The 143,814-nt window shown below is 46.8% G+C and overlaps 2 protein-coding genes and 1 long non-coding RNA gene across 10 annotated transcripts; 2 read left to right on the top strand and 1 right to left on the bottom strand.

Annotated features, from left to right (window-relative positions):
- Positions 1–32,947: 32,947 nt before the first annotated feature.
- Positions 32,948–61,568, bottom strand: LOC133044962 (uncharacterized). 3 transcript variants are annotated; one of them, XR_009690097.1, is made up of 4 exons: positions 61,371–61,568; positions 59,616–59,800; positions 34,088–34,254; positions 32,948–33,181 (listed from the first exon to the last, which is right to left on the bottom strand). It is a non-coding gene; the product is annotated as an uncharacterized LOC133044962 (long non-coding RNA). The 3 variants fall into 3 exon arrangements; XR_009690098.1 differs by lacking the exons at positions 59,616–59,800; positions 61,371–61,568 and adding exons at positions 34,812–34,992; positions 35,513–35,566; XR_009690099.1 differs by lacking the exons at positions 32,948–33,181; positions 34,088–34,254 and adding exons at positions 52,700–52,806; positions 53,136–53,217.
- On the top strand, positions 50,742–51,812 carry LOC133044961 (neuroendocrine secretory protein 55). The gene has a single exon (XM_061126925.1). It carries the CDS (start codon positions 51,087–51,089, stop codon positions 51,810–51,812), a length of 726 nt encoding a protein of 241 aa, XP_060982908.1. The 5' UTR covers positions 50,742–51,086.
- Positions 61,569–64,153: 2,585 nt separating the features above from the next.
- On the top strand, positions 64,154–117,788 carry GNAS (GNAS complex locus). 6 transcript variants are annotated; one of them, XM_061126918.1, is made up of 14 exons: positions 64,154–66,074; positions 66,275–66,421; positions 103,223–103,295; positions 106,242–106,286; positions 110,561–110,615; positions 110,702–110,821; positions 112,585–112,682; positions 115,827–115,881; positions 116,013–116,086; positions 116,209–116,267; positions 116,376–116,496; positions 116,652–116,782; positions 116,998–117,065; positions 117,288–117,788. In XM_061126918.1, exons 1-14 carry the CDS (start codon positions 64,157–64,159, stop codon positions 117,432–117,434), a joined length of 3,111 nt encoding a protein of 1,036 aa, XP_060982901.1. In that variant the 5' UTR covers positions 64,154–64,156; the 3' UTR covers positions 117,435–117,788. The 6 variants fall into 6 exon arrangements, with proteins under 6 accessions (XP_060982901.1, XP_060982902.1, XP_060982903.1 ...); XM_061126919.1 differs by lacking the exon at positions 66,275–66,421; XM_061126920.1 differs by lacking the exons at positions 64,154–66,074; positions 66,275–66,421 and adding an exon at positions 99,346–99,529 and having other exon boundaries at positions 110,558–110,615.
- The last annotated feature ends 26,026 nt before the right edge of the window (positions 117,789–143,814 follow it).

The following is a 143,814-nucleotide window of genomic DNA, read 5'->3' as shown; positions in this document are numbered from 1 at the left end:
CCACCCAGGTGTGGCTTCCTCCCAAGCTGGCCACGGTCTTAGCATCAGCCTTCAGGACAAGGAAGCTGATAGACACCTCCTGTGCACACTCTCTCTCATGTGGTCAAGAAGATACCAGTGGGGTAAGGTTTTGCTCACCTGAAGCCAGCCCTTTTTAGGGAAAGGCAAATGCAGCCATGGCCATCTAAAGGGCAGTACCCACCCCCCCAAGGGAGGCTGGACCCTCTGGCATGCATGGTGGGGACAGTCTGGTCAGTACCTGGTGTAAATGTTGTCGGGAGGCACGCAGTTCTGGAAGAAGGGTAGCTGGTAAAGGTACAGGCCCCCCAGGTGGCCGGCGGTGAAGATGGCCATGAAGACACACAGGGTGCTGAAGGCCACGGTGCTCAGAGCCTGGCCGCATGCCCACCAGGAGCCCAGGCCCAGGAAGGCCCCAAAGTACACGGCCGAGGTCATGGAAGGGGAGATCATCCCTGGGGAGACAACCCCCACCCACATGATGGGCAGCCCCGCCTAGCCTGGAGTACCAACTATGTGATCCACGACCGAGGCCTAGACTGGCCACCACAACCGCAGGCCCCAGAGAGAAGAGGGGGATGCTGTAGACACCCAAGTTTGGGTTTCTTTGGGGTGGCCCAAGCTCTTGTATCTGATCAGCAGTGGGAGTTGATAGGCCACGCCCCCATGGAGATTCCACGGAGCCTGGGGCTCTGGCTCTCTGTCTCTCTTCTGCCCTGGAGACACACAGTCCAGTCCTCAGCTGGGCCTCTGTGTCCCCTTTCTCTCAACAGCTGTGGCCCCATTCCCTGAGTGCCCCCAGCCCACCCCAACCTCCCCAGGGTCTGTCCCCCCACCACGGGGACCTCCTGGTACCTGCTGCACCCAGGAGAAGGGTCACCAGGACCTTCCATGCAGCGGGGAAAAAGGGCTCCAAGACAGCTTTCAAGCATGATGTGAAGGCAGCAACTTTCAGGACCCACTCCTCGCTTGTCCCCTCGGCCTCCGTAGCCTTCTCATCACTGAGCTCAGAGCACCAGCAGGGGACATCGCCCTCAATATCGCTCTCATAATGCTGGAAAAGTCAAAGGGGAAGCCAGAAAGAACCATGGGTCCTTCCCTGCCTAACAGATGAGCGGCTCTCTGACCTGGAAGGGTTTGGATCGAGCATCTGCAGTGCAAGGGGCCCAGAGAGGGGGAGTGACTTGCTGATGGTCACACAGCAGGTTCACACTGGGATGCAAGCCATGCTCCTGGGAGCCAGTCTCAGCACGGCCTGCACTCTGCTCTTCGCCTTCCTCTTCGCCCTCTCATGGTGATAACCTGATGTGAGGACAAAGCCTTGCTGAGAGGACTTCTAGCAAATTCCTAAACCTGAGGGTGGCCTTGGAGGCTCTCAAGAGGTGTCATGACCTCACCCAAGTCCATCCTCCACCTGGGCCTCTGTTACTACCCCAAAGTGAGGAATAAAAGCCAAAAAGTCTCCCAGTCCTTCCAGAAATGTGTGCTCAGCCTCTCAGTCATGTCCAACTCTGTGACCCCAGCCCACCAGGCTCCTCAGTCCATGGGATTTTCCAGGCAAGAATACTGGAGTGGGTTGCCATTTTTCTTCTCCAGGGGATCTTCCCAACCCAGGCATTGAACCCACATCTCTTGTGTCTCCAGCATTGGCAGGCAGGTTCTTTACCGCTAGCACCACTTTCAGGGATATCTGCCCTTAAATCGCCTGTGTGTGTGCACACATATTTCAGCTGAAAGAATGAATCCCTAACAGTGGAACTTCAGTGGTGTGGGGAGAGTCAGGGAACTTTAGCAGCTCAGGAGGTGTCCCTCCCAGCCCCCACCCTAAGGACCGTGCCCCATAAAGCGAGCATTTCGGGTGGCAAGGAAGCCCCCCAGGCTGGTTCCCTGCTGCCAGTTCCAGCCTCATTTCCAGTGGATGCTGCTCCTCCTTCGCTACTTACTGGGCAGCTGGTCCAGGCCTGCTTTGCCCAGGTGCTGGGACACAGTTCAGTGGACAAGCTGCCGCCTGGGGGGCCACATCCTCCCGGGAGGGTCAGGGTGCCTATCTGCCTCAGAAGTGCTGACGAGGCCTGCAGGGTGAACCGTTTTTAACTTTGAGGAACTCTGCATTTCTCCTTTTTTGTGGGAAGTGCTGATAAGGCCTGCTGGGCTGACCCTTTTTGAGGAACTCAGCATTGTCTGTCGTGAAGGCCACTCAGCATCTTGTGGGGCACGTGGTCCCAGCCACCTCCTGGCACCCTTTCTCCTACCTACCTCCATGCTGTCTCTCTCTCCCGCCGTCTCGTCCTCCTCGTGGTCCATGGTATCGAAAGGGGAAGGTGCTGTGGTCCCAGGAGGCCTCGCCAGCTCACGGCCCAGCCTGGCGGTGACCAGGCCCACAAGTGCCATCCCAACGTCCGGGGCCAGGAGGCGCACAATGTCCATCGCATCCACCCGGCTAAACCTGAGTTGGGGGTGGGGGGCCGAGAGAGTGTCTAGCCTGGTTCCCTGCCCCCTTCCACCCCCAACCCCTACCCATCACAGTCTTGCCCCTCTTCCAAGAAGGGTGACTGTGTCCCACCCATCCTAGGAGGCTTCCCTTCACCTCTCACCAACCCCCAGCCCTTTCTGGGCCTCCCTGTCACTGGGTTATCTTCCCCAGGTATGGGGCCCGCTTCCCCCCAGGACTCAGGTCCTCTGGGGAAGAAACCTGCCATGCTTTGCTGTCTGTCTCCAAATGCTTGCTTGGGTCTGGGCATCTAGACACTTCTCAATCAACAAGGGTCAGGGGTCTGAGTTTTCCCCCTGCAGCCCACCCTTGTGCCCGAGTCCCCCTCACCTGACGACCCCCAGATGCTGGATGGCCTCCTCCCAAACAGCACCTGTGGAAGACACAGTGGCTCAGGCTCCAGCCTCCAAGGCGCTCTGGGGGCTGCAGGGACACTGGGCAGCCTAGGCAAGACTGGCCTCTCCCCTGGCCACCTCGGGACACTTAAGGACCTCGGCCCTCCGCAGGAGGATGGGGACCACCTCGTCCACATTTCCTCCTGGCGCTACAGGCAGGTAGGGGAGCATCATGCCCTCATCTCTACCCATGACTGGCTGGTTCTTGCTGACAGTCAAGCACAGAGTCAGGCATCACCCAGGGCCAGAAGGGGACTCAGGAGGGCGAGTCGGGAGGGGTCTGAAGTGGGGACAGGCAGGGGCACCTCCAGACTGAATCCTGAGGAGAAGGGTGGGGAATCACCTGGGAAGTGGTGGGGTCCCAAGTGTCACCCCCGTGGATGCTGTCCCAGACAGGAAGTCAGAAATGGCCCCAGAAGCATGCTCGTTAGAAATGTAGGAAGAAGGGGCTAAAAGCACAGATTAGGGACCGAAGGGTGGGATAAAGGACCATCTCTTTCGTCAGGAGCGAATGGAATTTTTCAGCTTTTCAATTATGCATGTGCATTACTTTGATAAAAAGAAAGAGCTAGAGCTGTGCTAGACTTCCTGGATTCACGTGATGGGAGTAAGAGGTTCTGAGATGCCGAGATATGCAAGCAAGTCAAATCAAGTACATCTGAGGGTCATTACTTAACAGGCTGGTGAGACCATCAGTTGAGCGTAATAGGCAGTCAATTCCAGGTAGCTGAGAGAACCCTGTGCAAACCCATCCATTGGTTTGGACCAGGACTCAGGAAACTTATTCTATAAAAGCCCCCGATAGTAAAAATCTTCAACAAAAGCAGCGACAGACAATACGTGTACCCCGCCAGGTGTGGCCACGAACCGATAAAACTTTATGGGAATTTCAAATTTCAGTTCCCGTAAATAATTTCCGTGGGTCAAGAAAAACATTCTCCTTTTGACGTGGGTTTTCTTTATCTGAGGTAAATCGGATCTACCGAATTGGAAAGTTGTCCCCAGTGCCTCACTTCCCAGAGGCTGATGGACTTGGTGACATCACGCCTAGGCACAAGCGTGGGAAAACATGGAGGGTCCGACCCACACAGCTCAAGAGGACCAGGTGGTACCCGAGTGGCCAGATCATGGACGCATTCCCTTCATTTCTTATCCACTTCATCCAGGGTTTAAATGTTTTACAGTAAGTGTGCATTTCTGTAGAATCAGAACAGAGTTTATGCCATAAAGATTTATAAAAATCAATTCAGGGGAAATAAATGTAACGTCTTATTTTGACTAGACCTCCACGTGCCTCAGGAAGCACTGGGGGTGGGTGGGTGGGAGGAAACGGGAGAGAGGGAGGCACCAGCTTGGTGGGGAGGGAAGGGCTGTGAGAACCAGATGCTTAGGGGGCCGGTCCCCTGTCTCTTCCCATCCCGGTGGTGATCCACATGTCCCACCGAATCACGCTGGAATTTCAGACGAACAATGGAGAAGTCTCAGTACGTGTCTGTCCCAGGAAATATTTGGGACATCCTCATATAAAAGTGTCTTTCTTGTTTATCTGAAATTCTGATGTAACTGGGTGTCCTGTGTTTACATGTTCTAACTCCGGTGACCCTGTGACTTGGGAACCTGGGCTCTGGGAGGACGTGATGGAAACTGTGCGCCTTCCTCTCAACAAATACCCAGCCTCCACTTTGCAAACAATTCCAGGGAGTTGACAGAACCCTGTGCAAACCCATCCATTGGTTTGGACCAGGACTCAGGAAACTTATTCTATAAAAGCACCCGATAGTAAAAATCTTCAACAAAAGCAGCGACGGACAATACGTGTACCCCGCCGGGTGTGGCCACGAACCGATAAAACTTTATGGGAATTTCAAATTTCAGTTCCCGTAAATACTTTCCGTGGGTCAAGAAAAATATTCTCCTTTTGATGTGGATTTTCTTTTTTTTCTTTCTTCCCAACCATTTAAACATGTAAAAATCATTCTTGGGACTTGACCCCGGGGCCATGGTTTGCCCACCCTGAGTCTAGAGCCCCCAGCTGACTCCCTCCTTATCTCCCATGCCCTCCATGTCCTGCTGCAGCCCTGGTGCCCCCTGAATGGAGAGGGCATGCGTGGTGCCCCCATGAAGCCCAAGGTCTTCAGAAGTTGCAGGGAGGGCTTTTAGAGAGACATTTGTCATGGAAGGAATAAGAGTTGGTACCAGTGTGATCTTCCTAATGATTAAATCACTCCTGGGCCCACAGCCTCGGGGTCCTTGCAACCAAGCTGCTGGGGAGCAAATGGGAAAGTGGTCTTTACCTTCGGGTCCCAGGGAGACAAAGGCAACCTGTAGGGCGCCCTGCAGCAGTAGGAAGAGGACACTGGTGGCCCACACGGCTCGCAGGAAGAGCTTGGTGCTCCCTGGAAGAGAAGAGGAGTGGGGGAATACAGGGTGAGGGTGCCAGGCAGCCTGGGAAGGCCCATGCAACTCTTTCTGATGCCGGGCTCTGCCCTCAGCTCTCACTGGATCCCTGGTGATGCGTCCCCAAGCAGGTGGTGGCTTAACTGGGGTGTTGAGAAATGAAGTGGGCCACCCCTCCTCTTTCCTATCACCCTGTCTCCTGAGCTGTAGGACTCACAGCCGCTCTGCATCCAGCCCAACCCCATTGGACCCCAGCATGGGGCCATATTGGATTTGTGACCATGCACATCACCATCTAGAGACACGTGACTTCCCTGTGCGGGTGTTGAGGGGGAGGTGAGCACAGCAAAGCCTCTCCCAAGGTCAGTCCCGCTCCTCGGGGACATTGAGCCCAGCGGCAACAGTGAGCTTTTCCAGAGGCTAGCTGTCCTCGGTTCAAAGGGTGGTCTTTGCAGGCAGCAGGACCTGGTTTGCCCTGTGTCCTGAGCACCTGGGAGGCACCCGGAGAACACTGGTCGAGCGAATACATTATTTAATCAGGCCTGAGATTCAGTCCTTCTTGTTCAGGTCACCCTCAGGGAGCCCAAATGCTCTTTCTTTTACGAGAAGTGGCCTGAGAAGGTAACTGCTTCCTAATGGCCTCTCCTGATGAAATAAAAAAATGGCACTCTCCCCTCTAAATTTTTTTTTTTAAACAGGACTATAAAATCCCAAATCTGGGGATTGGTGCCTTAAGTGAAGAGTAAGAACAAGCTCCCAGTGTGTTCGTTTACTGGGAAAGAGGATCCCTAGGGCCCTAGGAATATTCTGTATTCATCCGTTGCTCCCATCAGCTCCAAAGGACTTTCTGACACAGATGCCTCGGTCCCTCCGCCAGCTTTGTAAAACAAGGCATCGAAGAGTGTTTGATATTGATCCCTGGGAAGATACTGAGGAAATTCTCTGGCTGCAGCCAAGACACATTAAAATGCTATTTTTTTTAAAGGCTGGATGACAGAGTCCACAAGTATGGCATGTGATTTTGTTCACCTCCCCTTCCCAATCCACCTGCTTGCCATCGGAGTCGGCCTACCTCTCATGCAACCAGCCGAAGGTGCCCCCAGCAGTGGGCTGAGCAGAAGAAACACCAGGTAGACCACTGAGAAGCCGTTGTACCTGGATAAAACAGCTGAAGGACAGGGGGGAAAAGTGAGCTGGGTCTAAGGTACCCTGAGAGCCCCGCAGTGGAAATGAAGACAAACAGGAGAGTGAGCAGGGAACAGATGTGCTGAAATCTCATTAAGAGGGTCTTGAAAATCAACCTGTCAGGATTAGATGCTTGTTCTTTCCAAGTGGTTTTTTGAATTCTTGGGTTTTTTGTTTTTTTGTTTTTTTTTTTAAGAAAATAAATAATTCTATAGATTCTTCTCCCCAATCAGTTGCCTGCCTTTGAAATTAACCATTTCTCTGGCTCTCCTTCTGATTGGGATCTTGTCCCCCCTCAGTCTTTCTGAAGTGCTATTGTGCCAGGCGCGATTCGCTCAGCCACACACAATGTAACTTTGAAATGTGATGGAAAAAAAATTAGCATTTCCAGTGAACTGGAAAGAATGCATCTGATTTCAAAATGTGTACTTAAAAAAAAGAAAAAGAGCACCCAAATTGATTCTACCAACTATGGTGCTTTTTCTGCCAAGCCAAATCTGAAATGCATTTTTGCAAACGGACAACTTTATTTATGATTTTTTTTTTTTTTTTTAGAGGAAGGAAATATGAAGATCCAGGCACAAGGAGAAAAAAACATCTTGAGGATTTAATATAGCTTGGATTAATCAAAGCACCAGCTTTTAAACTGTGTGCCCCCATGGAGGGGTGAATTAATGAGTGATTTATACAATGAATATATTTTTTTCTTTAATTATCTAGGTATTTCAGACGAACCTGCTTTTTCTGACTTGAATTCTCCAGATACTTCTCTGAAATTTTAGCTTCACTTTGCATGTATAATTACAGCCTCAAGTTGTTCAGAGAGCAAGTCTCTAGGTAGAGGGAAACTTATCTGGCCCCCCTACCCTCATGCAAATCAAGCTGGTTGCTCACCACTCAATCTCAACTCTCCCCTGAATCCTTCTGCAATGAAGAATCCATTTTGGAATTATCTTTAGATCAGGGTTTCCAAGGCTGGCTTGGTGGGGAAGTGAGGGGAGGTTAATCAGAATCCAGGCGCTGAACCCCATGCCTGGAAACTCAGAACTGGCAGGTCTGGGGTGGGGCCTGGAAACATGTATTTCTAAAGACCCACCTAGCAGAGTGGTCGATAACCCCTTCCTGCCTCTGCAGTCACACAGACAGCGAGAGCTAGAAGAAAATGCTCAGTTAGACAAGCTTGCTTGTCTGCTGCCTTCCAAGGGCAATCTGTAGACCCAAGGCTGAAGCTGAAGGCTGAGAAGATGGATTTTCCCCTCTCACAGTGCAAACTCAGTTGCAATTTACATCTCCAAGAAATGGGAGGGGGGAGGGGTTGGACTGTGGAAACAACTTATGTCTGCAGCCTGTGCGGCTCCCTAACCACACTGGGTCGGTACGCCGTCATTGTCCTGCCTTCCAGGAGATAGGGAGAGGGCTGGTCGCACATGGTGGTGGAGTTCCCAGCCCAGGCCCCCTGGGGGTCAAGCTCAGCCTTATCTCCCCCCTGCAGCTTTGCCAAAATGAACAGCCAGGTTGTGAGAATCAAGGGAGGAGGACCACCGAGGCGGCTTGAGCAACCGGGAGCTCAGGGCGGCAGACATGAGCCAGTGGGATGTCCCTTCCTACCACAGAAACAACCAAGCCATCTTACCTGAGAGCAGGGAACACGGCAGCAGGACCCGGAAGAGAAGCCTGGACATCACCTCTGAGGCCATGGGCTCCGGGCCGCCCTGCGATGGCTGCATCTTTGCAGGGCTTCCTGCGCATCCTCTCCTCGGCACCCTGCCCGACCCAGCCCGTTTTAAGCCAGAGGAGGGGAGTCTGGGAAAGGGTGGAGATCACCCTGACCCTAAAGTGCTCTGTCAGTGGAAAGAATTGATCCTTCTGCCTTCTCCCCTCTGCCCCCAACCCCCGCGGAGTCTAGAGGCTCCACGTTGATGCCCAGCCTCGCTGCCCTCCACTCTGCCCTCCTTCAGAGTGGAGGAGGGGCCTGGTTCTGAGACGGGCCAAGATGGATGCTCCCGGCCAGCCTCTCCCTCCTCTCCCCACTGGAGAACTTTCGGGAACCAGAAGCCTTGAGTTCAGAAACGTCCAAGAGTGGCCTCGTCTCCATTAGCACTGGCGTCTCAGCCTCCAGGGCCTGGGCGACTTCCTGGCTTGGGTAATTATTTTTTCATTAGTTCTACCCATACTCACCTGCAACCTTCACTAGATCCTGGGGCATAGAACAGTCATCTCTGGACACAAACACGACCACCTAGGTGCATGGCTCTGTCTGCCCACCCTCCACCTCATGCCCACTCCCCCACCACACAGGGCAGGCATCTGGCCCCAGGCGCCTTGCACACCCACCCTGGACGCCTCCTCTGATGCCCCCGGAAAGGGCCCCGTGACCTGGGCATTGTGCTGGGTTGAGAGCTGCTGTGTTCCTGGGCCTGGGAACGGGTGTGGGAACATTCCATAGTTACGGGCAGCTGCTCCCCCAGCCCCAAGAGGCAGCCAGAGCATCTTCAGAATCTGGAGGGGTCTGCCTCTGGGGCCAACAGCCCAGGGGTCAGTGTTCTGGATGCTGAAACAGCCACCTGTATACACTCACTCACCAGAATTTATTGAACACCTACTTTGTGGTGGGCACTGTTCTAATGACTGGACTTCAGCAGGGAATCAAGGAAACCTGTCTAGTCAGTGAAGATATATGCGGCTTACAGTATTCAGTAGTTTTTGACCCATGAGGCCAGCTACCAGCCCACTGGTCCCCAGCCTTGGCTCTTCTCAGGAGCCCTCTCAGGACAACCGAGCCTGGCCTGGCCCCTTTCCCTTGTCTTGCCTCTCGGGGTGGTCCCTGCTCCTCTGACTCTGGAGTCAGACCTGGATTTGAGTCCTGTCCCCATGATCTTGGTCTGTGTGGCCAGAAGCAAGCTGCCCACCTTCTCTGAGCCTCTGTCTGCCTGTCTGTGAAAGAGGATCATTCCAGCACCTTCCTCGTGAGATCCAGTGGGGTGATGTGTGCACATCGGTGGTCCACACTCACCATGGTGCCAGCTGGGCTTATTCGCTGTTTCCAGGGATGAGCTGGAGGCCCCTGGACACACTCTACTCATGTCTGTCTATGCCCAGTAGCCTCCAACACTATCTAAAACCTCAAAGACCTACCAGAAACTTCTGCACAAACCAGCCAGATAATCTAGCTCCCCAGGAACCTGACTTTCCTAAATTCAAACCTAAATCAAAGTGTTTTTTTTGTAATTCAGTCTCTAAGTTGTTTCTGGCTCTTTGTGACCCCATGGACTGCAGCACACCAGGCTTCACTGTCCTTCACTATCTCTCAGAGCTTGCTCAAACTTATGTGCATTGAGTCAGTGATGCCATCCAACCATCTCATCTTCCGTTACCCCCTTCTCCTTAGGCCCTCAATCTTTCCCAGCACCAGAGTCTTTTCCAATAAGTCCACTCTTCGTATCAGGTGGCCAAAGGACTGGAGCTTCAGCTTCAGCATCAGTCCTTCCAATGAATATTCAGAGTTTATTTCCTTCAGGATTGACTGGTTTGATCTCCTTGCGGTCCAAGGAACTCTCAAGAGTCCTCTGGCACCACAATTGGATTAACTAGGCTTTCTAATAGAAGAAAATAACCAACCAATGAGGAGATGACCATGAGCTCATGCACAAGGACCAGGCTGTAACCAAACTCCAAGTGAGTGGGCACTTGGGGTATTCTGAAGGTAGACAGAGGACTTCTGTATAGCAGTAACTCCACTTGGCACTCTCAGTCCACCTGGTTGAAATTCCAATAGGGAAAAACCCTCAGGACCTTCTCCCCTGGAGCCCTCCATGTGTTTCCACGGTATGATTTAGAGCTCACCTGCATTTAAGAATCTTATAAAACAGTATTGCCATCTCACTGGTTAACCAGTTTTTAGATCTTCTGAGGGGAGCTTTATCCCAGGACCCATGTCTGGCCCTAGCTGTCTGCAGTCTCTCTGAGAATGAGCTGCAGGCAAGTGTTGATCCAGCCAAATGCTGGAGTTCAATAGACTTCCCTTATCAGCTGGAGATTTGCGGCACTTAGACATCAGAGAGCGGACAATACGTTCTAGGACAGAACAGAAAATGCCTTCTAAAACAGAATAGAAAGTGAGGGTCATCATCTCTGAACAGAGGTGGACAGACCCAGCCAAAGAGCACAGTGTACTCTGGGGAGCCTGCCCCACCCACCTAAGCACAGGACACCTGGATTTTCTCCTCAGCACAGTAATTAAAATCTCACTGCAAAGGCCTGTTTATTTCCTTTTTTCTCGATCCTATTGCATGAGAGTCCAGGAGACCAGGTCATCAAACGTCAAACAGATTTGCAGAGGAGAAGGGGCCGTGTTGTACAGAGCTGTGTGTCCCCGACTTCAGTGCCCAGGGATCTAGCTCTGTGGTTTGTGCTTATCTGCAGGCTTAGCTGTGCTATTGTTTACTCAATATTGTTATGCTCTTGCGTTACTTAAATTATTTGAAAGGGAACTTTGACACTCCCACAGTGGATGGAAAAATCTATACCACTTGCCACACATGGGAAATATCCATAAAAACAAGTCCATGCTTATCAGCCTAATAACCTAGCCAGATATCAGCCTAATAACCTAGCCATAACATATCAGTCAGAGGCGGGTTAAGGGGGTTAAGAGTTCTAGAACAAGTCACCACCCACAACTAGAGGCTGTCATCAACACGTTGTAATTTGAAGACATCCAAAGATCACGGCGTATTAGCAAAGCAAAGCGTCTTAGAAAACAACTGCAAAATGAAAAACTCCAAGATCCGGAGAGGGGCCCAGGTTTGCCCAAGGCGATACACTGGAGTTGGTTTCCTAGGAATTCATCATCCTTTCCGCGTGATATATTTTTCAGAACAAATTAGCATGGTGTGTGGTTGTTTTCTCTTTTTAAAGGAAACTTAATTTTATGTATTTATTTCTGAGCACTTATTTCTGGTTCAAAAAAATCAAAACATAGAAAAGGGTGTGCGGGTAGCACGTCCTGTGGGCTCTCTCTCCTCCTGGCCTCCCCCTTCCCCTCCTGGGACCCAGCCAGCCCGGTTCACTGGTCTATGCAGACTAGGTGTATACAAGCCAACGCACACGTGCATATTTTTTCCTTTCTTTATAAACACAGATGGTAGCACACTATAAACATTGTTCCCCACCGGGCCTCAACAATGTGACCGTGATGACGCATCTCCTCTCACTGTGCAATGCGTCTCCGGGTCTGTTTTTAGCGCAACATGGTAATTCCATGGGCAGGGGAGGAATGGGATTATTTAACTGGTTCTCTATGGCGGGCATCTACGTGGTTTCCAGTCTGTTGCTATTACCAACCGATCCTCAATGAATAAACCTGTTTATTCATCATCGCCAGCCCGCTCGAGAGGACAGCGGCAGAACAAATTCCTGGCAGTGCAATTAGCATGTGTTTCAGAACGCCGTTTTGCAGGTGTTTGTAATGTTCCGTCCCTGCGGGCCAGAGACCTGGGCCAGGGAGGTCAAGACCAGGGGACATGAGGGCCCAAGAGTTGCTTTTTATTTTCTCCATTTCAAGAAATTGTCTCTCCCAGCCAAAGTCTTTGGAGGGAAAAAAAAAAAAAAAAAAGAAAGAAAGGATAATTCAATTTGAGCTGCACACCCCCTGACTGGGTTCTCTATGAATTATGGATTTTTAAAAAGACAGAAAGGGAGGTGAGATATTGAATTTCCAAACTGGTTTTATCTTACTCAATTTAAAGTTCATCTCCTGATTCTTGTGTAGGTGCTGGCGTGCCAAGTGGCCACAGAGGCGTGTGTCCCGGCCCTCTCCCAATTAGTCGGGGGCTTTGTGCAGGGCCAGCAAACACCGGTTGCCCTGTGGTCTCTCAGCTGGAGTACAGCCTGCCAGCCTGTCATTATGTTTGGAGAAACCGGAGCCCCAGGCCTCACTACCTCCTGGTGAGGCTCATTCAGGGGACTCCAGGGCTCGCAGACCACCGGGGGTTCCCTGCTTGGGTGAGGGGCTGTGTCTCAGATTGGAGAACCACAAAGGGAAGACTTTTGAAGATGGAAAACACGAGCAGTGACTCAGAAATGCAGCAGATGAGCCAGGAGCCTGTACCACTGCTCTGAGGCCTTCTCGTTAAAACACCAAGCATGCCTGGCCAGCCCAGTGGCTCTGCACCAGCGTGATCGTCACCCTCCCCCACTGCACCATTTGGCCTTGGCCAGAGATATTTCTAGTTGTCATGGACTTGGGGGAAGGAGGGGTGGGTGCTATTAGTATATCGTAGGCGGAGTCTGGGGTTTCGGGTGCTGCTAGACACCCAACAGTGTCTCTGCCTCCCCCCTCCATCCTCAGAGCAGAGAGTTATCCCACCTGAATGTCAACAGTGCCCCAGTGGAGAAACCCAGCTCTTAGCTTGGCCTTGAGATGAAATCAAAATGATCTGGGTGCTAAATGCTACCTTGAGAAGGTGGGAGTCCAAGTTCTGCCCACCCTGAGCATAAGAGATTGTGGACCCTGCTCTATTTCCCAGTCCTGGGCACATAGAAGACCCTCCCTGAATGCCAGTCTCCTGAATTTCTAGGCTGCAAAAATGTACACATCACATCAGAGGGAAGATGGATACATGGGAAAAGCAATAACTCAACACTCTCAACAATTCTTCTCCTCTGGGCTCAGAGAGCCTCTTTCCAGGACACTGTTACTTTATATTCCTACAATATCGCTCGGGAAGGATTGTTCTTCTCAGTTTCCAGATAGACATATTTTCCAGAGAGCTGTTCCTGACAGCTAGTTAGTGAGGCAACCGGACCAGAATCGATAAGTCCTGGATCCCTTTTTCCTTTTTTTTTTTTTTCAAAATGAAAACAGTTCTTCTTCTCGGATTATTAAAATGATACATGCACCTTGTTCCTTACAAAATTCAGACAGTACCAAAAACACGAGGAAGAAAATAAAAAATTACCCAAACCTGTTCACCAAGAGATAAACAGATGTAGACATTCTAGTGCTTATCTTTCCAGCTCTTTCTCTGAGCCTGAGCGTATGCGTACATTTTTACTGTTTTACCCACATCAGGGTTTCCCCACCTGGATGCTGCTGACATTCTGGGCTGGATAACTCTTTGCCGTGAGGTGTCCTGTGCATCGTAGAATGTTTAACAACATCCCTGGCCACCAGATGCTAGTGGCATCTCCCCACCCCTGAGCAGTGACAACCAAACCTGTCCCTGAAAGTGAAAGTGTTAGTCACTCAGTCGTGTCTGATTCTTTTCGACCCCATGGACTGTAGCCTGCCAGGCTCCTCTGTCCATGGAATTCTCCAGGCAAGAATACTGGAGTGGGTTGCCGTGCCCTTCTCCATGGGCTCTTCCCAATCCAGGAATGGAACCGAGGTCTTCCACATTGTAGGCAGATTTTCTACCGTCTGAGCCACCAGGGAAGTTCAGAACTGTCCCTGGACATTGTCGAATGTCCCAGGGGGCAAGAGGGAGCCAGACTGCCCTGAGTCGAAAACCATGGCAATCAGTGGAATCCTGTGCTCAGTGCTCCGCATACACACAATGCTGGGAGAGAGAAAATGGTGAGGTTTTTCACTTCCGTGCCCTTTGTCGTTAGCGTCAGAATTGGGCATCAAAGTCCAGCTCTGGTATTTACGAGGTAAGAGCTCTAGGAAATTAGTTGGCTTCTCTGAGCCTCAGTTTCCGGTCTGCAGACTGGGACAGGGATAGGACATTGTGCCAGGAGTGATCCCGAGGGGCCCATCCAGGCCTCGCCCAGATTGGTCCCGTGTATGCCTCTCCCTGCACGTCCTGCCGCAGGGACCCCAGGACCAGAAGGAGGCTGGCCCCTGGCCAGGAGGGGCAGGCAGGCTGAAGGGTGATTTATTGCAGGCACCTAGGCGAGGGGAGCAGTGAGGGGCCTGGTGCAGACGGCGTCGTGAGGTTCTGTTTGTGGGCTTTGTTTTTTAATTCAATTCTTTTGGAAAACAGATAAGCACACGTCTGCTTCAATCTAGTAGGCTAGGTTTTTTTCTTTTCGTGTAAACTTTGGTTTCTTTTGAGCTTCAGATATTAAAAAAAAAAAAAGACAAATGTACTAGATCAGTGGAGGTTTAAGCAAATTGGTTTATTTCACTGCCGGGGGAATTGGGCAGGATGAGTCACTATCCTAGGCTTGTCGGATTCCTACCAAGAAGTGCATGGTTTACATGCTGATGAGGAAGATGAGGCCTGCAGCCTCCTATGGGTTGGGGAATCAGGCCCTGCGCCCATGGGCCCTTCGGGACTCTTCCTTTCACGACCCCAAGTGGTCTCGGCTGGGCCTCTGCTCGCTCTGGTCTATGGTTGTGCTAAGTCACTTCAGTAGTGTCCAACTCCTTGCGACCCTAAGGACTATAGCTCACTAGGCTCCACTGTCCATGAGATTCTCCAGGCAAGAACACTGTAGTGGGATGCCATGCCCTCCTCCAGGGGATCTTCCCGACCCAGGGATCGAGCCTGCATCTCTTACGTCTCCTGCATTGGATCATTTTATGGACAAGGCAGGTTCTTTACCACCAGTGTTACCTCCCTTGTCCATAAAATGATCCCGCAGACAGACATGATTGTGGCCCACCCCCTCCCTCTACCTTCAGAACACTAAGCTCATCCTCTCCAGGGGTCCCAGGGCCCTGAACTCGGAGCCCTGCCCGATGTTCTGCCAGCTCACCTGGCTTTCCGTGAGCCCTGCCTGCCCCCGGGTTCTCCCTCAAGGGGCCTTGCACCTGCTGTCACACAGGTCTGCAGGCAGAGCATCCCGGCTCTCAGCCTCGAATCACCTTGTGGGGTAGAGGTCTGGGGGACCATCCTGGCATGCACCCTCATGTGCAGCATTTTGGCAGGTGCTTCTGCCATCAACCAGTCTGTCTCTGGTTTGGACACAAGCACCACCCCCGCCCGGGCGGGGTGGGGAGTGCTGAAATCCCGTCTAGTTTTGTTCTCTATGGCATCACCAGCGTTTCACACGATGCAGGGCACAGTGAGTAAATACAGTTGGAAGGAGGGAAAGTGACCCTCGCATCTTTGAAAGAGAGATTTTTCTTTTTTACCCTCAACATCTCACTCTTGCACATTCAAGTGGGACTTGGAACATAAGCTCTCACCATCCCCCTGGGCTCCCGGGCCTGGGCCCGAGGTGAGCATCTCCCATTAGTGATGGGGAGCCGCATCCATTAAGCCACCTGCGAGGGCCGGCGGCTGCCAGCCGGCGCGTGGGCGGAGCGATGACTCAGCGCTTCCCGGCTCGGGTGTCCACGCCGCCGCCCGCCTTCCCGGGGAGCCGTCCTAGCCAGTAATGGAGAAATTATGTGAGGCGTAATTTATAGTAAAAATCAAATGAACATTAATTCTGGTGAGTCACCCATGCAGAAAGGGCACCGGCGGCTGTGGACGTGGGCTGCGGGTGAGGACGGCTGGATGTTTAATCAGAGGGAGGAGAGACTGTGCTGCCTGGTACCTAAAGTTTGGGGGGAGGGTGGGGGTGGGGACTCGAGCCCCTTTCGGTGACCACAGTCTCACATCAGCATCATCCCCGGGCTCCTGGACTCGGAGGGGACGTGGCCAGTAGCCTTTCCAGCTCCCTATTTGACAGGTGAGGACTCGAAGACCAGAGGGAGACCCCAGACTCATCAGATGTCTGGCCCCAAAGCACCCTTCCCGGCCTCGCCCATCCCTGCTGTCTCCTGGGTGGTCCCTCTCAGCAGTCCCCACCGCCAGGGCTGCCTGCACCCAGTGCTGTCTCTGCCCTCCTCTCCCCTCCTCCTGGCTCAATGCTGCCACCTCTCAAGGGGCAGCTCCAACAGCTCCTCCCCCCACTTGTGTCCCAGCTTCCCCTCTGGCCTGAAATGGCCTTCTAGAAGGAACTTTCCAAAATGCAAATAGGTTGTCACTTGTCTGAAGCACTTCAGTAGTTCTTTCTTCCCTGCCCCCTCAGTCTAATCCAAGCTGGAGGTAGAACCTGGAGGGGGAGGGGCTTTGCAAGGTCAAGGCCTTCCCACTCGCTGCCCCCTCCCCCATGGGCACACCTCCCTTCTTCCTAGTCATCTGGCTACCTCCTTATCTCAGGTACATGCCACCTCCTTCAAGAAGCCCTCCTTGCTTTCTCCTGGCCAAGACCCTGCTATTCCCATGGCCAGGGTCTGTGTCAGACCTGGGCTCTACACTCCATGAGGACAGGCTGGTGTCCAACTTATCCTCCCCTGTGTCCCTGGGGCCCAAGTCAGAGCCTGGCTTGCAGTGGGTGTGCTATGTCTTTTCACACTGTCTGCAGGGAGAGGTGGGTAGTGACTGGCCACAGAGAGCTGATGATGGCGCTGGGCAGCCCCGCTCCTCTTCTTCTGCCCAGAAGGGAGCTGGTCCTCAGGAAAGTGGAGGGGTGCCTTTGCTCACATTGACACCCCCTGCCCCGCCATCACAGCCCCTCCACCTGGCAGCAAGCCACACCCTTCCTCCCAACCTTCCTCACATCCCACTTAGAAGTGAAGGAGTGGATCACAGATGACCGCTTTCACAGGTGGGTGCAAGTGCCCAGGACAGGGGCACGTCCTCTTTTTATCAGGATGTCATCAGTCCCGTCAGTGATGAGAACATCCTGCCTCTTGAGAAAGGGGAAACTTCGGGGAGGGGGGAAATTGGAGGCAGGCAGGGCCTCCCTTAATTTCCTTCTCCAAGCATGTGCCTCTGAGTTTTGTTCATCTTGTGGAAACTCCGACCAGCTGCCAGGAAGCCTGGCCTGATGGGGCCTCAGCTGTGGGGCAGGCTTTGCCAGGAGGCTGACCAGGACGGCTCTGCAACTAGTGGTTCTGGCCCAGGGAGGCTGTGACCTTTCCCCCAGGATGTCCTGGTGGGCATGTTGGGGGCACCTGGAAGCTTCCAGGTGCAAAATCCTGCACACCTGTCCTGTGCCTTAAACACAGAACCAACGACCACCCCTCATTTGCCCGCTGCCTGTCTTTGGTGCTGAAGCCCCGGGTGCCTCCTGTCCCCTGACTTCCTCACTCCCACCCACAGAAACCCCCTCGTACAGGACTGTCTCCCTCACCTCTTCTACCTGGATGTCGACTATGCACCTGCTGGGTGCCAGTGCCTGGGACTTGGGCAGAGCAGGGCTGAGCCCCGCCGTGCAGCCTGCATCCTGGCGAAGGAACCCCAAGCCCTGTAAACGGGCGAACTTTGAAGTGTGATGCAGAGAGAGCAGCAGGAGCCGACTGGAGTGGGGGTGGGGTGAGGGCCTCGGGTGGTTCTCTCGGCAGCGCCTGGCTCAGTCCAGGAAGGCCTGGTCCTTTGTCACTCTTTCTCATGAGGCTGGGCCCAAAACTTATCTCCATATGTATATACATATATATGTATGTATATTATGTTGTCATCTAACGTTATTTCTGTATTGCTTTTCTTTCTTTCTTTTTTTCTTTTTTTTTACATTTTGAAGTGCCTTTATCGTTTCTTAAAAGTTTATTGCAGTATAACTGATTTACAACGTTGTGTTAGTTCCAGGTGCATAGCAAAGTGATTCAGTTAGATGTATACATATATTCATTCTTTTGCAGATTCTTTTCTCATGTAGGTTATCACAGAATAGTGAGTAGAGTTCTGTCTGCTCCACAGTAGGTCCTTGTTGCTTTTCTACCTTATATATAGTAGCATGTGTGTGTATGTTCATCCCAAGCTCCTGGTTTGTCCCTCTGCCTTTGGGAAAGTTTGTTTTCGATACCTATCAGTCCGTTTGAGCTTTGTCAATAAGTTCATTTGCATCATTTTTTAAAAATTAGATTCCACATATGAGTGATATCATATGCTATTTGCATTTCTCTGTCTGGCTTACTTCCCTTAGTATGATCATCTCTAGGTTCATTCATGTTGCTGCAAACGGCAGTATTTCGTTCTTTTTATGGCCAAGTAGTATTCCTCGGTGTATATATTTGTTGCTGTTTATTTAATCACTAAGTCATATCTGACTCTTTGTGACCCCATGGACTGCAGCACGCCAGGCTTCCCTGTCCATCACCAGCTCCCGGAGTCTGCTCAAACTCATGTCCATTGAGTACGTTACACCATCCAACCATCTTGTCCTCAGTTGTCCACTTCTCCTCCTGCCCCCAATCTTTCCCAACATCAGGGTCTTCTCTAGCAAGTCAGCTCTTCGTATCAGGTGGCCAAAGTGTTGGAGCTTCAGCTTCAGCATCAGTCCTTTCAATGAATATATTCAGGGTTGATTTCCTTTATGATTGATTGGTTTCATCTCCTTGCTGTCAAAAGGACTCTCAAGAGTCTTCTCCGAACACCATAGTTTGAAAACATCACTTCTTCGGAGCTCAGCCTTCTTCATCTACATCTGTACATGACTTGGAAAAACCATAGCTTTGACATTACAGACCTTTGTTAGCAAAGTGATGTCTCTGCTTTTTAATATACTGTCTAGGTTTGTCATAGCTTTTCTTCCAAGGAACAAGTGTCGTTTAATTTCATGGCCACAGTCACTGTCCACAGTGATTTTAGAGCCCAAGAAAATGAAATCTGTCATTCTTTCCACTTTTTCCTCATCTACTTGCCATGAAGTGGTGGGACCAGATACCATGGTCTTAGTTTTTTGAATGTTGAGTTTTAAGCCAACTTTTTTCACTCTTTTCACTCTCCTCTTTCACTTTCATCAAGAGGCTGTTTAGTTCCTCTTTGCTTTCTGCCATTAGGATGGTATCATCAGCATATCTGAGGTTACTGATATTTCTCCCTGCAGTCTTGATTCCAGCTTGTGATTCATCCAGCCCAGCATTTTGCATGATGTACTCTGTATATAAGATAAACAAATATGGTGACAAATATACAGCCTTGATGTCTTCTTTCCCAATTTGGAACCAGTCTGTTGTTCCATGTCCAGTTCTAACTGTTGCTTCTTGGAACTGCATACAGGTTTCTCAGGAGGCAGGTAAGGTGGTCTGGTATTCCCATCTCTTTAAGAGTTTTCCACAGTTTGTTATGGTCCACATAGTCAAAGGCTATAGCATAGTATATATTGTATATATTCACCACGTCTTCTTTATCCATGCCTCTCTATATTTCTTTTTTTCCTTATTGACGTATAGTTGATTTACAATGTTGTGTTAGTTTCTGTCATATGACAAAGCTATTCAGATATAGATATATAATGGAGAAGAATATGAAAAAGAATGTATGTGTATATATATTCTTTTCCATGTTCTTTTCCTTTATGGTTTATCACAGGATATTGGATATAGTTGCCTGTACTATATGGTAGGACCTTATTATTTATCTATTCAATGTTTAATAGTTTTCTGTACACTTGTATTTTATGTTATTTTATTTTACTTGGCTGCACTGTGCAGTTTGCAGAATCTCAGTTCCCTGACCAGAGATTGACCCAGGACCGTGGCAGTGAAAGGCCAGAATCCTAATCACCAGATCACGAGGGAGCTCCCTGTACACCTATATTTTAAGTAAACTTTGTATTTTAGAAGTTTTAGACTTACAGAGAAACTGCCGCATGCTCTGCCACTGTCACATGCCAAGGTACTAGTAACTCATCACAACTAATGAGCCAGTGGGGCTTCCCCGGTGGCACGAGTGGTAAAGAACCCATCTGCCAATGAAAGATGCAGGTTCGATCCCTGGGTCGAGAAGATCCCCTGGAGGAGGGCACGGCATCCCACTCCAGTATTCTTCCCTGGAGAATCCTATGAAGAGAGGAGCCTGAAGGACTACAGTCCATGGGGTCACGAAGAGTCGGACACAACTGAAGTGAGTGAGCACACAGACACACACACACCATGAGCCAGTACTGATACATTATTATTAACTGAACTCCACCCATTATTCTGATCTCACTGGTTTTTCACTCATTCCCCTTTGCTGCTCCAGAATCTCCTGGGGGACCCTACATGACACTCAGCTGTCACGTCTCCTTAGGTTCCTCGTGACTGAGACAGTGTCTCGCATTTTCCTAGTTCTTTATGACCTTTTCAGGGGTGCTGGCAGGTGTTTTGTAGGGTACCCCTGACATTTGGGACATGGGTTTGGGGGAGGCCTTCTCATCATATCCCTTCAGTTCCAGGCTCTCAATGCGACCCTGCTACTGATGAGGGGACTCGGCTTGGATAGTGACGGTCCTCCCCCTCCTTTCTACAATGGACTCTGGGAGCAAGTCCCCTCATCCTGCCCAGACTTCAGGGCTGGGGAGTTGAAGGGGCACCTGCATGAATTCTCTGGAGTTACTAACATCCGTGTGACCTTATAGATGTTGGTTTTATACACTGGGTTATGACTCAATACTACTTGGCTAGTCAGATGGTCCTAGTCTGGGTTCCACACTTGTCCTGCAGTCCTGGTCCCAGCCCAGGAATAAGCTCTTTTTTGGAAGGAGCCTGGTTTCTTTTATTGGAAAATGGTATCAGAAACCAAAATCTGAGCGTAGGGTGTGGTTGTTGCTACTTGGTGTCATTACTTCTCAGAGTCCTGGATAGAGCTAGGAAACCTGTGTTTGTACACTAGCTTGTGTTGACACACCAGCCTCTGCAGACACACTGCTCTGGGACCATCTCTTCATCCATCAGTCTCTACATTCAGCTGCTGCTGCTGCTAAGTCACTTCTGTCATATCCGACTCTGTTCGACCCCTTAGATGGCAGTCCACCAGGCTCCCCTGTCCCTGGGATTCTCCAGGCAAGAACACTGGAGTGGATTGCCATTTCCTTCTCCAATGCATGAAAGTGAAAAGTGAAAGTGAAGTTGCTCAGTCGTGTCTAACTCTTAGCGACCCCAGGGACTGCAGCCTACCAGGCTCCTCCATCCATGAGATTTTCCAGGCAAGAGGACTGGAGTGGGGTGCCATTGCCTTCTCTGCTACATTCAGCTAAACATCCTCAAATCATCAGGACCCTTGAAGGGCATTTTTTTCAACTTTTTATTTTGTATTAGGGTTAATTAGCCAATTAAGAGTGTTGTGGTAGTTTCAGGTGGACAGTGAAGGGATTCAGCCATACATACACATGTACCCATGCTCAACCAAATTCCCCTCTCATCCAGGCTGCCAAAGAACATTGAGCAGAGTTCTCTGTGCTGTACCGTAGGTCCTTGTTCATTATCCATTTTAAATATAGCAGTGTGTACATGTCCGTCTCAGACTCCATAACTGTTCCTTTCCCCAGGCAACCATAAGTTCGTTCTCTATGTCTGTGAGTCTCTTCTTGTTTTGTAAGTACATTAATTTGTATCATTCTTTTTAGAGTCTACATATAAGGGATGTCATACAATATTTCTCCTCCTCTGTCTGACTTACTTCACTCGGTATGACAATCTCTGGGTCCATCTATGTTGCTGCAAATGGCATTATTTCATTCTTTTTAATGCCTGAGTAATATTTCACTGTATATATGTACCACATTTTCTTTATCCATTCCTGTCAATAGACATTTAGGTTGCTTCAGTGTCTTGGCTGTTGTAAACAGTGCTGCAATGAACAATGAGGTGCATGTGTCCTTTCAGATCATGTTTTTATCTTGATATATGACAAGAAATGGGATTGGAGGATCATTTGGTGGCTCTATTTTTAGTTTTTTAAGGAACCTCCATACGATTCTCCATAGTGGCTGCACCAATTTACATTTCCACCAACAATGTAGGAGGGTTTGAAGGGCATTTTCTTTACAACTTAGCTGCCCTGGGGCATTAGAGGCTAGGTCAGGTTAGAAGCAACCTAAATGTCTATTGATAGGAATGGATAAAGAAGATGTGGTGCATATATATACAGTGGAATATTACTCAGGCATTAAAAAGAATGAAATAATGCCATTTACAGCAACATAGATGGACCCAGAGAGTGTCATACTGAGCGAAGTAAGTCAGACAGAGAAGGAGAAATATTGTATGACATCCCTTATATGTAGAATCTAAAAAGAATGATAAAAATGAATGTACCTACAAAACAAGAAGAGACTCACAGACATAGAGAACGAACTTACAGTTGCCAGATCAGGTTTAAACAGCTGATGTCCTAAAGAAATGTTTTTCTCTGCCAAGCAGGACAAGGTAAAATTTGTTCAAGCTGCTTGTGCACCAGTAGTTCTCAGCCAGGCATGAATATCCCCCAGGAGGACATGGGGCAGTATCTGGAGACATTTTTGGTTGTAATAGCTAGTGAGGATGGCATCCCAGGGATGCAGGTTGGGAATGCTGCTTAACATCCCACCGTGCTCAGCCCCCACCATAGAGGATGATCCAGCCCCAAGTCTCCATACTGTGGAGGGTGGAGAAGCCTCAGGGCACAAAGAGGCAAGTGGGGAGGAACACTTGGGGGGCCCCCATTTAAAGTCATAATCTGTTTTATGTCTTCTCATGAAATAATACTTAAATTTGTAGAAGTGATGCATTATATTTTCTCATCTATTATACTTCTTTTATTTTTATATTTTAATTTTTTAAAATTCAACTACAGTTAATTTATGACATTAGCTTCAAGTTTACAACTTCAGATTATAGTTCATTATAGATTATTACAGGACATAGAATATACTACCCTGTACTACACAGTAAATCCTTATTGTTTAGTTATATATGGTGGTGTGTATATGTTTATTCCAAACTCCTAATTTATCCCTCTCCCATTCCCCCTCCCATAAGTCTATTTTCTATGTCTATAGGTATGTTTCTGATTTGTGAATAAGTTGATTGTATTGTTTTTTTAAGATTCCACATATACATAATACGTAGTATTTGTCTTTAACTTACTTCACTAGGTCCATCTGTGTTGCTGCAACTAGCAAGAACTCATTCTTTTTTACGGCTGAGTAATAGCCCACATCCTCTTTATCTGTTCATCTGTTGATGGACACTTGGGTTGTTTCCATGTCTCGGCTATTGTAAACAGTGTGAAGAGCTGAGTCATTGGAAAAGACCCTGATGCTGGGGAAGATTGAAGATGGGAGGGGAAGGGGACAACAGAGGATAAGATGGTTGGATGGTATCACCGACTCAATGGACATGAGTTTGAGTAAACTCCAGGAGTTGGCGATGGATAGGCAAGCCTGGCATGCTGCAGTCCATGGGGTCACAAAGAATTGGACACGATTGAGCAACTGAACTGATGAACATCGGAGTGCCTGTATCTTTTCAAACTCATGTTTTCTTCTTTTGGGTATATACCCAGGAGTGGGATGGAGAAGGCAATGGCAACCCACTCTAGTACTCTTGCCTGGAAAATCCCATGAATGGAGGAGCCTGGTAGGCTGCAGTCCATGGGGTCTCTAAGAGTCGGACATGACTGAGCGACTTCACTTTCAATTTTCATTTTCATGGACTGGAGAAGGAAATGGCAACCCACTCCAGTGTTCTTGCCTGGAGAATCCCAGGGACGGGGGAGCCTGGTGGGCTGCTGTCTATGGGGTCGCACAGAGTCAGACACGACTGAAGTGACTTAGCAGCAGCAGCAGCAGGGGTGGGAATGCTGGATCATATGGTAGCTCTAGTTTTAGTTTCTTAAGGAAATTCCATACTATTTTCTGTAGAGGCTGTACCAATTTACATACCCACCAACACTGTAGGAGAGTTCCCTTTTCTCCACACTCTCCAGCATTTATTGTTCGTAGACTTTTTGATGATGGCCCTTCTGACTGGTGTGAGGTGATAACCTCATTGTAGTTGTGATTTGCATTCTCCAGTAATAAGCAATGTGGAGCATCTTTTCATGTGCCTATTGACCATCTGTATGAACTATGTGGTCCATACAAACCACATTTGGAACAAATGTCAAGTTAGGTCTTATGCCCATCTTTCGATTGGGTTGTTTGTTTTTTATGATTTTTTTAAACTTAAAAAAATTTTTAATATGTATATGTATGAATCACTTTGCTATACACTTGAAACTAGCCCAACATTGTAAATAACTTATACACATACATTTCTCAGATTCTTTTCCCTTGTATGTTATTACAAGATACCAAGTGTAGTAGGCCCTTGCTCTTTACCTACTTTTATATAGTAGCATGTCTGTGTTAATTCCAAAGTCCTATCTATCTCCCACCCCATCCCATCCCCTTTGGTAATCATAAGTTTTTTTCTATGTCTGTGAGTCTATTTCTGTTAATAATTTCATTTCAATCATTTTTTTATATTCCACATATGATATGATAGTAATAGTTGTCTTTCTTTCTTCACTTAATATACTAATCTCTAGGTCCATCCACATTACTGAAAATGGCATTATTTCAATTTTTATGGCTCAAAAATATTCCATTGTATATATGTACCACATCTTCTTTCTTCTTTCATCTGTCAATGGACATTTAGGTTGCTTCCATGTCTTAGCTATTGTAAATTATGCTGCTATTGGTAAAGAATCTGCTTGTAATGCAGAAGACCTGGGTTTGATCCCTGGATCCAGAAGATCCCCTGGAGAAGGGAATGGCTACCCACTCCAGTATTCTTGCCTGGAGAATTCCATATTCAGAAGAGCCTGGCAGGTTACAGTCCATGGGGGTGACAAAGAGTCACACATGACTGAGTGAATGGCACTTTCACTTCCATGAACATTGAAGTGCATTTTTGTTTTTGCTTTTTTTAAACAATTATTTTATATTATAGTATAATTGGTTCACAAAGTTGTTTTAGTTTCAGGAGTACAGGCTTCCCAGGTGGCACTCGTGATAAAGAACCTGACTGCCAATGCAGCAGACTCGAGAGCCGTGGGTTCGATCCCTGGGTCGGGAAGATCCCCTGGAGAAGGAAATGGCAACCCACTCCAGTATTCTTGCCTGGAGAATCCCATGGATTACAGGAGTCTGGCGGGCTACAGCCCATGAGGTTGCAAGAGTTGATGACATGACTGAGCACATACAAACTGTACAGTGAAGTGATTCAGTTATACATATACATATATCCATTTTTTTCAGAGTCTTTTCCCATATAGGTTATTTCAGAGTATTGAGTAGAGTCCCCTGGGCTATACAATAGGTCCTTATTGATTATCTATTTACATGTCATAGTGCATATATGTTAATCCCAGGGGTTCCCTGGTGGTTCCGTGGTAAAGAATCTGCCTGCGAATACAGTGCATGGGGTTGCAAAGGAGTCTGATGTGACTTAGCAACTAAACAACAACAAATATGCTAATCCCAACCTCCTCATTTGTCCCCCCAAAAAAATATCTATCCCCTTTGGTAGCCATAAATTTCTTTTCTAAGTCTGTCTTTTTCTGGTTTGTAAATAAATCCATTTGTATCATTTCTTTTTAGATTCCGATGTAAGTGATATCATTTGTCTTCCTCTGACTTCACTTAGAATGGTCATCTCTAGGTCCATCCACGTTGCTGTAAATGGTATTATTTCATTCCTTTTTATGACTAATACCCCATTGTGTACATGCACCACATCTTCCTTATCTATTCATCTGTTAGTGGACATTTAGGTTACTCCCATGTCTTGGCTATTGTAAATAAGACTGCTAGTTGTTCTCCAGATATATGCCCCAGGAGTGGGGTTGTAGGATCATAGGGTGGTTCTATTTTTAGTTTCTTAAGGAACTTCCATACTGTTCTCCACAGTGGTTGCACCAGTTTACATTCCCACCAACAGTGTAGAAGGGTTCTTTTTTCTCCAAACCCTCTCCAGCACTTTTTATTTGTACTTTTTAATAATGGGCACTTCTGACTAGTGTGCAGGGATACCTCATTGTAGTTTTGTTTTGTTCATTTATTTATTTGCGCCGGGTCTTAGTTGCAGCACGCAGGACCTAGTTCCCTGACCCAGGTCAAACCTGGGCCCTCTGCACTGGAGCACTGAGTCTTAACTGTTAGACCACTAAGGAAGTACCTTCACTGTAGTTTTGATTTCCATGCCTCTAATAATTAGTGATGCTGAGCATCTTTTCATGTGCCTATTGGCCATCTGCATGTCTTCTTTGGAGAAATGTCTATTTAGGTCTTCTGCCCATTTTTTGATTGGGCTGTCTTTATGATATTTTTTAAAACATTAAAAAATTTTTTATCCACATAGATACGTGAATCACTTTGCTGTACACTTGAAAATAATGCCACATTGTAAATTAATTATACATATATATTCTTTTTCAGATTCTTTTCCATTATAGGTTAATACAAGATATTGAATATAGTTCCCTGTGCTATACAGTAAATCCTTATTGTTTATCTATTTTTTTCTTTAACTAAGACAGCAAAGAGAGATGATTTATTATATACATGTAATATATATACATTCAACCACAACTGAGAAGAGAGCTAGTCAAGAACGAGACTGTCACAGGTCCAGGGCAAAGCCAGGTGGATCTCTCAGAGGTGGTTGAGGTGATCAGAATGGCCATAAATGTTCCAGACCCATTGAGACAAGTTCTAGGTAGTAGGCATGCAGTCCAACAGTTTGTACCGTGTCTCTTGCCTCTGACTTCCCTTGTTTCTGCTTCTGTGACTTCTATGGGTGTATCAGTTTACTTGGACCTCTGCCTCATCTTTCTTCTTTTGCACTCAGCCTGCACATCCTCTTCTTGCTCCACTTCGCTCTCTTGGTGTGGAGGTTTCTCAGAAGATGATGCTAAGGCCGAGAGCTCTCTGTTTTATATATAGTGCTGTGTAGCTGTTCATCCTAAACTCATAATTTATCTCTCTCCCCCTTTTCACCCATAAAGTCATTTTTTATGTCTGTAGGTGAGTTTCTGATTTGTAAATAAGTTGATTATATTACTTTTTTAGATTCCACATATATGTGATACATAATATTTTTCTTTCTCTAACTTCTTTTGGTCCACCCATGTTGCAGCTAGTGGCAAGAATTCATTGTTTTATGACTAATATTCCATTACCTACATATACACATATATATGTATATATACCACGTCTTCTTTATCCATTCATCTGGTGATGGCCACTTAGGTTGCTTCCTTTTCTTGGTTATTGTAAACAATGCTGCTGTGAACAGTGGGGTGCATGTATCTCTTCAAACTAGTGTTTTCTCCTTTTGGATATAAACCCATGAGGGGGAATGCTGGATTGTACAGTAGCTCCATTTTTAGTTTCTTAAGCAAACTCCATACAGTTTTCCAGAGTGGCTACACCAATTTACATTCCTACCAACAGTGTAGAGGCTTCTCTTTTCTCCACACTCTCCAGCACTTATTGTTCGTAGACTTTTTGATGATGGCCTTTCTGACCAGTGTGAGGTGATACCTCATTGTAGTTTTGATTTGCATTTCTCTAATAATTAACAATGTGAAGCATCTTTTCATGTTTTAGGCCTTCTGCCCATTTTTTTCATTGGCTTGTTTTTTATATTTTAAAAAACTTAAAAAAAATTTTTTTAATTCACATATATATATAAATCACTTTGCTATATACTTGAACCTAGCACTATATTGTAAATCAATTATACATATACATTTTTTCAGACTCTTTTCCCTTATAGGTTATTATAAGATATTGAATATAGTTCCCTATGGTCCACAGTGGGTTCTTGCTGTTTACCTATTTTTATATAGTAGTGTGTGTAGTCAAAGCTGTGGTTTTTCCAGTATTCATGTATGGATGTGAGAGTTGGACCATAAAGAAGGCTGACCGCCAAAGAATCGATGCTTTTGAATTGTGGTCCTGGAGAAGACTCCTGAGAGTTCCTTGGCCAGAAAGAAGATCAAACCAGTCAACCCTAAAGGAAATCAACCCTGAATATTCACTGAAAGGATTGACGCTGAAACTGAAGCTCCAATACTTTGGCTACCTGATGCAAAGGGTCAAGTCACTGGAAAAGACCCTAATGCTGGGAAAGATTGAAGGCAGGAGGAGAAGGGGATGACAGAGGATGAGATGGTTGGATGGCATCACTGATTTCGATGGACATGAGTTTGAGCAAGCTCCGGGTGATGTTGAAGGACAGAGAAGCCTGGCATGCTGCTGTCCATGGGTTTGAAAAGAGTGGGACTTGACTGAGCAACTGAACAACAAAAGTGTGCATATGTTAATTCTAAACTCCTGTTTACCCACCACCCCCAGCCCCGCTATCCCCTTTGGTAACTGTCAGTTTGTTTTCTATGTCTGTGAGTCTATTTCTGCTTTGTAAATAATTTCATTTCAATCATTTTTTTAGATTCCATGTATGATATCATATGATAGTTGTCTTTCTGACTTTTTTCATTTAATATGATAATCTCTAGGTCCATCCATGTTACTGCAAGTAACATTATTTCATTTTTTATGGTTTAAGAGTGTTTCATAATATATATATATATAAAAATATGTAACATTTCTTCTATATCCATTCATCTGTCAGTGGACATTTAGGTTGCTTCCATGTCTTAGCTATTGTAAATTATGCTGCTATGAACATTGGAGTGCATGGGTTTTTTGTTTTTTGTTTTTTTTTTTTTTACTTAAAAAAAATTTATATTGTAGTATAGTTTATTTTGGAATTCCCTGGTGGCTTAGATGCTAAAGAATCAGCCTGCCATGCAGGAGACCCAGATTCGATCCCTGGATCAGAAAGATCCTCTGGAGGAGGGCATGGCAACCCACTCAGTATGCGTGCCTGGAGAATCCCATGGACATAGGAGCCTGGCAGGCTACAGTCCATGGAGTTGCAAAGAGTCAGACATGACTGAGTGACTAACACTTTCACTTTCATAGTTTATTTTGGAGCAGGAAATGGTAACCCACTCCACGATTCTTGCCTGGGAAATCCCATGGAGAGAGGAGCCTGAGAGGCTACAGTTCCTGGGGTTGCAGAAGAGTTGGACATGACTGGGCAGCTGAACCACAACAACATAGTTGATTTACAGTGTTGTTTTAGTTTCAGGTGTACAACAGAGTGATTCAGTTATACATATACCCATTCTCTTTCAGATTCTTTTCTCATATAGGTTATTTCAGAGTAGAGCTCCCTGTGCTATACCATAGGTCCTGGTTGATTATCTATTTTATATACACCTGCATGCTAACTTACTTCAGTCACATCTGACATTTGTGACCCCATGGACTGTATAGCCCACCAAGCTCCTCTGTCGATGAGATTCTCCAGGCAAGAATACTGGAGTGGGTAGCCATGCCTTCCTTTAGGAGATCTTCTCGACCTAGCGATCAAACCTAGGTCCATCCATGTTGCTGTAAATGGTATTATTTAATTCCTTTCTATGGCTAATACTCCATTGTACACATGTACCTCTTCCTTATCTGTTCATCTGTTAGTGGTCATTTAGGATACTCCCATGTCTTGGCTATTGTAAGTAGTGCTGCTACAAACATTGGGGTGCATGTATCCTTTTGGATCATGTTTTTCTCTGGATATACACTCAGGTGTGGGACTGCAGGGTCATATGCATATATGTGTTAGTTGCTCAGTTGTGTCTGACTCTTTGGACTGTATCCCGCCAGGCTCCTTTCCATGGAATTCTCCAGGCAAGAATACTGGAGTGGGTAGCCTTTCCCTTGGTAGCTCTTCTTTTAGTTTTTTAAAGGAACCTCCATACTGTTCTCCATAGTGGCTGCATCAGTTTATATTCCCCCCAACAGTGTAGGAGGGTTCCCTTTTCTCTACACTCTCCAGCATTTATTCTTTGTAGACTTTTTGATGATGGCCATTCTAATCAGTGTGAGGTGATAACCTCATTGTAGTTTTGATTTGCATTTCTCCAATAATTAGCAATGTGGAGCATCTTTTCAGGTGCCTCTTGGCTATGTGTATGGACTATGTGGTCTATATAGACCATAATTGGAAGAATTAAGTCTTCTGCCCATTTTTTGATTGGGTTGTTTTTTGGTGATATTTTTTAAAACATTTTAAATGTGTTAATTCGTGTATATATGAATCACTTTGCTGTACACTTGAAACTAGCACTACATTGTAAATTAATTATACATTTTTCAGATTCTTTTCCCTTATAGGTTATTACAAGATATTGAATATAGTTCCCTGTGCTCCAGAGTGCTTGCTGTTTACCTATTTTTATATACTAGTGTGTATATGTTAATTCCAAAATATTTATCCCCTGCCCCCTGTCCCACTATCCCCTTTGGTAACCCTAAGTTTGTTTTCTATGTTTTTCTATGTCTGGGAATTTGTTTCTGTTCTGTAAATAATTTTATTTCAGTCTTTTTTTTTTTTACATCTCACATATGATATCATGTGATAGTTGTCTTTCTCTTTCTTCAGTTAATATGACAATCTCTAAGTCCATCTACACTGCTGCAGATGGCATTATTTCATCTTTATGGTTCAAAAATATTCCGTTATATACATGTACCACATCTTCTTTATCCGTTCATCTGTCAGTGGACATTTAGGTTGCTTCCATGTCTTAGTCATTGTAAATTATGCTGCTATGAACATTAGAGTGCATTATTTTGCTTTTCTAAAAACATTTTATATTATATTGTAGTATAGTTGATTTAAAATGTTGTTTTAGTTTCATGGGTACAGCAAAGTGATTCAGTTATACATATATCCTTTTTTCAGATTCTTTTCTCATATAGGTTATTTCATAGTGTTGAGTAGAGTTCCCTGTGCTATACAGTAGGTCCTCGTTAATTATCTGTTTTATATATGCATGCGTGCTAAGTCACTTCAGTCATGTCCAACTCTTTGCGACCCCGTGAACTGTGGCCCACCAGGCTCCTGTCCCTGGGATTCTCCAGGCAATACTGGAGTGGGTAGCCATGCCTTCCTCCTGGAGATCTTCTCAACCCAGTGATCGAACCTACAGCTCCTGCATTGCAGGTGGATTCTTTACCAATAGTGTATATATTAATCCCAACCTCCTTTTGTCCCTTCCCCCACCCATCCCCTTTGGTAACCATAAATGTTTTTTTCTACATCTTTGAGTCTGTTTCTGGTTTGTAAATAACTCCATTTGTATCATTTTTTTTTTTAGATTCCACATATAAGTGATAACATTTGTCTTTTTCTGACTTCACTTAATATGATCATCGCTAGGTCCATCCATGTTGCTGTAAATGGTATGATTTCATTCCTTTTTATGGCTAATACTCCATTATACACATGTACCACATCTTCCTCATCTGTTCATCTGTTAGTGGTCATTTAGGATACTCCCGTGTCTTGGCTATTGTAAGTGGTGCTGCTACAAACATTGGGGTGCATGTATCCTCTTGGATCATGTTTTCCTCTGGATACACGCTCACGTGTGGGACCGCAGGGTCACATGGTAGCTCTATTTCTGGTTTTCTAAGGAACTTCCATTCTATTCTCCATAGTGGCTGCACCAATTTACATTCCCACCAACAGGAGAACATTCCCCTTTCCTCCACACTCTCCAGCATTCATTGTTTGTAGACTTCGATGGTGGCCATTTTGACCCGTGCGAGGTGTTACTTCATTGTAGTTGTGATTTGCATTTCTCCAATAATTAGCAATGTGGAGCATTTTTTCATGTGCCTATTGACCATCTGCATGGAATAAGTGCTCCATACAGACATTTGGAAGAAATGTTGACTTAGGGCTTTTGCCCGTTTTTTGATTGGGTTGTTTGTTTTTATGATATTGAGTTGCCTGAGCTGTGTATTTGGAATTTAAGCTCTTGTCAGTTGCCTCATTTGCAAATATTTGGTCTTGGACTGTAGGTTGTCTTTTCATTTTGTTTCTGCATACCTTGTTTTCTTGTTTCTCTTAGGCTGCTTCACTTTTCTGCAGAATTTATCAGTTTCTACTGAGGCTTACCTTCAGTCTTACTCTTGACCTTCCCCAGAACCCCTGGCCTCCCTGTCCTGTCCACCCAAGGCCCTTTCTGCCTTGCACCCTGCTGTGGGGGCACCTGAGCCTGGTTGGTGTTAACTCCTGGAGCAGAAGAGGGACAGCCATCTCCCAGGCAAACCCCCAACATGAGGTGACTGGAGGCCTGGCACTGTTCCTGCAGTTCCCCCTCAGCTCCCCTTCCCAGCCTGTGGAGCCAGGCCACACCCAGCAAGGTTTGTGAATGGGCCCCAGGGCCCCAGGAATTGTACATCAACTCCAATTGCTGCTGTGATTGGGTGAGGGGGGAGCGGTCAGTTTCTCAGAGGAATTAATCTGCTATACTGGAAACAGTGTCCTCTTCTTGCCTCTGCTCAGATTGCTACATCCTGGGCCACCTGTCGCCCCCACCCCTCCGGCCCCTGCCCAGAGGGTCCCATCAACTGTCGGGAGGCCACTCTGCACTTGACATGGTCTTCAACTTCACTGCCTTTTGCACATCCTCGAGGGTCTGAGTCTGTGCCTCCATTTGTCTGCCCATCCATCCCCTCATCCAACCATCGCCTCAATGCCTACTCTGCGCTGAGTGTGCTTTCAGGTATAGTTAGGCTTCACGAGTTAGGAGCGCCTGCGGGAGGGCAGACAAGGATGTGTGTGCACACGGGCTCGGAGGGCTGCCATGTGTGGAGCTACGCTCCATGCAGAACGAACAAAGAGAAAAGAGGCCCATCTACTCGTTCTAAACAGGTTTATTAGGCACCTACTGAGTGCCACGTGTGGAGAAAGAAGCTGGAGGACCATGCAATCGGCACAGCAGCTCTGGCCATCCCCTGGGTGCTCATCCAGAAGAACTAGAAGCCATGGGCAGCAAACAGGTTTCGGCAGAGACCAGACGAAAAGGCTGTGATGTCCAAGGAGGGCTGGACGGTCAGAGAGGCTTCCCAAGGGTGGGGAGGGCTAGCCAGGCCAGGTGTGCAGCTGGGGTGAGGGAGAAAGACCCCAAAAGGGGGCACACAGGCAGGTGCAGATTGGCCGACAGCTGTGGGCTAAAGAGTGTGAGGGCTGACGGGGAGCCCCAGGTGCTCAAGGCTGAGGCTGGGGTCGGGGGCCTGTGCTCCTGGGTTTTCATCTCGATGCTCACTGGCCACCACAGGGCAGCTGACCGGGTCAGGCCTCCATCAGGGAGGCAGGCAGACACGTGGCCAGGCTGGGCTGGCCTTCCCCTCATCCAACCCCCACGTCCTAGCTCCTGAGTACACAGCCTGTGGGTGCTGCTCTCCCAGACCCTTCAGGAAAGCCTCCGCCCAACCCTCTGAACCAAACACAACAGGATTGGGGGGGGCCCTCCGGAAGGGTCCTTCATGGTCACTTTCCACAAGGCGGTGCCTGACGCCCCCTCCCAGCCCCGCCCAGCTGGGGCCCAGGTAGCACCCAGGTGGACATGGACCCCTCTCCCCACCCCAAGTTCTCACACGATCATAAACCAAAGAACCCCTGCCTCCCCTTCAAACATGCACATTGAAGCAGGCCTCCCAACTGCCCGCTTCCCCTCCCAGCTCAAAGGCGGCACCATTAACTTTGAAGAAACAGCCTTTGAACGTGGGCTTGGCAGCAGGCTCAGGGCACCATGAGAAACAGAAGAACTTGACCGTTGCTCTGCCGTGGCCTCAACATTTCACTTCCAAAGGCTTCTCTGGGAAGGTTCTGTCACTGCCTTGATCTGAAAGACGGTAGTGCTAACGATGTCGTCCTGCACAGGGGCCCCAGAGAGAGGGCCGTGACCATGCCCAACCCCCACCCGACCACCCAGGGCCATGGTGACGGACGGAGAGCCTGCCCTGGACCCAACAAAAGCTGCAAATCAAAATGGGGCTGGCAGCTCACCCAGGCGCCAAGCAAAAGGCTTGTCCTTAGCAGCCACAGGAAGGCCTCTTCAGCCCGTGCTCCCGTGTCCTGTCCTGCGGGTTGGCCTCCACGACAGGTGCATGAGGCTGACCATGAGGACTCTCAGCTGATGGGATGGACATCCTGCTGGGAACAGTCTCTGGGGTCTAAAAAAGAGTTAGAAACCCTCGAATGCAGCCAGACGTGGACGAGGGGCCTGGGAGCAGCTAGGAGGAGAGTGATGCTGGCTGTTGGGGTGGGGGAGTGGTGGTGCTCTGCCTTCCACAAATCTGGCGCCCCGGCTGAGAGGGATGGAGGACAAGCCCGTGGCCACCTCAGCCGAGGTCACTGCATCCAGTGGGCTCGTTTACTATGCAGCAGTACAAAGTGTTAGCTCTAAGGCTGTGCTGCTGTTCATTTTTTATTTTTAAACAGATGGTCTGGAGTTTCCTGCTTATCAACCGATACAGCTTGGCAATAAACTGGTACAGTAAATCCTCTTGTCTCGGGTGGCTATGGGTGGCGGGGAGGGGGGCACCATGAATTAATCAGGCCTCTCTGAGAAGCCCAGTCATGAACCTAAGGTCAGCTGTGATGAGGTATTTCTAAAAGGCCCATCGCCGGGCCAGATAAGACCCCAGTCTAACTGATATCTGCAGACCCTGCAACACGGAGACCCTTAAGGATAGGTGGGTTCTATTGGAAGGTGAAGACCACACCTTACCTCCCAGCAAAGCTCTCCTTCAAGGGCAAGGTGAGATGCCCACCAAGAAGAGGCTGAAGCACTAAGATTTTGCAGCAAGGAGGGACATTAAGGAGGCTCAGTGGTACCACATAGAACAGTGTCAGGGCTTTGGGGGGGGACACAACTGCTGATGGCTTCAAGGACACTGAAAGAAGAAAGGCTTAGGGGAGAGAGAGAAAAGGGGGCAAAGGGTTAACAGGATAAACCTCCCTCACACACAACATGCCCACAACCCCCAAGGTCACACCCGGATGGATCTTCAACTTGGTGTCCTTCCATTAGCTAAAACAGCCCTGAGTGCAGGGGACATTTACGGGTGATCTTCAGGCTGTTGTCTGCTGACTTAGAGAAGTAGCCATGATTTTGAGAACGGGCCCCTTCTCAGGTGAATGCGAGCAGGCTGTAATGAAATGGGCCGAGGGGAGCTCTCCCAGGCCTCCAACATGATCTCAGACAGATCACCTGTGTGAAGTTAACTCCTGTGGGCCTTAGCCCTTCTACTTGGCCAGAAGAAGGAGTCGGAGTCGCGAGGCCCCGCTGATGCTGGAGAGCAGGGGTGGGGTGGGGAGCTGTATGGCAAGGCCTCCTTCACGATGGGAGGAAAAAAGCTGGTGGAACCCGTGATGCCTCACCCAACCACCATGCAAGACAAGGAAACCCACATGGGTCACACCACCTACCTGAGACCACAGGGCCACAGGTCCAGAGCAGGTCTAAGAAGTGTCCAGGGTGGGGGGGCGGGCAGGCATAGGAACCTACCCTGGAGAGTCTCCTAAGAAAGGGGCACCACTTGTTGGTGGGGGCCTGGGGCACTTTGTGCCAAGGCTCCAGTCCCGGCAAGGTCAATCACCCAGAGAGCAGTACTATGGGTGAGGCTCCAGCGAGATCATGGAGGTGTCCAGGAGCCCCCATCATAACGGACACATTGCACCAGGCACCCACCCGCCCCCCCCACCCCGCCCCAGCTGACCCCCAGGTACCTGCTGTTCCCATCGGGACTAGAGATGTGGCTCTCGTACTGATCTCTCTCTAGGATCACTTTCCTCCCTGGTCAGAAAACCAGGGAAAACCTGTATCACCCTGTCTGGAAGGTGAGGATGAGCGGCCTCCTCAAAGGGGGCCAGAGGAGGGGAGGCACTGCTGGGGTCTGTAAGGTCAGTGGGGACCCCCTCCCCACCCCGTGGGCTCCCGGCCCCAAGGAACCAGCTCTGAGGACAGACTGAGCCCCAAGAGCAGAGGAAGGGCCCAGAAGCAGCAGAGACCCTGTACTACACAGTCCATAGAAGGTCTCAGAGGGAAAGCCTCCCAGACACTGGCCTCTGGAAGCCACCCCCGCTCCAGCCTGACCCACCACCTGAGTTCGAATCTGGGCTCCCCCACTTTCCAGCTGTGTGGCCTCAGGCAAGTTATTTGACCCCTGTGCCTCAGCTTCCCTGTGAGATTACTGTCAAGACTGAGTGAGCGAATGTATTCTGGGAGACAGCAGGCGCCACTTCTTGTGTGTGCTCACTTGTGTCCAACTCTGTGACCCCCATGGACTGGAGCCTGCCAGGCTCCTCTGCCCATGGGATTTTTCAGGTAAGAATACTGGAGTGGGTAGCCATTTGCTCCTCCAGGTAATCTTCCTGACTCAGGGGTTGAACTTGCGTCTCCTGCATTGCAGGCAGATTCTTATACCCACTGAGCCATCAGGGAAAAGACCCATCAAATAAAGAGGAACAAACAAGGCAAGAGGAGAGCTTCTCTAGGCCAAGCTCCTCAAAGAAAGAGGACCTCCCAAGCCCCCAGGAAGGTGGCCCTGAAGGCCTAGCAGTAGTCACAGCTGCCGCGGCTCCTCCCAGAGGCCTGAACAAACAATAGTGAAGTCAGAACCACAGAGGACCAGGAGGAAATTCTGTACAGGAATTGGAATTACTCGAGGGCTGTCCACAGCCAAGGCCCCGAAAGTCCCAAGAGACGCCCCCAGCGAAGCCCCTTCCTCCTCTCCCTCCCCTGAGTCTTGAGCCACACCCAGGCTTCAGCCTTGCCCCAGCCTCCTTGGTGCCTTCCTAACCACAGCTGAGAGGCCCAGAGCTGCACAGATGTTGGGCTAGCTGTGGTCACTACCCTGACCTTGTGGAGTCTGTTCAGACTGCTAAGCGGCCGCCGGAGAAAACCAGGCCAGCTCGCTGGCCCCGTGGGCTCAGCGAAGGCCCAGGGAGGGCTCACAGCCCCCTTCCTCCACTGCCTCCTCGCCAGACCAGGCCACCCCAGGCAGGTCCATAAGCCCAGGTCTCCCGGCCCAATGTCAAGGCAAAGTCAAGGAGGCCCTGGGCAGCCGCTCAGAGGCTAATTCTGATGGCCCTCATTCCTCCTGAGATAAAAATAGCTCCACTTTACTGCAGGAGGCAAGTGCAGATGCCTACAGAGGCCAGGCCTGCTCAGCCTTGACTGACGGGGCCAGGTGGTGGCGGGTCTATGGCTCGCCGACAGGGGGCGGCCGCCCCTCAGCTTCGGGGCCTGTGGACAGCAGGCCCTAGACACCCAAAGGCTCCCTTAAGCGCAGAAAAGTCAAATCTCCAAAGCTTTTGGGAAAATCTATGATCGAAATGTTCGCGGCTAACAGAACTCAGATTTTAAAAAAATCTGTGGGGATGAAACACATCCTGCGTGGGTTCAGGCCTGGGGGCAGCGTCTAGCTCCCCTCTGGGGTGGCGGGCGTGCACAGATGAATTTCTGCTGTTAACAGCGGTGGCACTTAGGGGCCTGTGCGGGAAGGGAGAAAGGTCCTAGGCAGAGGAACAGTTGCCCAGGGGGCACTGGGTGGGCACTAAGGTGGGTGCTCAGGTCTGTTCTACAGCCAAAACCAGGGCCTGAACCAAAGCTGTATCCCCCCTCCCCTCTGAGCTGGGGGTTGGGTCCTGCTGACCTCCCACCTCCAGACCTGTCCCTCACCGGCGGGTCCCCTGTCCCCAGTACCCGCTCAGAGTCCTCACCTGCCCCCCCCTCTGCTTGCCAAGGCCTTTAGCTCACTCACATGACCTTCCCGCTACCTCTTCACATGCTGGGCTGCTTCCCAGACCTAATCCCGCCCCGCTCTCCTGACCATATCTGGCCATGGCGAGGCGGCGGCCTCCAAACCCCCCTGCCCCTCTACCCTGCCACGACTGGGCTTCCATGTGTCCTGGGACATTAAAAATATCTGTGCAGCCTTGGCACATAAAAGCCCAGTGCCCCCAGCTGTTGGAATATAGGGCCTCACTGGCCGGCACATGCCACCGCTTCCAAAAAACGCGTCAGCTGACCTGGAACACGGCGGCCAAGCCCTCCATCTCATCTCAGAGCTCTTAACTTGGCTCCTGTGTCAAGGGTATTGTCAGCCCAGCCCATTCCCGACCCTACAAGGAGAAGACAGGCACGGGCTGGGGCCTCTGCGCCATCTGTGTGTCCAGGACACAGAGCACATGCCCGGAGCGTGGTGCGGTATCCACCACAGCTGTCCCTCTGCCTGGCTGCCAACCCCGACGGGCCCCACAGCCCTGGGATTAATAGAGCACAAGGGGGCCCGGCAGCTGGCGGGGGCAAAATCTTTCCACACGGACGGTGACAACTGACATCACGCTGACTTGGGCCCCATAGGCTCCATGTGTGCATTCTTTTGGAAAGACCACAGCTGCAACCTGCCTGCTCACTGGAAATGTGTCCACTTCGCTGGGGAAACTGAAGACATTTCCAATGAGCAACTGGGGGCCTTTAAGAGGGAACCCAGATGTCGGGTGGTGGCTTTGGGAGACTCGGGCTCGCGGGAATGAGGTCTGCTTCCCAGGCCAGGTCCCCTTGGTCTGTGCTGTGATTACACATCTTGTGGGGAAGAAGGGAAAGCAGGTTCCTGACCTGACATGCTCACCCCTGGGGAAGGGAGGAAGAGGGTGGCCTCAACAGCCTCCAAAAGAACTCAGAAAGAGTAGGGGTGAAATGAGATGATTTCTGGAATTGAGATCCTTTAAAGTCCGCCCAGAGAAAAGGTAGAGGCAACCGAGGGAAGCAGGGCACCCGGGCTGATGGCCATGCAGACGTGCTGGGGCCCTGGCCCCCTCTCTGCCTTGGGTGCTTGGCAACTTCCATAACAAGCTTAAAAATATACATCTCAAAAAAGCATTCAGCAGAAGTTTGCTGAGGGCCTAGTGTGCACTGGTACTCTCTGGCAGAGAAGGGAGTGGGGCCTGGCAGGTGACGGAACATCGGGTCCCCTCCTCGCGTGCCCCAGATTGGTGTCAGATGTCCCATTCCACTGATGCATACCTTTTAAATTCAGTGTTTAAAAATACCACAATGAGCCTTGTAAACCCTCCAGCCGACCCAAGAAAGCACAGGCGGTAACCTGATCGACTGGACCCCCTGCTCCCCTGCCCACCTTCTCATGGAGGCAGCAAAGACGTCACACGAGTTGATCTGGGCTGACCGTGTGCTGCTCATGAACAGCACTTGGCCTTCATCGTGCAGAGACCGCTTGCTTTTGAACTTCACTATGTCTGAATACGGCCTTTCAGGCACAGGCTCTCTTTCCTGGTATTTTCTGGCAGTCAGTCAAAAACAGAGAGTGCGATGGACGACCCCCTCCTCCACCAAACTCCTGAGTGAGAAGGGCAGCCGCAGCCCTCCTGGGCCCAGGGGCGCTGCCTATGAGGCAGCTCTGCTGAGGCCAAGGGCATGGGGTGAAGCCCCCCATTAAGCCTCGTTCTTGGCTGTGTCTGCAAACAGAACTGAAGTATGTGAAGTGATGGCAAATGTCATGGTAAAAGCAGAGCAAGACAACTGCATCTGTCAATGTATTATTAGGAGGCAAGTGTTGTTGAAAGCAGACCCACCCCAGCCACTGGGTCCTGGTGAGACTCCACAGGGCGCTGCAGCATGGGAAGAGAACTCTTCTCTCCGCATGTCCACCAGGAGAGGCCTTCTCTGGTCCTGGGGTCAAATCTAAGCTGTCCCCTTTGATGGGGAGGGATACAGGAAGACCACCTGTCTTCACAACCCCTCTGGGTTCCACACGAGTATCTATCAGGGACAAGAGGGTGCTGGACTGGATGTAGGCAGTATCTGGGCCGATTTCCAGGGACGAGGACCACCGCTATCTGTTTTAAGAGCTATGCATTGATCTTGGCGTGTATTTAAGAAACACTCAGCCAGGAGCTAAGCGATGGTGGTATAACTGTGCTTTAAAACCAAACTCATTTATGTAAAGAAAGCAAGTGAACCTAAAGAAAACCATTCCGTGGCTAGAGTATGGCAATAGGGCAAAATTGTGCGGCTACAAGAGCAAAGAGTTTGAGCACAAATGATCTCGACACTTTTAAGAGACTACAAAATCTTCTCTAATTTCTAAGCTGCTATTGAGCTCAGAAAGTTCTGACTATGTTCTCTGCCTAGAAGTGGCCATTGCACACAGTAGGCAGTCACCCTGGCTGGACTGAGCCTCCCTGGTCCAGGTCCTGTGCTTTGGAGCATTTCCACAGCTCTGCCAGCCCAGAGCTGCCCGCCCCCCAAAGCTGCTGCTGAAGGAAGCCCCCAATAACAGGGCTCAGCTCTTGGTCAGGAACCCCAAGGAACTTCTCAGAAAGTTCCCGTTTTTCTCTCCTGAGTTTGACCTTTGCCCCAAGTTTCCATAGTGACTTCAGAAAAAAAACAAACAAACACATTACTCCATGCAGGCAGTTCACCCAACTCCACAAGTGCTCTCAACCGCAGACCCTCTCTCATCACACACAAGCCTATTTGAAAAATACTTTGAGATGGGAATGACTTCTTTTAAACATCATTAAAAATAATTATATTATTAATTGTATTACCTCCTTTACTTATGTATTTTAGTGCCACATTATTAATACTATTATTAAGGGAAAGCCAGGGTTTACCTATCATCTTAGCGCCCTCCTAATCATTAGCACTGCCTTTCACACTCAAGTATGTCCCACTTGGATGACAGATGACACAGTCACCCTAGTTGTGCACCATGACGAACTTGTCTATGCCTGCAATGAGTGGCCGGGTAGGAGAAGGGGGAGGACAGAGATTCAAAAGGCCAAAGAGCATTCTTTAAATTGTGGCCATTCCGAATTTAAACTGTCCAGATCCAGGATTAGGAAAAGAGGTCTACTTCTTGGGTTCAAAATGATCAGCTGCCCCATGGTAGCAGTATGAACAGTGCTATTTCTACAGGAGTTCAGTTACATTACATGTATATTCCACATGTAATTAAACATCAAATTTTTTAAAGTAATGCCAGGGAGAAGCTGCTGCTATGTCACAGGTTTCATGGAGCAGACATCTTGAGAAAACTGACTTGTCTTTCTTGTACCTAACTTCCATGTTTGGGGGACAAGCTTTAAGTAGTAACAGGTGCTTTTGGAGTTGGGTGAATTTTTGAATAACCGGCAGAAATAAGTGTCACCAAATCATCTTCGCTTTAACCTTGCCCAAGCCTTTCCTGGCTGCTGGGTGGACTCTGCCAGGCTTGATTACTAAGGGCAGGTATAGTTCTATTTCTAGCTTCCAAACTACTTCTGGTCAGTTCCAGCTCTGCTCTTTCTTTAACAAGGAGCCAGCAGAATGTCAGCTCTAAAGTGATCAAGAAAAGAATGTGAAGCTGGGAACTGACCATTTGGATGCTCACAAAAAGTAGATCTGATAACAAGGGGCTGACATCCAAGCCCTCAGCTCACGGTCCACGCCTCAGTGAAGATGCCTCACTTGTCGGAATGAACAAGGCACTGAACCTGAATCACAAAAGCTCTCATCTAAGAGATGGCTTTGCCATTCCTAGCAGGTCCCACCTCTGAGCCTCAAGTTTCTCCACCTGTATAGCCAAGGAGCTAAGACTTCATCTCTTGAGGCACATGAAAAGATACCCAACATCACTAATTATTAGGAAAGTACAAAACAAAACTACAATGAAGTATCATCTCACACCAAAGAGTCTACAAATAACAAATGCTGGAGAGGATGTGGAGAAAAGGGAACCCTCCCACTACACTGTTGGTGGGAATGTACATTGGTGCAGCCACTATGGATAACAGTATGGAGTGTCCTCAAAACACTGAAAACAGAGTTACCATATGACCCAGCATCCCACTCCTGGCCATATATCAGGAAAAGACAAAAACTCTAATTCGGAAAGATACATATTCCACTATTTCCAACAGCCAAGACATGGAAGCAATCTAAGTTTCCTTCAAGAGATGAATGGATAAAGATATGGTACGTAAGAGGCCACCAAGACACAGACCCAACTTGGTTGGCTGCCCCAACTTTCCATTAGGTTCTTCCTGCCTCTCTGGGAGGAGCACCACTGCCTTCCTGCTTCTCGGCCTTTACTACCACCACCACCACCAACTGAGCTACCATCAATTAAGCTATCAATTCAGCAGCTCAATACTCAATACCAGTTTGCTTGCTAATTCCTTTCCTCATTTAATCACCTTCACAACCCTGGAAGGTACTTTGGACCCTAGAAGGACCTTATTTTGCCACTGTGGAGGCAGAAGACGGGACAGGTAGTGCCACTGGTTAGCTATGAAGCAGGAGGCAAGATGTATCTCCAGCCCCAGCTGTTCCCAATCCGGCTTCTTGTCTCTCATCCTAGCCTTTCTGTTGAGTTCCTCTCACAGAATACCATCTTATTTCCTTTTATTTTTATTTTATTATTATTTTTGTACACTTTTAGTCATGCCACATGGCATGTGGGCTCTTAATCCCCTGAACAGGGATGCATTGGAAGCTCAGTCTTAACCGCTAGACCACCAGGGAAGTCCCACCTAAGTAGTTTCAGAGAAGAGACACTGAGAAAATCCCTTTAAACAAAGAAGCACAGTGAGGATGCCCCACTGCACCTTCTAGAGGAGGTGGCTCCTCTTCCTCTAGAAGAGGAGCAATGACTCCTGTCTTTCACATAGTCTCAGGAACATGGCAACACAAAAAGGAAGGGTGAAGAAGCCAGGAAAAGAAGAAGGAAGAAATAAAAACACAAATCTAACTACATGACAAGACTAACTAGAAGATAAAAGGATAAACCAAAACTTACTTTCAAATTAATAATTTTAAAAAAAGCCCAGAATTACCAAATAACACAGAACTGTGAAGTCCAAAAGAACATGAGTTGGAAGTTCCTGATTTTGACATTTCAGAAAATGCTAAAATGTTCAAATTAATATGGAATGCCAACCTAGGTTGTCAACGTGTTTTTTTTAATATGCTATCATTTAAAAAACTAAATAAAAACCAAATTTTAAATAAACTTCTAAAAAGTCCTCTAATATCTTCCAATAAAAAGCCCTATCAGTTGTCATCCAAAAAGAAATGACACTGAAATACCAAAAGATGGAAGCTTCTGTAGCCTCCATCTCAAGGACAGTCCCTTCTCGGAATACATTTAACCTGACGGAAACCCCACGACATCATCTTTATTTCTCTCCCTCCACTGTGCGCTGGCATCTGGCAACCAGTGACTTAGTGGGACTCTTTTTCTCCACTACAAACCTTCCCACAGCCACCTCTCAGCGTTTGCTAGAGCAGCTCCTGGAAGCCTCATAAACCAACCAATTCTAAAGGGAGCAAAACAAGAGAAAGATGCACAAAAATCAATACCATTTCTATAAACAATAATCAACAGCCTGAATATAACAATAAAGCAGATTCTGCTCACAATAGCAACAAACATCAAACACTTGGGAAATACTTGATACATATTCATGTATCAAACTCCACAAAGGATATATTAGAATTATATAAAGAAAACATAAATCCTTAACGTGAGAAATAGAAACTCAAACGAAGAAGAGACCAAACTTCTGGCTGCAGGCTTAACAACGCTATTTCCCAACTTAATTTATAGATTGACTCAAATTCCATCAAGGCATCACCAAGGTCATTACAGAATTTGGTAAGAATGATTCCTAAATTCTATAGAAAAATCAATGGGCAAAACCATCAGAGGATTCTGAGAACACACAGAAGATTCTTGCCCCAGCAGATCTTAAACTACAGTATGAAATGATGATCCTTAAGGCTATAAACCAACTAAAACACTAGGCAAAGAGACCACAACTTAATACAGCAGAAACAAATTCGCTACCAATAGAAAAATACACAGGCACCACTACTGTCCCCATAGTCTGAAGACAGAGTGACAGTTTTCAAAACCTTCTTGTCTCAATTTGGAACAGGACATTTTAGAGTTTCTAAGTATTCTTGCCTGGAAAATCCCATGGACAGAGGAGCCTGGCAGGCTACAGTCCATGGGGTCGCAAGAGTCGGACACGACTTACGACTAAACCAAACCAAGCAATACCAGAAAATTTCAAAGTGACAAAGATGAAGATTTCTTGGCAATCTAAAAAAAAACCTCTTGAATTCCTGTGTGTTTCCCTGGGGTCATCTCAAGCCCTATCTCCTCATTCCTAGGCTGTCCAAATCACAATTTGAAATTCATTAGATTCATCTTGTTCTCTAATTGTGAGTGTGAGGATGGGGTGGCGGAGGTGCTGGCAGCGGGCACCAGAGAATTTTCTGAGTTCTTTAGTCAGGGGCCCTGGCCCACCTGCCTGGCATCCAGCAGGGCCCACGCAGCCCTCGACTTCCCAACTACACAGATTGTTCCAGAAAGCAATCAGGAATTCTCCAAGTCCTCAATTGCCACAAACCAATCAGACTCAGCCATTTGGAAAACAAGTCTTGTTTTTCCTTCTCTCACCAGTGAAGAGCTGGGAGGGAAGTGTCAGCTCTTTCAGGAAGAAATTTCTAGACCAGCAAAGGGAAAACTTCCCAATTTACAATGACTTTTAGGCTTCCCCCTCAAAAAAAAAACCCAAACAAAAAACAGATGGAAGTGAGAGGGTCCAGAAGGATTCACCAGCCAAGAGTGAGTTTTCACTTCCGATCTAAGAGGACCTGTTCTCTCATTCTTCTAGTTCTGTGACATTTTCATTCTCTCCAGCAGTTTGTGTCTAACTGTGGGCCTGCTGAGACCTGTATAATCCTGGCCCCGGAAGTGACCTTGTTCATCCTCTGGCCCAACATCTCAGGACGAGCATGCACGAGAGAAGAACGGGAGGTAGGCCTCGGCCAGAAGCAGGAAGCAGAGGTCGGACCCCAGCAGGCCATGGACCTGCTCACAGGGAGCTGGTCTGGAGCACCTCCCGCCCCTGCCTGGCTGACAGGTCCCACAGCCTACAGCCCCTCGCATCTGTGTGGGTAGGATGGCCCTCCCCTGACTGCCTTGGGGAAAAACAAAGCCAAGTGCAAATAACAAACAAATACCTTAGAATCCTCCTCAACTCAAGCACCACCACCATGAATGAGGCTGATTCCCTAGTTATCAGAACGGACTGATTACAAAGCCCAGCATCATTTGCCTGAAGATAATTGCCTCAATTCTCCACTTCACTTTGCCCATATAGAAACAGTCCCAATCTACCCGAGCCTCAGTGACTAGGCGTGTAAAATTGGTCTAATCACATCTTGAAGAGCTCGGGCTCAAAGGACAGCTCCGAGCGCCAGCCTGAACCATGACACCAGCAGACTCTCTCCCTCCAGCCCGCCACTGCCTCACCCCACCCCCCAGCCAGGACCAAGTCTGGAGGGGTGAGTCAGATCCTCATCAAAGGAGAGAAAAACAACTTGGAGGCTCTCTGTTAACGCCAGTGGCCGGGGGACAAGGTGGGAGTCAGGGTGAGCTGAACAAAAAAGCAAAACAGCATGCTGAGGACGCTCCTGACGGCTGAGTGTTCTCTGCCATCAGCAGTGCTTTCACCCACCGCCCACCATCTCCATGAGGGGCTGGCACGCAGGGCAGAGGGTGCAGCTCACACTGCATCACCTGGGCTGTGGGCAGCGCTGGCCATGGAAAAGCACCAGGGAGGCTGGGGCAGGGCAGATGACCGAGCCCAGCCCTCATTTCTCTAGGACAGAGCAGGCAGAGAGCCAGAGTCCAATGTGAACCTGGGACCACATCACACAAAAGCTGAGAGCCAGAGTCAAGGCAGAGAAAGGGAGGCATCACGCCCCAGGAGGCCCTGGCCACCCAAGCTTACACCTTGCCTCGGGGAGGGGCCTTCCGGGCACTTCCTGTTGGGTCAGGAGCCTAGAAATTGCTCTGCCCATGACAGGAGCAGGTGGGCAGGCAGGTGGATGTAGGGTTGGTGGAAGAACCTCGAGAGAGCACAAAGCCAAGGCAAAAGAAGGCCACTCGTCAGAGGACAACGCCAGCAGCGCTGCATGGGGACACAGAATAGAGAATCGTAATCCCAACAACAGAAGCCAGCTAGGTCAAAAAAATGATGATTTCCTCCTGTTCTCTGCTTCTGCTCTGGATAGGAGTGCTCCCCAAATCCCAAAACCAGGGGCCCGGACCTGTGGCCCTTTCTACTGATGAAAGCCAATCGATGCCAGCACTGCTTGAGTAAGTGACATGGTGCCCAGAGAAGCGAGACAAACCCAGACCTCTGTAGGGGGCAGGCAAGAGGGCTGAAGCCAAATTTCCAGGGCTGGAGGGGTTGAGCCGTCTGGCTGATTGCCACAGTCAGGGGTGGGGAGCACTTCAAACTCCCTGAATTCATTTCTACCCAAAGGAAAGTTTGAAAAGCTCTCCATCTTCAAAAATAACCTTTTCGAATGATTGTCCAAAAAATATGTTCAAGAGTGATTGTACCCACTCGCCTGGAGGAGCAGAACCAATCTTTTATCTTCTGTCTCATCTTGGAAAATGAGCTGGTGTCGAGGGGACCTGTGACAATGGCCCGGCAAGCCTTCTGAGAATTCCTGTGAGTCATCTGTCTCCCCAGAGGGACCAGAGCAGGGCTTTGCACACAGTAGGCACGTGGCTTGAAAGCCTTCTAATGGGCTTCAAAACAAGAGAAAAGAAAAGAAAGCCTCAAAGTCGGACAAGGAAAGAGCCCATCGCCTGCAGAAACCCACCAGGTGGACACTCCCTGACATAACCACCTTCCGCCGGCTTCCCTCCCTGGTTTGCCCATATGGAAAGGATTGAGGACTTGCCACCTGTTGGCAATCCACTCTCTAATCGGGGGCATTTCCCACTGACGTGCATGTTGTCGAATGGCAGGGATGGTCCCCTCTCAATCACCTCCATCTCCCCACGAAGCCTGGAAGACTGTCCTGGTCATAGAAGTGACTCAATGTGCAATTGCTATACAGCTAGTTTCATTTTTAATTTCTGAGACAGCTCAGGGCAGGGAGGCAAAGAGGCCCAATATAATGAATGGACAGACGGCTAATTTCTCTGCCAGTGAGTTGTGGAGCAGAGAGCCAGAGAGTCCCACCTTGGTTCCCAAAGGTACCCCCCACCACTGGCCAAGTCTCCCCGGTTAACACCTGTTTGCTTGTGTCCTGAAACTGCCACCCAGACATTCCTTCCTGCCATTAAGCCACTTGCACTTTCAAATGCCTCTGAAATAGAAGCCGAGCTGGAAGAATACGTCCATTGATAGAGCCCCAGCTCCTCTCCCGGGGTCTCCAGGCCCCTTTCATGAAATCAGATTCTGACTTGAAAAGAACTCAGTGAGCATGGGGTTCTAACTCCACCCCGCTCAGAAGTCCTGGGGAAAACATCTCCAATATGTGGTCCTCTGTCCTTTGATTTAATGCTGCTCCTGACAAACAGCCAACCACCTCCTGACAGCCATTCCATTTCACAGTCCTAACTGTTCGAATACTCTTCCTTGGGCTGAGCTGACATCTCAGCCTGTTGGAACTGTGTCCCATAGGTTCTAATTCTACCCTCCCAAGCCACATAAAAGACATCTTAGTGCCTCTTCCCCAGGATGATCCTGTAAAGGGCTGGAGACAATATTCTTCACGATGAACTGGGAACTGTACTTCCCTAACCTATGGGCTCAGGGGCCACCCTCCGGCCGAGCCCTGCAGGTGATATACATCTGCACTTTATTTACCGCAGACAGACAGCCCCTGGCTCCTCAGCCTGGTAACAACCCGAGGTCGTTCATCACCACTTGCTCCTTTTTGAAATTCACTCTGCAGCAAGCACTTTTAAAGTCATACACGTAATGCATTTTAAAGAGCGTTTTCTGCACGGAGCCATTTGCTTGGCCTCGGCACTAAGCGTGAGATGGAACAGTATTTTAGTGTGGTCCCCCTGCTCTCGGAGCCCGTGTCAAATGAACGCCAGAAATGTACCTGTAGCTATACATGACTGGGGCTCTAAAGGAGGTGATTTGTTAAATGTTCGTTTGTTGATTAAAATGCATCTTGCAAAGAAAGTGCATTTCTAATGCAGACTGTAGTCCAAAACTACCTATTATGTAATGCACATTTTTTAATAATGCAGGCAATCTCGTGTATCTGTATTAGTGGATCAGCTCTGAGCTGCCATCTCCATTACAGGCAGAAAGCACTCCTTCTGCAAAATGAAGTACTTTCTTATGTCCACTAAAGAATCATAATCCCCCTCATTGCTGACAGCTGGCATTTGTCTCCATTGAAAGGGCATTCAGCAGCACCCATATCTGCCTGATTTTTTTCCAGTTTGCCCTGAGAACCACTCGAATGATGTCTTTATGTCCCACTCACTGTCAGGGGGTGCTGCACTGGTTGAAAGCAAGCAAGCAGACGGGTCAGTGTGAGCAGAACCTCTGGAAATGTCTCCAGGCGGGGCTGAGAGACCAGGATTTGAGATCTAGAGCTCCAAAGGACCCTGTCCCCTGTCCTGTAATAACATCCATATGTGATTGGTGCCATCCAGACATCTGTGACAGTAAAAGCCTTTCGGTCGCTCTGGACCGAGGAGGAGGAGGGCCCAACAAAAATGCAGACATGTGCCCTTTGACGAGGTTTTGCAAATCGATTCCACTTTATTAGACCAATCAGTATTTTAATGCTACAAACGAACTCAATGAACTCAAGACACAAGACAGGCACTGCCGAGAAGCCAGGTCAGGAACATTCAAGACCATTCACAGCCAAGACGCAGATATAAAACCTCCACATGTCCAAAACAGTGGCTAGGATCTCACTAAAACAGTGGCTAGGATCTCACTAAGGTCTTAACTCTGGGCTTGACAGCTCTAAGGCGAACGTGGAAGGACAGGGGTGAGGGTGTGCCCCACCATGCTGAGGAACCGCTATGGAGGCAGGGCACTCTACTGTGGACTACCACAGAAGGTAAAGCAGCATGACCTCACAGAGGAGGGACTACCCTGAGGGTCCCATGGTTAAGAACCCGCCTGCCAATGTAGGGGATGCGGGTTCAGTCCCTGGTTCGGGAAGATCCCACGTGGCATGGAGGAACTAAGCCCATGTGCCACAACTACTGAACAATAGAAGCTACCGCGACGAGAAGCCCCTGCTTCCCACAACCAGAGAAAGTCCAAGTGCAGGAATAAAGACCCAGCAGAGCCATAAAGAAAGAAAGGAAAGAAAAAGAATCACCTCATGGACTCTTCAAGTCTCCGCCACATTGACTCAAAGACAAGAAAAGCCACCTGTGCCACCTGGAAGCTTGTTGGTACTTGCACAGACTTGAGGAAGATGGTTTTGCTGAGTCGTACCGCTGGTGGACCTGTCACTAGGGCAAAAGGGATGCTCCATATTTGAACGAGGTGGGCAGAAGCAGCAGTCAGGTTGCAACTGGAACCCCCGAGCTTCCAAAGTACCACCCTTTCCTGAGCAAGGACCACTCCAGGAGAACATGGAGCTCTTTTGATTTTCCAGAGATGGAAAATCTCTTGGGGAAGCCAAGAGATGGTCTCATCTCCTTTGGGGTTCAACGATATGACCTAGGGGGTCTAGCTGTCCTCTAGCCTTGATACTCTGGTTGACCTAATAAATTTTCTCACATAGAATGCACACTGGATTAAACAATGCTGATGGGTAAGGAGTGGGTCCTGAGTGGTTTAACGCTCTAATTAACCTAAGGTTAGTCCTAAAGATTCTCTCCTTAATATAAGATTGCCTTTCCTTTCCTCCTCTTCTTACTCTACCACCCTCAGCACCTAGAACAGAGGTTGGCAAGAGCTAGGCATTCAATATTTGTTGAATGACCGCACTTTTTTGTTGAAAACGTGTGAAAAGAGCTGTGAACGGTACCCGGCGGTTTCCTTGATAGCCGGACGCCCTGCAGCGCCCTCCAGGGACGGCGAACTGGTTTGCACGTACTGAACATCAGCACAGATCTTCCTTGAGGGATGTTCTGGGCAAAGAGACACTTTAAGCTCGCGACCTCATCTAGAGCTCAGGGTGGCCCACCAATGGGTTTGGGGAAGTGTAAAGCATCACCTCGTCTGTCTGTGAGCGTCCTTCTTAGAGAAGATGCTTATCTAACCATTCCGTAATTAATTAGTCGCTTCAGATCGCATTGGGGAGGGGACTGGAAACGTCTAATTACAGTTTCTAGACCAGATCTGTCAAAGTTGTCTGACGATTAATGATTGCCTGAGATTACCCTTTTCCAACTATAATATTAAGCCCTTGGAAAATGCCCTGGATAGTTAATAGTGTCGTACAAACGCTCATTCCTCCAGAATACCTGCAAATTTTTTAGCTGCTTCAGGCTTTGTTGAATTTATCAATAACCTGAGAGAAGCTGGGGAGGGGTCCGGACCCCATGGAGAACCCATTACCCGCTGCGCAAACACTCTAACCTGTGGCTCGCTGGCTGGCTCGCTCGCTTGCTCCATGGCACCCGCCTGGTCCCCCAGCCGCTCGAGACGTCCAAAACCTTTCAAACAAGGTTCCCTCCTGCCACCTGCCGGTCCACTAGGGTCTGAGCCTCGGCTCCGCGCCACCGCGCAGCGCGCGAGGAGCCGCCCCCGCCTCCCTACTGCACATGCCCGGCAGAAGTCCGGGCGCGCAACTTTGCAGAACCTCTCAGCCCCGTCTGTCTTCGCCTCAGTCTCCTCTTTCCTCTCCCAGGCGAGAGGACCAGCGGAGGCACCTCTCCGGAGTCTTAGGCTGCAGAGTCTAAGACTTAGAGAGAGGGGCCCCAGAGGAGACGGACTTTGCCACTCTTTTTTCCCATCCCTTCTTTCTGCCCAGAGAGGCAAGCAGAGGCGCGGAGCTTTAGAAAGTTGAGTGGTCAGGAAGGTAGGTGCTTCCCTTTTTCCCCTCGAGTCGAGGTGGGGCTGGGACCACTGGACCCAGCTTCTTCCCTCGCGAGGAGCACCTTTTTCGGCTCTAGCGGCCGATGCGCTTCGGAGCTGCTCTCTGCAGAGCCAGAGGGTGGGTCGGATTCGCCGAGTGTGCGTGAGGATGGATCGTAGATCCCGACTTCAGCCAGGGCGCCGAGCTCGCCACAATTACAACGATCTGTGCCCACCCATAGGCCGCCGGGCAGCCACCGCGCTCCTCTGGCTCTCCTGCTCCATCGCGCTCCTCCGCGCCCTTGCCACCTCCAGCACCCGCGCCCAGCAGCGCGCGGCTGCCCAGCGCCGGAGCTTCCTAAACGCCCACCACCGCACTCCCGCCCAGGTATTTCCCGAGCCCCCTGAATCTGACCACGAGGACATAGACCTCGAGCCCTCCCTCCCCGAGTGCCCAGAATACCAGGAAGAAGAGTTCGACTACGAATCCGAGACCGAGTCCGAGTCTGAAATCGAGTCCGAGACCGAATTCGAGACCGAGTCTGACACCGCCCCCACCACTGAGCCGGAGACCGAGCCCGAGGACGAGCCGGGCCCCGTGGTGCCCAGGCGCCCCACCTTCCACCAATCTCTCACCGAGCGCCTCAGCGCCCTGAGGCTGCGGAGCCCCGACGCCTCCCCGGCTCGTGCGCCGCCCAGCACTCAGGAGTCTGAGAGCCCCCGACAAGGGGAGGAGCCCGAGGACAAGGATCCGAGGGACCCCGAAGAGTCTCAGGAGCCAAAGGAGGAGGAGAAGCAGCAGCAGCGCCGCTGCAAGCCGAAGAAGCCCACCCGCCGCGACCCATCCCCGGAGTCCCCTTCCAAAAGGGGGCCCATCCCCATCCGGCGTCACTAATGGAAGACGCGCCCCGGATTCTCCTTGTGTTCTTTGACCCAGGTTAGTTGCCCACCGCTAAACTGGGGAGTCTGTGGTCGGTGCAGGACCGGCGGGAGGAAGGCAGGGAGGAGAGGCAGGTTAGAGGGAAAGTGGGAAGAGAGCGGGTTCGGTGAGCCAGCCCGGGAGGGCCAGGGGCACAGGGTCCAACTGGGAAGGGCTCCCCAGATCTCCCCCAGGGCGCCCAGGTGGCCAAACGCTTGTTGGACAGTGGGGCGTCTTTGCGCCCCTCTGGAAACAGCCAGAGGTCTCCAAGTTGGTGTCCAGGACGCGCGACTGAATCCCGGGCGCACCCCAGGTTCCAAGCTGCACACCCAGAAGGCACGGGTAAGTCACTTATTTTACGTGCTTTTTTCCCTCCTAAGGAACTAGTCTCAAACCAGTTGGCCTTGGCGGGTGCCAAAAACGTGGTTCGGAAGTGCTCGCGCCAACTTTCGGAAAGCTGAGCCGCCGCACTGTAGCGACACTGTTGCAATGTGCGAAAAGTAACCAGGCTGGGATTGGGTGAGAACTCCGGAGACTTGCCCGCTCCCAGAAAGTCTCGCGCGCGCGGCCCTTAAGGCACTTGGAGCCTGGAGCCCAGGACCCGTCGCTGCCAATTTGGAGCCGCGGGACCTCGGCGCCAGTGCCCCTCGCGGCTGTGCGCCAGTCCTGGCCGCCACTGCCCGTCCCCGGGCGCTCGCGGAGCCAGAGACCGCTGCAAAGAGCGTGCGCACCTGCCTGCGCGCCTCGTAGCCGACCTCCCCGAGCCAGCCGGCGGTTCCCCACGAATCACCTGTGCTTGGAGGGCAGGCAGAGGAGGTACGGGAGTTTCGGGAGGTGCCCGACGGACTACCAGGGTTGGGGGCGCAGACGTGGTAGTGTCGCGGCATCGCCAACCTTTTGGCGCAGCTGGTCTGATGGTGACGCTGGGTACATCTTGGCTGGAGAGGTCCCGGGCTTTTTGCGCAGCTGCCTGGGGATGTTAGATAGTAGCTAAAAGGTCAGCGAGGTGGTCGCGAGCGAAAAGGTAAAGCGGAACAAGAAACAGGCTGGAGACGGAGTCGCGCCTATCATCAGGGAACCCCACAACGCACCCCCAAAGAGCGCATAGCCAAAGAGCGCATTCCGACAGAGCGCAGCACCCGCCGAGCTGGGGAAAGGTGTAGGAGCCGCCGCAAATCCCCGGGCGATTAGTTGAGAGAAGGAAGGGGCCTGAGGCTCCGGCAGCCTCGGGGAGGGGAGGGCAGGCGGCCCGCACCGGCCATTTTTGGCTCGGGTGGGGCTAAGTTTGGAATCTGTAACCTGAAGGCAAAGCTGGAGCACAGAAACAGCCGCAATCCGGTAACACATCTTCGGTGCGTAAAGTGTGCCTCTCTCGCCAGTCCTGGGGGGAAAGACTGGTTAGTGAAAATGTATTTACAAAACCTCCCCCGATTTGGAAATTGATCTTTTCTTGTTGCGCGGGCGTCTCGTTTGGTGCCGGTTTTAGCTATTCTGATGAGAAGGATTTGGGGGGAAAGTGAGGCGTTTGGAGACTTGAAAAGGCGGGTCGGGTTCTTAGACTCCTAAAATAAGGTTTCGGTCTATATTCAGAACATATCTTAAGGGGTCTTCCTTCCAGGTCTCCGCCCGGGGGAAGGCATCGCGCCGCACCAACACAGCTCTGGTGGGCTGCGGCGCTGACTAATGGCTCTTGGATGCTGTTCTGGTCTTAACTAGTAAATAGCGGCGAGGGGGCTACCCTGGGCAGCGGGGGAAGTGTCCAGAAGTCTGGAGGCTGCCAAGGACTTGGAGGCGGGTCCTGCGTGCCCTGTCTTTGGCTTGAAAGCGTTAAACTGCCTAAGTGAAATGGGGCTCCCCAAAGCTGACATTTCTACTTAGTGTAAAAACGGCGGCGCAGTGTTCCTATCCGAAGCATTGAAAGTGCTGGCTTTTTCTCTGGTGATGTCTTGGCAGCCTGAGCTCACCCAGTAAAAGGTCTCTGGTGAATAGGCGACTGCGGTCAGGATGCCGTGGCTTTTCAGTGTGGGGGCTGCCCTCCCAGGTTGGAGAGTCTAGGGGGACTGTTTTCCTGCAGAGCTGGGTTTTGCATTAGAGAAACTAGCATGTTGCTTTAGCATATACAAGTTGAAAAAAAAGTCCTCAGTGCAACGCCCACACCTGTCACCCCAGTCTCGGGCTGTTTTTTAAACAGAAGCCTGCGCGGGAGAGGGTGGCTTTCTTAATTGTAGGCATTATGCCAGGTTAGCTGGGGGGGGGGGGGGGGGGCAGGGTCCCCCCTTCCAGGAACGCAGCCCTTTCAGACACTCCTCCATGAACTACCTGATTGAGAAAACCTGTTACCCTCCCCCACTCAGTTCCCTTCCCCCACCCCCTCCCTCCTTCCATCCTGATTCCAGGGTGGAAGAGTCATTAGGAACAATCGGAACACCTGAGAAACTTACCAAAGCCCTGTGAGGAGGACCCCCACCCCACGGAGAGGGGCTTTTGCTATACACACAATTAAAAAAGCCCTCTTTCTACCTAAGGCACTGGTGTTTAGCTGCCTTTCTCTCCCAGAAGCGTTTCTGGCAAGTTCTCCAAGCATTCCCCACTCTCTAGTCTCCCAACTAGCCCTTTGTCTTGCCCTGCTGCACCGAGGCATTAGCATTTGAATGGCCTTATTTGCCCTTGCAATTTAGGAAATTGGCTCCCAAAAAGCAGCCCTTAGAGTTGACCACAGGGGTGAATTACCAGCCAGTTACACGGTTTCGATTGGAGAGGAAAAGAGGAAGAGGAGGGGAAAACTAGTCAAATAAAGCTGGTTAAATGGTCTGCTCCAATATTCAGGATTTTTTGTTTTGCTACATTAATCATTTGCTTAATAAAAATGTGCTTTTTCTTGGACAAAAGCGTTCTTTTAGCTGAACTTGAGTTGGGAAATTATGCATCAGTGTTCAAATACTGTGTGGTGTCAACAATCTGATGTAGGTTTACTTCTAAGGTTTGGCAAACAAAACATTTCAGAATTCGGGAATTGGGAATTTTAAAGTTTGGAATTGTTTTAAGATAATGTCTATTTAACGCACTAGAAACTTTTCCCCTGGAACTGCTATCACCCCTTTACTCTTTAGCCTCAGTTTTAGCAGCTGTGATAGAAGGTTTAATGAGGAAGAAAGCTGAAACTTCAGTGTTGTTAAGAAATAAGTTTTTAAAAAAATGCATAGATTTTACTCAGTTTTTCTATATTATCCCTGCGCTTCATGTAAAGGGAGGCTACAGAGAGGAAACTGAGCAAAAATCTTGGTGGCTACGAAAGTATGTCTCTTAACAGAAAGGTGACCAATTACAAACAAATCATTAGAATCAAATCAAGCTTCCAGAGTGATGTCATATGCCAACTCAAGGACTGCCCTTCCCTTAAAAATTGTCCAGCAAAGAGGCAATGAGATTCTCAAATTACATCTATAATCCCGTTTCAGAATGAGGGCTGGAATCCCTCATCCTGTTCTTCGGGTTTGCCATTAATGACGCTGTTTTCTAAATTCTGATGCCCCAGAGCTGGACAGCTGGGTCAAAGACCTCAGGCTCATCACCCAGTCCTGCCTGGGGTCAGGCCCAGCAGTGTCTGCCTCAGTTTCTTCATGTGGAACATGAAGGAGGTGAAGAGCAGGTCCTAGCATCCCTTTCTGCTCCCAGTACCTACAGGGTGACTAAGTAAAGCCCAGAGTTGCCCAATTTGACTCAGATCAATGATTTTAATGTTAAAGGAGCCTCCCCCGCCAAAAAAAAAAAAAGAAAGGTTGATAAAATAAAAACACCAGTTGTGAAGAAATCTTTCTGTTTTGTGTTTGTCTAATTTGATTTTCTCAAATCTGGTTTTGCGTTGGGGGCAAAAATGGTGTAGAAGCAAGTCAGGAAAAAAAAATTCATACATAGGATTTAGAGAACTGAGGCAGACAGGTTAGGGAATTCCTAACCCCACCACAACCTCTTACTAACAAGGATGGGGGGTGAACTGCCTTCTGAAGAGCAGCTGTTACACTTAAGAGTTACTGTTTGTTTTAGGTGTGCTGTTTTCTCATCTGCCCTCCTTCATCACAGGGTCAGAAGATAGGCTCTTCAGGGTGGGGGCAGGCAGCCTGGAGATGCCTGCCGTTTGGGGAGAGAGCAGACAAATGCTCCCACCGTCAAACTGACCACAAGTGCTGAGTATGTGTTCTAGTAACAGTTACAAGTGCCCTGATGAGGATTGACCCGAAAAATTGGCTCAGAGGCTGCAGCTAGTTGGGATAAACCAGTTTTCTTTCAACCTTTTCTCCCCTTCATTATCACTTCCTCCCAGGAGCTTTTTCAGACATTTTTTTCTGAATTAGTCCTGACTCATGAAATGTGAATACCACAGATTCAGAGACACACTGTGTATCTGCCTCTCTACTGTGGGCTCTCGGAATAGCTAAGGTTTTTTTGCACTCCCCCCCCAAACCAATCTTACCTCTCTTGCAAATGCATGAGATTTTTTTTTTAAGTGTTTAAGAAAAACTAATATATGTCAAATTAAGTGATTTAACACCCCATTTTTGTTCTGTATTTTAACCTTTGGGGGGGCTACATATTACAAGGCTATATATAAGATGAATTTTACTGATGTTTGTTTTCTTTAAATCTTGTGTTTTTTCCCCCAAGATCCCCGATACTGGTGCTAGTGAATTCACATGGCAGAGAAGCCCGAGTAAGCAGCCTAGTGACTTAGTTCTCCCAAGGCCAAGAGTGTGCAGTGCGGGGCCACTGTCACCTGTTGACAACACTCAGCCAGTAAAGGCAGGACATCTGAGAGGAGCTGGCACTGCGGCACCCCCACCTCCCCATTCCAGGGCATGCAGTGCTGTAATTCAGTGGGAGATTTGAGGACTACAAAAGGAAAGTGTGGGGGAAATCACAGGAAAAAGGAAAGATGGAGGGAGATGAGACACCTGAGAAGAAAGGAGGCTGAGGTTTGGAGATGGGGGGGGGGGGGTCACAAAACCTGTGTTAGGGCTAGAAAGAACAGGCTGAAGCAAGAGATTTGGGGAGGAAAAGGTTTAGAGGAGCCTCCATGGCAGTCTTCAACATCAGTTTAGTATCAGGAAGAGCATTTTTCACAGCTGAGGGTGACAGTGGATTAGTCACCCTACAGTCACTGTCCCCCTGAGAGTCTCTTACAGGCCTGGCCCAGAAATTTCAATTTCATAGGTGCAGTCGAGCTGTCATATATATATATATATACCTCAATTGCTTCAATCAAATGGGAAGATTTACAACCTAGGAAACCTTGCTTTATATGGTTTAAATCCTAAGTCCTAGATTCTGGTTCAGGGAGAGTCCCCAAATCTCAAACTTGAGGGGTATGAGGATCACAGAGTCCAAGACTGCCCCCACCCACCCCCAAACTGAAGAAGACAAATTCTTCCTCCCCCAGGCGAGAGCCGGCTTCTGAGTGCCCTGGCTTATGTTGCTGTCTCAATTAGATTTCATTAGGAGACTTTGCTCTGGGTAATTGAGATTGTGCACAAAGGTGAAATATACCATTCCCCTTACAAAGTCAAGGGGAATAAGTCATGCAGCCAAGAAGCCCCTGGGGGCCTGGAATTTCCACCAAGAATTACCGAAATTTCAAATAGAGCTTCCACTAAAGCCAAATTTCTCTTCTGGGATTTCCTCCCACCATCTCTGCCCCCAACTTTTGCCCCCTCTTAGTCCTCTTCCCAGGGTGGTGGTGTTCCTCTAAGCCACTTCCTCCCCTGGAATTCTCAGCTGCACCATCAGCCAGCCTAGAGGAGGAATCCACAGCTCCGTCCAGGTGGCTATAGAGAATGTCTGGACCCACCCTACAAGTGCAAGGGGGTCAGGTGCCAGCCTCGTGTCTGGCTGCAGAATGGGGTAGCCATTCCAAGATGAGGGCCACCAAGGACAGCTAGTGAGCTGAACGAAGGGACTAGCTGAACGACGAGGTCTGGATTCTTGGTGGGAACCCTTGGCCCCTGGGGCTTTTTAATCTGAGATCAAGTCTTTTCACACCTATGGCTGCCACTGTCTGTAATGTCAGCTCTGTGCCTGCTCCTAAGCCTCATCCATTGGAGGCATTTTCCCTGCACTTGGCATTTGCTGAAATAGCCTGGTCACGTAGACCCTTCTGCAGACAGCAGTAGGCTGGCTGCTGCTGCCTCCACCGGCTGAGGCTGGCAGAGGAGATGCTGGGAGGTAAAAGGATGGGCGCAGTGAGTCCTAATTGAACAGTAATTAATTGAACAGCATCAAAGTCTTATTGCTACTCAGTCAGCACTCAGAAAACATTTGTCACTGGGAGGCTGAGAAACGTAATTGTTGCCTGAATTCTCTTCCCTTTGTCCTCTCATTTCTGCTTTTGCCTTTTCCTCACAACTGGTGAAAAGATTCTCCTTTTCCTCACCTGACAGGAACCCACTGCCAGCTAATGACACATGGGGGCTGCAGAGAAGGCTCTGCAAACTGCCCCCCTGCCAACCATCCCCCCACCTTCCGGGAGGAAATTCAACCACCAGGGGAAAAGCGATCGTTTTTTGTCCTAGTTTGTGCCCTCTTCTCTTTTGCCTACCTCCCCTCCCTCTCAAGGGACCCTCTTCCACTTTGCTTTCTCTTTATTGGATACAGGGATGAACTAAAACAGAAAGCTGATAGGCAGCTACTTAAAGTCTGGATAGGCCATGTGCCTTTAGCAATGAGTAAGAACCTCCAAACGTAAGTACACTGACAGTCGTTCACTGATTATGACGTGTGCTGCCATGGAGGCGTCAATAGAGCAGAAGACGGAGTTGGGGCGGGGGGTGGGGGGGGTTGGCAGGGAGTCATGTGGGGCCGCCAAGGAAGAGGGCCACGTCCCTGCAGGTAACACTGGTGCTGTTTAGAGTCAACAGTGAAAAAATACTGTCTTTCCATTTGGGGTTATTTCTTTACAAAAAGCCAGCTGATCACTCCCTGTGGCACCTGGCCTGTCAGGTCTGAACACACTGACTTCCTTAGAAGTGCAATGTTTAACTGAAACATGCGTAGTATTTCCCATCCTTTCTCAATGCATGAAGTGTAGAAACCCTGTTCTTTTTAAGTAGTTGAGGATACACAATTTTCAAGAAACCTCCACCTGGCTTCTGACAGCCCAGCCTTTTCTCCTCTCAGAGTACCATTTCACTGCAGACCCTAGCACAAGCCCTGCTGGGTGGGCACCAAACCCCAGCCTGCAGCTTCACCCCAGCTCAGTCTTTCTTCAGGCACCCTGCCTAGTCTCTGCCTTCCTCTTCTGGGCCACATGAACCCATTAATTAATGTTCCTTCCCACTTCGTGCTCATTTCTAGAAAATATTTACCTCTTCCCTGATAGAAATCCATCCAGAATTGGAAATCGATGCCTAAGGTAATACTTTGCGATTATAAATCATAATGGCAGATCTTAAAAACTGGGCCCCCTTGGAGAAGGAAATGGCAACCCACTCCAGTATTCTTGCCTGGAAAAATCCATGGTCAGAGGAGTCAGGCGGGCTGAAGTCCATGGGATTACATGACTGAGCATGTGTGCACGAGGGTGGAGGGAGATGGGTTGGTAGCAATAAACTGGTAGAACTAAAAAAAATAAAAAATAAAAACTGGGCCCTCTGGCCACCTCCATCCAGGTCAAGGCCACGTTTCTGTCTTGGCCAACAAGATCACCAGCCCTGAATGGGCTCGCCCAACAGTCCCACCAATCAGAGTGGCCCCCAGTTAGCCCCCCAGCTGATCACCCCCAGCTCTTACCATACTGGTTTCTTGGGCCCCTGTGGCAAGGCTCCCCAGCTGCCTTTCAGGTTAGCCACCTCTTCCAACATCTGGCTACCCTTCTGCCAGTCTCTCAAGTCCCACTTCTGATTTGTGGTGAAGCTTCAGCTCTGATCCCCACTCATCCAAGAGATTTGGGGTTTTCAGATCCTGGTAGCCAGTCACTACAGTGAAATAAACAAAGATAGGACAAAAGGGGGGACACTGCAGTTAAATGCCGCAATCTCTTCTTCCTGATCCTCATTTATCTTTAAATTAAGGCAACTGCTACTTGAGTCTGAGGGTCCTTTCTCAGCCCATGGCAGGGGGGCGGTTTTGCCTCCCAGAGGAGGCTTGGCAACATTTAGAGACATTTTTAGTTGCTACAACAAAGGGGATGCTGCTGGTATCTAGTGGGTAGAGGCCAGGGATGCTCCTAGATGTCCTCCAGCGCCCAGGCCAGTCCCCACAGCACAGAGCTCCCTGGCCCCAGAAGGTAACCAGCGCAGAGGCAGAGAAACAACCATCTAGATGAGCGATGCGGACCAATTCTTAAATTCTTCCCTCTGCCGTGCTCCCACGCGGGAGCCCTTCCTAGGCCCACCACTCTTTCCTGTAATGTCCCCCCGCCCTTTTTCTCTCCAGTGCTCCAAGTGTTTGAGAGCCTATCATCAAATTTATTTCTCTCCTTGAAGATTTTATCTGATCGAGTGATTTCATATCCTAATAAGGATTACTGTCACTTTGAACTTGGGGTCTTGTCTTGACTTTGGTCCTGTCCTCCTAAATAACAGGCTGAAAGAAATCTCCACCCAGACTGTACCTCCTTCCCTCCTCTGTCAGGTCCAAAACCAGACTGGCTAGGCACCATGCCAGCTTTTCTCCAGGTCCTCCCTGACTTCTCCATCCTAGGTGCCAGACTTGGGCTCCCTTGCCCCTTGCATGTTGCACCAGGGAGTTTCTGGAGGGTCCTCTGGGATCCCTCTGAGTCCCTCCCTCCAGCCTTCTTGCTTCCTTCACTGTGCCTGTTTCTCTCTTCCTAAAAGGTCAGGACCAGCCAGGTCCTCCTGTGTTCTCTTCATCAGGGCCATCCTCCACACTGCCTCAATCCTGCCCTAAAACTAGGCTCAAATCCTCACTTGCAGGATTTTTTTTTAAAAGTTCAATATCTGTTCCATTTCCTACCAAAGAAGCCTCCAAACTGCTTGCCCTGCTATTCCATGGCATCCTCAGAGAAACACTATCCAGTATTCCCTGCCTTTCTCTCCCACTGCTCCCCCCAGGCCCAGCCATATCACCTGATCTCTTTACCCAGCCGTGTGCCATGGTTCTTACTATTCGATCTTTGTTCGTGGTAGGCCGACGTCTCCCATCCCCCCACTTTTGCTCACAGCCTAGACATCCATCCCTCCGTGGAGGCCCATCTGTAACTCCATTTTCTCCAACAAGGTCCCCCACCCTGCCCCAGTTGAGGGGTCTTTTCTTTAATTTTTATGTTGCTTAGCCTCTAGGAGGGAGGATGCTGTCGGCCCGATCTTCATCCCATCGGTGCGTGTGCTCTCCTGGCAAATAATCCAGGTGCTAGACGCTCCTGGGGATGTAGAACAGACTCTCTGCACCCATTCCTTGTTGAATGGTGCTGTGGAAAAGCGCCTCGGTGACGTGGGCTGCGCGCGAGGCCTGGCGAGTGTAAACCGTCCCTTTAGGGGCCCCATCGCGGCCTCCTTGAGGCTCCAAACCGCGACGCCTACTGACCTTCCACTTCGGCAGGGCTCAGCATCCCCGCGACCTCAAACTCCTTATCCATCTGGGGCTGATCCTCTGCATCGGGGCAGTGAGCCCCCTCTCTCCTCAGGGTCTTGGCCCTCTACCTGCAGGCCCTTTTGCCTCCTCCTCGCCTCGCCCTGGCAGCGGATCCCTCTTAGGGGTTTACCCACCGCCATCAGTGAGAACGAGGGCTGCTCCCTGAGAGATCCCACCCCCCACCCCCCATCAGCCTCGGTGACCTGGGGCGTCAGAAAGTGACCCCACAGTGCCAGCCGGCCTCGTGGCGGCCCAGGCCTGACCGCCATACGCCCGCCCACCAACCGCTCCAAACCACCCCAGCGGCACAACCTCTTAGGGCGTTCCAACGCGGCGCCCCCTATTGGACCTCCCACTCATATCCGGTTTCCGGTCTGGCGCCCCCCGTTCATTCGCTAGGCAGCCTTGATTGGCGTGACCCCAGCCCAATGGCTGACCCAGCGCTGGGGTCGGAGGGGAGTGAGTTGACTGTTGCGACCCAGTTGGCACATTCCGTGGATGCCCAAAAGGTTGAGCCGTTACGCGTGGGGGTAGTTGTCCAAAGTTTGAACCAAAGTTCGGTGTTGGTACTTGGAAGTGTGTTGACCCGAAGAGCTGAGATGATACGCCCTTGGGGGGGCTCCAAACGTTACCCGGGGTCCGACTTTGTCCGTTTTCCTCGGCGCAGCTCATCCGCATGAGTGGTGGTTTACGGGGGCAGTGATGCGCAGTGGCTCTGACCCCTTCGCTCTGACCCCCTCGTTCAAAGAGGGATGTGTTAGGTTTAACGAGGTGGGAGTGTGTGTGCGTACGTGGTTCACCTGCCTGCGGCTCGTAGATACAGCGATCCAGGCGATGCGATCTAAGTGATGCGCCCCACTTGCCGCAGCCCACCTTGCACGTACCCAGCCATCCGTCCCCACGCCCTAAGGCCAAGTGATCACCTCCTTCTTGCCCAGCTACCTTCCACCTAAAAGTGGCTTATGGGTCCATGTCACCCACTGGCGAGACAGATACGATGCTTGAGTCCCGGGTCTTACGTGATCCACACGCAGCAAATTTTTCCTGGGGCTCAAATCTCTACGCAACCCCCCAAATCTTGATCTGTGTGCAATCACATGTCAAGCCCACCCAGGTAGTGTTGGCATTTATCCCTGCGAGCTCTGAGCCCACCACGCGCTACAGCGATTGCGATGGGAGCTCAAGCCGGGCGACTGCCGGTTTTGTGGCCGGACTCAGTGCCGCCTCAGCGGGCTCAGGCATTGGAAAAGTAAAGCAGCTGCTCTGGGGGACCCGTAGCGAGACGAGAAGAACTTGAAGGGGGCTGGAGAGGGGCTAGAGGAGCTGACTGACCAACCCCGCGGCCGGTGCCCAAAGCGGGCAACAGCGCACCGCGGTCGCAGATGCCCGCACGGCACGGTGTGTATCTTTGGGATTCGGTGCGCACGGGGTTTTTCCGTCTCCGAGACCACCTTAAACCGGCCATAAATCTCAACTGGAATTCCATTTAGCCGTTTCCCAAAACAGCAGGAACTCTGGGGCTTTCAGTCTGTGGGGTCCCTGTGTGCGTCCCGCAACCCCCAGTTCCGTGCCGCGGCAGCTACCGCTTGGAGGGTCTTGGTAGTAGACACCCAAGACCCTCTTGCCTCCCTTGTATTTGTCGTTGTCCCCATGAATGGGGAAGAACCCTGCCTGCGTCACCCTTGGCCACTGCAGAGACCCCAGAATGTGGTGGGGATGGGGGACACTGATGTGCTTTATAGGAGCCAGCCTCGGCAACCCGCAAACAAAAGCCGCAGAAGCGATGTAAAGTACCCCCAACACATTTTAAAAACAAATTGCGTGCTCACACTCCTCAGCCCCTTTCCCCTCACCACCTGTCTGCTCCGCCGGTGGGCTCACGACCACCTGTCGCATCCCCGCGCGCTCCTGCACCCCCTTCGCACGCGCCCGAAGCCTTGCGCTCCAGACTCGGGACTTAGGATCTGAGGCTGCTCAGGGCTGGGGGCTGCGGCTCAGGGGTTCAGGGGTAATTTGGGGTTACGAAACACTCCTGCAGTCCCCCCTCCCCCCGAGGAGAGTCTGTTGGGTCTGGGAGGGAGGGGTTCAGCTCCTGCGCTCCCGCAGCCCGGGGCCCACGTCTTGCGTCACGTGTCCTGCAACGCAGAAGAGCGCTCTCTCTGACCAGGGGAGAAGAGAGGAGAAACACTCCAAATCAGTCAGGGAGAGGACTGGAAGGAGCCAAAACATCCCTGCGAGGCCTGCGCGCATCAGCCCCCTTACCCAAAGTCTGGGGCTCCCGGAGCCTGGCGCCGGCTCCCGGAGCCATCTCTACACTGGACCTGCGTCCTCTGGTGGCAGAAAAAGAGCACTACGAGCGATTTTCGGACCGAATCGGCGCGCTCCTCTGATCCAAGCAGGCGGGGCTGGCCTGGGACTGAGCAAAAGAGAGAGGAGGGGACAAGTAAGGCCAAAGGGAGGGGGGGGGGGGGTCCAGGGGCAGCCTGAGGGCATAAAAAGTGACCAGAAAGGAGCCAAGACTCAACAAGCAAAAGTAGACTTGTTTTTGCCATGGTCTGGGGTTCGAGGCCTTGAACCCCTGAACCCCTAGACCTCACTAGGGTTGGAAAGTGAGGTAGGAGAACTTTCCAGCTGGTACTTTGATTTATTTTTTTGAAAATAATTTTTTTCACCCTAGTTCGGTTGGGTGCTCCGTCTCACGGGGCCCCAAGTTTATTTTAAGAAGCCGCCACCGTGTTATGGGCGTGCGCAACTGCCTCGACGGCAATAATATGTCAGGACAACGCAATAACCCCCTTGAACTCGGGGAACAGCCCGAGCAACCACCTTTGGAGGCCCCAGGGGCAGCTGCCCCCGGTGCTGGGCCTGGCCCAGCCGAAGAGATGGAGACCCCACCGCCTCACAGCGAGCCCATCCCCATCGAGACTGAAGGCGAAGCCTGTGGACCCCCAGAGATCTCCAGACCCAACTTCCAGGACCTCAGCCAGGCCATCAAGGAAGCCGGGGCCCATGGAGGGTACAGCCCACCTCCCGAGGAAGCCATGCCCTTCGAGGTCGAGCAGGCCAGCTTGGGAAGCTTCTGGCCTACCCTGGAGCATCCTGGAGACACCATTGGGACCAGTGCAGGCCTTGAGGCCTTCAGCCCACCGGTCATGGAGCCCGGAGCCTCCCATGAGGCCATTCCAAGCCTGGGAAGCTACAGCCCTCCACCAGAAGAAGCTATGCCTTTTGAGTTTGAGCAGCCTGACCAGGGAGACAACCAACCTCCCTTGCAGGTCTCAGACCTTGCTCCAGGAGGCCCAGGTTCGGTGGTCTTCAGGGCTCCTCCCGAGGAGCCCAGAGCCATCAGACCTGCAAACGCAGGCATCAGAGGAGGATGCAGCCCTCCCCACGAGGAGGATCTGCCATTCGAGTTTGATGGAGCAGCCTTGGGGGACGACAGCCCACCCCCTGGGCTCCCCCGAGCTATCCCACCGATCGACGGCGGTGGGGGCAGCCAGATCACGACAGTCGCGGTCTCGAGTGCGATCCTCCTCGCTCCCGCCGCGAACGAGCCCCCCCTCTGGGTCCCCGGCATCATCGGCAGCCCATCTCGAGAGGCTGTCAGACCTCCTCCACACTTCGCGGGAGACAGCCCCCCGATGGAGGTCTCCAGACCCCCGCGCGAGGTTGGCAGCGCCCCCGTTGGGGTCGATGACGCTCCCGGCGACATGGACAGCCCCCCAGTCGCGCTTGATGATCTGCGCATCGAGGTCTCCAGAGCTCCCGTTGAGAGAGAGCAAGCAGAGGGAGAGAGACCCCCAGCTGAGGGAGAAGCAGCCGAGATGGAGGGAGGCTCAGCCACCACTGCCGCGGAAGGAGGCAAGGTCCCCGATCCCGGGGACGGAGCCCCTGCCGCCGCCACCGAGGCAGCACTGGCCGCTCCAGCCGCCGAGGCAGTCTCGGCTGCTCCAGACCCCCCAGCCGCTGGAGCAGCCCCTGCCGCCCCAGCCGCTTCTGTCGCTGGGGCAGCCCCGGCCGCTCTTGTCACCAGGGGAGCCCCTGTTGGCCGAGCGGCTCCTGTCCCCCGGGCAGCCACTGTCCCCCGGGCAGCCACTGTCCCCCGGGCAGCCTCCGTTCCCCGGGCCACTCCTATCACCTGGGCAAACCCCGCCTCGGGAGCCCGACCCGAGATCAGTTTCCTTAGACCCCCAAGCCCAGAGATCCAGGCTGCCGATCCGCCTGTTCCGCAGCCTCCGCGCGTATCTGCCTGGCGGGGCAGGTCAGAGCCCAGCTGCTGTTACCTCTACAACGACCAGATATCGGTCAGCAGCGACAGCGGAGACGAATCCGACGATGGGACCTTCGGATGCCGCCGCTGGTTTTCGTCCAAGCGAAACCGCCGCCGCCGAAAGCCCCGGCGCAACTTGCTCCACAACTTCCTCGTCCGGGTCTTCCGAGGCTGCGTCTTTGGATCCGAGAGCCCCCAGTTCAGAGGCTCCTTCAGCCCCAAGGTCAAGAAGGTTGCCTTGGCGGAGAAGCGCAGACAAGACCGCAAGGAAAACGCGGGGAAGCGTGGCCAGAAGTGGTCCGAGAAGAGACACAGCCAGCTCACCAACAAGCAACTCCAGAACAAGAAGATGGACAACTCGCATACGCACCGCATGCTGTTTCTAGGTAATGCGGCGGACTTTGCCCGTGGGGAGCAGGGCCACCCAGGAACCCCGGGAGCGGGTGGCAGGGCTGCCCGATGGGCCTCCGGGCCTGGCGGCGGGAGGGGGGGTGTCTGGGTCGAGGCGGGAAGAACCTGCCAGAAAGTTCCAGCATGGGGCCCTAACTTTGCCCTGGGAGCGGGAGGGATCTTGGGTGGGCTTGAGTGGGGAAGTATGTGCCCTTTGGGGGACAAACATGGCGCGATACAACACTTGAGGGTCGTTTCCAGCTGGACAAACCAGCGCCAGCGATCGTAAGACCACGTCGCCGAGTCGTGGGGTGGGGGACGGCAAGAAAGGCGGGGGCTTCAGGTGAGCCAGGAACTGCGGGGCGGGGGGGCGGGGTGGGAGGGCGCTCGGGGGTTGCTCATGCTAGCTGGCTGGGGCCGCTGGTGGGTTGGGGGTTGATGGAGAACGCGCGTCCCTGCCTCGCCCGGCACGGCTTTCCCTTGTCGGGCAGCTTGTTGTGGGTGTGCATCGGTGTCCACACTGTGTCCGCCTGTGCATGGTATCCTCAAGTGTTCTCCAACCCCCATCCCTGGCACCCCCACATTACCCGCCGACTGTGTAGTGGGGAATGGGCTGTCTTGTGTTTTGCGCCATTGCGCGGGCAAAAACTTTCCGTGTACACACACTCCGGCGGTACCTGTGTGCTGGCGCTGGCGCTCTGCAGCGGGCGGCGCGAAACTGGCGGCGCGAAAAGCCTGAGAAAGTAGCGGGAGATGCCCGGGGGGTATGGGGCCGCTAGCTGAGCTGGGGGCGGGGGCCGCCTCCGGGCGGCCTCCATAACCTATTTTCTGTCTGTCTTTCTCTCTTTTTTTCCCCTTTGCGCTAAGCGTTTCCTCACTTCTTATTCGTTCGCCAAACCCTCCCGCCTTTACGGTTGAAAAACCAGACACGCAGGTATCTGGGGCGTCCGGGACTGTGCGCAAAAATTTGGTATTCTGCACACATTCGGCTTACCTGGTGGGGGATGAAGGGAGGAGGGGCAAAAAAGTCCTACTTAACCTTCTGCAGGCGAGTTCGGATCCCGAACCACACCGGGGCTGGTTCCAGGGGCTGGGCGTGGCTATGTTTAAAAACTATGAAATCATTTTTTTTTTTAATCTAGGGAAGAGCCTGAGGTAAGCCAATCCTTTACCCTTTTTCCGGATACAGTAGGAGGGGCTTGGTTCTAAGAGAGGGGTTATGCGTTGGGAGTGGAATGCCCATCTTGTGTTTGAAATGCAATTCAAATAAAACTTTTTAAAAAATGCTTCCAGTGTATTTTAAGTGTATGGATAAAATGTGAAAAAACTGTGAGACATGTAAATGTTTACATGTGAATTTTTTTCAAGCAGCTTTAGCTGGGGGCAGAGAGGCTCAAAGGTAAGACCCTCTGCATATGGGTTTGGGATACAAAAACATTGAAAGATCTGTTAATAATCCCATTGGGAGGGTACCGTTGATGGCCCTGGCCTCCCCCCCTCCTCTTCCCCTCACCTATGCCACCTTCAGGGGTCCCTCCCCTTTCCAACAGCCTACTCCTCCCCCCTACAACAAGACCCTCTGCTGCATCTCCCCAGTCCTTCCCTGGCCCCACCCAGGCCCCCTCCCTCCTGCACCCTCCCCTAGATTTTCCTTACCTCAAATCTGGGTCTTGATTCCTGTGCCACAGTTAATCAGAGCAGCAAATTAGCAAAGATCTGAATGTGTGGCTTAAAGGAAGATTTCAAAAGTGAAACTCCACAATCCTAATTTTTTTTTTTTTTTTTTTGCTTATTCTCTAAGCCCTCTCGAGGAATTTCAAGATTACAATTTTTCAGGCTGTGCTACATTTGCGAAATATTTTGTAATGTGTCATATAACTGTGTGCTATTGTGATGTGTGCTTTTCACGAGTCACAGTTTTAAATGTGATGGTCATTTTATTCATGCCCACCTAGGGAAATAAGGACAGCATCATTTCCCTCAAAAACATCCAGGAGGTAGTTTTACACTTCAGATGCCCCAACTGCACTAAAGGCCCGGAGCCTCAAATGACAATGTGTTCTTCTCCTGCGGACACCTGATTTTGCCACAACAGCTCCATTTCAACATTCCAAACATAGCACTGGGTGGCACACCTGTGATGGGGCAGACAGGAGAGCCAAGGTACAGTGTGCATCTGACACCTAATTGGCAGTGTCCTTCACATGCTGCAGCCTTAGTTGCCTTATTTGTAAAAATCTTTCAAGCAGATCTTCACTAAATTCTCCTTTGCTCCATGCCCAGAATCCCCTATTCTAGGGCTTTAGGGTGGGGAGCACCATCCACTTAAATCAAGACTGGAGGCTTTTGCCATAGGTTATACAAACATCTACCCTGTAGCAAACAGTCCATGTCTGGGGCTGAGCCTTAAGAACATTACAAGTTTCCCTTGCTTACCCTTGTTTTGATGCAGGGGGGGAAATTCACCTTATAAAGAAGATTAGCTGGGGTCATCCTGCATCACCTTGGTCCTGCACCCAGGTCAAGCACCTTTGCATGCAGTGTAGTCCAGTGAGCCTTGGGCCCTGTCTATCAGGAAAACCTGAATTCAAAAAGCCAGGTTGCCTGCTGTGTCAATGTGGCTCGTTGAGCCAGGCTGCAATCTGATAAGATTTCGTTTTTGTTTTTGTTTTGTTTTTTACCGAAGTGACAAGAGAGGTACCCCACTGGATCTGAATGACTGATTGGGGAGGGGGCGAGAAGGCAGGGTGAAGACCCATGTACATCTAGGACAAACATTTTCACTAACATTTAAATCCTAACACATAAAACAAGACAGCCATACATGCCCACCCCTGAAAATGCAGACCAAATGACCATCTTTTGATAATTTGTGACATACAGATTCAACTGTTGCTTTAACAACACGTGTGCATTTCTATGTATATACCTTCTCCATTTTTATTGCCCAAACAGCTTAACCACATCACAGAGAATCCTAAAAAGATAGATAAATAGTTAGATCATCGATAACATGACTGAAGTTCTATAATAGCTAAAAAAAGTGAAGCCCATTTCTTACTCAAAACTATCCAGTGACAGATTTATTTCCATGTTTCTGTTGCCTTTCTGAGTAATTTCAGTGGCTTAAACATGTTTTTTGGAAACCTAATTTGGGTGATTCCCTCATTTTCCTTTAAGAATTGAAGGGACTGCTAGGTTAGAATTTCTTAGTAGCTGCTACATTTATTAAAATTGTGCAGGAAAATGCTGTATATAATAATGACTATTCTGCCATGACACTTTATTTATACAGTGAATCTCAATTAATTGTAAGATCATTTATGCCAACAAGTACAACAGTGAGGGCTTCATCTCATCCTGCTACAGTACCCCTTTCCTTTTTCCTTTTTCAGTTCAGCCCTTTTTTCCTTTTTTCAAAATGCTTCCACTGAGTCATTTGCTGCAGTGGGAAAGTCATGGCTTATCAAGCCAAAAATCTCTTCCTTGCCTTTTAAAATCCAATTTCCTACAGATTTTCCTTCAAATAAAACTGTTTTTCCATATAGCTATGTTAATTTTTATCATTTGCCTACATTACAAATACCATGGAAAACTGGTATTAAGCAAAAAAAATAAATAAGGTTTGTCACTTTTTTGTTTATTCCTCCCACCTCCTTACCTTCCCCACCCCCAGCTTGAAAGGAACAGCCTCACTGCCTTCAGAGTTATTAGTAACCTGTAATAGTAATGATTACACATAATGATAGCACATTCTTAGTGTATTTTTAAAAGCCTTTAATCCAGTCACATTTGTCCTTTGCAACAGCCTTGGGCAATAAAAATGTGATGGGACCCCATTTCACAGGCAAATAAACCAAAAGCCTAGTGATTAAATGTCAGGTACTTTTGCTCAGCTCTGCAAGGTAAGTGAGGGAGTCATAAGTTTCTAATTCCCTGCTTGTCCCCAAAATGCGGTGATAGGCTATAAGGCATCATTTTGTAAGTGTGCTGTGTGTTCCCTAATCCCTTGTCAGATGACAGGTGTCTGACAGTCTTCTGCTTCCTGAATTATAGCCAGAACCAGACAGATCCCTGCTTATAAATGTCCACTGTGTGTCCGTGAAACGTGAGCCTCCCCATTTCTGGAATACCTGTCACTGTTCTGGTGGTATTTTGTTTCCACATTTGTTGTAACCCATCTGCCAACACCACAGCCTTAGTTTGTTTGTTGGACTTCTTTTTTTAAAAGCAGGTTTTCCTTAAAGTCTTTTAAAAATCCCCCAGAAGTATTCGTTAGTGAGGTCTAAAGTTTTTCTCTTTACTCAGGTTTCTACTAAAAAAAAAAACACACACACCAAAAAATACACCATCATCGTCATTTAAAAATAGTTGCTTTTATACCTAGACCCCTCCATTTTTAGTGTTCCAGTGTAATAGACTTGTTTAGAATCTCCTGGCCTGGATCTAATGACCCTATTAAAATAACTCTTGCTCAATATTCTTCATAGTGATTATTTTTTAAAAAGTATTCCTTCCTTTTAGTCAGGGTTAATTCCTTCTTAGTGAGAGTCAGTGCGTAATCTTAGAAATCAACTTTGAATTTTATGGAGGAAGGTTGATATAAAGCAAAAAAGAAAAAAAAGAAATCTTTTTTTTTTTTTTAGAAATCTTTTTTAGAGAAGGTAACCTAATTGACTAGATTTTAAATTCTTCATATCAACCATGCATCTTTCTAGAGTCAATTTCCCTACCATATGAAACGTACCTCTCACCCCCAGCAGAACTGTGACCTTCCAAATCCCTCCCCATGAAGTGATTTTGGGGAGATGAACAGATTGCAAAGGCAATCTGTTCTCTACACTTCTTGGGTTCTTTAACCTGTGTCAGAGGTGGGGTTCATCCCAGCTCACCTTGTGCCTCTTGGCGTTCCTAATGGAATGTGAAATTAACATGCCCATTGTCCATTTCAAAATCTGATTCCACTGAAAGTGTAGGGATTTTCAAAATAGAAAGGGCAGGGCCAATTGATGTGACAGAGTCCCCACTAACAATGAAAAAAGTTAGTTGAGGAGGAAACTGCTAGCACGGGTCAGCCTAATTAACACTCTCCAGCCCTCGTGGCCCCCCAGGAAGAGGGACTCGGACTCTGGCCCTGTTAACACCAACCTCAACAGGTTTCATTGAATTACACTGAAAGGGTCTTTGTTCCATCAGATTCCTGTTCTGGCCCTTGGTCACGCGGGGCATAAGGTGGTGAAAGTCGGGCGGGGTCTCTCTCTTTGGGATTCCTCTAAAGGGTCAACTAGTCCAAGTGGTCTTTATAAAACTGAGGAAGGCTAACGGGAAGCCCCAGATACAAACTGACTGTTGGCATAGGCCAAGGAGCCTCTGAAAAGGGAGGGGAGGGGTGTTTCCAGAAGAATCAGAGAAGGATGTGTCCTTTTCCTTCATTGTCTAAAATGGGCATCAGATACTAAAAACTGAGAGGAGCCTTTAACTAAGGGTTTGGCACGTATTAAGTGTCCAATAAATGGCAGCTGTTATTTTTAGGAGTCTACTTGTCTTCCTGGATTTTTCTCTCCTTGGTCCAAGTGAGGGTTTTTATTTGCTTGTTTGTTTCCTATTTTCTTGGCATGTGGGATCCTAGTTCCCCTACCAGGGATCGAATCCACACCCCTTGCATTGGCAACGCAGAGTCTTAACCACTGAACCACCAGGGAAGTCACTGGTTGTTTTCTTTGTTTACCGTATTCCCTGTGAGACTTACAAATTCTAAAAATCCTAGGCACCCATCCTGCCTTTCCATCTCAACATTTCCGAATACACTCTTTATACAGGTTTTATAAACAAGAGTCAACCCAAGCAGTAGACCGACACATTGCCACATTTATGATGGTGTGGAGTCACTGGTAGGTGAGTGACAAGATGAGGTGGGAGCTTGTTTTTCACCTGTCCTGAAAAAGCGTTACCTACCCCCCTCTCGGATCCCTCGCTGCGCCCCCCCACCCGTCACCTCCTCCTCTTTATTAGCGCTTATCTATAAATCAAATCAATACTGAGGTTGAGCCCGGGGTCCTGAGCACTGATTGCTCTGTGCTTATTACACATGCCAAAAAAAAGATTGTCTCTAGTTTTCCTTCCGACAGCCAGATGGAGAAGAAGGCCAGCCACTGGGAATGGAAGATGAGAAGACCCTCCAAGAATGAGGTAGGGAACAACACGTTTGACTTTTCCTGGTTGTTGATGACATGCTCAGTTGAGACATGAGACGCTCTGGTCTCTGACAGACAGCAAACCCTTGAGAGGTGCAGCCCCCTCCAATCAGAATTCCTGGAGTAGTTTCACCCAGGCAGCAACTGGGGGCTGTAACAGAGAAGGACAGTAGGTGATTGATCTCTGACAGAGCAGTGAATGTTGAGGGAGCATGTGCTGCCATCCTGCCTTAGAGGAAGAATGCGCTGCAGGGTAATTTGTTAAACCTCAGGAGAATTCTCAAGCCTTTTGACTCGTGGAGTTCTGCCCACAGAACTTGAACATGAGATCTTACTGAACGTTTCTTAATGATTCAAATTGGGGCGAGGAGGGAGGTATAAAGGCATAAATTGTTATCGGATTCCAAATTTATTATGAGTCAGTCAATGTTTCTGAAGTTGTCACACACACTCGGTGTGTAGGACAGAATGAGTACCTTAAACTTCCCTTAATGAGTTGATAATGGGAAGGGAAATCTTGTACCCACTTTTGAAGGCGTGCCACAGACAAGCTTTCCCAACCTCCATATCAGCACACAGAGCTAGTTCTTCTAAGGGAAAAAGAACTCGATTTATCCAGCTCTCACCTCCCTCCTTCGATCAAAAGACCAGAGCACCTCATTTCTCTTTCCTCTCTGAGCTGTTTTGCCTTGCCGCAAACTGATTGCTAATTTGCAAATGACTGTGATGAGATATATATTTTTACAGGGAACCTCCATTCAGGTAAGGTTATAGCTGTGGGGTTTTTTAAAAGAAACAGTAATTCCTGTGATGAGGCACACAGACTAGAAGCAGACACTGTAATGTAGTCCACGGCCAAGAAAGGCTGCTTGCCAGGGCTCTGCTGAAGGGTATAGGAAGCAGGTCATGCGTCTGAGCAAGTCTGCGTCCAGGCCCCACTGACCTGGGGGGCCACGGGCCTGGGCCTCAGTCCCTTTAGCCATACAAGTAGCTAACTGGTCCAACTGAAAAAGAAAACAAACCAACCTGTTGAAATAGGCCGTGTCACTTATGAGGTACACGGCTACTGAAATTGCTGGGGCACATGGACACTCCCTTTTAAATAGATGCTGCTTATTTATCTGTGATTCCTTAAGGAAGCTCCTAAGTTTTTTTGGCCTTTGTAGTTTCTGAAGTTATAGAAAGTGTCGGTGTTAATTCTCAATCACTGTTCTCTGGAGAGGTCCAGGAGGCCCACAGTCTACTTCATTAACTTATTCATAAAATCATATATGTCATTCAGGGGTCCTTCCACCCACTGCCCACCCCTAAATATGAATTATTTTTTTACTGACTGAATCTAGAAGGGCCAAGAGATGGTGAGAGTGAGTTGATATTTCAGGTGACCACTAGATGGTGAGGCGGTACAGGCAAAAGAAAGGTGTCACATCTGTACTGACAGAGGAGAAGGGGAGAGCCAGCCAAGACAGAGGAGGGTCCCTCTCCCCTGCAGCCCTACCCCAGGACCAAGCCCAGGTTTTGGTCAAAACCCCTATGGTTGGTAAGGCCCTGGAGCTTTGGTCAAACCTAGTCTCTTATTCTTAAACTGTGCCTTCTCCCTCCTGTCTCTCTGCTGGGATTTTAGCATTCTCAGGGGTCTTTGTATAACAGGGGTCCTCCATAGGCAGACCACTGACATGTTGCCATGGAGACCAACCTGTGCAATGTAGGATGTGTGGGGGCATCTCTAACCTCTGCCTACTGGATGCCAGTAACACACACATACACACAATACACATACACAAAAATACATACACATACATGTACACACACACACAATACACATGCACACATACACATACAGACACACAAATGTACACACATACACACAAACATATACATAACATGCATATACACATACACACAAACACATATACACAAACGTGCACACATACAAACATGCACACATCCACTTGCATACATATACACAAAACACAAATATACACACACAATACACATGCACCCAAGTGTACACAGATACACACAAACATACATACATGCATACACACATATACACAAACATGCACACATACACATACATACATATACACATTTACAGACACAAACACACATACACAAACACATACACACACACACACACACACCCCACCCACCACCACCACCACCACATACACACAGTTTGACAACTAGAACTGCCTCCAGTCATTGCCAAGTGTCCCCTGGAAGGAGGGGAGCAGAAATCACCCCCAGCTGAGAACCACTGCCCTCACTGCAACATCAAATCCTAGGAAAGGCCAGGCTCATACAGATCATAACCTGACCACCTTAAAAAGAAAACTATTATCATCAGAGAAGAAGTTGCTAATTTCAGTTACTAGTAACCACTCAGAAACGTTAATTCCAGCCTTGGTGATCCTACATTCTTGGGTAGAACTGATTTCCAAAAATCTCTGAGAAGAAGGTGACCTCCAGGTTTTCACTAGATGACCCTAAATGGAAGAGAAAAGGAAATTATTCCAGGGAAGGAAATAATGAATTGGTCTAAGATTGCTGATTACGCAAGTCAGTCTGTAGCTAATCAATAGTAGATCAGGGCGTAAATAGGTTTTAACCCTTCAGTGATCTCTTCTACCACTTAGGGGTTCTTTAGGGGCTTCTGTCTGAAGCAGGCAGGGGAGGGGATTCTCCCTATCTGATGTGCATAAATTGATTCACTCCGCATCAGAGAGGAGTATGGTCAGGATAGTAAGGACTGGCACTCAGATGGCTGCTGGTCACACAACAGCTCTAGGTGGCTGGCGCCCCACCTGTGTGTGTCCCACAAAAAAACACACAAACGGAGCCTGTGATTGGTAATGTGTGCATTGCAGCCATAGGGTGCAGACCCTGCTAGCTGGGTCATTGTGGTCCTAGCCCCATGGGGAACCAGCCCACTGCATGGGGGTGACCCCTAACCGTTAGGACTTGAGATTTCAAGACAGGAAGTTGTAGGGGTGGTAGGGGACAATGGAAGAAATGCCTCTGAATGACTGTTACTGATGAAGGTAAAATAAGATCTTTTAGAAATAAGACATACTTGTGCCAACAGAAGTGAGAAGCCAAGGACGTTTCCTGTTCAAGAGTTGCACTTGGTTTTTGGTAAGATGGTGGATGCACCCACCCGTCCATACCCCCAGTGCTAGGGCAGATTCTATAATCAATATCTTGGAATAGTCATAACAGGACTAAGTAATTTTTTAAATTTTTTACAGATTATTTTTTTACTCAAGTATACTTGAGTAAGTCATTTTATTTTTAAATAGTGGTCTAGCACCTCCCAGCTTGCACCTAACCGCCCAAGTAACCCTTACAGAAGGAGACTTTTTGCTTCTTTATTATATTTTGAGCCTAAAACACTTACATGTTTGCCCCCTTCTGGTCTTCCAATACAGCTATTACAGATTTATTTGAGATTTATTATTTTCTAAGAATTTTTTTTTCATTTTCCTTAGCAAACTTGGAATTTGGGGCCCTTAAGTTAATTGCAAAGTCTAGAAGGAAAAAGAAAAAGCCTCCTCTCCATTCTACACACCTATGAGAACTTAGATTTTTGCTTTTACTATTAAGATTACTTTAGGATAAAGGGTGAAAACTGGTTGGTAGTTTAATAAATTACCTACTGGGCATTTTTTTTTTTTTAATAGGTTCCAAGTTTAGTTAAGCAAAGTGCCCTCTAACTAAGATCTGCTTATTGCAGAATCCTCGAAACTACCCAAGGCATGTTTTTTTTTTTTTTTCCCTGAATGTTGATTTTGACTTTTTGCCTGGGACCAAGTGCAACATCTTTCCAAGGAAATGCTTAGAAGGCTCCGGGCAGAACCCAAAACAAATGCCAGACGTTAGGGGAAAAATTTTTAAAGTTGGATTGTCATAAAACTAATAGCTGTTTATAATTCCACACTTAGGTGATTTCATTTCTTCCTTTTTAGCTGCTAAAAGGGAAGCATAGTAAGATCATTTTGTTTTGCAAACAAATGGCTGGTTTTAAGATGGACACTTGATGGAGGGTTCTCTTTTCCAGCTGGAGGGTTTCCTGATTTCGGAGGGCTCTCGGGATCTTTATCCTTGGGAGGTTTGGTCCGGGGTGGACTTGTGGTGTTCATCCTTTGCCATGCTCCCAAGTTACCCGGATTGTGGAAGGGGTGGGCAGAGAAGGCCTGGCTTCTCTGGAGGGTCCCAGGATCATGGAAAGAGTGCACTGGGTGAACATGAGCAGGCTCTCATTTCCAGAACCTTGGTTGATTCCACTGCTCTATTCAAGGAGTCCATGAATTTTCCAAGTGATAGCCAGGAAAGGCTGAAACTTGATTCTTAAGGTACCGACAAGGCTTCTTGTCCTGAAGACTCGGCCATGGTCAAGGGGGATGCTTAAACTTGGTGGGCGGTCCTAGAGAGCCAGGAGGTGTGGCTCTCAGTGTTCAGCTTTATGCAGAAAGAGGTAAAGACCCAAGGGACAAAGCCAAATCCCTTGCAGACGTCTTACCCTGAGATTTAAGTTGACAGGTGGCAGAGGTCTCGCTTTTTATTCTTTCTGACCCTAAAACCTTGATTCCCCAGAGATAGGGTTTGACTTCCCATATTAAGGCAGGCTCCAAGCTGGGCACTGACCTTGCATTCTGCCAAGAAGAAAGGATCAGGGGAAAGGCCACCAGGACTGCTTCATTGGAGAAGGGCGAGGGGAGGGGGGAGCTGTCCCATTCTCCCCGGAGGTCTGCCGAGCTCAAACGTGGGGTCAGAAATCAGCCGCTTAAGAGATTCCCTCATTTTTTCTTTGCTTTCTCGTTTTCTCTTCCTCTCTTTTGAGATTTTTAGAAAAAAAAAAAAAGATTATTATTTTAGGGAGGTTTCTGAGCAAGAAATACCTTTATTTTTTAGGGAAAGGGACCAAAACATCAACCATTTAGGGTTGGGAAGTGGAGACAATAAAATAAAGCAAGGCTGTTCAGATCTGGCTGGCAGATGGCGCTCGGCTTTTACAATTGAGAGCCTGGCTTTCCAGAATTCACAGGGAGCTTGCTCCCAACAAGACAGAATTCCGCAGCCCCCTCCCCTAATCCTCTTTCCCAGGGTCATAGTCCCCGCCCCCCAAGGCCCAGGGATTATTTTCTTTTTTTTTTTAAGGTTTTCCAGTGGAACAATGGATCTCTAAGGACAGATATCCCTTTTAACTTGTGGTTCTGTTAGACCATGGCCCGTGCAGAAAAACACACTATCACGGTAACCTCTAACCTCCCAGCCCTTGTGCATGCCCTGGGTCTTCCGGAAACCAGTTCTGAGACCTTGGGCAAATTGCTTATCTTCTGGGTCCCAGTTTTTCTCATCTGAAAAGTGAGAGGGCTGTCCTTTTCACTTTAAACTTCTTTAACTCTCTTCTTAAAAGTTTTAATAGGACAGGTACACCAAACAACCATCCTGTCCCACTACACTTACACACACACACACACACACACACACACACACACACAATGTCTTTCTCTCTTTTCTCTTAAAGCATCCTTTACAAAATAGCAGCTTGTACAGGAAATGTTAGGCCTGTCTTTTGCCCTTTGGTACCTAATTAATAATTTCTGGGTACCCGTCATTGGGAGAACCTCTTCAGGATGCACAAGAGGGTGGGATTCTTTCTCACCCCAATCAAGGGCTAGAAAAGAAATTCAGAGGTGGCAGAGGTCCTTTTGTCCAACAGAGAAACCCTGGGAGGCTTCCTGGAGGAGTTAGCATTTGAGACAATATGGGAAGATGCTGGGAGATGAGGGAGTAGACTTTGGGGTAGATACTCAGTGCTGTCTTACAGAGAAGATACTGGCTGAGGGTGAATCCTTACAGTTTTTTCCATTCATGAGAAAATGGTTGGGGATTTTGAGGGTCTCTGAGATTTCAGGGCTAATTTTTCTTTTCTCCCCTTTATGACCTTTCTCTACATCTCAGGGCTGCAAGCCTGTTGAGCTTTCAGGGCCCTTCTTACTAAGAAGAGTTTTCCCCAGCTGAGGACCTCCATCTCAGGCCCAACCCTGGGCTTAAAGGAAGGTCACATCTGTCATGATGAAGCCAAGTCCAGTGGAGGGACAGTGAGATCCGATGGTGTCCGGGGCCAAGTTCTTTGGTTCCAAAGAGAACAGGCACCCCTTCCATTTCTCTTCTCCCCTCCCTGCAGCAGCTGTAAAATCATGAGGTCATCTATTTGAGAAGGGCCATGTGAACTTCCTCCCATGCCAGGACCTACCAAATCCTGTCACAGGAGTTCATTCCTGTCCAACAAAACCTACCCCCCACACAGCATCCTTAAATATGCCCTCTCCCCTTCCTCTTTTATAGCTGAAAAAAATCAATGAAACTGAATAAAATAGACTTTATGCCAACAGATTTCTCTTAAACTCCTAATTTCCTGGGGCTCCTTTAAAGTTTTTCTTAACTTTTTCCTCCCTGCACCTTCCAACCCATAGCCCTGAACCTTGGACAAGGGAGCTTAACAAAGCTCTCCCCTTCCCCCAGATGGGGGTTCCTCTCGATGTGGGGTCCCTGGGAAAGCAGGGCAGGTGGGCTGCCCTCTTAAAGACACCTTTTCCGGGCCAGTAGAATTCTCCCCCACCAGAGGTCAGCAGAGAGCTCAGAATGACTGGGATGCTCACAGGAAGTGGGATCACTTAGAATTTTCTAGATGAAATGTAGCAAGCCCTACGGAAAAAAGCCCCAGGTTTTGGGAGGTGGGTATCTCAGATTAGGGTCTCATCCTGTTCTGGGTCCCTGGGAGTTTAGTTTTAACACCAGTGCTGCCATTCTGTACTTTAGGGAGACAGGGAGCTTAGGTCCATTCATTTGGTGGGTTTCTCTACCAGTTTTCCCCCCTGGACAGCACACACATCTTTACCTTCTGGGGGGCCATGTCCTCTTAGAACCCAGTCTCCCACATCGGGCCAAGCTGCCCACTTTCGCTGCCCACAGGACTGGGAATCCACACCCCACACTTTCCCTGACCCCTTTCCCTTTTTCTTCCAGAAGTTGTACTTATTGTTAAAATGACATTATAATATTACAGGAAATCCACCCCCCGCCCTGCCCTTATCCTGTCAGGGTTTTATATCTCCTTATCTCCTCCTGTTCTCTACCCAGACATATGGATGTTTCTAAAGAGGGTACGGATCGCGGTGCGCAAACAACTTCACCTTTAACTCACCCCCCACCCCCCCACCCAACACTCGCTGACTTCCTGAGCGCGTTTCCCACATTCTCCATTGTGTCTTTTCAGGGTTCTTTTACTTGCTCAGCGCTTTCCCCTGGGGTGGGACAAGGGGGGAAGGAATCTGAATTCCTTTCTTTTCTGAACTTTTGTGAACTCAGAAGTGGAAAAACCAGCTCCCCTCCAAGCCAGTTCTTTCTTGAGGAAAGAGAGAGAAAGAAGGTACAAAAGGAAAGAGAGAGATAGAGCAATATAGAGATGAAATTAAAAGTTTGAAAGAGGAGGGAAGAGGGGAGGGAGAGAGAAAAAGTACCCTTGCTAAATGTAGCTCTAGACAGGAGCCATAGTCCCTGCCCTCTAGGAACTTATAGTCTGGGAGAAGGAGGAGGAGGGGGATCTGGTTACAAGGATTGGAAGCTGCACTAGGTAGAGGATGGAGCGCTGTCAGTTCCGGCTGAATGGCCAGCACAGCTGAGGGGCCAGGCTGCCCTTGACTGAAGGCCTGGGGTGCAGGCCCAGGAATCTGAAGGGGGGCGGGAGAACGACACAACACCTCGCTCCCTCCCCATTCCATCACCCTTCAGGACCCCACCCCAGTAGGACAGGGACTGGGGGCTGGTGCTGAATGCCAAGACCAAGGCCCCTACCTCCCTTCCCCACCACCCCCTGAGCTGTGACCTCCACTCTTTCTACCACAGTTGGCCCCTTTTCACTTGCCAGAACATTATTCTCCTGACCCTAAAATGATTCCTCAATTCTTTTTTCCTTAATTAGTAATAAGCCCCCTTCTGGCACAGCCTGATTTTCTGAGTGTTTTCACAAGCCTTACCCCACTGAGTGGTTTGATTTTTAAGAAATCTGGCACCCGTTGGACCTTTTTGACCTTAAAAAAAAAAAAAAAAAAAAGCCAATCTTTATGAGTTCTTTGATTTGATAGTTACTCAAAACAAAGCAAAGTAAATCTTCAAGTTGAAAGTGAACACCCTGTATATTACGTATACCTCTCAGACGTTGAGGAAATCCTCAGAAGTTTATAGGTTAGTGTCCTCCAGAACTTGGCTCCTGCCAGACCCAGTATAGGCATTGTGTGCTTTTTTTTTCCTTCCTTCCTCCCTTCCTTCCTTTCTTCCTTCCCCACACTTTTGAAAAACAAGTTTTATTCTCCTGGGTATGTTCATTAGAGAGAGGGGACAATTCTGTTCCTTGAGGAAGGGGGAGGGGGCTTCTGCAAGAGGAGACAAGATTGATTGCTTTGAGCTGGGGGGGCCCTCAAGCATATCACACCCAGATGCAAATCTCTCAGGCTGTTTAAAAAAAAAAAAAAAAAAACACAAAAGCTGATTTTAGCTTCCTGGCATTAGTGGGGAAAATATTCCGTCAGCTGCCTCTGTGTCCTGTGCTTGATTCATTAGCTCAAGCCAAAAAAAAAAAAAAAAAATCTTGTCCTAATTTGTTGTAGTAGAACCCCATTCTCCCCAGGTTGGGCCTAAAACAAAAAACAACAACAAAAAACGTAGTCCACAGAGGCAGAAGACTTTTGCTATGTTGAACAGGATTCGTTTGTTCTCAAGGTTTTAACTTCCCTCCACCAGGAAAAGTTCACCCCTTTCCCAAGCCCCCAAGTTAGAAACGTGTTACTAATTGATTGGAGCTAAATTTGCATTGCTTTGAAACCCAGCAGAATGGCCGATTAAGGGGCCAGAGGGGGGAAATGTAATTGCTAGCCTAATAGCCCAGAAAGCAGCCTCAACACCAGTATGCTTATCGGATGGGCCTTCTGTGACCTTTAAGAATCCTTGAGCCCGGGTCGGGGGAGGGGGGGGGTGCCTGGAGAGAAAAGAATCCTTGAGGGGAAAAGGGTCATCATGGCTGTTCTTCAAAAAAAAAGAAAAGCTTGTTGGGAAGTGTTTAATGGGAATTTAGCATAAAATGACACACCTAATTGAAGGAAATCATGGTTCCAAGTGAAAACAGTTGTCACGAATTAATTTTTGACCATTGGCAGATCTGAGGTTTACCTCATATGTAGACTGTGTCCAACTTGGCAAAGGGCATGGAATACTGCCCAGTTCTCAGTGCAAATGCTCCCATTTTCTCTCACTGATAAGTCACTGCCGAATTGGGTTCAATGAGATGTCGAAATGGCTGTTTCCTTTTTGCCTTTCTAGTAGCATCTCTTAAGTTGCAGTAGCCACGCGTGTGTCTGCCAGGCCTCTCAGAAGCATGAAATCCTTGCTGGGTCGGTGAGTTTGCCTTCATTTGGGCATTTTTGTTTATCTATTCATTCATTCACTCAATATACACTTAAAATGTGCCCTTCCCCACGGGGAAGACAAAGGTATAAGGCGTTGCTGCTCTCTTTGGTCTTACAGTCAAAACAATCCCAGGAAGTTAACTGTAAACCATTGCTGCTGGGTGATTAAATAGGAAATAGACATGGCAGGTAGGAAAAGATAGAAAGGTTGTCAAAAAACACAGATGTCAGTGGCCTTCCAACCCTTCTCCAACCTAGTTGAGCAAAGCAAATCAATGGTCACATAAAATGATTGTTGAGTCCTGATAATGAGACTGTAGAAAACCCAGAAGGATCAAAACAGATGTCCATGTGTAGATATTCAACAGGCATACGGTTCAGATTTCCACATCAGTCCAGGGCTAAAGAGTTATAGGTAAACAGCAAGGGTGGGACCTTCTCCAGGCCCAGTGTGGGTCTCAGAGAAGCTACCAAACCAGGCCTTTCTTCAGGAGGTGTTGCTGGGGGTTTGCTGGGCGAACTGAGGGGTGGACTTGCTTTCAGAAGGGATTCCAGAGGCCTGACCCTGGGATGGTGAAGCTCCTTCTTCATCCAGCTCCTTTAGCCAGTTCCTTCTGTCTTCTCTGATTTGTCTGGAGCCTAAGCCTTTCAGGATCTTCTGGGACTGAAAATCCTCTTAGGGGATAGCCTTAAATTCTTCCACCTAAGCTTAGAATCTTCTGTTTATGTCTAGGATTTGTGTTCTGAGGGTTGGGGTGAAAAAGCATTCACAGTTTGCATCCAGAAATCCTGAGGTACTGTGAAGTGTTTTCATCTTAGCTTGAGTCCTCCATCTTAGCTTCTGGGCTGCTCTCCATTTTTGTTTTAGTCAGTCCTCCATTTTAGATCTTCAACTGCCCTCCATTTTGGCTCCAGTCCGCCATCTTAGATCCTAGCCTGCCCTCCATCTTAGGTTCTGTCTTCCATTTTAGCTTCTGGGCTCTGGGACTCTCTTTCCTGTTTTCCTAATGGAAATAGAGATACTCACTATTCAGGTTAGTATAATTAACCCCCAGTCTTTGCGGAAAGAAAAGTGCAGAGTTAATTGCAGAATTTAATTTCCAGCTTTTGTCTCATAAATACTTTTCAGTCATCTCTTCAGAGCCTTGGAAGAGTTGTTTTATCTATAGGGCTCTTGTAATACTCAGCATAGGATATGCAGTTTTTATAAAATTACGTGTGTATATATACAGATAGGTAAATAGAGAATTCTTATTTTAGATGTAAGAGGAGGAAAGTGCTTTTGTGAAGGCGATTGAACTGAAGGAACTCCCCAGACAACAGGGACTGGTTTTATTTCATGAGTCAAATTCAGATTTACAGAATTAATAAGTTTGGGCTTCTCCTTGTTTGTGACATTTTCATACTCTTCACCTGAGAGGCACACTTCGAAATCAATGTGAGTGAAAACCCATTTTCAGGGCATAATGTGAAGCTTGTTTACCAGCTCAGGGGGGAAAAAAAAATCAGTTTGCCAAGTCACTTTGAAAACGTCCTTTATTACAAGTGGCTGCCTCTGTAAATGAATTAGTTATGTGCAATTACTTCCCCACCGCAGCCTGATGCTCTCTTGAATCCAGACCACTCTGCTAGGATACCTTGAAAACGTTGTCCATCCTGAGAGAACTGATTGTTAAGAGATGGGGCCACCAAGGCGCCAAGAACTGCAGTGAGCAAATGGTCCCACTGCTGGGACTCGGGGCCCCGGCTGCAGAGTCCCCTTTCAAAGAAATCTGGGCATCTGAGACTGGGAAGACTGGATTTTGCTTCCTCCCTGCTCAGGGATGAGCCTGTGGCAAATTGAAGAAGGGGGGCTTCTGGCCCCAGGTCTCCTTACCTCCCTGCAGGTGACTGTGTTCTGTTCAGTTAATCCCATTAGCTGGCAAAGGCTTATGGGGCTACCCTTAAGGGACATTTGCATTTTAATAAAGAGCTCTCTGAGGCCAGAGAGCTGAAAGAGTCACGTTTTTAATAGTGAAATAGAATTCTAACAAGAGGCGGTGGAGGAAGACTGGGGAGGGAACATTTGGGCCGTTGACACCGGAACCCCCACCCCCAGCTCTGTGCACCCCCAAGAAGTGAATTCAGCAAATTGGCTCCCTGCCCCCACTGCCCCGTGACCCCCAGGGCTTGCTTCCCCCCACCCCCACTGCCTCAGTTCTCCAGGTACAGCTCAGCGGATGTGGGAGGGGGCCTCATCCGAGTGGCAGAGTCAGGTCCACATCGAAGCTTCAGGTGCCTGACTCATTCCGGCTCAGGCCGGTAATAACAAGCCCCATGTTTTTCTCCAGCGTCCACTTCTCTGACACACAGAATAGTCAGGAAATAAAAGATTCGAGTACTATACAGCTGTTTGGTTTTCTCTTAAAAAGAAAAAAAAGAGTCGGGGTGGGGAGGGAGAAAGGAGCAAGGAGGCAGGAGACTAGGCCGGCAAATAATGATGCCGCAAAAACAAGCTTATTGCTGGTGTGTTACATAAACAGCCCCACCATCCTTTGCTGCAGCCCAGGGAAGAAGCGGTGCTTTAGTGACACGGGCTGGTTTCACACCTGAGCTTGGAGTTACTCAGAGGTGCATTAACAACTAATGATTCAATCGAGGGAGGCCTGGATTGCCATTTTGACTTGCCACATATTAGCATACCCTTCTAGAAACCTGGAACCTGCCAATTAAGCTCCCCAGTGAAACGCAGAAGGGGCCTTTCCAAGATGCCTGATATTTAGGAAAAGGATATTAAGCTAATTGTGAAAGTGCCTGACATGTTTCCTTAACATCTAGGTAGTTGAAGGCTAGGATTGAATATTATGAATTCCTCACATGATACGTGTTTAAATATATGTCATGGCTTCCACACATGGTTTCCCAAGGTGCAGCTCAGAAGTACTCAGGGTCCTGGCTTCCTTTGCCTTCTTTTGTTTTCTTTTCTTTTTAATCTCCTTTCTTTCCTTTTTTCTTCCCCCCCTTAAATGTTACTGCATTGCTCACCTGAAATGTCCTTTTCAGAAAGTTCTCTGATAGCTCACAGGCTGGTGACGTCTTTACAAAATGAGAAGAGCTGAGATTGCCGGAGAGGGCCCTGGGCACTGCGGTGGCTGTGACAGGCAGGAGTGTCACCGGAGCTCTGTAGCCCTCGGCGGGCAGGAGGAGGGGGGCGCATTTCATTACGCGGGGAAGTTATAGCTTTATTTCAAACACAAACATGCAGGCCGGCGAGGATATTAAATATGCAGTCACGCTTTCCCTCTGAGCGAGGAAGGCGCTCGGATTTTATCTTCCTTCCAAGCAGCTTCCTTCTGCCCCTTAGATAAGTCAACGGGGAGAATCGACCTCCAAGTGTGGCTAAATTACGACCCCATGACAACGTCTGGGAGGGAGGGAGCCGGCATGATGGAGCCGAGGGCACCCTCGCTGCCGGGGAAGATGGCCTCACAGCACCTTGGCTGCTGCCGCAGAGAGGCCGGCTCCAAAAACATCGATTTTTCTCCCCACACTCCCAAGGTTAGGATTCTGCTTAGAACTCTCCGCTTCCTGCTAAAATTTCCATCACCAAAGGGCCTGATTTCAGGCAGAGAAAGGACCACTTTAGCAAATGAGAGGAGAGGAAAGCTAAGGGTCATTTCAACTGCGGCAAAAATCAGCCATGCCATTTTCCCTGACAGCACTTTAATTATGACGAAAGAACAAGATGGTTTTCGGTTGTTGTTGTTTTTTTTTTTTTATTTAAACCGAGAAGGCTTGTGCTGTGGGGAAGGGAGGGGGCTCTGAAAGAGAGATGAGGGGAGTGCCAAGCGGACTGTTACTACACAGTGATGGATACTCCGAAGGAGGGAGGGAAGCCCCCTGCCCATGGTCCCGGGTCCCTGCCCCAGTTGTGCTGGTCAGGCCGGCTGTTTGTAGCCAGGGCTGAGCCTGGCCTGGGAAGAGCCCACAGGACAGGCCTTAGCCAGTGCCTCCTGAATGCCGACTTCTCCCTTCCCCTCTGTGGAGTGAGCTGTGACTTTAACCTCAAGCTGGGGGAGTCTCCTAGTGTTCTGCTCCATTGGCTTTGAAAGCAGCTGAGGTCTCGTTGTTGAAAATGGTGGGGTTTTGTTTTTTGTTTTTTTCAAGTCAGGTTCTAGGGCCTGGGAGCTGCAGAGGAGGCCAGAGAGAACCCTGTAGGTCTGAGGGCTGAGGCCCGAGTTGTAGCAATGGGAAGAGAGGTGGAAAGCAGATGTTAATCAGTTTCTTTCAGCTCTGGCGAGAATCAGGGAAAAGGCCCATTTCCCCTTCCACCCACCCTGCCTTGACCTTCAACCTTGAGCTCTCAGGAACTCCTCCTCCCGCCCCCCAACCCCCCCAGCCCCTGAAGGTGGCCATGGGATTCAGACTGGCAGTATTTAGAGAAAAAGAAAAGTGAATTCTAGACTCACTCTCAGCTGAAAAGAGCCTTAGCTCCTGGGCTTGGAAATGTGAGGAAGAGAGCAACATGAATCCAGGCTGCCCACGGGGCCCAGGAATGGAGGGAGGTGGTGGGGCATTATTTCAGCCCCCTCCTCCGTTTTAGAACCTTTTCATGCCATGCAGACACCGGGTACCGGCTGCCGGAGAGCCTCTAGGACAGAACTACACAAAGCAGGAGATGTGATGTGACCCTGACTTTGTGCCGCTGAATTACCCAATGTTTGTTACACACCGCAGGCAGAGCACCCTGCAGGCTGCGGTAAACACCTAGGGGCGTAGTTCCCCCAGCCCTTGGGGGTGGGGTTCTCTACGCCAGCAGGTTCTTCCAAACAGTCCATGACTTTTCCAGGGTCCCTTCTGCCCCTCACTGAATCATCAGACTGGTACAGACCCTTCCGGTTGTGATGACAATTACCAGGCAGAGGGTAGTGAGACAGCAGGGACTTAGGGCTCTATGGCAGGAGAATAATGGGCATTTCCCAGTGAAGCCACTTTATTTCTTGCACTTCTCCGAGAGAATTCACAAGCCAAGTGCAACACCCACAGGATCTCACGGGAGGTGGCAGTGGTCTCAGGGTGCAGAGACGCCTCATTTTTCTAGAACAACTGCAGTGTCCCCATCTGAGCCCCGCCGAAAGGCAGATTCTTTATCTAGATGCTCGGCGACTCTGCCTGCTGCAGAGATGGAGGAACCGTGATCATGCTGATTTCAATGGACCGGTTGAGAAAACACGACAGAAAAACAAATCTTTTTCTCAGTTTTCTCTTTTCTGCTTGGGAAACAATATTCGGGGCTGGCACTTGGGTCTGCATGGAGAAAGAGAGAGGGACAGCATTCTGACCTCCTGCTGTGTTGGGGGTCTGTAGGTATTTTAGAGGGATTTTAGTTTGGAGGGGGGAACAATAAAACAGACAAATAAGATACAGAGTCTACAGGGTCAGAGCAGACCATGTTAGGAGATTGTATCTTTTCAGTGTCAGAATAAGGATCATCTGAGAGGATTGGGGGTCTCTCTCAGAAATAAATAGGCACTTTGGGAAAGGAAAATATCCTGTTCTTTGAGAAACGGGGGTGATCGGTTAATGTCAGGCGGCCGTGATCATAATCCTGTCTGAAGAATTGGTCTCATTTTTCATGTCAGAATTAATATTGGTTGAGATTAGATGGTTTCTTAATTTAGACCATTTGCATTTTACAGAGTGCTTAAAAGGGGGGGGGGGGCACCAAAGCCAAATAAATAGGACCAATATAACCTTTTACAAAATCCATTCTTTCTGCCTTGTCTTCACTCTAGCAAACTTTGAGTCATTTAGCACAACCTGAAAACTCAGATTTTCCTTGCTCGAAAAATGTAATGCTTCCTACTATAGTATGTTTTTTCTTGTCGCCCACAAACTTCCTCTTCTGGTGACCCTTCTGACTTTTTGTGTTCTTGACACTGAAGCATCCAATCAATTTGGTCAAAAGTCCAGTTGTGAAAAAGCATCTGGATGTTTTGTCCCCAGACAGCCAGTTTGTGGAATATTTGAGGATCAGCTCATCTGACCCCCTCCCCTGACATTCCCCCCGACAAGTAAACTTATTTTTAGGGATCAGAGGAGACAGACCTAGAAAGTCAGCCTGCTCTCTGAGGAATGAGGAACTAGAAGGGACATGAATAAGACGTGAGACCCTCATGCTTTCTCTGCAGTGGCCACCTGGAGTCTGCTGCAGAGGGGCAGAGGGTCACCGGGCTTTACAGGCAGGCACGCAGAGGGCAGTCTTTGTGATTAGGCTCTTGGCAGCACCATTGTCAGGGTCAAGATTTATCTGGTGCCTGCGGCCACCTTAGCACGAATAGGAGGCTTGAAGCCACCTGCCCTCATCTTGTCTTAGGTTACCACCAGCTCAGGGCAGTTAGTGAAAAATACGGACGAGGAGTCTTGCTTTCATAGGAAAAAAAAAAAAAATGGTCATGATTCAGTTTCTTGAAAAAGTGCCCCCCCTCCCCCATCCTTTATTCTCAGAGTCACTAAAACTAGGACTCAATCATCAATTGCTTCTCTTTCTTTCTCATTTGGCTAGCTAATTCAGACTCTTTGGGCTCCAGTTTCTTTCAATAGCCCGGCAGGTGGGGTAGGAAGGGGATGCTAGTTGGGGGTAGAGGAAGGGGGAAGGGCTCCTTGGCACCCCTCCCTCCTGGACTTCAGTCTCAGGCAGAGTAGTTCTATTTGCAGACAGCTCAGCCAAAGCAGAGCATTGCTACTACCCCTAGATACTGTTTCCAATCGATCTTACTCATTTTCCCCCTGGGGTGCAGGCAGGGCAGAACCCAAATCTGCTCAGGCTTCCCAAGCCACCCACCCTTGATCTTTTATTTTTATGTTATAGTCACAGAACCTTGAAGATACTTTTTTAGCAGTTTAACCACATACCGAGAATTTCAGGGGGAAAAGGTCAAGAATTGATGACTTTCATTTATTAAGAGTTCATTAAGCAGACCTCTGAATTCTAATAATGACAGATCAGTGTCACATTGCTAAGAGAAAAAGAGTGACAGCTGGGTGATTTCACAGAACTATCAGGTGTTGGGGGGAAGGTACACCAAGGGTTCTATTACTATAAATTAGAGTGATTTTGTTTGTTTCCCTGGGGTTTTCATGTTGTTAGTACCTTTTTTGGTGTGTTTGTAGTTTTACTGAAAACGCATATATTTTTCTCTCAGTCTCTTCTACTTTGGCATCCATTTCAGAAACTAAATTTTTGTTGTAGAATTCTATTCTTTAGTTTTCTTCTTCTTTTTTACAAAGTTCCCTTCTCTGCCTTCTGTACCCTCAGTAAATCTAGAGGATATATAGTTATGCCAAGGTGAGGAATACATATCTGTTTAGCACATTTAAGAATGTGCAAGGCAAATGAAATATAAAGTTATCTTATATCTGAGATGAAAACATTAAGTGTCCTTGGGGATCACCCTAGTTAGTTCACAATTTGGGTTTTTTTTTCCCTTTTGCATTCAACTAACTTGTGGCAGATCACTGAAATGTATTTAGGCTGATTACTGATTTTTACTCAAAACTATTTAAGAAATTGAAGGCTGAGGAAGACTTTCCGGTCCCCTGCTCTGGAGCGCCCCCCTGAGGCTTGGGTTAATAATAACACCATGATAGGAATTTGCAGCTAACTAGTTAGGTCTTTGTGCCTAGGCTCTTGAGTAAACTCAGAGAGTTGGTGATGGACAAGAAGGCCTGGCGTGCTGCAGTCCATGGGATCGCGAAGAGTCGGACACCACTGAGCGACTGAACTGAACTGAATTAGGTCTTTCTAGACTTTAGGATGCTTTGAATGGTTATGAGTAAACAGAGCATCCATTTAGCTTGAAGATTAGATGTCTTTGCATCCCAACTAAGTTTTATATCAGCTTCCTCTGAAAGATTCTTTCACTAGCTTTTTGAAGCAGCTCCCAGGGATTCCAATTATGAAAGCATCCTGTACTCAGGAGGTAGAGGTTTGCCTTTTCAGAATAAGGGAGCAATAGCTTCAACCATCATCTTCATGAGAAGCATCCTTATTGGAACCAGGCCCCAAAGTGGGACATTTGTCAACTTCTGGAGCTGGTTCTCTGCTCATCAGCCACCTGGCACCATCTTGCCAAAAGACAGGGACCCCATGCCTTTGTGTCTGGTAGCATAGATGAAGGGAAGCTCCATCTGGGCTCCTTCTTGACTTACCCAGCCTTCTTGCCCTCTGCAAACCACTAGGACACCGTATAGGCATTTTGCTCCGGCCAGACTTTTGACATTGCAGAGTTGCTCACTTCACACCAGGGCTCCCAAGGTTTGGTCTGGAGCCTTCACTGGCTTTCCTCAAAAATCAGCTGCCTTCATGAGTGACTGCTGATGTCTAACCCTTGGTCAGATTAAGGGACCTAGTGAAACCTTTGCCCTGCCACCCCCCTCTCAAGGTGTTCATGTCTTTTATCGATGAAGGGCTAGTTTTCTGTAGAGTTTTCATTTCTTGGTGTTAGGTCACTGCAACCCTGGGATAAAAATAGGTGTAGTTAGTATGTTACAGATTAGACTCTGAATTTCCAGCTTTGTGCCACTTCCTCTAGTAATACCAATTTTGGTGACACATTTCCTAGAATCCCAGGCTTGCTTCATTTGCTAAAATCCTCCAAGGACAGATCTGTTTGCTTTAAAACCTAGAAGGATTTCAAATCAGACTTCTCAGCTCCGACTTCCTCTTCCCCCTGTCTTCTGTCTGTCTTGATTTTCTTGTTTTCTATTCAGGGAGCAGGGGCCCCCATCCTCCCCCTCCCCAATCCAAGGCTGGCGTTGACAGCTGAGCACACATGGTCTTCTATGGCAAAAGGCCCTTTCCTGGCTGGCTCTAGAGTTGCCACCAACGAGTCGAGGGGGAAAACTTGAGTTAGGCCTCACAATTTCAGCCAAGCTGGGCATACACCAAGTACACCTGTCACTTGAACCGGTGTCCAAAATGCAGCCCTAAGGGTCACAGCTGTGGCATTATTTCAGCATGAGCAATTCAGTATTTAATGTTCCTTAGAAAAATAAATCATTTCAAGCGGCTACTGTTCACCTATTAACCCTTAGAGGATTTCATAGAAGGAACATGGGGACGCCATCCATAATTTTCTTGGCCAGCAACATGTGCTCCCCAATTCTCTTTTAAAAGACCATTCCTTATATAATGGAGAACAGGGAGTTGCAAAAACAGCATCTTCTTGTTTTGTGGCAGGCGCAGCCTTCCAGGGTGAGAAGTTAGACTTTCTTTTCCTCTCATTTATATTTTTACCTGTATAGTATATAGCTTTCTACACAGCGGCATTCCATTTCTTTCCTCTTTTTATGGTAGCTTATATTAGCCTACTATCACTGGCAAGTCTTATTTTACAGTTAAGCGCTGGGTGGGGGGGGGGGGGTGTAGGGGGGCAGTTCATCATTAATCAGATCTTCAGATTTCATGTGAACGGCCCCCCAAAGCGACCCACGTTTTAAATGTATCCTCCATTCTGTCACCTGGGTCTTCATAAATGAATTGTCCATCTGCAGTTAATCCACACAGTGCAAATCATTTTGAAGGCTGAGTGGTCCGCCTTCTGAAAGAAATTGGCTATATTTAGTTTTTTAAGCAAGTCTGCTTTGTGTTCTTTGTAAAGTCAGCGACATTCTTTCAATTTTTTCGGTGTAATTAGCACAAAAGGAGCCGTAATCTGAGAAGGTAGTAGAGACTTCAGCGACCAAGAAACAGGAATGTTCGAGAAAGCAGGCAGAGGCCGCCTTCCCAGTTCTGGGCGGCAGGCAGAGACCCTGGGACGTGGCTGTGGGCACAGCTGAGGTCTGTAGCTCATGAAAACATCTCCTTTCCATCTGATCGCAGACTGATTGCAAATACCCGTTGTTTCAGCTGGCTAGTTCTCTCTTCCTCATAACTTCCAGAGGTCGGCAAAGACCTGAGGAAGCCGCTGTAGCATCTGGGCTTTGCTGAGTTGAGTAGCTCCTGGCTCATCAAGGCAGAGGGCTGTACACGGCGCCCAGTCCTCCATGGACTGCTGATAGAGTCGAGGGCACATTCTCTGGGCAAGTCCTGAGTTTTGACCAAACAGAGGCTAAATGGAAATGGAGGGGGGAGGGGGCAAAGCCGGGGCTTCTCTGGGAACCGAGCATTTGTGCCCCTCAAAATAAAAACCCAGGGAAGGAGGTGGAGCTAAACTATAATTACACATTTTTCTATTTCATTTTCAACATGTATGGGCACAGAAAGATGAAAATGTACCCAGTTTTAGATAAATGTGTGACTAATTATGTCCCATTAATTGCTTAATTCTGGGTTTACCAACAACAGATAGAAGTGGGTTTGGGGGGGTGGGGTCGAAGGCAAGTAACACCCACAGCCCCATCAGAATCTTATTTGTCCCAAACTGAGGCTAGTAACTAATTGCAGGCCTGTTTGAAAACAGTCATCTACACTTGGTTGGTAGGTAAATACAGTAAAAACTCCAAGATGGTAAAAGTTGTATTTAGCAATTATTTCCTTTATACACAAAACAGTACTTAATGAAAGAAAGTTTATTACATGATTCATCCAGAGTATTTAACAATCGAAACAATTATATGGGGCTAAATTTGAAGAATTGAATGCAATGGGAAAAAAAAACCCCAAAATCTTTAAAATCAGAACAATTAAAGGATTTCTTTTATCTCCACATATCTTATTAGGACTTTAGGGCTCTCTTGATTGCGCCAACTTGCTTTTTGTTTTTTCCTGTTGGTACTTGTTTACTAAGATGTTGAAGTTAGTTTGGTTTAGGAAAATTAACTCTTCTGCTATAAAGTGGTAACAGTTTTACATACCTCATCCCTCAATTAGGACCTCCAGTAAGTGGGTCCTTTGATCTGTGGTTGATGTCAGTAAGCCCGTCATCCAAGTTATCTATCTTGAATCTTTTCAGGGCTATCATGTGTATCGTTATTTAGGTTTCCGCTTTTAAAAGGAACAGCGTAGACTCTATTGTGTCCCACTTTTACAGTGTTTGGTGACTTTGTTAAAAGTCCACTCCTGGGAATGTCATAAGAAAGGCACTAAGGGTCTTGGGAACTGGGCATCACAAAGACCAGGACATTCCTCTCTTTGATGACGTCTGTCCAGCAGAGTCAGGAAAGACCCAGTCACGGCACCAAAGACCCAGTTTCCCTCATTTTGTGAACCGTGCTTTTCAAATGTTTGATTGGTATCCCAAAGCCACTGGCTCAAGAAATTGGGTCCAAACACATTGGCCAACATGCCTCCATATTTTGTTTTGGTTAGAGTATATTCTGAGTTAAAAATAAATTATTTTAGAATTAATTAATAGGAATCAAATTGAGAAATGTCATGTGGCCCTGTAGTTAGTTCCTGGAGGTCAGCTTTGGAAAGGAAGTTTCACTCACTTGAACACCATGTTTAGTTTTGAATGCAAGTTTAGGGTAACTGTGGTTGTCACTGTTAACTAGTAAATGTGACAAGGAAAAAAATGCCCTAGGTAAGCAGTACATTAGATTTTTAAGAACTTTATGGGACTAAGTAATAAAACCTTCTCATCAGGGATTAACTAGGAAGGCATTTTACAATACCTGCTTCATCATGTGTATAGTACAGGTCTCAAGTCATTCTAGTTAAATAAAGTACAAAATGTGCTTTAAAGACAGAAAGCACCATTGAAGTACTAAGCATTATTATTAAAAATTTACAGCTAAGGTTTCTGTTTCGCTGGAAACCTATTTGTTTGCTAGGCTATTAAAATAATATCATAATTTTATTTTCTCTGGAACCTCACAATGACCCATCTAATGAAAGTCCAAGAAGAACACATGCTTGTCCAAAAACTTAATTACACCATTAAGTGTAAAAAACGTTTTCAAGATTCTGAGCTATAGCGAGTATATTGCTTCTAACAGCAGACGAGGCATTCTTTCTCAGACAGGAAGATGCAAAAGAGCCAAGGAACACATCCACCCATAAATATGAAGCTTACAAGACCACTAAAAAAAAAAAAAAACAAACCCCGATTTGCCAACCCATCTATTGTTGCAAAGTATGCTTTGCTGGAGGGAGCTGCTGATCCGTCAGCCCTGTGTATAGCATGGGACCCCCCTGTTTCACAAAGTCATAGCGGGAGGTGACCTAGTGTTCGGGTTACGGGTGTGTTGTTATCCCCACTTGCTGGCTTTGGCAGGGAGCAGGTCACCTGAACCAGCCACTTTACACCCGGGACATTCTGGCCCTTCGCCCCTCTTCAGAGCTTGAAATTTCCACGACTTCCATCTGTCCCTGAGCCAAACAAGAGGCCCCTTCCACTGGAAAACTCACCAGTCTGGGCTGTTCCAAGAATTATGCTAATGGATTGCTCACTCTCAGAGCATAAACCAGGCCCTTAAAACAGTAACAACCTATTAAAATAAATCACTAATTCATATGAAAAGGTCACGCATGGTGGCCTCTGAACCTGAAAGCCCTTTTTAAAATTTTTTTTTAAATTAAAACTTTTAAGGCCCTGGGTAGGTCAACTGCCAGACTGAAAACTGTAGACAGTGTCAGCTCACCACGCCAATTAAGTAAAATCTCATCTTTCACTTTGTGTCGAGTGAAAACAGAAAGCCGAACAGACCACAAACGAGCTTGTGTTTCAGAGCTCTTAGTGGCCTTTGCTTACCTGTAAACCACTGATTCCACCTGCTGTCATATATTTACAAAGTAAATGCTTTATTTGTTCATCAGTGGTTGGTCATAATAAAATATAGGTGAAACCTACACTTCAAGAAAAAAAAATTTTTTCCAAGAATGACCTGCCAGGTTAGAAGTTGAAATGGCTGAAGCCTGACCTTGCTTTATACATTCTAGGACAATAGTCCTGATTGTACTTGCCTGGAATATGTGTCAGCATATGACATGGGACAGCTTCACTCCTTTCAAAGTTCAGGCTTCATATTTATCTAAAAGGGGGAGATGGTAACCCAACTCAGGGATTTCCAAATAAGGAGACTCTTCATTATATTCTTTGTAGTAATGTGTAGCTACTGGCATAAGTATCAAGGTTGTATTGGTTACTATTTACCTTGTTCCTCTTAAATACAATGTATTTGCTCTTCGCCACATTAGAAGCAGGAAGGAAGATGTTTTGGAACAAATGGAGCTTAACAAAAATCTGGCCTGTTCCTCCTCCTCATAAGCCTTCACCAGTTTTTAAAAACGACAGTAGATCAATTAATCAAATTCAAGCAAGAGGTTTTTATTTAATAGGTAAAGATACAAAACTCAATCTTTAGGTAGTTTCTAATCTAGCTGGCGAATGATTAAGTCATAGTTTCAGACAGCCTTACTGTGGAATTTATTTATGAGAACACTCCGGTCTATAGGGTGAATATTTTTATCCGGTTTTGTTTTGGTGGATGGCAGTTCCTTTGAGGTTTCTGTCGACAGAAGGTGTATTTTTGTGTGGAAAGAGAGGACATATCCAGAGCGTGATCAGAACCTGGCTGATTTGGGAATGGGGGTGGAAGGGCAAACACAGCAACTTTTCTGCAGAGTCCGAGAATGTCTGGACCCCGCTGTCAGGAGAGGTAGCAGATATAGACCATGAGAGTCTGGCGTGAAGATTTCGCTTCCTGTTCTTAATTCCGAGTGTTCTCTGCTGACTTTGAATTGCCCTCACCATCTCTCATGAAGTGAGGCCTTGTAGAAATGGGGAAGGGGGGTGCAGAGGTGTACCTGATGGGGTCAACAACAAATAATAGGTGACACCTTCATCTGTCACACCTTTTCTTATTTTGAGTTGAGCAAACTCTGGGGGAAGGGGGGAATTTCAACAGTCCCGTTGAATGATTAACAGTGCCTTTCTATTTTCAAAGAAAAACTATAGGGACAATTTACTCAAGGCCTCTGACCCAGCCAATCAATCACCCCACCCCCTAGGTATGTTAGCTGTGTTTCCATTTACAAATAGGCTGTTTTCTTTTTATCACTCCAACTTTTATCCAAAGTTTTAATGACTGTTTCAAAGTGAAAGAAACTTAAAGAACAGAGAGAGTAGTAGTCGTGAATACTTGTGAATTTGGGTTGACTGGCAGGTGGCCTGTCAACCACCAAAGGCAGTTGCCAAGGTCTTAGACTGACGTCCTGGCTACTCTTGACTCACCTGGGCACCAGGTGGGCTGTTGGGACCAAACTTTTATTGAATGAATGAATGAATTGTACCTAAGCAGACACCCGCTTGACTTCAAACGACTCAACCAAGGTCCCAGGAAAAGCGAGCCGCCTCCGAGCCGTTGAGGACTGACTCGGTGTCACTGCCCTTAACCCACTGCGCTCGGTCTGCCGTATCCTTAAATGGGACAGTGCTGTGGTGGGGTGGGGGAAACACTTGAAAGTTTTTAAACAATTCTCAAACAAATTCATGATCAATAAACTACTTTTCCATCTGTTCCAGAACACCCCCAGCCACCACAGCCCGCAGGCCCAGCCACGGATAACTGGGACACCCTGGCCCACCACCTCGCCAACTCGGGAGGACTCCAAGGGCGCCGACCCCGCGACCTGGCCACCAGCGCTTGGCTCTTGCGTCGCCGGCTTCCCCTGGCGATGATGCCCGTCCCGCACTCATATCACACCGCACATCACCTATCGAGTGCCGCGATTAATTAGTGCCGACACCTACCTCCGCGGGCGCGCGCCGCTGGGAGGGAGGGCTGGGTGGCCGGCCCCGCGCACGCTAACCGGGAAGCGGGAGGTAAGGAGGCGCGTGGCCGGGCGAGCGCCGCCGTCGCACACTTTGCACGCCGCTCAGGGCTACACCACTCACCGAAAATTGGGAGGCAGGTCTGGGAGGCGGGGTCCGGCGCCCACCGACTTGGGCGCCCCCGAGCCCCCCAGCGCCGCATCCCTCACGCCCCGTGCACACACCCGCGTAGCCCCCCGCACCCGCCCGCACCCTCGGGGTGCGTGGCAGCCCGTTTGGGCACGTCCTCGGCGGGCCGATTTTTCGGCTTCCCCTTCGGTTTATAGGGGCCACCACGGTGGGTCCGTCCTCTGAAGAGAGGCTGGGGCGTCATCGGGCCGCTTAGGAGCGCTGCTCTCCGGCGGCACGCTCAGTCGCGTCGGCACCGCGGAGCGGGCTGCGTCAGGTGGCCGGCCCAGCGCGCTGCTCGCTCGCTGGCTCTCCGGCTCCCGGCGGCGGCGCCGCGGCTGGAGCGAAGCCTCCCGGCGCGGGGCGGCGGCGGGCGGCCGGCAGGCAGGCAGGCAGGCACTGCCTTGCGTGTGAGTGCACCTCACTCACATGTAAGTCCGGGGGCACCGTGGCCTCCCGCGGAAGTGCGAGTCGCCCGGCGCGGGGCAACAGCCACGGGGGCCGGGACAGGGCAGGGGCGCCCCGGCGCTACCGCCCTGCCCGAGCCTGCGGGGCACCCCCCAATTCTCTTTCTTCTCTTCTCTTTTCTCCATTGGCGTGCCCAAGAGCCTAACCAAGGAGCGTCTGAGGGTAACAGCAAACTCGTGCCATCGCGCCTTCTGCACTTTTTCTTTTTTGAGTTGTTTGACATTTCTTGGTGCTTTTTGATTTCTCGTATTGTTGGGTGCTTTTTGGTTTGTTCTCGCCCCCTTTTCGTTTGCTCATCCGTTTTGGCGCTAACTCTTAGGCAGCCAGCCCAGCAGCCCGGACGAAGCCCGGCAGCCGCGCTCCGCGGCCCCCCGGGACAGAGCCGCGGGGATCGCAACAGACTCCCCCGACACGGGGCGCACGGGGTCCGGCCAGCCCGAGGCCGGGGGCAAACAGGGCGCCCGGGCCAGGCGAGAGCCAGGCACCCCGAGGTGGCCAAGCCATCATGCTGAAGATGGCCATGAAACTCAAAGCTCGAGCGCTGGAGAGCGAGAGGAAGACAGCGTTGGCTGCGGCCGAGGTGGCTGCCGAAGCTGCGGCGGTGGCTGCAGCGCTGGCCGAGCAGCGCGCGTCGCGGAAGAAAGGGGTCGCCGAGAAGCCCCCGAAGAAGTCGGAGCAAGAGGCGCCCGGCGAGAAGTTGCTGACCGAAAAAGAGCGGCGGAAGATGGAGAAGAAGCTGCTGGAGCAGAGAAAAAAAGAGGAGAAGAAGAAGGAGAAGGAGAGGAAGAAGTTGGAGAAGATGCAGAAGAAGATGAAGAAGAAGGGGCTAGAAGCCCAGGAGGCGGCCCGAGGCCCGGAGGCCGCCGCCGCGGCCGGCGCCGCCGCCGCCGTCGAGGGCGCCGCGGAGGGCGCCGCCGGGGTCGGCGTGGGCGCCGGCGCCGGGGCCACGAGTAGGATCTGGATTGAGTGGGACACGGACTCAAGTGACGAGGACGACGACTACGACGACGACGAGGTCGACGACGACTACGACGACTTGTTCGACGCCCTGCGAGGATTCAGGAGCGCCATGTGGGGGTCTGGGCGGCTGGAGATGAGCGCGCTGAGCGCCCACCTGCCACTGCTGACCTTCCTGGTCTTCTCTGCGCGCAACCCCGCGTGGGTGCTGGACTTTCTAATGCACCCGAACCCGGACGAGGGCCGCGGCTGCGGCTTCTTTTTCGGGGCGACCTGCTGCTTCCGAATGTTCCTGGGCTGCGCCTTCTTCTCCTTCGTGGGCGGCCCGGCCAAGCGCAGAGGCCGAGGGCACTCTGGGGCCTCGAGTGCCTTCGGGTCCGGCCCTGGCGCCCGTCGCCGGGGGCGCGAGGAGCGGCTCATCTAAGTCAGACCCCCCGCCCCCGCCCCCAGACACCACCATCGCTGTGTAGTGTGGAGTTTTATTGAGTATTTGTGTATGTGTGTTTGGACACATTTTCTTTTTCGGTTGCTCTGTCCTTTGGTTCGTGCTCGCCTCGCTTTTTCCACACTTCCCTGCTCTCTAGCTCTCTCTATGTCTCTCACTTCTTTTCGAAAATTTTCCTAAGTCCGGGCTCTGGCTCGCACTCCCTCCCCTTCCGCCCACCCCGGCCCCTCGGCGGCGCCCGCGGGAGGGGAGGGGGGCGCTCGGCCTCGGGGGCCGCAGGGCGACGCGGCCCGGGGGGTGGAGCGTTGGCGTCGTGCGAGGGGTCGTCACCGGCTCGGAGACGCCCCCTCTCCCCCCGGAGGCCGGGCCCGCTTGGGGCCCAAGCCAGGGGGGGCGAGGGGGCGTCTCCCGGGCCTGTCCCGTCCCGGGCCGGACGCGGGCGGAGGGACCCCCCTCCCCGGGTACCCGGGGGGGGCGCCTCCCTCCGCCAGCTCCCGCCCTCCCCGCCGCCGCGGCCGCTCCTCATCCCTCCTCCTCCTCCTTCCACCCCCCTCGCCGCCGCCGCCTCCGCCTCCCCCCGCCTCCCCCCGCCCGCCGCGGAGCTCTGGGTCGGGGCGGCGGCGGGGCTCCGGCCGAGGCAATAAGAGCGGCGGCGGCGGCAGCGGCGGCAGCAGCGCCCGCAGCTCCGTCTCAGGTCCGCCTCGCTCCGCGGCGGCCATCAGACCCCTGGGCTCAAGCTCGAGGGGTTGGGAGCCGCGCGCTCTGCTCGAACACAGCGACACCGCCCTCCCCGCGCGCTCCTCCCCGAGGAGCCGAGTCCGCGCCCGGCCCGCCCGCCCGGTGCTGCCCCGGCCCTCTCGGCCCGCGTGAGGCCGCCCGCGCCCGGCCCCGCCGCCGCCGCCGCCGCCGCCGCCATGGGCTGTCTCGGAAACAGCAAGACCGAGGACCAGCGCAACGAGGAGAAGGCGCAGCGCGAGGCCAACAAGAAGATCGAGAAGCAGCTGCAGAAGGACAAGCAGGTCTACCGGGCCACGCACCGTCTGCTGCTGCTGGGTAAGGGCGGGGCGGGGGGCGCCGGCCCGGCCCGGGGGGGCCCCTCAGGGCGCCCCGCAGGCCGCGCGCGCCGAGCCCGCCCCTCGCCCCGGGCGCGCGCTCCCGAGCCCGCCGCCCGCCCGCGGGCTCAGCCTCTGGGGGGCGAGGCCGGAAGGGGGACCCCGGGGCGCCATTCGGCCGGGCGGGGGCCTGAAATAGGGCGGGGGGCCGTGGCGACGCGGGCGCGGGGCTCCCTGCCCTCGCCGCCCGCTCCCGGTCTCTCTCCCGTCTTCCCCGCGCCCTCCTCTCTCTCTCTCTCTCTCTCTCTCTCTCTGTCTCCGCGAGGCCTACACGGCGCCGGGGCTTCGGGTGCGTGTTGGGGAGGGGGAGGGGGAGTCCCACAGGGCTCGGGAGACTGCGACAAAAAGAGGGTTTCGGGGACAGGAAATGGGGTGGCGGGCCACGGGAGGGGGACCCGCCTCCGTGGGGTGTGTGATTTGTCGGGAGAGGGACAGGGAGAAAGCCAGCCAGCCGGGTGGGGGGCACGCCGCGGTGGCGGAGGGGCCTCGTCGAGGGGAGGTTCGGCGGGGGAAGTGGCCGTAGAGAGTTGGGGGGGGCGGGTGACATCAGCCCCTCGGAAGGGCTCCGGGTGGTAAAGGTGGTGCAGCGAGGGGGAGGGGGCGCGGGCGAGTCGTGGCGCCGGAGCCGAGGGGGGGGCGGGGGGCGGGAGGAGGCTGCGCGGCGGCCGCTGGGCGCGACTTGGTGCGTTTGGGGCAGGACACCCTGTGTGCGCGGAGCAGACGTGTCCCGGGCCGGGTCGGGCCGTGGAAGGAAGCGAAGGAGAATCGAATAAAATAAGGCCGAAAAAAAAAAAATGGAGTTAGTACGCTGAAGTGCCCAGTGAAGCCAAATGACACGTCATTTTACAGTATGACCTTTTTTTCCCCTTCCAGATATGCAGGCTTTTTGAAAAGCAGAGAAGAGAATTAATTGTAGCAGCTGCCGCCCACCCCCCCCCCCAACAGCAGCGCCCCCCCCCCCCCCATAAACCATTAGCACACACACATTTTCCTGTTAGTCGGCCACATTGAGAGCGCTTTGTGAAAAAAGGAGAAAAAAAAAAAAAGACATGCACAAATCAAAACTGGAAAATGACATTTGTCTGTAAATGGCTTCTTGGTCTGGAAATGGCGTGGTTTTTTTTTTTTTTGTCCTTTTCAAGGTGGGGGGGCGGGGAGGGAATCCAGCGCACTTGAAGGAGAAGACTTTTTTTCCAGGTGGAAGGAGAGGAGAATACATTAATTAGTAGTTTGTCAAGTGACATTTGGTTGTTCGGTTTGGGGTTTTCTCTTTTGATTGCGGTTTTTCATCTTTGGCAAAAAAATAAATAAAGGCATGGGGGGGGGGGCTGTTAACTCTAAGGAGATGGCCTTTCCCCCATTTTTCTTAAAGGTGCTGATTTGGAAAAATAAAAGAAGCATAAAAGAAATTGTTGAAATGACCAGAAGAATTACACAAGCATTAATTAGCATGGAAGTTTTCCACTTCCTTAGTAATTTGGCTATCTGAGTGAATTTGCTAGGTTAAGACCTAGTTCAGGGTCACATATCAACAAAAGAGCTTGATTATAAAGAATAAAATGTAAAGGGCTGTTTTTCCTTTGTGGTGGCGTCTCCTTTGCTTTTGGGGGACGGGTCATGTCTTTGTTCTCCTGGGTCCAGATTTATGTAAAGCAGAAAATTATTAAGTGAAAATAAGTCTCTTTGGTGTTTATGCATTTGCAATTACAGTAATTAAATGGTACCTATGTTGAGCTGTTGTCAAAACTTCTAAAGGTGGAATTATGGTGTGTGAATATTAATTGCATATAACTTGATTTCAAAGTATAAGCCTAGAAAAGTCTAGAATCTTATCTAGGAACACTCTTGCTATCTGAATACTTATTTTAAATAAGTGATGCGAATGGTACCTTAAATTTCTAACACCTTTGCACAGTGATCATAGTCTCCCCTTAATTTGAGACTGTTAACTCTGAATGCACCGGGCATCACTAGGCTAACCTGCCCCAGGTGTCCTAATCCTATTATCATAAAAAAACCTCTGGCATGGGGCTTTGCAGCCCGGGTCAGTGCCACGCATTTTACATCTTTAAATGGTGATTCTCACCAAGTGATGCCCCCTACCCAAAAAAGGAGGAAACATAATGATGCCCAGGATCCTCTTTTTTTAATTTATGAAATAAAATTTCAATTACAGGGCCACAGAAGACCTTGCAGTAGTTTTTCAGTTTCTCTGATTTCCTAAATGTGGAAACTGAGGCACGGACCTCTGTGCATGTAAAAGAGGTGCTACGAATTTTAACACGAAACAAGAATATTGGAGATTCTGATTAATATTATGTATTCTCTTCAATAGTACCGTTAATATTTTAATTTGTGAGAGTTAGGCTCATTAAGATAGAATGTTTGCTTTGAAATCAATGTTTCTGTGGAAACTAATTTTAACTTTTTATAGATATTGATTACAGCCTTGTGAAAAGGCAAGAGAAGGAGGAATGCTTTGCTCTCTGGGCAGTAAAACAATAAAAAGTGAAGAGGGGCTAAAAAACCAAATAGGTTTGTGTGGGAGAGGGGCAAAAATTGCCCACTCAGGATTATTTGTTGGAGAGAGTATCCATTTACAGAGGCCGAGAAACTAGCAATCCTCCTCCTAGCTTGGTGGAACTATGTTTTTTCCATAAAATACATGTTTTTACAAATTTAAGGTGATTTCAAATGGGGGCATACGCCCTTTTTCTAGCTCTGTTAGTCGTGAAGGGCTTGGAATCATTGAAAATTCAGTCGTTTTCAGGAATATTTTCCCTTATGATTAAAGTCTTGTCCTTTTTAACATGTTATTAATAGGGTTGTTCTCAAGCACTATATTTAAATATTTTTCAAGAAGACAGCAAATCGATGGTCTTTCATCTCCCCCCCCACCCCCAAATGGTTGTTATATCCAGAGAGGGTTTAGCTTTAGAAAAATAAAGTTTGCAGTGAAAGGGGGGAGGGGTGTGGAGAAGTGGATCAAATGGAATATTGTGGGGCTAAGGGGGTGGTTTTTAAGTAGCCCAGGGGACAAGAACCCTGCAGACAAAACAGCTACTTTGAGAAAATGTTGGCGAGCTGCTGCGTCAGTTTAGATCTGGGGGCACCATAGGGGTCTGGGCATTGTCTGTGAACCCTGGGGTATTTTAACCATGAAACAGCTGACAAACAATGAATTATGTGCCCATATACATTAAGGTGTACGTTTTACCAGTGAACGCTCGTAGTTCAAAGATCCAGTTTCATAGTTATAACTGTAATTTTCTTACCTCCCCCCACCATGACAAAATTGCATCATTCTGTGCCCACCCCACAAATTTTAAAACAACTAAAACAAAGAAAACACCTAAACAAACCAAAACCTTTAATTCTTGTTTGTTGTTCCGATGGTGAAATACTGCAGGTACACACAAAGTTGGATGTTTATTTCATTTTTTCTGCGTCGAAATGTCAAGGAAATTTGCACGTCTCTTATTTTGCTTGTTTTGCGTGTTGCTTCTATGAAGAAAACAGCAGTAGTGTCTCCTCTCTCCCTCTCTCTCTCTCCCTCTCTCTCCCTCTCTCTCCTCCTTGCCCAAAGTGTGTAAAATGCCTCTTTCTTAACCTGAGACTTACTTTCATTTTCTAGGTGCTGGAGAATCTGGTAAAAGCACCATTGTGAAGCAAATGAGGATCCTGCATGTTAATGGGTTTAATGGAGAGTAAGTGTCAAATCTGTACCAAGGGCAAGGTCAGAGTACCACATTTTAGACTAACCTTTAGGAAGTTTAGGTAGCTTTTAGGGACTGGGCAGCCAATGTCCGCTTAATTTTTTCAGCCCACATATCAGGAAAGAGCTCTTTCGGGGCTCTTTTCCTCCATTTTTACTCTCTGGTGCAGCAACAAGCAGTAATAGTAATAAAGCCCCTGTGTTGGCCCCATGACAGGTCTGCGGTAGGTTTTGGTGCAGTGGGTCTCCAACGTGGCTGACAGCAGCCCTGGCCATCCGTTTGCCTGGCCACGCTGACCACTGCAGAGCTGGTCCCCACCCCCAGCACATTGCAGCGCAATGCACCAGTGCAGGATGTTTTAAACTATTAGGGAAACATTGTTTCAATAATATTCTCACATAAAACAAAGTGGGAAGAGTCAGCCCTTGTTAGTAATTCTTCATTCCCCCGCCCCCCCTTTGGAATTATCACGGGCAAATCATCATTTCCCTTTTTAAAAATCGATGATCTTGCCTAAATAAAACAAAAAGATATTTAAATAATGGAAAGGCTGGGAGTTAGGTACTTCCGGCCAGACCTAGGGGCACTTTTGCCTTTGAAAAGTCCTTCAAGGCATCTTGCTTTAGGACAATGTGACAATACCGCAGTGAGAATAAAGGTGAAAAGAGAGAGTGCATATATGAAGATGTAAACTATAGAGAAGAATGCAAATAAGGGGCATAGGTCTCCCCAGACCCACCTGTACTTTCACGAGGGCTGGTAAGGGTAGTTAACCTTACAGTCACTTGCAGGCACTGGTTTGCAGTTAACTAGTTGGTTAGCAGTCCTATTCCTTTTCTTAAACCTGGGCTCAATTTAAAATTGCATTCCCCTTAAGTTTCCAAAGGGGAGGTTGAGTCAGAGGGGCATAGTTTTAATTCAGTTATGCACCAACCCCTCCCTCCAGCAAACTAATAAAGACCAGTTACTGTCTCCTACTATACACTTACACAGGGGAAAACAGGGATGAATTTTATCACCTATTAGAAGTAAAAGAACTGCGGGAGGCAGCTCTTTATGGAAAATTCTAGAATTTCTCAGACCAAATAATCACCGAGGGGTAAGGTAGAGAAAAGGATGACATCATCCATACAAATGGACATTTAGTTTAGGATGCTTTTTTAAGTTTAAAATTTAGAGGGATGAGCTCCTTTTACCAGTTTTATGAATGGCTCTCCCAATGAGTTACCGGTATTCAAGTACATGTTGATTAAGTCACGTTCATATGTCACAAACCAATTCTGAAATTCTTAATTTGACACACCTTTCGGTAAAGCCCTGCCACCAGAGACTGCTGCCTGTCAATTAAAACAAAAAGCCTGAAATAGGCTTTTTGCTGTGATTTTGTAATTTAAAGAAAAACCTTGCATAATTTTCCCTCCAGCAACTTTCCGGGGAGCGCTGCTTCAGGAGGCTTGTTAAGCAAAAATAATTTGACCATGTACCCTCTAGATAAATATTTTGATTAAAACTGGATGTGGCCTGCATTTTTAAAAGGATGCAGCAGCCACTGTTTACCTTAGCTCAGGTCCAATAGAAGATAGGACATCCTTGAAATAATTCACTTAAAGTTTTATTACTCTCTGGATTGCCCTAAAATTGTTTAATTTTTAGAGAAAAGTTTCTCCCCCCTAAGTGAGCCTGTCTGTAATGCAGACGAGGCATTTAAACCAGCACTTCTCTTTTCTGAGTTGTTTTTTTTTTTTTTTTCCCGAAAGAGGAAGAGACATTCCCAGTTTGCCTGTTTGTAGAGGAAGCCATAGGTAATCTCTGAGGATGTTAAATTTAGCCTGTGAAAGTGACATACAGGGGAATTCTTTATGTGAGCCTAGAAACCTTATTTTTATCTCATACAAATGAGCCTCCTTTTTTCTTTTTCCTCGCTGCGGTATTGCAACAAAGGCGGTTTCCTTCTCCACTAGGAATTCCCTGCCAAGTGAGGACATCCGTCCACCCAAGGGGTTTCTGTGTGGTGGCTCAGGGTCTCTGCCTCCTTGCTCCGTAAACGTGCGCTTTGTCAGGGCTGGGCTGAGCTATTATATTTGCCTTAACTGTCCGCAGACTGCTGTGCCGAGTACCTCTGCATATTAATCTGACCTTCACAAACACAGAGGTCAAATGCGGATTTTCCTAACTCAACGCTAGCTAACTGTCTTCCTTACATTTCGGGGTGAGGGGAGTGCCATTAACACTGGATGAGCTAATAAGCTAATCAATTACAACACCTGGTATACAGCTTAAGCCATCCTGCCCCTCCCACCTCTAAGGAGGAGTTCCTGCCAATCACGAAGATTGGGTTTGGGGAGGGAGGGGCTTGGTGGTAGTGGGTTTTATTCTTTTTAATTTTTTTTTTTTTGCTGTGTGCCTCACAGTTCAGGCACACTTTTAATTGATGACAATTTGTGGGGAACAATTGTATAGAAATAAAAACATAGGTAGCTGCCCAAGTCCAAGAAGGGAGGGAATTAATAATGCACCAGGAAAACACGGGCCCAAAATCATGGACCTTTGTGTGTTCAGTACAACACGGCGAATGAGGTCTTGGGACCATCAGGGGCCTTACGCGCTGCTATATTCTCCAAAGAACTGTGAGATAAATCACTGCGTTAGCTCCCTGATGCATGTACATTTAGTGAAAGCACAGGAAAATAATTATCCGTCCCTCCTGTACCTGACGGAAGTCTCCAGAGGGTTCTGCTAATGCTGCAGTGAAGGTGTGGAATTCTTCCCTCCATGGCCTGCAGTCTCAGTAGACGTGCCAATTTAGCCATGAAGGCGACCTAAGAATTAACGGGAGGATGGCGGCCGTTTGTTTAGGAATGTAGGGAGGCTGTGTGGGGTTTTTGTGAAATTGCGGTGCCTTGCAGATTAGGTGAGCTTTCAATCTCTCTTTAAAAGGGGCGGCGAAGAGGACCCGCAGGCTGCAAGGAGCAACAGCGATGGGTAGGCACATTGAAAAACAGAAAAACTTTCACACACACACACCTGATACACAAAGATCATACGGGGAAACAGGACACAGAGACCCGGGAAGAAAACCAAAATCATTTAAGGGCCATCAGCCATCTTGGGATATACATTTGCAAACAACACAATTTCTTGTCATTTCAGAGCAAATGAAGTGCAAAACAGGTGTTTTTTTTTTGGTTTTTTTTTGGTTTTTTTTTTTTTGGCCATCTTTAAAGTATAATTAGATCTAGCTGGGGGAAAGCTATAGACTTAAGCATTAAGACGGTCAGTTTAGGATTTCAAAAATCGATAGTTTCTATCCCCCACCCCCAGCTCTCCATTTGAATTGGCTACTTATTTTAAAAACTGGCTACTTGTTTTTAAAACTACTAAATTCTATCTACCCTGTGGCTGGTCTGATGTTAAAATTTCAGACCTCTTTGGGGAAAACAAAAATCTTTTTACCTCTATGAAAATACATGGTGCCGCACCGTCCTTAATTGGGCGGGGGGAGATAAATGCTTGGCACCTTGAGGAGGAGGGAGGTCATTGTTGAGAATGATCTCGAAAAGTCTCTGGTCTTTTTTAAATTGCCATTTTATCGAGTGGACAGGAAATTAATGATGGCCTCCATCTTTTTCCACTCATTATCAAATTATTTTTTTTTTCCTTCACTTCCTGCATCCGCGCACTGCCCATCACACTCACACATACACGCATGCCAGGTAACTTTCTCCAAGCACTGCTCTGCGTATTCAGCATGCAGTGAGGGAGCAGCTCTTTGTCCTGAGAACATTCAGAGCCAACTGACCTAGCCTAGGGCACCTCAAAAATAGCTTGTGACTTGGGAGGGGAGGGGCAAAGGAGACTGGGGGGTCGGGACCAAGTAACTGACACATGTTTGTTCATCTGTTTTTTTTAGACTATATAACCCCTAGATGATGGCTTCAATTTCTCATCTTCCCGGCTATGTCCTATCACACTTTGCATGCTGGAATTGCCCGTCTTAGGAACTTCTAATAAGAATACTATTCTGTTGTGGGGAGGGTGGGGGGATGGGGCCCCAATACCTAACTGCTAAAGATAACTAAAAAAAAAAAAAAAAAATTAAAAAAAAAAAAATCAACAAAAAAAAGTAATCCCTAATTGATAAATATGTAGTGTATCAACCACCCAAAGCATCTACATAAACAGTGATTGACAGCTTACTGTACCAAAAGTTGGCATTTGAGAGCTATGACCCCTCTCTATTGAACCACCTCCCTATTGAACCACCTCCCTATTGAACCACCTCCTGTGTACTTCCTAGATGCTATGCTAGATCCCTGACTGAACCCTACTAATAACTACTAATGGCCTGCTCTTCTATCTGTGACTCTGTTCTACAAGTAAAACTTAAGTATTAACAAATGTGATAAATAAAAATTCTCTGCATGTCTCAGCAATCCCTGTATCTTGCGTCTGTCTTCTGTCTTCCTTCTTTTGTCTGTCTGCCCACCCCCCAAAAAAAGAAAAGCATAAAGATAAAAGGTATAGGAGTCAGTATACAACATAGCCTTCCCCTACTTGGCGGGGTGGGGGTGGGGGGGTGACCATCTCTTAAAATTTGAACCCAGCATATAAAGCAGCCCTGATCTTAGGCTTTATACATGTTGGGGGGAGGGGGTGTTAAAAAATCCAAACAGTACTTCCAGCCCCCACTTTTCATCCATCAGAATTCTGTATGTAGTTGATATACATTTTGGCTTTCAGTACTTCAAAGACCTATGAAGAACTTTCTCTGAGAATGTCACAATCAATGTTAAATTCACTAAGCGATAGTAAAAATTATGATAGACCTGCCAACCCCCAGTATAATATCTCCATCTACATAGTAATTGCTTCAATGGAGGAATTTTTGTTTTAGTATTACACACCCGAATTAGATTTCAGATTTCTATTTTAGCTGTTTTATACTTGATATACTCCCACACCTATTCACATACGTAGATGAATACTGAACACGTTCTCAGAATATCTGTATTTAAGACTGGAAGTTTTCCAATTACCATACTACTACTTAGACCAAAATATCAAACTGAATGAAAGAACCAGGTTTCTGGAAATAACTTTTCTCTTGCTTTGGGCTCATTTGGGCATTAATACCCAGACATACATAATTTTAACTATTGTGGGACCTTAAAACCAAACCTCCAAGGCTCTCATTACTATGGAAATGGAGCTTCTTTCTAATGAATGGGAATGGGACTGTCCTGTGGGGTTTTAACTTTGAATTCCTGTATGCAGGTTGGGGACAAACACACGTCCAACGTCTAAATACCTGATTTAGGCCGTAGCGCCAAGTCGGGACACTATTAGTAATTTCAGAAACTCACAGAGGGGGTCAGAATGAGATCCCTTTAAATCTAGGCTGGTTGCATTAAGAGTCATGGGTTTGGGGCACAAATCCCCCACTCCTGGTTGGCAGCACAGCTCTCCTGGAGTTTTCCCGCCTTGCAGCACTTTTAATAAAGAGCCATGAGGGGGTTCCTGGTACCATCTGTAGCCCTGCACCCACAAAACATACCCCTCTAAAGCCCCTGATGAGGGCAGTACCTCTAAACTAGCTCCCCCCATTCAGATACGAGACGGGCAGTGTCTCAGTGGCCAGTTGCACCCTGGGGCAGGGATGAAATGAGATCATTCAGAAAACGAGAGCCCACCGCTCAAACGAATATGCAAAAGGATTATTTTGAAAGGAAAGGCCAGGTTCTCCGGGGGGCGGGGCTTTGCAGGCGATCACGTAGCCACACCCCCGACCCAGGAGCCGCCTCTGCTTCCCACGTCACACTGACCTCCCGGCTCGGCTGCTCTTGCTGTTAACAGCCCCTCTCCGCGTGTTCTCTACGCTGATGTCCTGTCGTGTCTTGACCCCTGGGGGGCTATGTGTTTAATAATTTCTACCTCCATCCCAGTACTCTAGGTGAATTAACCCCGTGAATACATCAACAACTGGATTCCAGAGATTTCTTTTAAAAATCCCCAGCAAGAAAAAGATAAGCCCTGTCCCCTTCTGCCTCTGTCACTGGGACCCTCCGTCCCGTCCCGTCCCCTGAGGACAGCACTGTGACATCTTTGTGACACCACTGTCACCTCCCAGGACCTGATACACAGTAGGTGTGTCGTGCATGTGGTCCAACCCCCTAGCCCACAGGTGACCCACTCTGGGCAATACTGTGGCAAGATTTATACTCTTAGCAAGACGTCCCTAACCCCTAAAGACACAACCCCAAAGAACCTTTCTTGGCTGTGTTTGATGATGGACAGTGTCTGAAGACATGGGGACAAGCACAACATCAGGGTTCTCCAGAGTCAAAGGGCCTTTACCTGTGGCCCCAGGGATCCTGAAAGTAGCTGGTTCCACACAAACCACACGTGCCCTCCCAGGTGTGCAAGTTAAAATCAGAATTAAAAAGTGAAGCCACTAACATCTACTTAACTATGGGGCATAGGCCACACTGCCTTCCTCCCCTTACCCCCACAAGTCCCAGATCTTAGACTTCCAGGGAGGGGTGGCAGAATTCCATTTTACCCTATTCACATCAAGGGATCAATGTATATTAACATCATCAACTAGAAATATTGTCCACTGCTGCTGGCCGCATAGAGGGACACACAATGCTTACAATAAATAAAAACAGGGCCCTTAAGTCTATAATTAACACTACCACCTACATTTCATTCACTGCTGGTCCCTACGCTAATTCAGTGACTGACGAAGCCCCAAGGCACACCATGGCCTTTCCCCACCTTCCTAACCCTATAATAACACCCCCACCCCCACCAAAAGCTTCAGGACAGGGATGCCTGGCCTGCTGCAGTCCATGGGTTGCAAAGAGTCAGACACAACTGAGAAACTGAACCCCAAATAGGGATGCTAATAAAGGCCAGTAGGAACCTTTTAGGAAGTGCTAGTATGCAGTGGGGGCCACAAGAGGGTAGAAGCCCCTCTGAATGGTAAATAACCAGTCCACACTTATGGTACAGTAGCTACAATCCTTATCTAGATGCTTGGGGTTCTGCCCCACTTGGGTGTGTCCTCAAGACACAATGGGTGGTTACCATTTGAAACCACCATTATTCAGGAACCTCCAACCTCAGCACAGATCTGAACCCCCCACTCTTTCGAGAACAGAATACTATTTTAGTTGGAAAGTCGTGATTGAAACGACACTGTGAGTCAACGTGATGCAATATGATTTTTTTTTTCCTTTTCAATCCCACTGTAGTGAGAAGGCCACCAAAGTGCAGGACATCAAAAACAACCTGAAAGAGGCCATTGAAGTACGTGCCTAGTCCTTTTCTGTCATTTCTTTTAGCCTCCCTTTCAGACAGTGCTCTCCCCCTGACCTTTGCTCCATCATTTTCAGACCATCGTGGCCGCCATGAGCAACCTGGTGCCCCCTGTGGAGCTGGCCAACCCTGAGAACCAGTTCAGAGTGGATTACATTCTGAGCGTGATGAACGTGCCGGACTTTGATTTCCCTCCCGTAAGCCAAGCCTGCACCCCCTCCCCACACCACCAGGGACTCCCCCACTACTCTTCCACAAAACCCAGTTTGCACACTGCCAGCAAAACCCAGTTCTTTGACACTGTTAGAAAACAGTTAACCCATTAAGAATCTTTAAATGACAGCAACAACTAGTAATAATCTTTAGGGCTTTTTTCAACACGATTGAGCAAAGTTCTGTCACCCCTTGTCAGTCTTGACCCACTCCTCTCCACAAGTAAACATCCCAGTTCAGTACTACTGTTCCCACTGCATTGGACAGTAAATTTTCACAGAAGAAAAAGTCATGAGCTGTGGCAGCCTTAATTATTCCCTTATACACGTCTTGTGACGAAGTACTATATGCTGAGTATGGCACAGAAATGCTAATCATCTAGCTGACTGAACCTATTCTGATATCAAGAAATGAAGTGCCAGCTCTGAATTTTATAAATGGGAGATATTCTCATTTTAGACAATTTGCCATTTAGCTGTTATTAAATTTTTTTCTAAAATAGTCCTTGCCTTGGGGCAAATGAAGTCTTTTCTCATTATTATTAATAAAAAAAATTACAAAAGGCCCTCACCTAAATGTCATAACACAGGGATTGTCTTCTCTGTTCCCTGGCTGGCGTGCAGGACACTTTTTGCACAGATTTGTCAGCTCCATAAAGAACTATTTTTAGGGAACAGAACCGCCCATGCCCTAAGCATATATGTTTTGACCCTTAGTGGGGGAAGAATAGTTTATAAGAGAGGAACAGGAAACAAGATGGAAAGATGGGCCAGTTTATAAGGTCCAGAAGGAAAAGACTTGTCTACGGCAAAAACAATGACTTATTGTTGCCTTTTGTCAGGATTTCGTGGGAATTTGTATTTGTATATTTTAAATGGGTTTGGCTGCAAACGTCTCCTATCCAGGAAGCAGTATTAATAAGTATGGCTAGGTGAATTCTCTTAAATAAGAAAAAATAGAAGAAGAGTCAAGCAGTAAACACAGCATACATAATGCCCAACACAGACTCTTCTGTGATTCTATAGCTCTAATAGGAGAAAAAAGGCAGCCCATTTAAAATGCACCAGGATGGTGACTCTTACGAGTCCTCCCGTTGAGCTTTTGACCCTTTTCTTGCTGCATTCACATTGCAGAAAAACCTTTTCTTCCCTTATAAGGGAAGATTGCCCCCATATAATTAAATATTTTTAATTTTTTTTTCATCAGATGACATATGAACTGTGACCTATTGCAGTTTAAAACCAGGCAGAGGTCATTTGCTCCTTTGATTGATAGGCATTGACTGACAAGGTCAGATTTGCCAATGACTCCCAATCATAATATTTCTTGCTAAAATTCACACTTCCCTGGAAGGAAAACTGCGGTCTCACCACATCTTCATAAATGAGATGTCTCATCTCCATGACATCAAATCATTTATTGGCAAAGTCCTAAGTAGCTTATATTCCTTCTAGGTAAGCAATTGTGTGAAGAAAGAAACTTATTCACTAGTTTAGTTTGGCCCTTCATCCCACTCCCAAAAAGTATAGGGTGAAAACTACCCAAGACCAGTAATCCACAATAAGAGATCAGCTGGTCTCAATTTCCAAATACGTGTAGCACGTCGAAGTTCTTTATGGGAACACTCACTCCTTAGTTTGCCTCGAAACGGAATAATCGCACCCAGGGTTGGTGGCAGGGTGAAGTCTGGTCTCACTTACTGGGAGCAGCCCCCGTGTCTGAACATTCCCTCTCTGTTCACTTCCAGGAATTCTACGAGCATGCCAAGGCTCTCTGGGAGGATGAAGGGGTGCGTGCCTGCTATGAGCGCTCCAACGAGTACCAGCTGATTGACTGCGCCCAGTAGTAAGTATACTGTCTCCGCATCAGTGCGCGCACACATGCACGCGCGCGCACACACACACACACACACACACACACACACACACACACAAACGCATGGAGAACATCCTAAAAACCACAACTCGCACTGTTCAAGTTACTTTTCAGAGAAGCCAGCCAGTTATTCCCACCTGCAGTTTGAAAGTTCTAGTCCAATTCACTGGTTTTATAAAGCCCTTAATTGCACTTTTTAGTGCAGTGACATTATTTTTAAACAAACAGGTAATGCCTGGTAGAGCAAAATGATAATTACCTACAGTAAAGTGATGTTCATAATTAATTACCTTGAAGTAATTAATTTAATTGACCTCAAAGCATGTGGGGAGATAGGACAGCTTTCACACTTTGGATAAGGTAGAACTATCATATTTTATTGCTGTAATTTAAAAACATAACAAAGAGGAACAGTGTGGCAAAAATAGGCCTACCCCCTCCTTCGTGGCCATTCCGTTGCTTGCTGTTTCTACTATCAGGTAAGTGACTGTGGTAGCTGCCAGAGTCCAATATGTCTAGTTCATCTAGAGTTGGGTATTGTGTTGAATTCCATTTTCTATCCTTATTGATTCATTCACACCGGGCTTAATTCAAGGATGCTCCCCCCATGGGGTCCTTGCTGTGTCCCTTCATGGGCTCTCTTCCAGTGATGGGGTAAACACAGCTGGAAAGTTGCCTTTTAAATAGTTTACGACCTTCCTTATCCTGTACATAATATAGCAAATATGTGATATTCAGAGCCATAAAAGATATTTTAAAGGTATCGTTTGTTTGCTGATGTTGCACAAATGTACTCAGCAGTCTCAGTTATCATATATTCTCAAGTTGGATTGTCTTTTATGACTAGGGGAAGGGCAAGAGATATTTGTGATGTTTCAGCCTCTCTTATGTAACTAACTGAAACACACACAATTTTGCTATTGAAAATATTAAGTAACCAGGAACACGGTACCCGGCTGGCTCACAAAAAGCTAAAATTGCATTACTTAGGAGCCCCACGCCTGAGGAACTTATGAAAACCACTTGAATAAACAGGAGGGAGGAAGAGGTGACAGTGCTCCAACTGCAAACACAAAGCAAGTGCCCCAGATTCCTGTTATCTACACATCACAAGAGCTTATGTTAGGGGCTGTGAAGCCTATCAATTTCTCTCTCCCTGGCCCTGCTTTCCCATTGGAAGTGCATTTGATTATTTTCAGTTGTCACACCTATAGCTATTTTGTGATTTCATATACAAGCAAATCTGTATATTTTTTCAACGAGTAAGAAAAAAAAAAAGTCCATCTTGGCCAGTCTCTGTGACATCCCCCCCCACCCCCACCCCCTCTTCAACAAAGTCTCTGATTTTCTCAAAAGTTTGAGCTTAAAGCTGGAAGTGCTAATTATAGTAATGCAAAACAAATGGAAATCCTGGAATTGTTTGCCTTTTGTAGTTTGGATCCAAGTCAGAAGTACAGGTACAAGATTAGAAGGATTTAACCATCCCGGTTTGGAGTGCTCTGGGAGGGGGGAGGGTGTAACAACTTCATTAATTAACAGTTTAGCCAGCTTTTTTTTTTTTAAATCTCACACCATTTAAAAGTTGTGTTGTTTTTTTTTTTTAAAGCAACATTCAATTACTCCTGCAACTTTATCTGAAAAAGGCAAATTTGCAGTTTATGGAAAGTTTTAAGGAAACTCTAAGAAAAAGAGAACACAGCTCAAATTTTATAAAATGTCTTCCCCAGACCAATGATTAAAAAGCAGCTCTGCCCCTGCAGTGACCAGTGTGTTTCTGGTTTCACTGCCTTTATGTTAAAAAGTTGATCTACTGCTACCTTGCCCATTTCTTAAGGTGCCTGTTTTTATTTGTTGAGCAGGGGTTTGGCTGGCCCCACTCCAGATGTCTCTCTCACAAGATTTGGTGCTGATGGTCTATTTTTAGAACTGTGGTTCTGTTGCCATGGCAACATGCTGGAGGCCAGGGCGGCTGGGGAGCTATTTCTGGACTGGTACTGTAATGTAAGACTGATTGGGCAAGTTAGTATATCCTCTAAGCCAGACTAACTTTAAACTGGTAAAAAGGAAGGAGGAAAGAAGAAAAAAAGGTACAGAATTTCTTTAAATAGACTTTTCTTTCTTTGTGATTTTCTTCCTCTGATTAGCCCACTTTAAAATAATTCCAGACCCCTCCCCCCAAGGAGGGGGGGGGGGGAAGCTGGTTTTAACATTAACACAGTAATTCGTGTTTTAAAAGTTATTTTTCCTAACAGTGTTATCTAGTCTGGCAACACAAGCGAGGTACTTTTTGCTTTGGAGACAGTGTATAGCTGTGGAGAGGGGGGTAGAAAACACTGCTTTTCCCGATAAAGCTTTCTCATCATTAAGGATGGCCCCTAAGACCTCCACCCCTCCACTGTGCAGTGCTCCCAGCCTGAATAAGGACCCCTAAGCTGGGTGGCTGTGAGGGTTTTTGAAAACGCTAAAGTTTAATATCTGGACTGTGCTATTTCATAGACCAAGTAGAACGGAAGGGAACTTTGTGTCTGTTTCCTGTTCAGTGTGGTAAGGGCCCAGCCCCTTCTTACAAGTAGAAGGAAGGGATACCCTTTCTGAGTAGCTCAAACAATCTCATTTTCATTAGTCCCTTGGGAGGGGAAAAAATCCTTGCTACTTTTAAATGTGCCATTTTTTTTTTTTTTTTCATTTTTTAAAACACTGCATGACAGGAAGGGTACAATTTTCAGACTACTTGCCATTTTAATCAAAGCCAAACAATTTGACTTTAACTCAGTCATTATCAAATGGCACAAAATCAATCAGCTGATTGATTTGCACAGAACTAGCCTTTTAAAATTAAAACAAGGCCAGGAGAGCCGACTCCGAGTTCCTGATTCCTAGACCTACTACTGCTCAGCCAGGTACATTTATCTTATATTATCTTTGCTCTAACCTCTCTAAAGCATAAGCTTGGAATCATAAGCTTCATGAACACACACAAAATTCTCACTGACTTAACGCCGTGGAACTGTGGGGTGATCATTTCCATTAGCTGGTCTTTGCAGAGAGGCAGGAATAGTGGGTGGACGAAGTGGCATGAGCATGTGGTCACCCTGGTGCCTCTTTTTCTCCCAGCTTCCTGGACAAGATTGATGTCATCAAGCAGGATGACTACGTGCCCAGCGACCAGGTACGCACACGTTCTCACATGCAGAGGACTCAGAACCCTCTGTCCCCACTAACTGGCAACTCCAGGTTGGCAGTTATTAACGGGTTTTAGTTGGTGTCACTGAGACCCCTTGACCTGAGATTCTGTTTTAGGATCTGCTTCGCTGCCGTGTCCTGACTTCTGGAATCTTTGAGACCAAGTTCCAGGTGGACAAAGTCAACTTCCAGTAAGTAAATGGTTCCCTTTAAAAAAAAAAAAAGATATCTTTTTTTATCGTTCCCTCTAGTAGGGAGAGCAGTGGACCATTGTTGACCCTTGGAGTGACCAGGTATCATTTCTCTCCTGCAGCATGTTTGACGTGGGCGGCCAGCGCGATGAACGCCGCAAATGGATCCAATGCTTCAATGGTATGGAAGCCATGTTCTTCTCTGCTCTTTAAGGACATTGTGCTTTTCTAATTGTTAAGGATCACTTTCTCTGATGACATGCCTTATGTGTGCTTTCTTGTGCTGAAGATGTGACTGCCATCATCTTCGTGGTTGCCAGCAGCAGCTACAACATGGTCATTCGGGAGGACAACCAGACCAACCGCCTGCAGGAGGCTCTGAACCTCTTCAAGAGCATCTGGAACAACAGGTTTGTGCAGTGACGGCCCCCTCCCATCTCCTCCCTACTGATGTCAAGGTCAATAGAAGAGAATCTTGTACAAGTTCTTGTGCAAGCATCTCAAACCACTTGCAAAAAGAATACTCTCTTTTCCTGGGCAATAAACCCGCTTCCCTCTTTCTTAGATGGCTGCGCACCATCTCTGTGATTCTGTTCCTCAACAAGCAAGATCTGCTGGCTGAGAAAGTCCTTGCTGGAAAATCGAAGATTGAGGACTACTTTCCAGAATTTGCTCGCTACACTACTCCTGAGGATGGTATGTATGGCCTTCTGCAGTTGATTAGTACCCATTGGTCCCATAGGGTCTTGCATATGTTAAAGATTTCTGTTCTTGATTTTAAAAATGAATGATCTGTAAGAATGGAACTCCACTTCCCCAGCCGCCACCACCATACTATAAGGGGCCTGTAGGGGGAGCAAAAGAATCTCATTCTAATTACTTAAGTAACAAAATATTTATATTCTTTGCAGCGACTCCCGAGCCCGGAGAGGACCCACGCGTGACCCGGGCCAAGTACTTCATTCGAGATGAATTTCTGGTGAGTAGAGACTGTTTACTTAATTCTAAATCTGAGGATCAAACCATCCAGTTCCTCCATGTTATTTCACCGATAGCCAGCGTGACTCTTAGACTTTGTGCCCGTCAGTTGGGGATTGTTTCAACATAATGTCAATAACTGGTGGGCAGAACGTGGTAGATGACATCTGCTGGTGAGTTACTGGCGAGGTGGCACTAACCACCATTCCTTCTGTCCCCACAGAGAATCAGCACTGCTAGTGGAGATGGGCGCCACTACTGCTACCCTCACTTCACCTGCGCTGTGGACACCGAGAACATCCGCCGTGTGTTCAACGACTGCCGTGACATCATCCAGCGCATGCACCTCCGTCAGTATGAGCTGCTCTAAGAAGGGAACCTCAAAATTTAGTTAAGGCCTTAAGCACAGTTAATTAAAAGTAAGATATAATTGTACACGCAGTTGATCACCCACCATAGGGCATGATTAACAAAGCAACCTTTCCTTTCCCTCAAGTGATTTTGCGAAACCCCCTTTACCCTACAGCTTGCTTAAATATTCTAAATTTAGAAAGCTTAAGGCGGCCTATAGATTAAGGTTAAGAAAAAAAGGCCACAAATGTTCCCTTCTCTCTTTAAGTAACTAATAGCAGCAAACAGAAATAAATGAAATAAATGCAGCAAATGAAATAAATATCGTGTTGTGCAGCATTAAAAAAATCAATAAAAATTAAATGTAAGCAAAGATGTGACTCCTGTGAATTATTTGCAGTTTCGAGCAAACACGCACTGTTCAGGGTTTGGACTACATCAAAAGTTGGGAGGCCCCCATGTTTAGGTGACAAGGTTCCAAGGTTGTAAGTGGGTGTAAAATCTTGCCACACTTTTTGTTGACCTAATCTTGGGTTTCTGAAAACAATTTTCAGAAAATACCAAATGTCCACCCTGTCCTCCCAAACCCATTCCCAGAAGAAAACCACTAAGGTCCATCAAAAAATTCTATACTTTGATCATTGCTGCCCTATCCAAGTATTGTACCAACTTATACCTTTATATACTATCTCATGGTGTGCCTACTTACCTACTCTCCCCAAAATAGGTGTCTGCTTTTCAGCTCTCTGTCCATCCAACATCTCAATTGGGTGGGAGGAATTTAGTAATGCAGTTTCAAATCAAGTGGATTTACTCAAGAAATAGTGTACAATGTATATTAAATCATCACACAGCACACACTATATTAAAATTTGTCAATTATAACTCAGTAAAAATGGTGCGGGGGGTGGTGGGAGGTAGGGGGTCGGGGAGGAATAAAGCTGGTACAAAGCTATCAAATAGTTACAAACAAATGGTATAGTGATTTGGGGAAAAATTAGGTTGGATCCCTATCTCATTCCATATATAAATGAACTCAATGTGCAGCAAACATGTATGTTTAAATACAGAAAGTTACTTTAAGGCTATCTTTACAATTAAAATCTTGGTTTATAGAAGGCCTCTCTAAGCATGACCTAAGATTAAAAAAATTTAAATGGGGGGAAGACTGTAAAAAAATTAAAATCAAATATGAATGGGGGCAGGGGTGGGAACTTGGTAAAAATATGAAAGAAAGGATTCATTTCCCTAATAGGCAAAGAGCTCTTAAACATTAATAAGTAAGCCCATCACAAAAATGGGCAAGGTACATGAACAAGCAATTTTACTTTTTAAGAAGTTACAAATAACTAATTACCGCTACCTCATCTCATACACAGATGAACTCAGTGGGTCAAACACATGTTTAAATATACAAATGTACTTTGAAAATAGTGATTTTTACAATTAAAATCTTAGTTTATAGAAGACCTCTCTAAGCATGACCTAAGGTTAAGAAATATAAAGCAGGAGTGGGGAGATGGGAGAGGACTGTACATAAAATATGAATCAGGGTGGGGGTAGGGGTGGAAACTGGGTAACAATATGTAAGAAAGAATTAATTATCCTAATTAGCAAAGAGCTCTTAAGAATTAATAAGCCATCACAAAAATGGGCAAGATACATGAACAAGCAATTTTAATTTTAAAAAAGCTGCAAATAACTATCTCTACCTCATCCCACACACAAATGAACTCAGTGTTGGTCAAACACATAAGTTGAAATACAAACATGTATGTTTAAAATGGCGATTTTTACAATTAAAATCTTAAGGAAGTCCCCTCTAAGCATGACCTCAGATTAAAAAAATATAAAGTGGGGGTGGGGAGGTGGGGTGGGAGACGGCTACACAAAACTTAAATAAGAATGGGGTTGGGGTGGACTCTGGGTAAAAATACATAAGAAAGGGTTAATTTCCCTAATAAGCAAAAAGCTCTTATTTAATAAGCCATCACAAAAATGGGCAAGATACATGAACAAGCAATTTTACTTTTTAAAAAAGTACAAATAACTAATTATCTCTACATCATCCCATACACAAATGAACTCAGTGTTGGGCAAACACATATGTTTAAACACAAACAGGTACTTTTAAAATGGTGATTTTTACAACTGAAATCTTAGTTTATAGAAGGCCCATCTAAGCATGACCTAAGATTAAAAAAATGTATAGTGGGAGTGGGGGATGGAGTAGGAGAGGGATGTATAAAATGTAAGATCAAATATGAATGGGGGTGGGGGTGGAACTGGGTAAAAATATGTAAGAAAGGATTAATTTGCCTAATAAGCAAAGAACCTCTAAGAATTAATAAGCAAGCCATCACAAAAATGGGCAAGGTATATGAACAAGCAATTTTACTTTTTAAAAAGGTACAAATAACTATCCCTACCCTCATTCCATACACAAATGGACTCAATGTGGGTCAAAAACATATATTTAAATATAAAAATATATCTTTAAAATGGCTACCTTAAAAATAAAATATTGGTTTATAGAAGGTATAAGCATGACATAAGATTTAAAAACCATAAAGGGGGGGTTGGCCAAGGAGAGTACAAAACTTAAATGTGAATGGGGGCGGGGGTGAAGACTGGGTAAAAATCTACAAAAACAGGTTAATTTCCCTCATAAGCAAAGAGTTAAGAATAAACAAGCCCATCAAAAAATGAGCAAGGTACAAGAACAAGCAATTTCACTTTCTAAAAAGGTACAACTAACTAACTAACATTGGGGAAACCATGCAGCTTCACTCATAATGAAGTGAAATACAAATAAAAATCTTACACCATTGCTGGGGGAGGGAATGGGCACCAGCACTCATGGGTCCCACACCAAACTCACTGAATCCTTGATGGGTTAAGGCGTGGACCTGAGATCCTCTTGGGCTCCCTATAGTCCTTCATCCCCAGGCTCATCCCTTAAGCTCATGGTCACCCATGGTGTGGCTTCCCAGAAGGTTGGGAGGGAGAGACCAGCTTACCCCCAGCATCAACCATTGCACCCTCTGAAACAGGCCAAATGGGACATCAGTTAAGTTGACTCTGTACATCAGGCCCAAACCCTATTTCCTGTTCTATTTTCCAGGTCAAATTAATCCCAGAAGTTACTCCTCAAGCTCAGTACTGCAGAGGTGAGCAAAGAGTGTGGCACCGAGGGCAAGAAAAGTAGCAAACACCCCCTATCCATTAACCTTCCCAAAGTTCCTATGTAACATTCATTCCACGTAAAAATTGTGTGCTTACTAGCGAGATTTCATCACAAAATGACACTCAAAAGCCACCCAAATGAACATACAATCGACATGACTGCCTGCTATGCAAATACATCCAAAGACCCCTTATATTCACATAATCCTCCAAAGTACCCCAAATAAACACTAAACCCTCGGCAACAACTACAGGACCAGCCCACCATAAAAACACCCATCCAGGTAAAGTGCTGGCAGAGAATAGCTCCCAAGCCCCTCTTCCAAGATGGCCGCCCGGAGGCCCCACCCACCCAGGGATTCTAGAACCTTCTCCGAATAATCCTCTTTCAGTTGCCATAGCGGTGGCCACATATCCATCACAGTTAGGAAACAAACTCTCAGGCTATAGAACATGTATACGTGAAAAATGCAATCCCAGAACCCCAGGCCCTTGCTGATCAAAACTGGCAGAGATTGTGATGACGTCCAGAAGGAAGGTAATAAGAATCACAGTTATCCAGCATCTACCAGGCACCCATCAGCGCCCAACCAAGCAAGGTCCGCTGTTTCCGCCGTTTTTACCAATGACTAAACATGGCCTAGAGAGGCCAAAGTAACTTGCCCCAAGAAAGGTTAGTAAGCAGGGAAGATGGGCTTCAAACTCAGGTAGCCAAAGCCCACTGTTTGGCTGCTATCTGGTCCTATAGTTGTAGACAATACGGGAAAAGAGAGAGGGTCTCCTGCTAGTCTTTCCAAGATGTCAGTTGTGGGGAGACCATGACCCAGGACCCCAAGGGGAAATCCTGCATGGCTCCATTGGATTCCATAGCCGGTGGTGATGGGGGTAGAGAGATTTGTGAGTAGGCAGCAGAGTGGAAGGGAGGAGTGTCCTGCTACCTCAGAGTGACACTGGACACAGGCCCCAACCCAGGGATTGAACCTGCATCTCCTATGTCTCCTGCATTGCAGGCAGATTCTTTACCACTAATAATAAACCACTAAGTGGCCTGATGAAGCTTTAGTTTGAAGAAGGTCTAGAATTTTTACCCATCTTCACTTTCAAAATTATCCCCAAAGAAATGGCCACCTCAGCACAGCCCTTCTATGTCAAATGGTATTCTCTTATCATAATGGTTTCTTGGACATTTTTTGGTCTTTTTACTCAACAAATAGAGAGTAGAGGATCTATGCCAGCCACTGGGAGTTCAGCTCTCATGGGATTTACATCTCTCAGGGGAGACATGCATTTACCAAATAAATAATTGAATTACAGATGATGACAAGGCCTCTGGGCTAGTAAACAGGTTGGGGGCAATGGGGAATGGGAACTATTGGAGGGATTCCACTTGAGATAGAATAGCCAGGGAGGGCTTTTTGGAAGAGGAGGCTTTTCTTACTGGAATACAGAGGATAAGAAGGAGCTGGTCATTTAAGTATGAGTTACCAGTAGCAAACATCACTCTTATTTATTGATATTAATTATTAAAATATTATTGTCAGCATTTATGGAACACTTTACTGGCACTTTATGTGCCAGACAGTGTCCTAGGCCCTTTATAGGGGTTATTCCACTTAATCATTTTGAAACCCTAGGAGGATGTACCCTATCATCCATGTAAGATGTGCCCAATCTGTTACCCCACTGTACAAAAATAAAAAAGGTAAAATATATCTAAGACATTGTGAATAATTTATGCAGACTATGCTTTTAACACTGGTTACACTATAAAGGTCATGAAATATTCACTTAATTAGTGTAACTGCTACTCAGGTTGCTAATAGAGAGTTGGGGAATTTAGTGTCTCTACGATAATTTTTCTATGTATTAACATTTATACACTATGAACAAAACAATTGTCTGATTTTGCCTGTCTTGTTCTCTGTATCAGTTAGGAATGTATTCAGCTACACATAACGGAACCTGACTTGGAGTGGAACAAACAGAGGCTTACATCTCTCACCAAGAATTCTGGAGGTAGGTGTTTCCTGGTTTTATCTCAGCAACTCATCAAATGGCAGAGCCAGTGCCTCCACAGTTCTCTTGGCTTCTCTCTCCCGGTTGCAAAATGGTATATCTTAGCCTAAAGCAGAAAGGAGAACAGGACGCCCCAATCAGCTCTTTCATCTGGAATGCACATGCTTTGTAGATGCCCTTCATTCTCTCTACCATATGAAATAGACAGAGATACCAGGATAGCAAGATAGTTACATGGCTAAATAAATAGCTAGCTAGCTAGCCAGCCAGCCAGCAAAGTATCTGTTCAATAACACTATTGCACATTCATGTGCGTGCGCACGCGCGCACACACACACACACACACACACACACACACACACGGATTTGTAATCTTTTGTTGCACGGACCTTAATGGAACACTTCCACCCAGAACCTGTTGTTTTTAAGGATTAGGGAATACAACAGGTAAAACATTCAAATCATAAAGGACTAACTTGCATAATTATATGTAAATCAGTTTGAAAGCTTGGATGAAATAGATAATTTTCCAGAAAAATACTGTTTAATCGAAATTGACTGGAGATCAAAAAAAAAAGAAAAAGACTAAGCGGACCATATAATATAGAAAAAAAAAAAAAAATACAGAGCCTAGAGAACACCATGACCAAAGAGCTTCAGGCTCTTGTGGGAAGCTAGAGAGTGCAAGAAAACATGAGGGTGGTTTTTGGGGCTCCAGGGTCTGTTTCTTGATCTAAATGCTGATTAAGCAAGCATATTCTATTTGAGAAAATTCACAGAACTATCTACCTATGATTCATTTTATTTTTTTTTTCAGTAATGTATACATAAAAAAAAGAATCTAGGATGAAAGGGAAAAAAGGATTCTTTATATATAGTGAGGAAATGGAAAAAGGCAGATCCAGGTAGTTATATAGGGGAATTCTACTAAACCTTTAAAGTTCAAATAATTCTAACGCTACTTAAATTATTCAAGCATATAACCAAAGGAAAATTTCAAAATTATTTTTATAAAGTAAAACACTGATTCTAAAACATGCCAAAGATTGCATCCAAAAATAAAATTACAGATCAATCTCATTTATGAATATCAATCATAAAGCTTTAAAATATAAGCAAGCAGAATCCAATATTAGATTAAAAAAATAAAACATCATGCCTAGGTGAGATTTATTCTTTGAATTCAAGGTTGGTTCAATATTAGCAAAACAGTAATATTTGCCAGAATTTAATACCTATTTATATTTTTTAATAATCCAAGAAAATAGTGATTAATGGATGCCCCCCTAATATGATGAATTTATGTAACATACACATAACATTAATTATATTATATAAATGCTATAGATAAATTATTATATATGATATATCTATAAAATATATTTTTCTCCAATAATCAACATTTTAGTTGATGAAGAATATCTAAAGCTTTTCTACCAATGTCAGAAATAAGAATAAAAAAAGACAAAGTTGCCATACTATATCATTTTATTGAGCATATAAGCCAATTCTATTAGACAAAAGAAAACAATTAGTGGTCTGAGAATTGGAAAGAAATAAAACTCTTCTTTATCACAAATGATATAATTAAATAACTCCCCCAAAAGTTCACAGAAAAATAATTACTAAAAATTGAGAATTTAGCAAAGAACAGAGTTCTAAGATGAACATGCAAAAATCAATAGCCTTTCAAGTTTGATTTTCCTTCTGGATGATCTACCCAATAGCTGACTTGAACAACATAACAAACACATAGACACTAAGACTTAACAGATATATACTGCTGAATAAATATTATTCTCAAATGCACATGAAATATTCTCCAGGGTAAATCATGTGTTAAGTCACAAAACATATTGCAATGAATTTAACAATAAAATCATTCTAAGTATCTTTTCCATCTAAAATGGAATGAAACTAGAAATCAAAACAGTAAGAAAATAAGGAAATTCACAAATATGTGGACACTACAAACATTCTTGAATGATGATTGAGTCAAAGAGAAAATTAAAAGGAAATTTTAAAACTATGTTGGGATAAACAAAAATGAAAATATAACATGCCATAACTTATGGGATGCAGTAAAAGCAGCACTAAGAGGAGTGTTTATAATGATGGACTCCAACATTCAAAAAGAGGAGAGACCTCAAATAAACAACATAACTTTACATCTCAAAGAACTAGAGAAAGAACAAGCTCAGCTGAAAGCTAGCAAAAGGAAAGAAACAATAAAGATTAGAGCAGAAGTAAATCAAATAGAGGGCACAAATCAAATAGAGAATAGAAAAACAGGGGGGGAAACTAGGAATTGGTTTTTTGAAAATATAAACAAAACCAACAAACCCTTAGTGAGACTAACAGGGAAAAAGAAGACTCAAAATTTAAAAATCAGAAATGAAAGAGGAGCCATTACAATAGATGCCTCAGCTATTAAAAATAAAAAGATAATAAGGGATTATTATGAACAATTATATGCCAATAAACTGGATAACTTAGATGAAATATATAAATTCCTAGAAACATACAACCCTCCAAAACTAAATCAAGGAGAAACAGAAGAAATTCTGAACAGACTAATAACAAATAAAGCAGATTGAATTAGTAATCAAATCCTTCCCAACAAAGAAAAGCCCAGGGCTAAGATGGTGTCATGGATGAATTCTACTAAACATTCATAGAGGAATTCATACCAATTCTCAAACTCTTCCAAAATAACAGAAGAAGCGGGAATACTTCCAAACTCATTTTATGAGGCCAGCATCTGATACCCTGATACCAAACCCAGATAAAGACACCATAAGAGGGAATTCCCTCATGCCCCAGGGTAGGACTCTGCTTTCACTGCTGGGGCCTGGGTTCAATCCATAGTCAGAGAACTAAGATCCTGTAAGTCACATGGCATAGCCAAAGCTATAGACCAATATCCCTGATGAACATAGATGCAAAAATCCTCAAAACACTAACGAACCAAACTTAATAATGCATTAAAAAGATCATATACCATGAACCAGTGGGATTTATCCCTGGGATATAAAGATAGTTCAGCATGAAGATTAAAAATCACATGATCATCTCAATCAATGCAGAAAAACATTTGACAAATGTCAACATCCATTCATGATTAAAAACTCTCAACAGGGGCTTGCCCGGTGGCTCAGTGCTAAAGAATCTGCCTGCCAGTGCTGGAGATGTCCGGGAAGATCCCACATACTTCACAGCAACTAAGCCTGTGTGCCACAACTACTGTGACTGTGCTCTAGAGCCCAGGAACCACAACCACTGAGGCCTCCCTGCCCCACAGCCTGGGCTCTGCAACGGGACACCACGGCACTAAGAAAGCCTGGCTACTGCATTGAAGAGTAGCCCCTGCTCATTGCAACGAGAGAAAAGCCCGGGCAGTAACCAAGACCCAGTACAGCCATAAATAAATAAATAAATAAATTAAAAAAAATCTCTCAACAAAATCAGTATAGAAGGAACTTTCCTCAGTACAATGAGGCCACCAAGGAAAACACAGCCAATACCGTAATAAATGGGGAAAAACTGAAAGCTTTTCCTCTAGGATTCAGTATAAAACAGAGATGCCCACTCTCATAGTACTAGAAGTTGTAGCCAGAGTATTAGACAAGAAAAGGAAATGAAAGTCATCCAGATTGGAAGGGAGGAAGCAAAATTAATTGTGTTTGCAGATGACATGATAGTATATGTAGAAAATTCTCAAAACTCAACAAAAACCAAAAAAACTGTTAGAACTAGTACGAATTCAGTAAAGTTGCAGGATGAAAAACATATAGAAAATGGGTCTTAATTCTATACAAGCAACACATTATCCTACAAGGAAATAGAGAAAACAATTCCATCACAATAGCAAGAAGGAAAAAACAACTTAGAAATAAACCAAAGAGTTGAAAGACTGGTACACTAAAAATTATAAACCACTGATGAAGGAAATTAAAGAAAACATAGGTGAGTGGAAAGACATCCTATTTTCATGGATTAGAAGAATATTATTAAAATGTCCATTGTACCCAAAATGGGTCTATAGATTCAGCACATTCACTATCAAAACCCCAAAGGCATTCTTTACAGAAATAGAAAAAAAAAATCCTAAAATTAATATGAAACAAAAGACCCCCAAATAGCAAAAACAATTTGAATAAGATCAACAAAGTGGGGGTAATACACTTTCTTTTTAAAAATACACTACAGGGACCTCCTTGGTGGTCTGTGTGGTAAGACTGTGTGCTCCTAAGGCAGGGGGCCTAAATTTAATCCCAGTCAAGGAACTAAATCCCACAAGCTGCAACAAAAAGATCGAAGATCCTGCATGCTGCAACTGAGGCCTTGCACAGCCAAATAAATAAATATTCTAAAAAACACATTACAAAGCTACAGTAATAAAAATAAAAATATATGTAATAGATACTTAATTATATAATATATAATTATTTGATATACATAACATATAATTATTACATAATGTATATCATTATTATATATTTATATACTATATAATACATGCCCATATAACTTTATTTTACATTATATGTATTTCATATCTATGGTTATACTTCTATGAGTTTCACTCTGTTAGATCAATCCCACACATAAGGGAGATCACCCAGTACTTGTCTTTTTGTGTCTAGCTTATTTCACTTAGCATAATGTCATCCAGGTTCATTCACATTATCATAAACAACAGGATTTACTTCTTTTCTTAAAGCTGAATAATATTCCATTGCATATACACTCTTTTTTTTAATCCATCTGTAAATAGATCAATCTAGATTGTGTCCATATCTTAGCTGTGGTGCCTAATGCGGCAGTGAATGGGGGAGGGTTATCTCAAGGCACCGATTGTATTTCTTTTGGTGAGTACCCGGAAGTAGGACTACTGGACCACATGGTAGCTCTAGTTTTAATTTTTTGAAGAACCTCCATACTGTTTTCCATAATGGCCACCCCAATTTATATCCAATCAATAGTGTGTAAGTGTTCCCTGTTCTCCACATCCTCACCAACACTTACATTTTACGTTTTTGATAACAGTCACTCTGACAGGGGTGAGGCAGTATCTCATGGTAGTTTTGATTTGCATTTCCCACATGATTAGTGATAATGAATGTGTTTTCATATACTGTTGGCCATATGTATGTCTGCTTTTGAGAAATATCTATTCATGTCCTTTGTCAATTTTATATTCAGGTTATTAGATTCTTTTTTTTTTGAGTTTTATGAGTTCCTTACCAATTTCGGATATTAACCATTTATGCACATCTATTCTTCTATTCCCTACATTGTCTTTTCCCTCTGTTGAGTGTTTCTGTGCTCAACCTTTTAGGTTTAATGCAATCTCACTCACCTATTTTTGCTTTTGTTGCCTGTGTTTTCAGTATCCAAAGACTCACCACCCTGACCATTATCAAAAACTTTTTTCCTATGTTTTCCTGTATTAGTGTTATGGCTTCAGGTCTTATATTTAAGTCTTTAATCTATTTTGAGTTGACTTATTTTTTTTTTACCGTTTTTTAAATTGAAGTTAATTTGCAATGTTGTGTTAGTTTCAGGCGTACAGCAGTCTATGGACAAATAGATAAAAGAAAAAAGTGTATATGCAATGGAATATTATCCAGCCTTTAAAAAAAGAAGTAAATCCTGTCATTTATGATAATATGAATGAACCTAGGTGACATTATGCCAAGTGAAATAAGCTAGACACAAAAGGACAAGTACTGGGTGATCTTCCTTATGTGTGGGATATAACAGAGTGAAAATCCCAGAAGCAGAGGGTTAGGATTGGTGGTTGCCAGGGGTTGGGGTTATGCAGGGGAGAGGAGGGATAGTTTAGGAGGTAAAGTTTCAGCTATGCAAATGAATACGTTTGGGGATCTGATATACACAATATGACTGTACTTAATACTGCATTGTGCTTTACATTTGCTAGGAGAGTGGCCCCTAAGTGTTCTCACTACAAAGAAAAAACAGAAAAGAAAATCATAACTATGTGAGATGATGAATATGTTAATGAACTTGATTATGGTGATAGTTTCACAATGTATACATATACCAAAACATCAAATTGTACAAGCTAAATACACACATTTTCCATAGTCCATGGAATTCTCCAGGCCAGAATACTGGAGTGGGTAGCTGTTGTAGAATCTTACCAACCCAGGGATTGAACCCAGGTCTCCTGCATTGCAGGCAGATTCTTTGCTGACTGAGCCACCAGGGAAGCCCAAGAATACTGGAGTGGGTGGCCTATCACTTCTTCAGGGGAACTTCCCAACCCAGGAATTGAACCAGGGTCTCTTGTAATGTAGGCAGATTCTTTACCAGCTGAGCTACCAGGGAAGTCCTTCCATTATCTCTTATACCTCAATAAAGATGGGTAAAATCAATTAGCATGTGAAAGGTAAAATAACAACATTTTTAGGAGAAAACATGAGAATCTACTGCTTGGATAGGACTCACATGTTGTATTTCATTTATATGACTTTTTTTATTTTATATTGGAGCATAGGGCTTTCCTTGTGGTTCAGATGGTAAATAGTCCGCTTGCAATGCAGGAGACCTGGTTTCGATCCCTGGGTCGGGAAGATCCCCTGGAGGAGGGCAGGGTAATCCACTCCAGTATTCTTACCTGGAGAATCCCACGGACAGAGAAGCCTGGTGGGCTACAGTCTGTGGGGCTGGATAGGGTCGGACATGACTGAGCAACTAACACACACATACACATAGCCAATTAACAATATGGTGATAGTTCAGGTGGAGAGCAAAGGGACTCAGCCACATACATACATGGATCCATTCTCCCTCATATATAACTATGAAATTTTGCCTAATTCATAGGTTTCTCCCTCTCTTCCTTTTTCTTTTTTAAACAGCTCTTATTACAATTTATTTAGTTGTTGAAGGAAAAGGGTTATTTGTCCTCTAGAGCTTTCCCTAATTTAGATTTTGCCACCCTGCAGTTCAGACCTATTTGGAATTCTTATTTGAACAAAACAACATTTATGAAAAAATAAAAATAGAAATATAAAAAGTAATGAAATTATCAGGGAAATTTGAACACGTGGATGTTTGACAATATTTTAAAAATTAGTGTTAACTTTTTAGTATGTGACAAGGGAGTTATGGTTTTATTTTTAAAGGAACTGTAATATTTTAGATGTACACACTGAAACAAAATAATTTGATGTTCCAAAAGAATCTAATGGGGTGGGGGTGGGAGTTGTAGCAGCAGGTGTCTGGTAATTCCTTAACAACAGGCTCTTCCAGCACAGAAGTGGGAGCAGGGGAGAAGGCTTGATTTGTAGCATTTGCCAATTTCCATGATGTAAATACTCCCACCATGGTTGGCTGCAAACTCCCAGCAGTGTGTCATTGAACACAGAATTGGGAAGAGAATCTTGGGTCTTGGAACAGAACATGGAACTGGGTCTTGGCAGGCAGAACAAGTCAGTTCCAGGACATCACTGGTATCAGACAGAGGCCAAATAAGATTAGCTTTGAATCCATCCTGGTTGAACCTGAAAGATGAGTCCTGGAGCGTTCATTAATTATTCTAATTTTTAAAATTGAGACATAATTGACATACAATATTATATCTGCTTCAGGTGTGCAACATAATGATTTGACTAATTTATTAAAATGATCACCACAATACATTTAACATCCATCCATCACCACACAGTTAAAAAGTTTTTGTGATGAGAACTTTCAAGATCTCTCTCAGCAACTTTCAAATAGACAATAATCTTATTAACAATAGTCATCATGTTGTACATGACACCCCCATCTAATTCTGTATGTGCTCATTTTGTATCAATATTTTAAAAACAAGAAAAAAGAAAGAAAAATCCTAAATATCAAGATTAAACTTTATTTTTTTTTAAACTTCCAGGGTAATGAGTGGTCATTGCAAATAATTATAAATAAGAATTAGAATTTCCCTGGTGGTCCAGTGGTTAAAAATCTGCCTGCCAGTGCAAGGGACATGGATTCGATCCCTGGTCCACAAAGGTCCAACATGCCGTGGAGCAACTAAACCCATGAGCCACAACAACTGAGCCTGCGTGCTCTAGATAGAGCCCATAGTCAGGAGCAAGAGAAGCCACTGCAATGAGAAGCCCATGCATCGCAGCTAGAGAGTAGCACCCATTCTCCACCGCTTGAGAGCGCCACCTCACAGCAAGGAAGACTCAGTGCAGCCAAAAATAAATAAGTTTATGGAAGAAAAATAAGAATTACATGTAATTACATCAGTGGTCCATGAGAGACTTGCCAAAGTAAATTAACGATAAAAGTAAGAGCCACGGTGTTACTCAGTGCCCACTACCTGGTTGACCTTGTCTAGTGCTTTACAAGGAATAACCCAAGGGGCTATTATCATCCGTGATTCACAAACAAGGAACCCGACAACCAGAAAGCTGAACAACTTCCTTGGTCTACAATCAAGCAGCCATAAGGGGCAGTGCTGGGATTCAAATCCAGGTAATCAGGCTCCAGAGCCTGTGGTTTTAAACTCTGACCTAAGACACTTGATTCAACACCCAAATCTGTTGGATTGGAAATAAATCAGTGATGTTGCTGAAAGACAGTCAATTATGTGTTGTGCAGTACTCAGTCGCATCCAACTCTGTGTGACCCCATGGACTGTAGCCCACCAGGCTCCTCTGTCCATGTAACTCTCCAGGCAAGAATACTGGAGTGGGGTTGCCATTTCCTTCTCCGGGGGATCTCCCCAACCTAGGGATTGAACCGAAGTCTCTTGCCTCTCCTGCATTAGCAGGTGGAGTCTTTACCACTGCTCCACCTGGGAAGTCAACGTGCCGTCCAGGAAATCCTTTCCCCATCACTGATTCACCCTGTGGACCTGTGCTGGACCAAATGATGAGCAAGGAGCTCAAGCTGCTGAGCACAACCCCAAGGAAGTCTGGGTGCCCTCCATGCCTTTAAAGCACACATTTTGAGACACAAATGTGGTTTTATAATTAGGGACTTTGGGTCTTGCTATGTAGGTGGTCTCCAGCCTTGCATCCCAGATTCCTTCCTCTCTAAAGTAAGAAATACAAACTGAGAGCCACGATTCTGGCTGGGAGGTCAGACTTGGGAGTAGGTTTAGGAAGAGAGTGAAAGAAAGAAACACTCCCATTTAAGAATCTGGAATCAATGGCCTTGACCATATAGCCCAGAAGAGTACCTGTCATCCCAAGTCATGAAGACTTTGAAAACAAAACACCTGGAGAAACAGGAGGGCCTTTCCATCAATTGTCTCTTGAAATTAATGAGATCACCACCGTGGCTCTTTCAATAAGAAGGTGAATGTAAGACCTCCCTGACCCTACCTACCAAAATCTTTCTCATGGCTCTCAAGATTCTAATGCCTTAGGTTAAGTTTGATGAACCCTTTAATGTAGTTTCATTCAGGTGATCTGATGATGCATTTTCCCCTTAATTTCAAGCCAAAAAAATTTTTTTAGTACCAAATTGCAAATAGACTGGCCACTAAAAAGCTGTAGATCAGATAAATAAAAGCTCCTAAAGAAAAAAATGGTAAAAAGGTGATGGGGAAATCAAACTGGGGAAGTAAGTTTTAAGGAGAAATTCAAGTTTTCTCTCCTCAAAAAAATAAAAAAGAATTATTGTCACTGAAGTAGCTGGAATAATTCTTGTCTCTAGGAACCAGAATCCAATGAATATATATTGCAGAAATGAATACATATTACAAAAGAGAAGGGACCTTTCTTTAATTAGTAACTGGAAAATCTAAAAACCAGGAGATAATCCAGGTTAAATTCAAAATGACAGTACATTATAACAAAGCATTAAACCTTTACCCATAAAATTGTAACTCATCATACAATCCATTGACAAATCACCCCATAAAGAATTCCATAATTGCTTCTCTCTGCAACTATAAACATCTCCATTTTCTTCATATACAGGTTCAAATATTCTTATAATAGTTTCAGCAATAAATTGTAGTAGTGGCTTACCCTTTGCCTTATGGCTTTTACTTTTATTAAGTAGTAGTCACAATAGTAGTAGAGACACAGTGAGGTCCCTGGTGTGTGCCTGTGATGAGTTCAGTCGATCAAGGTTCAACCCTTGATGAAATCCATCGTGTCTTCAAAGTGAAACTGTTCTTTCTTTATAAAAGAGGATTTATTTTACACCTACATACTGAAGAGAAAAATTAAACTTATGTCACTCCCCCCCGCCCCCAATTAGGAGCTTTAAATTCAGACATGGAATTAATTCATCCTCACATATGACCGTGAAAAGAGCTTTTCCAGGCTTGATTCAGTGAATCTGCTGCAACTCAAACCTTTACTGTAAGATTTTAAATTCAGGTGAGTTTCAAGAGTCAGTTTCTGCCCTTACCCTCAAAATAAGCAATTCTGACAGTTTTCCTCTGCATTCCATTGTGACTTTAGGTTCATCAAACCTGGTTCCACCAGTTGGTACTATTTGAGGAATCTTATCACCTTGGGCTTGCTTCTGCCTGATTTAGTTCTTTCCCCAAATGATACTGATCCTTTGTCTCCTGACCCTGATGCTTGATGCACCTCTTTACAAATTAAGAGATAAATTGAATCGTGGTAAACAGGATCCAGACCACAGAAAGTGGGGTTTAGGGACAGAAGACAAAGGATGAGTGTCACAAATCAGTCAGTATGTTTCTCGAGTTAATAGAACAAAGGAGAAGACCCTTCAGTAACTCAGTGGGAATTGAAAAGGCTTTTGAGGGCATTAGGGCTCTTCCTGGTTCGTTGTTTTTTTTTTTTTTTTTTTAAAGGCCTTGGCAGAATAGTAATAAAAGGACACTTCCTTAACATCACCGGTAGTGAGAATGGATCCAACAGCCAGCAATACTCAACATTTTTGAAGTCAGGAACAACAAATTTCTGTTCTCATCACTGTTATTTAATTTTGTTCTGAAAAACTGCACTTCTAGAACAATTGGACAAAATAATAACAAATGGAGTTAAATACACGAGAAAGTAGAAGGTAACATTCTCATTATGTGTGGATGATATGATTGTATGACTTTGGAAGAAAATTCCAAAGAAAGCTTGCTAAGGGTACTACAGTATGAAATTAGCTTCAGCACTGGGCACTGTGTTTTAATACTCACCTACTACATACCAGTAAAAGATGACATCTGTGGAGTAGTTACCCTGGGCCAGGCACTGTTTAATTCTTTGCTACTCATAAACTATACAACTATAGCAATAAAATTTTATACCTACTGAATGTTTATTATGGGCTAGGCCTTGTCAAAATACTTCAATACTTTTGACAATTGTAAGAGGCTTTAAATCCTGTTTGTGTCATATGATATTATAGATTAAAAATGTGTTGTTACTACATATATTTATATAACATAGCTTATAATTACACATATATGTGAATTTACACATTATCTATTAAATTATATATAATTTGTTATGCTATGCATTATAAATTTAATTTTATTACCAATTAGTCATGGTTATATTTTTATATTACTACATACTTATATAACATTTCACATGCTATAATTACATATATATAAAGTAATATATTACCAATTATATAATTTATTGTGCTATACTATATTTTGTTATATAGATTAATATCTACTAATGTGTTTTATTTAGGGCCTCCCATGTGCCAAAGCGGGAGATGCAAGAGACTCTGGTTCGATCCCTGCATTGGGAAGATCCCCTGGAGAAGGGCATGGCAACTGGCTCCAGTATTCTCGCCTGGAAAATCCCATGGACAGATGAGCCTGGCAGGCTACAGTCCTTGGGGCCACAAAGAGTCAGATATGCCTGAGCACACACAATATGCTACATTACTACATAGTTATATATCTCATATCATAGTTACACGTGTATAATGGATACAATAGTACACATTAAGTTATATACAACTAAACTACATTGTACTACATTATGTTTTTAATCCCTCCATCTATGGAGGAGGAAACTGAGGTACAGGAAAGCATCCTTCATTTGAGGTCATGAGGCTCCTGGAACTCTGCTCTGGCTCCAGAATCGCTCCTTTTTGATTTCTGGCAGTGCTGGGGGCCACAGGGCGTGCAGGATCTTAGTTCCCACACTGGAGATCGAACTGGTGCCTTCTGCCGTGGCAGCGCTAGTCCTAACCACAGGACCACAGGGAAGTCTCCAGAACCCCTGCTCCTAACCTCTGCGCTCCCTGCCCTCTCTGGCGCCGCTGAGCTCTCCACTGACCGTGGAGACCTCTGCCTGCTCTGTGCCTGGAAAGAGACAGGCACAGACAGACGCTCTTGCATCTCCTGCATTGGCAGGTGGATTCTTTACCACTAGCTCCACCGGGGAAGTCCTAACGCTTCTGCCAAGGGTCAAAAGCTCAGTGAGCATGTCGTGTGTGATTTTAAAATTCCAAATGGCCCCATTCTCCCAGCTACATGGCACTGAATGTGGGAGGAACACGCAGAAAGGCAGGGTGCATGCAGGACACAGAAAGGGAGGCAAGGCCACTGGATTTCTTCCCTCAGGACTGTGAGGAAAGGACCACATGGAAACAACCACTGGTGACAGATGCTGCAGAGGAAGCGTGTGGGGGGAGGCCACGGACCGGCAGCTGGACCGCTTTGGAGCTGAAATGGTAACCAGGAATGGTGGGAGGAGCCAGGTGGCCGAGCTGGGTTCTCACCAGCCTCCTAGGCCCATGCCTCTGTGCTTGGCCTGGATTCCCCTCAGCCACCACTCCGTTTCCTACCCTCCCACATACACACCTTGATTACTTCCAGGGAGTCTATATTTCTTGGTGGCACTAGTGGTAAAGAACCCGCCTGCCAATGCAGGAGATTTAAGAGACATGGGTTCAATCCCTGGGTTGGGAAGATCCCCTGGAGAAGGGCATGGCAACCCACTCCAGTATTCTTGCCTGGAAAATTCCATGGACAGGGGAGCCTGGCAGGCTACAGTCCTTGGGGTTGCAAGGAGTCAGACACGACTTAGCAACTGAGCCCACACACATATTTCTTGCAATAATTGGTGTGTTAGTAGCTCAGTCGTGTCCAACTCTTTGTGATCCCATGGACATAGAAGTCCATGGAATTCTCCAGACAAGAATACTGGAGTGGGGTGCCATTCCCTTCTCCAGGGGATCTTCCGGTACCAGGGTCTCCTGCATTGCAGGCAGATTGTTTACCATCAATAATTAGACCCACCCTAAAAACCACCTGATGGTTGGGTACAGAGTAAATGCACTCAGTTTATAGCACATGTATCAACACTAACACTAACCTCTTATACAGTAAAACTGGGAAAAGATACAAACCACAACAACAAGGAAACTTATAAAATATTTAAGAACAAATGTAACAAGCACAGGTTTTTATTAGATGAAAACTGTACCTTTACTGAAATACAGAAAGGAAAATTGGACTAAATGAAAAAGGAAAAAAAAAAACCCTCCTTGTGCTTGGCTAGGAGGACTCCACATTGAAAGATGACAATTCTCTCTAAACCAACCTCTAAATGTAACACAACCTCAGAGTACACTTTTTTTTTTTTTTTTGTCACTCCATGTGGCTTGTGGGATCTTGGTTCCCCAACCAGGAATCCAACCCATGGCCCCTGCCATGGAAGGGCAGAGTCCTAACCACCGGACCTCTAGGAAATTTCCTACCCTGATTTTTTTTTCCCCACAAAATGTTTTGAAAGCAGCAAAATTATGCTATGTAGTTCACCCTGGAGATTGTATCATACAAAAGAAAAGCAGATAAAATTCTGAAAATTAAGGTTATGGACAGGAGACTTGCCGACTAGATATAAAAATATTCTAAATAGTCCAACCATGTTATAAAGAGACAGAGCATTAGAACAAAACACAAGTCCAGAGAAGAGACTCAAGTATTTGGAAATCTAATGTATGATCCAAGTGGTATTTGAATGCATTGGTCAGGATTCATGGGTTACACGTAACAGAAACTCACTATGAAATAGCTGAAGCAAAGTGAGGATTGGATGGAGATTCGTAACACTCCAGGAAGATCAAGGGTGGATATCTGCATCTTGGATTTATCCTCCCAGATTTTTTTTCCCTCATATGGTGAAAACTCTGTCCCTTGCCCCAGTTCTTCCAATCTCACCATCAAAACTTGACTGAGAAACAAGAACCAAGCAACAGACCAAGCATCATACCTTCACCCACGCTTCCCTTTGTACGAAAAGCATGCATGCGTGTGGTGTTGGGGGAGCATGTGTATCTGTTTGCGAATGTTTAAGCTTTGCCCACCCCAGCAGGATGCATAGTAAACAGGCAATATTGGATGCCTCCAGGGAGCAGGTACAAGGTGAGAATCTTTTCCCTTTACTGGACCTCAGGAAAAGCGTTAAAGATGGTCCCCAGGTCACAGCCCAGCCATCTCTGCTCTGTGCGGGCACATCTTGTTTTATTGATCTGCTTATTCCCCTTTACCTGCAATTTCCCTTTCCACCATTACCAGCAATTCCAGGATGTTAGATATCTAACCCTTTGGTGTGTGTGTGTGCTTGGGGGAAATGTGAAAATTGTCTGGGGGCACATTTTCAAAAACAATGAAGCAAGTTTATATATTAAAACAGTGCGATCACAGCAAGAGGCATATCAGATGTCATTTACTTGAACCCATTCTGCATTTTCTGCACCTTCACCGAATGAAACTATTCTAAATGATTGCATGTGGCTTTGAAGTCACTTATCTTGAATTTCCATGTGAATATTGAACATGCTTCTTAATAGATATATCTGCAATGTTTTGAAGAGAACACAGACATTTGCTCAGTATCTGCATTTGTCCAATGAGTTTGTAACTTCATTTTTTAAATTTATTTTTAATTGGAGGATAATTGGTTTACAATATTATATTGGTTTCTGCCATTTATCAATATGAATGAAACATAGGTGTACATATGTACCCTCTCTCTTAAGTCTCCCTCCCACCCCATCCCATCCTTCTAGGTTATCCCAGAGCACCAGATTTGAGCTTCCTGCATCATGCAGTAATTTCCAGTGGCTATCTAATTTTACATATGGTAATATATGTGTTTCAGTGCCACTCTCTCAATTCATCCCACCCTCTCCTTCCCAATGAGTTTGTAACTTTGGATTTGACAAATGTGATAGCTCTAAGAATAAGTGGAAAACATGTAGGCCAACATCAAACAAGTTGATGTTTTTAGGATTAAACATGTTAGTTACTATGCTAGTTATCTTATGGTATCTCATTAGTCACCCCAAAATTAGATGGTGTATGGCAACATGTACTTTGATCAACCAGCAGCAACAAACCTGGATTCAGATTAACCACCAAACTAAACACAAACATAACAGACTTCACCCACCACTCATTCCTTCAAATTTCACTTTTAACCTTCTATTCTTGTTTTTTTATTCTCCTTCAGGAATCACAGTTCACTGTGCATCAGTTTCCAATAATCCCAATGGGCTCTGTTTACCTATCTTCATTCATGAAAAAAAAAAAAAAGGCTTGGATAGATTGGGTGCTCCCCAGGTGGCCTCATGGTAGAGAACCCTCCTGCCAATGCAGGAGAGAGTAGGCAGAACTTCCCGATCCCTGGGCCGGGAAGAATCCGTGAAGGAGGGCATGGTAACCCACTCCAGTATTCTTGCCTGGAGAATTCCAGGGATAGAGCCGCCTGGCAGGTTATGGTCCTTAGAGTCCCAAAGAGTCAGATATGACTGAAGCAACTTAGCATGCATGCATGTTGGATAGATCAAATATTTTTTGGATTTTTTTTTGAGGTATAGTTGATTTACAATATTGTGCTACTTTTGGGTGTGCAGAATGGTGATTCAGTTATATACATCTGAATCTAAAGAATAATATATATTATTTATACTTATATATACTGTCAGATTCTTTTCCCTTATAGGTTATTACAAAATATTGAGTATTGTTTCCTTCAGTCATTCGATTTTACTCATTATAGGAACAGGATGGTTGCTCTGGTGAGAAGCAGCAGCTTCAGTTCAGTTCAGTCGCTCCGTCGTGTCCAGCTCTTTGCAACTCCATGGACTGCAGCATGCCAGGCCTCTCTGTCCATCACCTACTCCCAGAGTTTACCCAAACTCATGTCCATCAAGTCGGTGATGCTATCCAACCATCTCATCCTCCGTCATCCCCTTTTCCTCCTGCCTTCAATCTTTCCCAACATCAGGGTCTTTTCAAATGAGTCAGCTCTTTGCAACAGACGGCCAAAGTACTGGAGTTTCAGCTTCAGCATCAGTCCTTCCAATGAATATTCAGGACTAATTTCCTTTAGGATTGACTAGTTGGATCTCCTTGCAGTCCAAGGGACTCTCAAGAGTCTTCTCCAACACCACAGTTCAAAAGCATCAATTCTTCAGTGCTTAGCTTTCTTTATAGTCCAACTCTCACATCCATACATGACTATCAGGAAAACCACAGACCTTTGTAGGCAAAGTAATGTCTCTGCTTTTTAATATGCTGCTTACGTTGGTCATAACTTTTCTATCAAGGAGTAAGCGTCTTTTAATTTCATGTCTAAAGTCACCATCTGCAGTGATTTTGGAGCCCCCCAAAATAAAGTCTGTCACTGTTTCCATTGTTTCCCCATATATTTGCCATGAAGTGATGGGACGAGATGCCATGATCCTAGTTTTCTGAATGTTGAGCTTTAAGCCAACTTTTTCACTCTCCTCTTTCATGTTCATCAAGAGGCTCTTTAGTTCTTCGCTTTCTGCCATAAGGGTGGTGTCATCTGCATATTTGAGGTTATTGATATTTCTCCCACCAATCTTGATTCCAGGCTGTGCTTCATCCAGCCCAACGTTTCTCATGATGTACTCTGTATATAAGTTAAATAAGCAGGGTGACAGTATACAGCCTTGACATACTCCTTTCCCAGTTTGGAACCAGTCTGTCATTCCATGTCCAGTTCTAACTGTTGCTTCCTGACCTGCATACAGATTTCTCAAGAGACAGGTCAGGTGGTCTGGTATTCCCGTCTCTTGAAGAACTTTCCACAGTTTGTTGTGATCCACACAGTCAAAGGCTTTGGCATAGTCAATAAAGCAGAGATAGATATTTTTCTGGAACTCTCTTGATTTTTTGATGATCCAACAGATGTTGGCAACTTGATCTCTGGTTCCTCTGCCTTTTCTAAATCCAACTTGAACATCTAGAAGTTCATGGTTCATGTACTGTTGAAGCCTAGCTTGCAGAATTTTGAGCATTACTTTACTAGCGTGTGAGATGAGTGAAATTGTGCGGTAGTTTGAACATTCTTTGGCATTGCCTTTCTTTGGGATTGGAATTTTGAAAACTGACCTTTTCCAGTCCTGTGGTCACTGCTGAATTTTCCAAATTTGCTGACATACTGAGTGTATATGTGCTGGCATATTGCTCCCTTCAGTCATTCGATTTTACTCATTGTAGAAACAGGATGGTTGCTCTGCTGAGCAGCAGCAGCTATAGTATCCAAATTCCATTTTTCATATTTCCAGGAATCTTCAACAGAACTTTCATATCAGACCAAGAATAGTTTATCAAATATCTTTCCATCAAGAGCTTATCAGAACTGCCCTCTCTGACCTTTCCTTTATCCTGAGCTGCCCTTGACATATTGACACAAGGATGTGATGGTGATTCCTGCTTCTGACCCCACTAAGCAACACGGGGTATGTTATTTTTAATTTATATAAATGGTGTTACGGTACAGATTTCCTTCAGTTTTTTTCTTTCATCCAGCACTTTTAAAAAAGCATTTTACTGAAGTAATAGCTGATTTACAATGTTGTTAATTTCTGCTGTATAGGAAAGTGATTTAGTCATACCTATATATATATATTCTCTTTCATATTCTTTCCCATTATGGCTTATCACAGGATATTGAACATAGTTCCTTGTGCTATATAGTAGAACCTCGTTGTTTATCCATTCTATGTATACTAGTTTGCATCTGCTAATCCCAAACTCCCAACCCATTCCTCTGCCAACCACTTCCCCTTGGCAAGCACAAGTCTGTCCTAAGTCTGTTTCTGTTTCATAGGTAGGTTCATTTATGTCAGATTTTAGATTCTACATGTAAGTGACATCATATGGTATTTGTCTCTTTCTGACTTCATTTAGTATGATAATCTCTAGGTCCATCCATGTTGCAGCAGGTGGTATCTCATTCTTTTTAATGTGTGAGGAACACTCTTGTGTGCTTTATCCATTCATCTTGTCGAAGGACATTTAAGTTGTTTCCATGTCTTGACTGTATAGTGAAGGACAGGGAAGCCTGGCATGCTGCAGTTCATGGGCATGCAAAGAGTTGGACACAACTTAGTGACTGAACAGTGACTGAACAGCTGTTTTTAAGATCTGTCCCCGATGCTGTGTGTGTGCCTGGTCCACAGCTTCCATTGTGTACGTGTGGCCACTGTATCAGTCAGTTACAGTAGATTACACTGCAGTAACAAATACTCCCCAGGTTACAGGCATATCTTGTTTAATTGCACTTTGCTTAATTGAGTTTACAGATACTGCATTTTTTTATAAACAAATTGAAGGTTTGTAGCAACCCTGTCTTGTCAGATGGTGTTAATGCCTTTTAGCAATAAAGTATTTTAAAATTAAGGTATGTACATTGTTTTTAAAAACACAATGATATTACACATTTAATAGACTACAGTATAAACATATTTTTATATGTGCCCTGAAACCAAAAAAATTTATGTGATTTGCTTTATTGCTGTGGCTTAGAACTGAAACTGCAGCATCTGAGGGATGTCTGTGTAATAGTTTAAAACCACAAGGCTTATTTCTCATAGATGCTGCACATCCACTGTAGATAAAACACCGACCCTTGACTTCCATTTGCAGGTGATACACAGCCACTCTGCCCACATTCTCATGGTCTTTTACTTTTATTTCACATGGTCCCACCTACTTACATGGCAGGGAAGTTCAGTCCCACCACGTGGTCATGGAAAGAGAAAGCTGGAACATTTGTGGACAGTCTTAATGACCACCAGGGACACTCGGACTGCCTTCAACTCCCTGATTCCCCAAACAATGGTGTGATTAACATACTTGTATATGTTCCATACAGGCCCATGGCCACTGTTTTAGACATACACCCAGGTGTGGGATTGCCGGGCAGTAGAGCACATATTTCATTTCCCTCAGGAGTACCAGGTGATTCTCCAGATGGCCGCTGCAGTCTGAACTACAAGCAGGCACAAAAGTGTGTCTGTCCCCACATCCCTCTGATGTGGTGGAAGTAACCACCTTTCAAAATTTTGCCAGTCAAATAGAGATAAAGTGATAGCTACTATTGTTCTTAATGTAGTCTCTGGTTCTAATGAGTTAAAGCATCTTTTCATATACTTATCAGCCTTTTAGATGTCTTCTTCTATAAAGTGCTTGTTCATACCTTTTTCTTAATTTTTTTTCTATTAGGGTTACTATAGTTCTATTGTTGATTTTCAAGAGTTTTTGGTAGAAATTTTTTACTGTATGGCCTATAATATCTTTTGGATTTAAGCAATATGAATATACTTCTGTCTCCCCAGAATTACATATTATTTTAATGGCTCACATATCACCTCCCAACACTTTGCAGGAAAAAAAATTAAAGGAAGATAGAGCAGGCTTGAATCAGAGCCTGAGCCAATTGAAGCCATACCTGAGCCAATTGAAGGTGGCTGAGAAGGTGGGACTTATACAGTGACAACTTCTATTTAAACCACAAAGCTGAACAGAAGAAAAAATTTTTCCCAGAATAAAGGGAGGGTTGAAGAGGAGAGAAAGGGATGGATGCTCTTCTTTTGGACAAAGTAACAGATGATCCCTGGATTGGCATTTGATATAAAAAATAAGTCCATGCATCTATCAGGATTCTTTTGATTGCAAATGACAGAAACTCAACTGAAGCTAAATTTTAAAAAAGGAATGTACTGGTTCAAGTAACTCAAAAGTCCAGTGGATAGGATAGCTAAATCCAGGTGTTCCAATAATATCTTCAGGTCCCCATCTTTGATTCCATCTCTCTGATAAGCTCTCTCCAAGGTAGGCTGTCTCCAACAGCCAGACACACATAGGACTTTAACAACAGCAGCATAAAGAAAGTGGTTTTTTCTTAATCTCTGTGGTAGAAAAACATCATAGGGAGGACTTCTAATTGGTCCAACCTACAAGACACACCCTTTTCTAAACCAATCACTGTGGCCAGACAGATGGAGTTGCCTGATTGGTCAGACATGGGGTCAAGGATAGATGATGGATAAGCCACTTCAGACACAATGAGAGGGTGCCCCACAGAAAAGAGGGAGAGAGTTCTTGCCAGAAGGAGAGAGAAGACATGCTGGACAAGCAGAACCCAGAAGTGCCAGATCCAGACCAGATTTCTACCTCATTCCTAACATCAATATGCATTCCATATGGACAAGGACTTGGGGGGGGCGGGGGTGGGGGGCGGGAATGGGAAGAAACCACAGGAGCAAGAATACAATATTGGTGACTGAAAGAATTAGGGGCTCAGCAAATGCCCTTCCAACCAAGACACTAAAATCAGGCACTATGATGACAAAGACTGATGCCTTCTAAACTTCCATAGCACAAACACAAACCAAACAATCAGACTCTCCATAGGGAAGATCAAGAGACTAGTGACAAATTGGGAGGAAAACATTTGTAACCCACACAGCAAAGTATTGGGATCCCACATGTGCCAAAGAGTGCTTAGAGATTCAGACAAGGTGGACACCCGCATGGAAAGCTGAGAAAATGACATGAATTAATTCAGAAAGTGACAGTGCAAGTGCAGTGCCTGTGTGAAAGATGGGAGGGAAAAAGATAAAAGTTTTAAAAAATTGCCAACTCTGGGTATAAACATGAATGTGCTCAGACTTCTCCCTCAGGGCCACCCTCCAAAAGCAGATGGAGTCCTGGTGTGTACACTCTGAGCCCGAGGAATGACCAAGGGGGTGGACAGAGCTTGGAGGTGTGGGCTGGGGTGTTGACACATGCATGTCCAGTCCCTTCAGGGTGGGACCTGAAGGATGAAAGAGAAGGTTCAGACCCAGGTACCTCTGTTTGTATGCTTGCTTCAGGTCCCTTGGATGCTCAAGGGGTGGATCATTCAGAGCTTTTGAGAGCCAGGTTAGAATTAGGGACATTATCCTAAGAGCAACAGGAGGCC

Source organism: Dama dama, chromosome 23 (assembly GCF_033118175.1).
Source record: "Dama dama isolate Ldn47 chromosome 23, ASM3311817v1, whole genome shotgun sequence".
NCBI classification, from domain to species: Eukaryota; Metazoa; Chordata; class Mammalia; order Artiodactyla; family Cervidae; genus Dama; species Dama dama.
The sequence above is the reverse complement of the archived record's forward strand: the minus strand, read 5'-3'. Positions and strand labels throughout refer to the sequence as shown.

Excerpts from the sequence above, each read along its gene's own strand:
- LOC133044961 (XM_061126925.1), top strand. The coding sequence starts at position 51,087 with ATGGATCGTAGATCCCGACTTCAGCCAGGGCGCCGAGCTCGCCACAAT.
- GNAS (XM_061126918.1), top strand. The coding sequence starts at position 64,157 with ATGGGCGTGCGCAACTGCCTCGACGGCAATAATATGTCAGGACAACGC. Across the intron at positions 106,287-110,560 it reads GCAAGGAGCAACAGCGATGG|TGAGAAGGCCACCAAAGTGC; the intron begins GTAGGCACATTG and ends ATCCCACTGTAG. Across the intron at positions 117,066-117,287 it reads TCATTCGAGATGAATTTCTG|AGAATCAGCACTGCTAGTGG; the intron begins GTGAGTAGAGAC and ends CTGTCCCCACAG.